Genomic DNA, 144,179 nt, shown 5'->3' with positions numbered 1-144,179 from the left:
AAATAAAAGTAGAGTAATAGTCCAAATGCATAAGGCAAGATGTAATCATCTTACTTTACTCCATTTTCAATTATGTGAATTGTTTTAGCATGTATTACACTAGAGGAAAGTATAACAACCCCAAACCCTTTCAAACAATTTACATGTAAAGTACCCCAGTTGAGCCCTGCTGGCGTGACTCCGTGGTTGAGCGTCGACCTATGAACCAAGAGTTACAGTCTGATTCCTGGTCAGGGCACGAGCCCAGGTTGCATGCTCAATCCTGTGTGGGGGCGTGCAGGAGGCAGCCGATCAATGATTCTCTCTCATCATTGATGTTTCTCTCTCCCTCTCTTCCTTTCTGAAATCAATGAAAAAATGTATATTAAAAAATAAAAATAAAGTACCCCAGCTGAGAATGTTCCAGACATACTCTCGTTCTTGGCCTTCTCTTCCATTGGGAATCTTCACAATCATCGTGTGGATACGGAAGAAAAATACAAAGTGGCTTTTTGGTGCCTTCCTTACTCTTGCTCATACTTAATGAAGAATTCATGTGGTGCCTGGCTGCATGGCTCAGTGGTTGTGCGTCAACCTGTGAACCAGGTCACGTTTCAATTTCTGGTCAGGGCACATGCCTGAGTTGTGGTCTTGATCCCCAGTGTGGGTGTGCAGGAGGCCACTGATCAATGACTCTCTCTTACCATTGATGCTTCTCTCTCTCTCTCTCCCTTCCTCTATGAAATCAATAAAAATATACATATATTTTAAAAAGAATGCATGTGGTGAAACATTAACTGGTAATGGTGAGAACGAACTATGTTAGATGAGGATATATAATGTAAATATGAATGCAGTTTTAAGAAAGCAATCTTTAAGGGGGAAAAGTCCCCTGTGTAATGCACAGGAACAATCGATTTCAAGAAATACATCAGTTTAAGAAGGATATAGGTAAATTGATGGCACATTTATAATTGGCTTTTTCAGGGAAGCTAAAAATGTACTAAGCATAGGAAAATATTTGAAATTGGTGTGGCAGGGATAAAGCTCAGTCTCAGCTCCAATTGTGTGGTATGATCAAGGTAGAATTTGCACGAAATCTGGTAGGGGCAGTTCCTACAACTAAATCCGATTTCTAAAGCATGGCCCCAAGTAAGAGCTTTGTGATGAAGTAGACAGGGCCACCAATGAATACTTTTACCCATGGCTAATAAAGCCTGTGAGCCCTTAGAGAAGGTTATTGCTGTCCAGTTCTAGTCCATATGCGCTTTTTAAAAATTTATTGATCTCAGAGAGGGTGGGAGTTAGAAACATCAATGAGAGGGAATCATTGATCGGCTGCCTCCTGCATGCCCCCACTGGGGATCGAGCCCACAACCCAGGCATGTGCCCTTGACCGGAATCGAACCCGGGACCCTTTAGTCCGCAGGTGGACACTCTATCCACTGAGCCAAACCAGCTGGGGCTAGTCCATATGCTTTTAATGTCTTTTATTTTCAATTTAAACATACAATAACAAGTAGAAAAATCTTTCGTGATCCAGAGCAAACTCTTTTTAATGAAGCCAACACTTGAGTTGCTAGTTTTATTAGAATGTTCTTAAAACTTCAATTTAAAAATACTGCTATTCTTGTTTCAGTGTATTTCTACATTCTGAGGATAAATAATATGCCACATTCGAATGCTGCTTTAGTGATCAAAATGGTCATGTATATCCATATGTGTGTGTATATATTTATCTATTCATCTTCACCACAACTCCGAAGTGGTGGAGCATGAAGAGGCCTAGGGGGGTGCTCAACTTCACAAGAAAAGGCATAAAACCATCCAGGGACGCTCCATCATTTGACTTCCAGTTGAGGCCTTTTTCTAATTCAATACTTTCACGGTTACACTTCGTTTTCTTTGTATTTAACAAAGCTTTAAAGCTCTGCTATGTCAGAAACTCTGGAAATACCTCTGAAAGTCCAGAAATTAGACAACGTTAAATGTTAAGGACTTGGAAGTTACATTTTAATTGCTTACATGAAATAGCAATTAATCTTCACCATGAAGACTAAGAGAGCAATCAATTCAATCCTGTTGTTGGCTGCAACAGTGCTATGACCCCTGAAATGCCTGTTTTTGGTGGTAAAATATGCATACAATTTACTATTTTAACCATTTTAAAGTGCACAATTCTGTGCCATTAAGTACATTCACACTGCTGAGAATCCATTACCACTTATCTCTATAGAATTTTTTCCTCTTTCCTAATAATTGTACCTATTAAACATGAACTTTCCAATCCCCTCCCCCGCTTCCTCCAGCCCTGAGCAACTACCATTCCATTTTCTGGATCTATGAATGCATGACATCCATGTTGCAGCATAGAATTTTCTTCCTTTTTTTTGGAATATTTTGTTGTATGCAATTGCATTTTGTTTACCCATTCATCCATCAATGGGCATTTGGATAGCTTCTATTTTTTGACTGGTGAATGCTGCTGTGAGCACTGGTGTATAATTACGTTTGAGATCCTTCATTTGGGTATATAACCAGAAGTGGAGTTGCTGGATCATATGGTATTTCTGTTTTATTCCATTCTTCCCATTCTCACATACCTAAACCAAACGACGTGATGAATATACCGAAGCACCGCATGTGTGTATCAATCAAAGCAGTGGAAAACCCCCGTCAGATTTCTCTTGTCACTTAACCTGTTAGAACACCTGACATCTGTGAACTGCGTTGAAGATGCCAAGGACCTCCAGTCCCAGGCCAGCCTCCTGGAGCTCCTGCAGCGGACTGAGCCTCGGGCTTCTGTGGACAGGAAGCGGGACCCAGTATGGTTCCGTCTTTAGAAATACGGAGGTGATTCCAAACTACACCCAAAACTCACCTCTGCAACATCCCAGAGACTCAGGTGTGGGTCCTGGGATCAAGGTCAGGTAAGTATAAAACCTGAATTTTTATGGAACTAGTAATGGGAAAACAGGAAGATTGGGGAAGGTGGTGAAATCCTCGCCAAGGCCAATGATTGCACAACGCCTCACGCCCTGAAGCGCTTTTTCCACCTGCTATACTACTAAAAGTTGAAAGCGTTTCCCATTACTTGAGAATTCACCAATCCAGAATTTTCCTTTCTTAGAAGTTCTTCCAGGGTTTCTGTCAGAAATTCCTTCTCTGTTTAAGGGAGCAGGGCTGGGGGTTTAACCCTTTGCACTCGCTTGCTTTTTTCTCGATTCCTGCTACCGATGCTAACCGTGTCGAGTCACACTCGACATCCGAGTGCAAAAGGTTAATACACAAATGGGCAGAGCCATCATTCCCTACAATCAATCAAAAACATAGTCTGGCCTGCAGTTTAGAGACATTCTAAATATATGAAGACACGTGAAGGTACTGTCCATAATGTGGTCATGAGAAAAATAACAATTCAGGGCCAAGAAGGTGTGGTTACAGGGGTTACTTCTTCGGGTGGAGAAGGGGAAAGAGATTGAAGAGAACTGTGTGTGAACCAGCAAAGGAGCAATGACCAGGAATGTCTGAGGACTGGATGGTGAGACGGAGCCTCTCTGGACGGGGAGGCATGGCTTTACCTTGCCACTTGCTTCCCATTCCCTTTGCCTGTACTCTGTTCCAGTGAAGGGCTTTCTAATACAAATGGCCCAAGTCTAAGACAATGACTGGGCTGTGCTGATTAGTGGGCACCAGGACTCTTGTATGTTAAAACGTCACACATACTGTTTTCCTTCACTCTGGCTGCTCACCCTACGGTAGCAGGGCCAAGTAGGGCCTGCCCTTATTCTCTCTTTGCCCAAGCATAACGTCACTGCTTTAAATTGCTCACCAGTCAGCCGTCCAGTGGTAAGGTTCTCAGATATAGACATGTACCTGGGAAAAGGTGAGAGGTCCTGTTTAGGCAATGAGCCTAAACTACCTGAAATTACCTGAGCCTCGCAGCCGACTGTGATCTAACATATGATGAAGTTGTGCACTTTTATTCTCATCTGCTGCTATTCCATGGGTACAGCTTCCTTAGGAGTCTTGAGGGAGGAGGGATGCGGGAAACCCTGGCTTCTTTAATAACCCCACCCCAACAATACTCTCTCAAGTAGGGAGCAAGTTGAAAATGTGTGCTCTGTAAAATTTCCTAGTCTTTTATGTAAATCTTCCATTGGTTTGGTATTTATAGCTTTATATCTGTAAAACTGATTTGTTCTAGATGACACTGCAAGGTGGTCCTTAACTAGTTGATAAAAATAATTTCCATTTTATTTTCATGTAAAATAAAGGTGATGCCATCAGCAATAACATGGACATTCAACCAACATTTTTAAAATTACATTCCATTTTAAATATTCATGTTCTTGAAAAACAAAATGCTATGCCCCTATCCATTCCTTAAATAAAAGGTGTAATTTTATTCATGCAATTATATCAGTAATTTTCACCCGGTGTGTCACAAGAATTTTTAAACCATGCAATACCTGACTAGTCAGGGGCACTGACCTCTTTTCCCATAGGTTGTCAAATATAAAATGACAACAGCCAACACAATAGCCATTTGATGTGAATAAATCAAAATTATACCTATTTTTTTTGTCAGATTGGCAAAAAATAAAACATTTTTTGGTGTGCCGCAGAATTTTAGTAATTAGTTTATGTGCCATGAGATGAAAAGGGTTGAAAATCTCTGAATTATAACAATGCTGTTCAGCATGTAGGGCTTTCTCTCTCTCTCCATTTCAGTTGAATTTCACTCTGAACATCTAATATTGACAAGTGCCAAGCTCCTCTAGTTAGATCACCATTTACAATTCTAAAAATGGCACAATCACTCCAAAAATACTAATTCACACTCAGTACTTATCTAATACCAGTCTCCTACAAGTTCCAAAGATCTTAATAAATATCCAAAATACCAGTCTCTTAAAAATGTCAAAGATCTTACTCCATGTCCATTCGGTACAAGTCGTCATGCTGCTGTGCAAACAGCCACCCAACTCCCTTTATCCCCATGTTAAAAAATAAGGCAAAGACAGACAGAACAATATTCTCTACCTGCAAGAGAAGGTCCAATGGAGGAACAGGGTAGGAGGGTTCTGGGGTTCCCGCACCTATTTCACATGCCTCTTTCAGCTATCTTCCTTCTGGCTCGCTGGGACTCGATCCTCTGACGGAAGGCAAGTTGGCTGCCATCCTTCAGTTATCACAGTACTGTACCTTTAGAATGGACAGCATCAGCACTGTGATAACTGAGCCAGGGCAGCCTGTCAGTCTCTGTGCGGGCTGGTGGAGTCCTTTCCGGTTGACCGCACGACTCCCTCAGAAGGCTCCCCAGGAAGGGAAAGACTGAAAGATCCCCTTCTGGTTCGGTATGTGGAGAAGCAGAAGGAAAAGTGGGGTCATAGCCCAGAGCATGGTGATGCTGAAATAGTAAGAGGCACAGCTGAATTACAATAGAATGAAAGACAAACACATGACTTATACATATTAATGAGGATGAGCAAACATGTTTAGGCAGTGAGCTTTCCATCTATGTTTCACAGTGTATTTCTTCCATGCATAGATTCACCGACACTATCCTTTTGATTCAATCACTGGTGAAATAGATATTTATTTTTATTTACTTATTTTAAATATATTTTTATTGATTTCAGAGAGGAAGGGAGAAAGAGAATCATTGATCTACTGCCTTCTGCATGCTCCACACTGGGGATCGAGCCCACAAACCAGGCATGTGCCCTGACCTGGAATTGAACTGTGATCTCCTGGTTCATAGGTCAACGCTCAACCACTGAGCCATGCAGATTGGGCTACTGAGGAACTACAATGTTGCAAGACCTTTTCTAGATGCTCAAGAAACTAAGATATGTAAAACATGGTCCCTGTTCTCCAAGTGTTCCCTATCAAACAGCAATAATACTTCACTTCTGCCTGACATTCAAGAATTTTCTATACACTTTCTCATTTGGTTTTCCACAAGAACCCTACAGGGTTGTCAATGAATTATTCATTAATTCATCAAAAAAATGATTCTGGAGCCCATTTTACAGATAGAAAATAAAAACCTAAGAGAGGTTAGGTGATTTACTTGAGATTATGGTGAACCCGGGCTCAAATCCATGTCTGATGACTGAGCCCAGTGCTTTTTTATTCTACCTCAATCTGGCCATCCAACTCCATCAAGTAGATATTCAGATTACACAACTTACACAAACATATACTTTTTGCTTAAGATTCTTACTTTTCTCAGTTTCTCAGATCATAAAGCAGAAACTAGTGGGAGCTTTATGTTTAAGAAGAAATGTACATTAGTTTAAAAAAAGAGACATTGTTCTTGTTCTGAGGGCTAAGAATGTACTCAAATTGATGACACTGGTGATTACGTATTTAGCACACCTGTGGGGTGGTTTTCACACTAGTTAATGTCAATCCTATGATTATGGTGGTGCAAGAATCATTAACAAACTTTAGAATGCCTTTTAAAAAAATCAACATATGCTTTGAAATTATCTGTACCTTTGAGATGTACATCCTGAAGTCATTTCAGAGATGTACTTTTTAAATAAAAAAGTACAAAAAAAATCTGAAATTGGAATTCAGGCTTTAGAATACCAACTTATGAAAACCATGATTCACTTGGCTTTTTTCCATGTTGGTCGTAAGTTCTCAAGTTAGTTCAGAATGGGTGAAACTTGATAGATATTTGAAAAATAATTATGTTTTTAATTAGGCATTTGCTCAGTTTCAAAGAGTCATTATATGCAAATTAGATCTTAGCACTGTACTTGATATAAGTCAGAAGAATAAATTCTTTTTATCAGCAGGAGTCAAAAAAATAAAGTACAACGATTTTTAGCTCAATTATTAACTTTATGTACTATGAAACTGACCTTATCTTCAGAAAGTCATATCCAATGAAATAATCCACCTACACACAAATTAAAACAACATTCTCTAAAGTGCAAAAATATCTAAAAGTTAAAGAGGTCATTGCCTAGGTCTTAGCCAACTGATGTAATACAAAGTTGAAACACGAGAGGGCAATGAAGATATTTTTTAAAGAAAAAGTTGGATCCCATAACCTAAGATTCCTGGAAATAGCTGCACATTTTCACCCAAATTATAAACATCTGTTAAATGAACAAAGATATTGTGATTATTTGAGAATATAATGTAAGATAGCTAATCCATCAAAAAGGATAAAAAGATTACTACCTAAACACCTTCTGGCCACAAGTTCTGATTTGGAAAAGATGAACACTCACTCTGAGGTACTCCAGGGAGGGTAAGTATGGGAACAAATAAATAATCTTGATGCACTTATTAGTTATTAGACTGTCCTTCACTATGAATGAATACTAGTGCAACTTAGTGTCTAAATATGAACGATACTGCTCGGCTGTGGTGGCTCAGTGAATTGAGCATCGTTCCATGGACTAAGAGGTCCTGGGTTCGATTCCCAGTCAGGGCACATGCCCAGATTTTGGGCTGAATTCCCAGTAGGGGGTGTGCAGAAGGCAGCCAATCAATGAGTCTCTCTCATCACTGATGTTTCTATCTCTCTCTCTCTCTCTCCCTTCCTCTCTGAAATCAATAAAAATATATTTTAAAAAATAAGTATGAAGTATACAAAGATGAACTTAATGTTTGTAATGCACTACAAAGTTGAAATTCACTCTATTAGCCAAGACCAAAAACCAGACAACTAAACATTTTTGGTACAGTAAGTAAAGGGTATTTCCTTATTTTTCTATCATTTCCATTTTTTTCTATCTAAATTGGGGGTGAAAAAACAAGAGACCAAGTAATAAAAAGCAAAATGTTATTCTGTGAATAGTTACTGAAATTAATATTCTCTCAGAAAAATTCTAAAGCAGTTTCAAGAAAAACATGGGTTTTCAGAATTATATTTTATAAATAGTAATAAATGCTTCACAAATGTAAGTGTTGTTTCTTCTTGGAAATTATTCCTTATAAATGTGTATTTTTAAAAAACCAAATCCATCAGAAACATTTTTTTCCATAAAATTTTCTTACAAATATAAAATTGTTCTGATTTTAAAACAAGTGAATCCAGGTGCTCATGCCATAGCATGAAAAGCGTTCTGCACAGTAAGAGAGGGAAAAGGCGATAGAGATGTAAAATGTTTTCCTCCAGAGAGTAAATTGTTTTTAAATTAAGTTCTATGATACAACTGAGAATAATTTCTTCATGATGCATGCACCAAATATTATTATCTAGATTCTAGAAAACTGAGTACTTCTGACAAACTAGTATACTAAAGAACTTGCTTTTAAATCTTGTATAGTACAAAGGCACTCACAAAAACCATGTCATGTCCCTCTTATCTATGAACAGAAAATGAAAATACAATTATTTTGAACCTTTAAGCATCTGATTATATATTAAATAACTAGAGGTAATAATAAGCTGCTGGCAATACAAAATATTTGAAAATACTTTTAAACAAAAAATAGTTTAAATAGGTTAATTTAAATCCACCAGTCTTTTACTGAGGTGTGACTCCCCCCTCCCCCACAATGTGAAAACCATAATCCAACTCAGTGACATTACAATATATGCAAATTTGATCAAACTGTGATATTATAAGAATGTACTGTCAACAAAAAAAATGCTCAAATTTCAACTACTGCTTTGTCAGAGGTACAAAGAATGTATATTAGCATTTTATTGCAAAGCTTTGCTATAATAAGAGTGTTTAAAAACTTGTGCTAAAGTTTGGTCGGAAACTTTTTAAAGGAGAAAGAAATTGGCTGAAAAGGCAAGAAAAAGCTAAGGGCCACTGCCTGCGCAGTCTGCCCTGATTCTCGCAGAGAAGCATTAACTGGGGGTGTCACTGTTACCTACTTAGAGCACTGACTTCTAAATGGTCTCCTTAGCATGCTGGCCCATCTAGAGGAAAAAAATCTATGATAGAAAAGTATGCACACAGTAATGCAGAGACTGAAAGAGGAATGTGCCTTCTTGCTTATGCTGACCGGGGTTTTAGTCCGAAAAGGTTCCAGGAGACTAAAATTTACACGTTAAGTGGACCGGCCCATAAATTCTGTTACATAGGCCTTTACCCCTTACACGTTCACTCAGCATACATACTCTTACTTGTCTACTCCACAATTATTTTACTTTCTGCTTTTGCTCTAAATTCCATTTTTCCCCCCAGAGGTTGGATTTTATAGTCTGCTCACAAATCAGCTTTACTCTCATTTCACTTCAGCATTCTACCCTTTCAGAATAACTAGTCAAAATGATACACCCCTAGTTAACCATCTCTAAAAACCCTGACTGTCTCCAATTAATCCATGATCTCCTCATTACCGCAGCCGTGCCATTTAAAAATGCTGGGTCTGAAATTCTCAAACTCCCTTAATAGACAGCTAACGGGGGAAATACCAAAGCCTTGCGCTGACCTCCAATTCTAGAGCCGTGGGCTGCTCCAGAAACAAAACCATACTCCTCTTTTCTGCAGAGTCTACCGTTCTCAGAGCTTCTATTCCTAAATCTGTGAAATGAACACATTGCTACGTGTACCATATGCCACAGTGGGGCTGCACTCATTATTAAGTGTTATATCGTATCCTGCTGCTCAATTTGGCACTGTTTACTTCTTATTTACTCAAATCAACAGGACTGTTCTAAAGTCAGGGACTGTTTTCATGTCCCTCACAACACTGGTACCAGTCCTTTCCACAAAGTGCAAGCTCAACAAACATGTGATTAATTGATGAACCTCTTTATTTCCCAGGGATTCTCTAAATAGGTTATCAACGAAAGTGTGTATTTAATTCCAGCCTCTGTAGGTATGGTCTTAGACAAGTACTTGACAGTTTGTCAACGATAAAATAAAGAGATAGTACTAAATATCCTGTAAGTCTCTCCCAGTACCAATACTAATTTCATGAGACGAAAACCAAACCCCCAATATAGCATTCTCTCTATTCAAATCAGCATTGTACTTTTTTTTTTGGGGGGGGGGGGCGGGGAGGGGTTAACAACCTTCTGGGCACAATTACCACCAATGGCGTGCTGATGGTGGTTGGGGATAGAAAGTAAATGAAGGAGGAAGAGAAAATAAAGAAAGGTGAGTGAGTGGTAAGTGGAATCACTAAGATGCCACCAGCTGTCAAAATTGTTTCTGTGCTTCACACTGTTCTTGGATATATTCTGGCATCCTCAGGAGTCTTTTATAAAAGCAGCTATAGCCAGATGTGTGGGAGCCTAAATTTTCCCATGCTGCCTCCACTAACCCTTCTCGTACCCTGCATGTTTTACTGACCTTCTTGATTAGAGCATACATCCTGAATAGCAATCTGCAAAGCAGTCACTATGAGGTCGCATGTACTATAATAACAATTCTTGGGGGGTCCCCAAATCTCCAGAAGGAAAAAGACAGGGAAAGTGGATGACTGATAAACATGAAGTAACTGTCATGCATTCACTTCTTTTGTAGTCAATCCATGGACCAAAAGGAGTGATGTTATAGCCCACACCATCCAACAGAAGAAAATGTAATTTCTACTAGTATATGCAATTTAAAATATTCTAATAGCCACATTAAAAAAATAAACAGATGAAATTAACTTTAATATTTAAACTCATATCCAAAATATTATCATTTGATCATGTAAGCAATTTAAAATTATTCATGAGATATTTCACTTTTTTTTTGTACTAAATCTTTGAAATATGGAGCATATTTTATGCTTATAATGCATCTCAATTTGAACACTAAGTTTCATCAGAAATACTTATTTGGATTGTATAAAATTTACAGTTTAAAAAGTACATGCAGGTGCCCAAATTGTTTCCAAATGTATTTAAATTTTCCAATACCTGAATCAAATATATATTTTAAGAATGATATATTGGCCATATTTCAGGTGCTTGACAGCCACCTAAGTGGTTACTGTATTAATGTAGGTACAGCCAACCCTGTCTCTGCTACCTGGCTTCTTTTAAACCTGAACCAGATTAAAAGAAGTTACCCCATTCAACAGCAACTCCTTCTACATCACCCACCAGGTGCTCAAATTATGGCACGTATTTTCTGCCCCACTACTAATCCTTACTTAAATTGTCAATATTTCAGTGATGGCTATTCATTAAGCAGCTCTTCCCAAGACTGAACAACTCTTTTAGCTCAGAGAGAAAGGCACATCTCAATTCAGAGAAAGAATGGAGACACTGAGATTCAAAGATATTCAAAGGAGTTCGTTTTGGAGGTAAATGTGGAAAATCCTGACTGACATTGTTACTTCTCTGTCCAGGAGGTTAGTCGCCCTTCAAAGCTATGGCCATGGTTTACATTGAGCTTCTGGACTTCCATACTCACAGTAGCTGTCACTGCACCCATGGGTTCTTCACTTTCCTCAAGTGCTCCTTCCTAGTCTACCCCCGCCCCACAACCTGCTTTATCTCTAGCCCACATTCCAGGAGCCCCTCTTTACTGCATTCTGAACAATGCTTGTTGTTGACATAATGAAACATGCATAATTCAATAAATGAATCTCGAACCATCCTATTAATCATTCATTGGTCTAGGTACCTAAGTTGTCTTGAGAAAAGCTTTTCTGAATATATATGCCCCCACCCTTACCCAAAGGAACCAATTACAAACACTACAGCTTTCTCTCCCCATGTCAAAGTTGTGTCCCCCGGCAGCTGATTTAAAAGTTGATTTTCTAAAGGAGCTGGATTCCTAAGGTAGTTCTATTTTGAGCCTTCTTCCTGTTCTGAAGCTAAAGTTGGAAGGGCTTAGGTGTGATGTCACCGAAGGGAGACCGCTGGCTTTTACAGAAGGGTCCTCTCCGGCAACTCCAGGGATGCTCGGATGGTGGAAACCAGGGGGGACATTCACTCCTCATCTCTTTCCCCTCCCTCCCTTTTGAGTCCCAGCTATTCCTTAGCCAGCAACAAAACAAGTTCAATTAGGCACGAAAACATATTTACATACCACACTCTTTAAGCATCTCAGAAATGAAAGGACTGGGAGAAGGAAACTGTCTCAAACTAGGGAACAAGGGTGACCACCTCTTTCTCCACCCACCATCCCCACCTCCCCAAATATGGATCACAGGGCTAGGGGCAAAGAGGGTGGGAGGCACCTGGGAGAAATAAAGGGGTGATAAATCTCGGAAACTTGAAGAGGGAAACACTGTGGGGGATATTCAGGACAGAAGGGACACCTTTGGGTCTCTTCCCTTCCACGGTTTTCGCCTCCCTTTTGTATGGTTAGAATTGGGGCTGGGTGTGCCTTCTGCTTTGGGAGGCCTGTTTGGCTCTGGAAAAGGAAGAGGGGCCAGGGTGGGGCCCAAGGGAAGAGAGCCAGAGACTGCTCAGGCCTGATTCTGGGTTATGCTCTTAGGGGAAGCATGACGGGGACTGGAAGGGGACAGCTGAGGATTCCATTACAAGACCCAGTTGGGAATAAATAACAGCACTGGGCCAAGCGGGGTGGGTAGAGGGGGGAGACCTCTGTCTCTCAATCTAAACGCAGCAGTTAGTTGCTCCTTGGTAGGGGGTGCAGGTCCAGAGGAAAAAGAAAATCCCAACACAGCCGCAGACCACTACTGGCCAGGCAGGGGATGGATGTGCCCTGGGCCACCGGCAGGTGAAAGCAGCACTTTCTGGCCAGTTCCGGGATGCGGGGCTGGCTAACAGCTCGGGGGGAACACAGGATTCCTTGGTTTCTTGGCTCACCTCTCCTCCAAAGCGGGAATAAGCACAGGTGTGGTCCTTCTCCAAGAAGGTGGCTTCTGGCGAGCAGGCAGCTGAGTGAAGGGAAGGATTCGTTGGCCCCGGAAGGCAGGGAGAAGCCTGGGGTCAGCTAAGGCCAGGAGCAGGCGGTGTCCGCCAAGTCCCCTCCCCCTTCTTGAAAACCGACCTGGACCGGCATAAATTACAGCAAGACACCCCCATCCCCAATGTTTCTAATAAAAGAAACGGCCTCTCAAGACTACGTAAAAAAGAAAAAAAACCTGCAAGCTCTGGCTGATGAAAATAAACAGGTGAACCTGGAGAAAGCGGGAAAAGCCCAGAGATGGGAGCCTGAACGCGCAGAGAAATTGAGGCTTCCCCGCCCTCCCTACACACCCTCTTCCCTCCCAGCCCGGAGAATCTGCGTGGCAGGTTGCAAGCTACACATGCCATGATGTGACCGACCCCCATCTCTCCGCTCCGCGCCCACTCTCTCTCCTACCCCAGGGTCCGGCGTCTCGTCTCAGCCTCGTGGTAGCGCCCGTCCCCGGACCCCGCGCGTGGGCTCACCCTCACCCTGGCCCGCCGCCGCGGCGGGGACTCCGGTCTTCCTCTCTGCTCCCTCCTCCTCCTCCTCCTCCGCCTCCTCCTCCTCGCAGACTCCTCCCGCCGGATCCTTCATGTAAACAACATCCAGGCTCTATTTACAGTCGCCGCCGGACCGCGAGGGACCCACGCCAGCACCCTGGAAGGAGGCGGGGGCAGAGGAAAAGCGAGTGCGCAACGTTTACACACACGCCCGCCCCGCCCCGCCCCTCCGCGCCGCTCCCCTCCGGGGGCCGGAGCCGGGCGCCCGGGGGCCGTCGGCACCCTCGTCCACTCCACTCCGCGCGGTGCCTGACGTCCCAGCGAGGGCCACGGGAAACCGCGGAAATGCCCGTGGGCGAGGTCGCCCCCCTTCTCCCCCCCTCCACCCCCCCGCAACCCGCAGGAAGAAAAACACACCCCAACAACAACAAACCCAGCCCGGCCACACGCTCCAAGTCCGCGCCCGAGTGCGGAGCCCCAGGCCCGCCCCGCGCCCCCGCCCCGCCGCCTCCGCAGAGGGGGCGAGATGCGTGCTGAAGGCTAGCGGGCACCGGGCAGGGGCTGACCCGCGGCCCTCGCCACCGCCGGGCCCGCCCTCGGCCCGCCCCCCGCGCGGGCGCCGAGCCGCCGAGCCCCGCGGTGTGTGTGCGTGTGCCCGCGCCGCGCCAGCCGCGCCAGAGCCTCTCCGCTCCCCCGCCGCTCGCCGCGCCCCCGGCCGGGCTCCGGCGCCCGCAGCCCACGCTCCACGGCGGCGCAGGCCGCGCTCACGGACGTAGACACTCGGCGGCACGGAGCCCGGCAGCCACACGCCTCCCGCGGGCGCCCGGCCCCCGCCGGCACCGCCGCCCCCACCCCCACCCCCACCTGCGCCCCCGGGGTCCCGGGCCCCCCTTCCTTTGTTCCTCCCGCTATTTGCATGAGGATTATCTAATGACGCAGTAAGGCTCGCCACAACGTGACCGTCGCCATTTTTCTGTTTTTATTCTGTCTCGGGCATGTGATAGATTGGGGGGGGGGTGGGGGGAGGGCGGGTGGAAAAGGGGGAGAGAGACGGGATTCAAAAACACACAAACTTCCGGGTCTCATGACCGAGAAGGGAGAAAAACAAAAGGGAGACAAGACACAACTCCCGGGGAAGGGTGTGCGTGTGTGTGTGTGCGTGTGTGTGTGTGTGTGTGCGTGTGTGTGTGTGTGTGTGTGTGTACGTACGTGCACGTGCGCGCGCGTGTGCACCCTTCCCTCCTCTGCTGGGCGAAGGGAGGCTCCGCGGCGGACAGGGAGCATCCTCCAGCCGAGTGAGCCCAGGGACCCTCGGGGGGTCCAGATCGCACCCTCTAGCCTGGGCAGTCGCCCGCCCTGGTCTCACACGCGCCACCGCCTCGGCGAAGCTGTCAGCTCGGCCCCTGCTGGCGGCCTCCACCCGCCGGTCCATCCCAGAGCTCGCGCTGCTGCTCCCGAGCGAGCGAGGGTACCGCTTTGGGCTACCTTCAGAGAAGTCTCGCTATCACCTAAGGAAAGAAATGACACGTATTTCCCAAGTTTTACACTTGTTTGCTTCGATGCTGTTGTTTCTGACAACCGCGTGGCAACGCCAGGCGGCATCTAATCCTTCCCTCTTTCTTTACCCCGCTTTCTCCTCCCAAAGTGGGACACACCCTTGTGTGGTGTTCCACAGGGGGGCGGGGGTGTTATATGGGAACGGACCATACACACATCAAGGACTGGCTTACTTGGAAGCGATTTCTAAGAAACGGTCGGGAGCATTGTTGAAGGCAGCTGCATGAAGCCAGGTGGATTCGTGTTACGCTGATCTTAGTCACATTCAGAGGGCGTGATAGACATTTCATTCTTCCCCAAGTCTCCTGTCCCGGGTTGCTGGGGGGTAAAAAGTGTTTGGGAACTCTGCCACGTTTTTCAGTGAGATATAAAATTTTGTACGTTTGTATTTCCCTTGGGCACTTTCACTTTTGTTTCTCTTTGAGTTTCCTTTCTGGTTTCTTGTCTCGATTTCATAATTCGGAGCAGAAATGGACTTGAGAGTTGACCAGGGATCCTCATTTTACCGGGGAGGAAACCATGGCCCTGAGTAGTGATGGGAGTAGCTCAAGGTCACTTTTGATTAGAGTGGAGTTCAGGTGGGGCCCCACTCACCTGGTATCTCTGTTAGAGGGGTGGAGGTGGGAGGGTGGGGAATGGGATGGAAGGGCAGAAATTGTATGGCAGCAATTCTGCTTTGTAAAATTAATATCCTAGAAATTAAAGATAGGGAACACTTCTGAGATAATTCCCTTCTTAGGATCAATATGAATTGATTGCTTCTTCAAGACCCCCCTTTTTTAAGATTTGACGCAAGTAGATCTCTTAATTCAGATTCCACTTCACGTTTCCTGAGAAAGTTTGTCATTTCATTGAACAGCACTACATGATTGCCATGAATTGTTTTATTTTGTTGTTGTTGTTAAGAAATATATTTTTATTTATTTCAAAGAGGAAGGGAGAGGAAGAGAGAGATAGAAACATCAATGATGAGAAAGAATCATTGATCAGCTGCCTCCTGCACCATTGGGGATTGAGCCTGCAACCCAGGCATATGCCCTTACTGGGAATCGAACCATGACCTCTTGGTTCATAGGTCAATGCTCAACCACTGAGCCACTGCAGCCCAGCTGATTTTTTTTTTTTTTTTTTTTTTTTTTAGAATCACAATGGACCTCTCCCCGTTTGTGCATCCACTGTGTCCTTTGAATATTATTTCCTGGTGACTTTAATACTTCAGTGTGCAGAATAGTTGCTGTATCTCTCTGGACTGGAGGGTAAGCTTTGAGGGCCAGGGCCATGCCGTGTTCATTTTATATCTCCCATGTCTAGCACCCTGCCTGGCAATGAATGAGCAAGCAAAGGCCTGATGAGGGTTTTTTTCCCCCCTAATTCCATCCTGACCATCTATTCCTTCCATGTTTCTGGTGAAGGCAGAACACTCGAGATGCTTTCTGGTTCTTGCACCTTTGCAGACCATTTTTGGCAGGCGTCTGATTAACAGGGCCAAGCAAAACATAATTTGCTTTCTTAATTTTTTTAAACTAAGTGCTTTCTCTCCTCCCTTTTTATTTTTATTTTTTTTTACCATGTTTGGTTCCTCTTCTTCAAATTCCTTTCAATTCATATAATTAGTTATGCCAACACTTGCCCTTTGATTTTTGCTTTCTTAGACTCCAAAAGGTTGGTGAAGTTTAGCTGTGATTTAACCCTGCTCATCCTGGAATCAAATGATTCAGAGGCAGCATTCTTTCTTTTTTTTTTTAAAAAAAATTGTTGATTTATTTTAGAGAGAGGAGAGAGAGAGAGAGAGAGAGAGAGAGAGAGAGACCGATTGATTTGTTCTTCCACTTTTTTATGCATTCATTGGTTGATTTTTATATGTGCCTTGACTGGGGATCAAACCGAAACCTTGGCATATCAGGACGGTGCTCTAAACCGCTGAGCTATCCAGCCAGGGCAAGAGGCAGCATTCTTTTTTTTTAATTCTCACTTGAGGATTTTTCCATTTATTTTTAGAGAGAGTGAGAGGAAGGAAGGAAGGAAGGAAGGAGGAAGGAAGGAAGGAAGGAAGGAAGGAAGGAAGGAAGGAAGGAAGGAGGGAGGGAGGGAGGGGGGCAGAGAGAGAGAGGGAGAGAAACATTGATATGAGAGAGACACATCCATTGGTTGTCTCCTGCCTGTGCCCTGACCTGGGAATCGATCCTGTTATCCTTCTGTCCCAGTGCTGATGCTCTAACCATTGAGAAAAACCAGCTGGGGCGAGGCAGCATTTTATTGATTCCTTCTGAAACCCAGTGAACTAAGTGAGGAGGCTGGCAGTTAGTTGACAGGCAAGCTGAAGAGGGCTGCTGGAAAGGTGTCAACATCTGGACGAAAACTGCGCATTTGCAACTTTAAAAGACTGGAGAATAACTGATGTTTGCAGTTGTATCAGCTCGGTGAAGGGTCTGGATTGTCACACATTAGTTCATACACATCCAGACCAATGAGATTCCATTGCCTATCTGAACACGAACTGCACGTATTCCTTTGGGTAGGACAGATGAAGTTGGTATCACTGATCATAACATCATTACTGATCCTGTATTCATCCCAAGTAATAACAATCTGATAATAATTTTAAGTGTAACAATATCTCCTTCCAGCAAGGTGGAGAATGAAACCTAATTATATGTAAAGTCCTGTGCTCCCTCAAATACAACGCTGAACAGAGATAAAAGGAACATTGCTCAAAAATATAGGAAATACCTCCAGAGCTCTTTTTATTTTATTGATTTTTTACAGAGAGGAAGGGAGAGGGATAGAGAGTTAGAAACATCGATCAGCTGCCTCTTGCAACACCCCCTACTGGGGATGTGCCCGCAACCAACGTACATGCGCATGACTGGAATCGAACCTGGGACCTTTCAGTCCGCAGGCGGACGCTCTATCCAATGAGCCAAACCAGTTAGGGCAACCTCCAGAGCTCTTGTCTTCTGGATATGCATGCTCACACATTACAAAAAAGATCAAACTTTGGTTCTCTGGGGCAGTAGTCGCCAACCGGTGGTCTGCGGACCACTGGTGGTCCGTGAAGTCCAAAAGGTTGGGGACCACTGCTCTGGGGGGAGGTATCACTTAGCTGCTGATGAAAGAGAGCTGTTAAGGGCACTCCAACAATCTTCTAGCTCTCCAATACATACTTGAAAAATGACAATTCCTGGTGTATAACAGCATGGACTTTGGAATCAGGTGCTAATGTTAGCTGTGCCAATCCATTAAAAGTGTCATCCCGGGCAAGCCATTCATCAGTTTTGATTCTCAGTTTCTTTACTCATAAAATGAGCATAACATCTCGCTCAAAGGGGAGTTCTTAGGATTGAAGTTTAATAAAATATTTATAAAGACCTAGCATGATACTTATGGCATAATCTTTAATGAATAGCTGTAATAATTTTTTAATTGTGCTTTTATTTGCCCCATCCACTTCCCATAATTAGTCTATCTCTTTTGGCTTTCTGCTCTTGAACATTCAACAAACATACTATTAGTGAAAGTTCTGTGCCTATGAAAATAAATAAGAATAGGTTCTGCCCTAACTCGTTTGGCTCAGTGGATAGAGCGTCGACCTGTGGACAAAAGGGTCCCAAGTTCAATTCCAGTCAAGGGCACATGGCTGGGTTGTGGGCTGATCCCCAGTGTGGGGTGTGCAGGAGGCAGCTGTCAATGATTCTCATCATTGATGTTTCTATTTCTCTCTCCCTTCCTCTCTGAAATCAATCCTATATAATAAAAGGGTAATATGCAAATAGACCGAATGGCAGAACAACTGAACAACCAATCAAAGCGTAATATGCTAATGATAAGCTAAGGCTGCTCAACCGCTCGCTATGATGTGCACTGACCACCAGGGGACAGACAGTCAACTGGTTGACCAATTGCTACGACGTACACTGACCACCAGGGGGCAGATGCCCCAACCTGTAGGTTAGCTTGCTGCTGGTGTCCAGCCTATTGGGACTGAGTGAGATGGGCCAGACAAGCCCTGGAGCCCTCCTGAGGTCCCTCCCCTGCCCGATCGGGGCCAGACGCAGGGCTCATCGCTGGTGAGTGCTGCAGCAGAGTGAGCCTCTCCTGATCGGCACTGATTGGGCGCGAGCCCGGGGCAGGCACAGTGGGGCTGGGATGAGCGGGAGCAGCAGGTAGGAGCTGCCGGCCACGTTGGACTGCAGGTTTCAGCCTGATCCCTGCAGTCCACCCAGAGGGACCCCACCTATGCATGAATTTGTGCATCGGGCCTCTAGTAAAAATATATTTTAAAAAAAGAATAGGTTCTGCCCTCAATAAGTTCACACTTTAGCCTAAAAAAAAAAACCAAAAAAACCCCAAACATATATAAATTACTGATGCTGGTGGACTGAAGACAAGTACTTGGTTTGTACCATTTTATGATGACCTACCTGAGAAATATTTAAGATCAGATTTATTAATATCCAAGCAGTGACAAAGCTTATGGAAGTAGTTAGGAAAATGCCCAAGGAAAACCCCCAGACAAACAAAAAATGCTCACATTTTCACATACATGAGATTACTTTTAAAACTCCATCTAATCAGTGTAGTACTGCAGCTTTTACTAACAGTTTTCTGGTCCAGTATAAAAGTCAGGCTTCTTTTGCATGTGTGTGAAAAATATGCAGGTTGTACTTTGAGGTAATGTTGGAAGGTGTAGTTAATAGGAAGCACTTCTAGTTGTTAATTAATTAGACCACTTTAATCAAGAGCCATTTTCTGAGAAATTTATTCCCAGGCCTGGGTCAGGTGCTAAAGAAACAAAGATAATGAAGACATAGACTTTGCCCATAAGGAACTCATTCAACAAGTGTTTATTTGATTACCTACTAGGGGAGGCAGTGGTGAACAAGACATTCGGCTTATTTGCAGGAGACTGATATATACATACATCTTTCCAGCTGCCTCAAAAAGTGTGCAAGTGACACAGGGTTTGGGCAAGACAAAATATCTACATCCCCCACCCGTCAAAACAAAGAGCAGTTCTTGAAAGAATAGTTTGGTCTCTACAGCCCAAGTGAACTAGGGACTCTCTCTAGCATTAGGTAAAATTGTGAAGTGAGCAGTTATAGCCCATTCTCCTTGGGTCTGGGCTATTTAGATAGCTTTCTGGTTTCTCAGTTCCTGTCTTTTTGAACTGCTTTGTCCTCTTAAGGACTACTGCAATGATGATTCTAAAATGCAAACCTGATTATCTTATTCCCTCGCTTAAAAACTAGCATGGCACACAAGACTATTTGTGATCTTGCTCTGCCAAACTTTCCATCCTCATCCTCCATAACTCACATGTAGGATTTGCCAGATTAGTAAATAAAAATACAAGATGCCCAGTTAAATTTAAATTTCAGGTAAACAACACTTTTTGGGGTCTAAATGTGTCTCAAATGTTGCATGTGACATACTTAGACTAAAATGTACTCATTATTTACCTGATGCCCAAATGTAAGTAAACATCCTGTATTTTATCTGGCAAGCCTACTTATTCCATTTCCCACTAGTCTCTTCATGCCCGCTGTTAAGTGCTTGATAACTTCTCCACCCCACTCCTTATCCACATGATACTCTTCTGCTGCTTCTTCATGGGGTTCTGGAACAGTGCAGATGGGAGTTTGGAATCCATGTGCTGGGGATGGGTCTGGCCACCTGTGTGCCTTGTTTAAGAACTGGGCTTCCTCCCCAGTTCCTGTTCATCCTTTCCATCCTTCCTCCTGGAACTGGAGTTCTGCCCTGAACTCCAGTTTACTTGGCTGGAACCCCACATGGTTTTTCACCCTTGTGAACTCTCTCCCTGAGGCTATGGGGCTAGATTCTTCCTCCCAGCTGGGAGCTGGGTTCCTGACTTAAACTGGATGGATCATTGAAGCCTGCCTCCTTCCTGTCTTGTCTACTACAAAGAATGGAGAAAAGACTCAAGTGAGATCAAGTTAGTAAAAGTGGTTTGTAAAGTGTAAAGCCTTTCTGATGGTAATTTAGTTCAGAGACTAAATTATAAGCTCTTCACCTAATCTTTTACATGGAAGCTCCTCTCTAAAGTGCTCTGGGTTTCCCTTGCTTCTGCTCATGCCTAGTGACATGATGTGGAAAATTTCCACATGTCCTCTACATAATTTTTATTAGTGCATTCAGTCACACTGGCTGTTGCTTTAATTTTTGAAATTTTAATTGTATGGTCCAGGACACACCTCTTCATAATTAAAACTAAAGTCTCACAAACTTGCAACACACAAAAGAAAAGATATCTGGGAATAAACTTAACCAAGGAGCTAAAAGACCTGTAGGAACACTATAGGACATTGAAAAAGGAAATAGCCCTAGCCAGTTTGGCTCAGTGAAGGGACCCAAGTTCAATTCTGGTCAAGGGCATGTTCCTCAGTTGCAGACTCGATCCCTGGCCCTGAGTGGGGCCCTTGTGGAAGGCAACCAATCAATTGATGTGTCTCTCTCACATCTATGTTTCTTTCTTTCCGTTTCTCCCCCTCACTTTAACTCTCTCTAAAAATCAATGGAAAAGTATCCTTGGGTGAGGATTAATCAAAGAAAAAAAGAAAAAGAAATAGAGGAACAAACAAGTGTAAGCATATACCATGTTCATGGATTGGAAGAATTAACATTATTAAAATGTCCATACTACCCAAAGCAATCTACAGATTCATGCTATCCTATTAAAATACCAACAGCATATTTTACAAAATTCCAAAAATATATATGGAACTAAAAAAGACCCCAAATAGCATCAGCAATCTTGAGAAAGAAAAACAAAGTTGGAGGGCTCACAATACTGGATATCAAATTACACTACGAAGCCATTGTAATCAAAACAGCCTGGTACTGGCACAAAATCGAATATACAGACCAATGGAACACAACAGAAGTCCTAGAAATTGACCCATGCCAATATGGTCAGTTAATATTTGATAAAGGAGGCAAGAGCATACAATGGAGTAAAGATAGTCTCTTCAATAAATGTTGGGAAAATTGGACAGGTACATGCAAAAAAATGAAACTAGATCACCAACTTACACCACACACAAGAATAAACTCAAAATGTATAAAAGACTTAACTGTAAGTCATGAAACTATAAAAGTCCTAAAAGAAAGCATAGGCAGCAAAATCTCAGATATCTCATGTAGCACTATTTTCACCAATACATCTCCTAGGGCAGTGGTCGGCAAACTGCGGCTCACGAGCCACATGCGGCTCTTTGGCCCCTTGAGTGTGGCTCTTCCACAAAATACCACGGCCTGGGTGAGTCTATTTTGAAGAAGTGGCGTTAGAAGAAGTTCAAGTTTAAAAAATTTGGCTCTCAAAAGAAATTTCAATCGTTGTACTGTTGATATTTGGCTCTGTTGACTAATGAGTTTGCTGACCACTGTCCTAGGGCAAGAGAAACAAAGGAGAAAATAAATAAATGGGACTACATCAAACTAAAAAGCTTCTTCACCGCAAAAGAAACCACCAACAAAATGAAAAGGGAACCCACTGTATGGGAGAACATATTTGCCAGTGATACATCTGACAAGGGGTTAATTTCCAAAATATTCAAAGAACTCATACAACTCAACATCAGGAAGACAATCCAATTAAAATATGGGCAAAGGACCTGAATAGAAAATTCTCTAAAAAGGACATACAGATGGCTAATGGACATATGAAATAAATGCTCAAAGTCACTAATCATCAGAGAGATGCAAATTAAAATAATGAGGTATCATCTCACACCTGCCAGAATGGCTACCATCAATAAGTCAATAAACAACAAGTGCTGGTGATGATGAGGAGAAAATGGAACACTCATGCACTGCTGGTGGGAATGCAGACTTGTGCAGCCACTGTGGAAAACATGGAGTTTCCTCAAAAAATTAAAAATGGAACTGCCATTTGACCCAGTGATCCCACTTCTAGGAATATATCCTAAGAAGCCAGAAACACCAATCAGAAAGAATATATTTAACCCTATGTTCATAGCAGCATTATTTACAATAACTAAGATCTGGAAACATCCCAAGTGCCCATCAGTAGATGAATGGATAAAAAAAATCTGTGGTACATTTACACAATGGAATGCCACGTGGCTATTAAAAGGAAGTTCTTACCCTTTGTGACAGCATGAATGGGCCTGGAGATTATTATGCTAAATGAAATAAACCAGTTAGAGAAAGACAAATATCACATGATCTCACTTATCTGTGAATCTAATGAACAAAATAAACTGAGGAACAAACTAAGTCCTGAGGCATGGATGCATGGAACAGAATGACAGATCTCAGAGAGGAGGGCAATGGAGGAGGTGGGAAGAGATTAACCAAAGAACATATATGCTTAACCCATGAACACAGACAATGGTGTGGGGAAGGCGTGGGGTAGGATGGGGACTGGGTAGGGGGGAGCAAAGGAGAGGAAAATAGGGAACACCTGTAATATAGTCAACAATAAATAAAATTTAAAAAAATGTAAAGTCTCACGAACTATGTCAACTCTGAGTATGTGTATGAATTTTGATAGTTTCTGTTATATTCATCTTTTTAAAAATTGGTCAACCCACCAAATTAATTTCATCATCCACAGATGGGTTGTGACTTGCATTTTGCTAAGTACTGATTTGCATAATTTTCACTGAGATTTCCTATATCAACCATCTGACCAGGACAATTGTCAAATGTCATCTCATTTGGTCTCCAGTAGAACCCACCTTGCTCAAAAAAAGGAGTTGTCCCTGCTGATAAGATCAGCAAGCAGCCTACCTCAGTCAGATTTTCCAAGCTGCCTGAGGTTAATATGTAAAATTCCTGGCAAGGCCGCTTATAAAAAAGGATAGATGCAGAATTATCACAAATGACAACTACATTCATCATAGAATAGGGATATTGTTTGGGGGCAATTCTTTAATTATTCCTGGTTGAGTTAAAGAGACTTTTAGATTTCTGAGGTTTCACATTGATTTTAGAGATAAAACATAAATGAAAGTTTTCTCGCTCACTGCTATGATTTTGTTTTACTTTCTTTTCGCCTACATGATCAACAGTTAATCTGAAATTCAGACTGCTTCAAAAAGCTGGGCAATAGTAGATTTCAGAGAAAATAAAGAAAATGTATGGAAAGGATGTATGGTCCAAATCGAGGAAAATAAGACAAATTATCGAATGAATTCTATGGTACAGGTAGTCAAGCCAGCTGCTGGAATTCAAGGTTCCCCGATACAGCTCTTTTCTTTTACTCATGGCCGACTCATTCATTTTCCTTTCTTTTTAAATGTATTTTTATTGACTTCAGAGAGGAAGGGAAAGGGAAAGAGAGATAGAAACATCAATGATGAGAGAGAATCATTGATTGGCTGCCTCCTGCACGTCCTCCACTGGAGATTGAGCCCGCAACCCAGGCATTTGCCCCTGACTGGAATTGAACCCACGATCCTTCAGTCTGCAGGCCAATGCTCTATCCACTGAGCCAAGCCGGCCAGGGCTCATTCTCCTTTCTGGTAGGGTTTTTTTTGTTGTTGTTGTTTTTTTTAAAATATATTTTATTGATTTTTTACAGAGAGGAAGGGAGAGGGATAGAGAGCTAGAAACATTGATGAGAGAGAAACATCGACCAGCTGCCTCCTGCAAACCCCCTACCGGGGCTGTGCCCGCAACCCCTGTACATGCCCTTGACCGGAATCGAACCTGGGACCTTTCAGTCTGCAGACCGATGCTCTATCCACTGAGCCAAACCGGTTTCGGCTCTGGTAGAGTTTTACTTGGGTTTGGTTTGTTGGCCTTGAAAAGACCAGTTTCAGATCAATGGTGGTACAAAAGCTAGATTGGAGGGAATTTGAGAGAGAACAGGAGAAAAGGAATTAAAAACAGATAGTATAAACAACTGTTTGATTACAAAGGGTTAGAGAAATAAAATGGTAACCAAATGAGCAAAATAGAGTCAAGGGGAGAGTTTTACTTGTCTTTAAAGAGCTTGAAATGGCCCTCGCTGGTTGGGCTCAGTGGATAGAGCGTCAGCCTGTGGACTGACGGGTCCCAGGTTCGATCTGGTCAAGGGCATCTACCTTGGTTGCAGTCTCCTCGCCCGCTGAGGCCCTGGTCAGGGTTCCTGCAGGAGGCAACCAATCAATGTATTTCTGTCACATCAATGTTTCTCTCTGTCTTTCCCTCTCTTTTCCACTCTCCCTAAAAATCAATGGGAAAATATCCTCAGGTGAGGATTAACAACAACAATTAAGTGCTTGGAATGATTTGTTTGCACACTAATGGGAAAGGTCCAGTAGAAGAGAAATTCATGATGTAGGACTGAGAGGGAGAAGTGACTGGTCTTATGTTCTTGAGTCTGCAAGAGGGTGGGATCCAATTTGCAAGTGAAAGCTTTTACATAGGAGACAGCCTGACAGACAGGAGCTAAGGCAGGGTCTAAGGGGTACACCAGTATGGACACATGGATGTGGTAAGAGTGACTAGAAGTTCTCTTCTGGTTCTTTAGTTTTCTCAGTGAGGAAAGAGGAGCCATCACCAGTGGAAAGTGAGGATGAGGGAAAAGAGAGGACCAGGTGTGGAACAGTCCTTTAACAGAAAGTGAATATAGGAATGTAGAATGTAGGCAAGTGAGTGGGCCAGGGACATGCAGGATGTTAGCTGGGAAACAGTAAGGGTCTCGTTAGGTTCCTGGTGACAGGTTTAAAATCAGACCGATGTAGATGAAAAGTTGGATTTAACTGGGGTTGTGATTTGCTAGCAGTATGGTGACAGAACTAAGGTGATCCAGGGAGTTTACTGAGCGTGATTACATTTATTGACCCTGAATTTTAAGCTAAGAGGGAATAGAAGGACTCTAGGGGCGAGAGACAGTAAAGGAAAAAGGAAAAGGAGTGTGTGTAGAATGCTCCTCTCCCTAGAGTTTGGTTCAGTCATTCCCTGATGTTGCCCTTTTAACTCTCTTCAGAGTAATTAAGGTGTTTCCTTATTACTTAAAAAAAAAAAAAATCTATTGCCCTGGCTGGTGTGCTCAGTGGTTAGAGTGTTAGCCTGCACAAGGGTCTCAGGTTTGATTTCCTGTCAAGGGCACATCCCTACGTTGTAGGTTTTATCCCCACTGGGGTCAGGGTGCATGCAGGAGGCAACCAATCGATGAGTCTCTCTCACATCAATCCTACTTTCTCTCTGTTTCCCTCCCTCCCTCCTTTCCCACGCTCTCTAAAAATCAATGGAAAAAATATCCTCAGATGAGGATGAACAAAAATAAATAGCCCTAGCCAGTTTGGCTCAGTGGATAGAGCATCGGCCTACAGACTGAAGGGTCCTGGGTTCAATTCTGGTCAAGGGCACATGCCCAGGTTGTGGGCTCAATCCTCAGTAGGGGGTGTGCAGGAGGCGGCTGATCAATTATTCTCTCTCATTTATGTTTTTATTTCTCCCTTCCTCTCTGAAATCAATAAAAATATAGTTTAAAGTCAATCAATCAATCAAAACAATTAAAAATCCATCCATCCACCCATCCATGCATCCATGCATGCATCCATCCATCCATCCATACATACATCCGTGCATGCATCCCTCCATCCGTTTCACACCACTAGAACATTAGCTCTATGACAACAAGGACCTTGCTGTAATACTCGTTATTTTATAGCCACAGTAATAATTTTTCACAGGGAAGACTACAAAGTATTAGATAGAAGAATGTTGAAAGGTTAAGATATGCTTTTAAGGTCTTCACCAGCCTGATCATGCTCTTCTATCTGTCCTCCTGTTTGTTAGTTTTCTCCTGCTGCCTCTGCCAGGAGAAAGAAGATCGTGCCCCAAGGGGAGAATTGCTTGCTAAAATGTCTGCCTTGGGTCTCCTACAAGGCCTCCGGAGGGTGTAGAGAGGAGAGCTCAAGGAGAATTTACCACAGAGTTCTGCAGGCACCAGATATCTCAAAGATGAGCCAAAAAGAATGCCAGGAGGATGCCAATAGGTTTCCATTTTGTTTTGTTTAAAACATCTTTATTGAGGTTTAATTTAGACACCATAAAATTCATGCACTTTAAGTGTAATCTTTGTTGAAATTTACAACCATCACCACAATTCAGTTTTAGAACACTTTCATCACCACAAAATGTTCCCTTATGCCCGATTGCAATCATCTCTTTTCCCACCACCAGCCTTAGGCAACCCCTGATTTTTTCTGTCTCTACTGTTTTGTCTTTTCCAAAATTTTCATATAAATGGAATCATACGATATGTAGTTTTTTGTGTCAGTCTCCTTCCATTTAGTATAGTGCTTTTATTGTGATTAATACTCACTCTACAGATACACAACATTTTGTTTATTGATTCATCACTTGATAGACCTTGTTTCCAGTTTGGGGGCTATTCTGAATAGTACTGCTATGAATGTTTGTATACAAGTGTTTGTACATAGGTTTTCATTTCTCTTGGGTAGGTACCTAGGAGTTTAATTGCTAAGTCAAATAGTAAGTGTGTATTTAACTTTTTACAAAGTGACAGTTTTCCAAAATGGCTGTTCCATTTTACATTTCACTAGCAATGTGTGTGCTTCTCCATGTCCTCACCAACACTTAGCCTTTTTTAGTTAGCCAGTCTAGTCGGTGTGTAATGGTATCTCCTTTTGGTTTCGTTAGCATTCCTCTTATGACTAATGATATTAAACATCTTTTTGTGTACTTATTTGCCATTTATTTATCTTTGGTGAGGTAATTATTCAGTTATTTTATTCCCTTTTTTATAGAGTTGTTTGTTCTCTTATTGTTGAATTATAAAAGTTCTTTTATATATTCTGGATTCAAGTCCTTTATCAGATATATGTTTTGCAAGTATTTTCATTTTCTTAATTGTGGCTTTTGAAGAGCAAACATTTTATTTTTGATAAAATTCTATTTGTTGATTTTTGCCTTTGATTGTTCATACCTATTGAGTCATACATAAGAATTCTTTGACTAGTCCAAGGCTGCAAAGATTTCATCCTATGTTTTCTTTAAGTTGTTATGTCTTGTATAAGGGAAGAGTTGAGTGTCGTCTTTTTGTTGGTGTTTATCCAATTGTCTGAGCATCTATTGTTGAAAGGACTGTTCTTTCCCCATTAAATTACTTGACATATTTCTTGAAAATCAGTTGACCAGCTCTTTTACTGGACTTTCTGTTCTCTTCTGTCCATCTAAATATCTATTCTTTCTTGAGAATTCTAGCTTTGTACTAAGTTTTAAAATAAAATAAAGCCCTCCAACAGTTTCTTTTTCAAAATTATTTTGCTATTCTAAGTTCTTTGTACTTCTATATAAATTTTAGAAATAGGTTGTTAATTTCCACACAAACAGCCCATGAAATTTTGATAGGTATTACATTAAATCTTATACATCAATTTGGGGAAATTGCCATTTTAACAATATTGAATCAGCCAACCCATGGACATTGTATATCTCCCAATTTTTTAAATAAACCCTCTTTAATTTCACTCAGCAATGTTGTTTACTTGATTTTTTTTGCACTTTTCTTGTTAAATTTATTCCTAAGTATTCTATTCTTGTGGTGCTATTATAATTGAATTAATGTAATTCATTTTAAAATTGTTTATTGATAGTTTATGAAAACAAAATTGTTTTTTTCCCCCCCTCTCATTTAAACTTTGTTTTAAAGTGGGTCTCAAAATTCTGTGACAGAGTTTTGGTCAAGTTCTTTACTTTGAAAAGTACTGATTTTAAAAACGAATAACTTAAAAACTGCCCCCCCCCCCCCTACACACACACACCTAAATGGCCCACAAACATTTTCCTTTCCTTCTGAAGGCTTTTAAAATTTTATTTATTTATTACTGATTTTAGAGAGGGGAGCGGGGAGAGAGAAACACCCATCTGCTGCTCACCTTTTTACACATTCATTGGTTAAATCTTGTATATGCCCTGACCTGGGATCAGAGCCACAACCTTGGAGTATTGAGACAATGCACTAACTGAGCTATCCAGCCAGGGCTCCTTCTGAAGGTTCTATGATGCATTGTAATCATTAACCAGTCTTTACTATTAAACTTAAATGACTGCCATGGTTGGTTTGGCTCAGTGGATAGAGCGTTGGCATGTGGACTGAAAGGTTCCAGGTTCAATTCTGGTCAAGGGCACATGCCCGGGTTGTGGGCTCGATCCCCGGTGGGGGGCATGCAGGAGGTGGCTGATGGATAATTCTCTCTCATCATTGATGTTTCTATCTCTCTCTCCCTCTCTCTCTCTCTCTCTGAAACCAATAAAAATATCCTATATAATAAAAGCCTAATATGCAAATCAACCGAACGGTGAAACAGCTGATCGGCAGAGGGCGGGTGCCAGTGGGCAGAGAGAGGGGAGGGTGATGGGGGGCGGCAACCGGTGGCAGTAGGGTGATGGGGGGTGGGTCTGGCCACTCGCCATCCAGTGCATCCCTGGTCGCTTCCCGCAAAGGGAGGCCACTGGCGGCGGGGCAGCGATGGGGGACAATGGGGGGTGGGGCTGGCTGCTCGAGAGCCGGCACCATCGTCGATCGACTCGCCAGTCACCTCTCGAAGAGGGAGGCCAGACTGCGGCTTAATTTCCATCAGTTGGAACACATGCCGTCAGTTGGACATCCCCTGAGGGCTCCCAGACTGGGAGAGGGTGCAGGTTGGCCTGAGGGACCCCCCCTAGTGCACAAATTTTCATGCACCAGGCCTCTAGTATTAAAACAAAAACAAAAAACCTTAAATGACCAATTGAGACAAACAGTCCTGAGACTATTCTTCCACCAATGATTATGACTGGGGTGGCAGGTATTGGGGATAATTTTCATTTAGCCTTCTGAGTTTTCTGGGCAAACTTGGTGACTTTGCAAGCCCTCTTGTCCAGTGCTTTGATGACACCCACAGCATCTGTCTCAAGTCACAAACAGCAAAACGGCCCGGAGGATAGAGAAGCTCTCGATACACTTGGGCTTGCTAGGAATGATGTTGACGATGGCAGCATCACCAGATCTCAAAAACTTTAGGCCATCTTCCAGCTTTTTCCCAGAACAATGATCAATCTTCTCCTTCAGCTCAGCAAATTTGCAAGCAATGTGAGCTGTGTGACAACCCAGCACAGGTGCATAGCCAGCACTGATTTGGCCTGGATGATTCAGGATAATCACCTGAGCTGTGAAGCCAGCTGCTTCCATTGGTGGGTCATTTTTGCTATCACCAGCCACACTGCCATGACAAACTTCTTTGACAGACACCTTTTTGACGTTGAAGTCCACATTGTCTCCAGGAAGAGCTTCACTCAAAGCTTCATGATACATTTCAACAGATTTTACTTCAGTTCTAACATTGACTGGAGCAAGGGTGACCTGCCGGGTTTGAGAATAACAGTCTCCACTCGGTCCACAGGGACAGTACCAATACCACCAGTTTTGTAGACATCCTGGAGGGGTAGATGTAGGGGCTTGTCATGTGGATGAGTTGGTGGCAGGATGCCATCCAGAGCTTCCAGCAGCTGGTTCCACTGGCATTGCCATCCTTACAGGTGACTTTCCATCCCTTGAACCAAGACAAGTTAGCACTTGGCTCCAACGTGTTGTTGCCCTTCCAACCAGAAAATGGCACACATGCTACTGTGTCAGGGGTTGTAGCCAATTTTCTTGATGTAGGTGCTGACTTCTTTAACAATGTCTTCGTATTTCTGGCTGTAGAGTGGCTCAGTGGAACCCATTTTGTTAACACCAACAGTCAGTTGTTTCACACCCAGTGTGTAAGTCAGGTGGGCCTGCTCTTAGGTCTGCCCATGCTTGGAGATGCCTGCTTCAGATTCACCAACACCAGCAGCAACAATCAGGACAGCATAGTCAGCCTGAGGTGTGCCTGTGATGATGATGTTGTTTTTTAAATTTATCTTTATTGTTGAAAGTATAGATGTTCCTCTCCCCCATTAACTCTCTCTACCCTGCACCCACCCCCCTCCCCAGGCCTTCACCACACTACTATCTGTGTCCGTGGGTTATGCATATAAATTTTTTGGTTAATCTCTCCCCCATCCCACCCAACTTCCCTCTGAGATTCATCGGTCTGTTCCATTTTTTATGGAGTCTCTGTTCTGGGGCATAAATGATGGTCACATAATACTTGCTGGTCTCAAATTTCCATAGGGAGATATCAATAGGGAGCCCACACTCACGTTCACTTTCAGTTTATCTAAGACCCAAGCATACTTGAAGGAGCCCTTTCCCACCTCAGCAGCCTCCTTCTCAAGTTTTCCAACAGTTCTTTTGTCGATTCCATCACATTTGTGGGCCAGATGGCCAGTAGTGGCAGACTTGCAGGAATCTACGGGTTCGTGCCCAGTAACAATAGTGCTAACGTAGGTCTTTTCCCTTCCCATTTTGGCTTTGATTTAGTGGTGGTTTTCACAACACCTGTGTTCTTGTGCAAACGGGTTGTGAAAAAACAAAATACAATTGGTTTATGTATATTCGTCTTGTGTCCTACAACCTTGTTAAACACACTTATTAGTTCTAGTAACTTTTTTGTAGATTCTTTGCAACTAAAACCATTTTCAGCCATATTGAGATATAATACACAAATATAATTGTAATATATTTTATGATTTAACATTAATTAAATAACATTTACTTAATAAATTAATAAATGCTAATTTATTTGAGCATCGAAAGATCACCGGTTTGATTCCTGCTTGGGGCACATGCCCAGGTTGCAGGTTCGGACCCCGATCTGGGTGCATGCAGGGGGCAACCGACCAATGTTTCTCTCTCTCTCTCCCTCCCCCTCCTCTCTATCTAAAAAAAAAATCAATAAAGACATATTTTTTAAAAAATTCTTAGGTTCTATTGTTTTAGCAAGTTTCAGTTTTATAATACACTATTTTCAACTATAGTCACCATGTTAAAAAATTAAATCCTCAGATCTTATTCATCTTATAACTGAAACCTTGTACCCTTTCATCAGCCTCTCCCTATTCCCCTCATCCCCTAGCCCCTGGCAACCACCTTTATATTCTCTGTGTATATCTTTTAAAAAATTCTACTTATAAGTGATACCATGCAATATTGTCTTTGTCTGGCTTATTTTGTTTATCACAATGCCCCCCAGGTTCATCTCTGTTATCACAAATGGCAGGATTTTCTTCTTTTTAAAGCCTAAATAATATTTCATTAAATATCTACATATGTAATACACACACACACACACACACACACACACACACACACACACTAGAGTCGCGGTGCACGAAAATTCATGCACTCAGGAGGGCGTCCCTCAGCTTGGCCTGTGCCCTCTTGCAGTCCGGGACCCCTCAAAGGATGTCCACCTGCCAGCTTAGGCCCTCTCCCTGGGGGGATTGGGCCTAAGCTGGCAGTCAGACATCCCTCTGGCAGCCTGGGAGCCCTCGGGGGATATGTGACTGACGGCCGCAGTCAGACACCCTTAGCACTGCCAAGGAGGCAGGAGAGGCTCCTGCCACCATCGCTATACTCGCAGCCATCAACCCAGCTTGTGGTTGAGTGGAGCTCCCCCTGTGGGAGCGCACTGACCACCAGGGGGCAGCTCCTGCATTGAGCATCTGCCCCCTGGTGGTCAGTGCACATCATAGTGACCAGTTGTTCCTGTTAGGGTCAATTTGCATATTACCCTTTTATTATATATGAATGATGATATATATATATATATATATATATATATATATATATATATATATATATATATAGCATTTCTTACCCATTCATCTCTGATGGACACTTAGGTTGTTCTCAGGTTCTCACGTCTTGGCTGTTGTGAATAATGTTGCAATGAACATGAGAGTACAGATATCTCTTTGAGATAATGATTTTGTTTCCTTTGGATATATACCCAGAAGTAGGATTACTGGATCATATGATTGTCCTGTTTTTAATCTTTGGAGGCAACTCCATACTGTTTTCCATAGTGGCAATACCAGTTTGCTTTCCCACCAACAGTGTAAAAGGGTTCCCTTTGCAATTAATTACATACAAGATCAGGTTGCCTAAGAATCACAATAATTTCTTAATTCTTTGCTTACTGCATTTCAATTAACCCTCTCAGTTCCTCTAGTACTCAACACCATAGCCCCCAAATATTCCTTACTCTTGGTAATGCCAAACACTCCTTCTGTGGGGATAGAGTAGTGTGCCTTAAATTCCTCCTAAAGACTGGAATGTCTTGCTAACAGTAGTGTTGACCTACAGCCAGGCTAATTTTCCACATTCATCTCCCATGCAAAGATACACATATCACAAGAGCCAAGTGCTTGTGTTTATGCATCCAGGATCCTTTGCCCCTTTACTCTGTGACTTGCCTATATCTTTGCTTCAGTTGTTGACCAGTCATCCTATGATGGCACTACTCTTATAATTATTTATTTATTTAATATATTTTTATTGATTTCAGAGAGGAAGGGAGAGGGGAGAGAGAGATAGAAACATCAATGATGAGACAGAATCATTGATTGGCTGTCTTCTGCATGCCCTCTACTGGAGATCGGGCCCACAACCCAGGCATATGCCCTTGACCAGAATCAAACTCAGAACCCCTCAGTTTCGCAGACCGATGCTCTATTTACTGAGCCAAACCAGCTAGGGCCATACTCTTCTTTTTAGAAATGATAATACATTTTAAAGTAAAATCTTTGCCAGGAAGTTTTCTGTCTCTAGTTATGCTGTCTTTGTCTGCTCTGATCCATTACTTATGTTACAGTTTTACTCTGAAAAGGCATTCTTATTTTTAATTTCCAAATGCAGCATGTGTGTGTGTGTGTGTGTGTGTGTGTGTGTGTGTGTGTGCATGTGACTGCACATGCAGGAGTTGGGTGAATATCTAGGGATAGCACTCAATTATCATCCATTACTCAAGTCATACTTTTTGTCATTTAAACTCTATACAACTCTTTTACACATATCACTGTTCATTTATTTAACCTTCAATTGATCTATTTTATGAACTTGCTTAGGACTTTATGGTTAGTTCTCTTACAGTTACATCTTGTTAGATTCAGCTCATTATTTTAGACTACTGAGACCTTTCTTATATACTGATTTTTTGCCATTCAGTGTAATTTATCCTTCCATATTTATGCTTTCCTATATTTGGGCAGTAGATCACAATCTATACCCAAGTAAAGTCTGAACTAAAAGCTCAGGGCAGAGACAGATCACTGTGGCATGCTATTGGAGACCTTCCCTTTGGTTGCCTGGGATCAGCAATTAACATTCTTTAGAAATGGTTGCTCAGCTAGGCACACATGGACTTATCTGTGCTTCCTTTCCCTCTGTGTAAAATTAGGGTGATGTAGTACCCAGCTCATCGGACTGTTGTTGATTTTTTTAAAATATATTTTTATTGATTTTTAGAGAGAGAGGAAGGGGAAGGGAGAAGGGAGAGAGAGATAAGAAACATCTCGACCGCCTCCTACACAGCCCCTACTAGGGATGGAGCCCACGACCTGGGCATGTGCACTGACAGGGAATTGAACCGGTGACCTCTTGGTGCATAGGTAGATAGTCAAACACTGAGCCACACTGGGTGGACTTTAACCATTTAATCCTTTCAAGACTGTTGAAAGGATTAAATGGTTAAACAATGTGCCTAGAACAGTGCCCAGCACAGAGTATGTGCTCCAGAAGGTGAATCATCATTATTTGGGAAAGCAAGGGCTTTCGTCAATGGCTTGGCCTTTATCTTCATCTTGTCATTTTCTAACTCTGCATCCTTAGACAAGTTATATAATTTCTCTGAACCTTAATTTCTTCATCTTAAAATAATCATAAGAATAGTGCCGTCTTTATAAAGTTGTGAGGATTAAATAAAATAACACAAGTAGAATGTGTAATGCAGTGCGTGACTCAGTAAGTATTTGTTGCAATGTTTCTTATTGACATTCATCTTGTACACATGTTTTCATCTCCTCCCTCCATCCCTCTATCAAGATATGTCCAAAAGCTTATAGATATAGCATTCCACTGGTCAGCCTGTTGGGTAACTGAAAAATTTGCAGAGCTATGGTTTATTTAAATCATATTTTAAAACCCTTCTAAAATTCTAAAATATCAGCAAAATAATTATTTAAGTGTGTAATTAATATATGTTATGGATAGGTTATTAATTTTGGATTTATCTTATCATAACCTAGATTTGTATGTTATATATATTGTGCGTACAGTTTATAAGAACATCACGGGGACCTTTGGAAAGATTGTGATCATTTTATATCCTGGCAAGCACAGTTTGATTGTTCAAAATGATTATGAAGGTATGTTTGTTTTTATCACTGCTTGTCCCTTTTATTTATTTGGTGCTGAGAACATAGCTCAAGAAGGCAACCAATGATGATCTGTTTCTATGAGAAAATAGTCTGCCTCACAGTGATCAGCTGAGATACGAAATCTCGGACTCACTGTGGCGAAAGCCAGGTACTGCTTGCCAAATCACAACGCTCCTTGTTTGTGGTAGGACAAGAAATCCCAGATCTTAACGGTATGATCTTCACAGAACAAAATGCAAAAGCTGATGCCTTAGAGCAGCTAAGAATCAAGGCTTGATTTTTTTCAAATTCTAATGTGTCAGATAGTCTAAAAAGTGTCTGTGTGGGCATAATATAAAACCTTGCAAGACAAAAAAACTTGAATTTTATTCTCTGCCATCCACTAATAAAATTTTTTTTGGTGCCCTTCTGCCGTATGAGGACACAGCTAGAAGATAGCAATCTAAGAGCTAAGAAGCAGACCTTCACAGACACGGAATCTGCCAGCACCTTAATCTTGGACTTCCCAGCCTCCAGAATTCAGGATCAAGAGTGTCAGGCAAGCCCATCGGTGTGGCTCAGTGGTTGAGTGTTGCCCTGTGAACCAGGAGGTCACGGTTCGATCCTGGTCAGGGTACATGCCTGGGTTGTGGGCTCAATCCACAGTGAGGGGTGTGTAGGAGGCAGCCCATCAATGATTCTCTTTCATCATTGATGTTTCTATCTATCTCTCGCTCTCTCTTCATCTCTGAAATAAATAAAAATATATTTAACACTCAAAAAAGTGTCAGGCGCAATCCTGGTCAGTGTGGCTTAATTAGTTGAGCGTCATCCCATGCACCAAAGGATTGCTGGTTGAATGCAGGAGGCAGCCGATCAATATTTTGCTCTCATATCAATGTTTCTCTCTTCCTCTTCTTTCCTCTTTCTAAAAATTAATTTTAAAATCTTTTTTTAAAAAATTGAGAGAACAAAAACATTTTAAAAAGAAAAAAACAGGAAACATAAAAGCACTCTTTAAATTTTTTTTCTTAAGAGAAAGGATTATGCTCGGCTGGCTTGGCTCAGTGATTGAGCGTCGACCTATGAACCAGGAAGTCAAGGTTCAACTCCCGGTCAGGGCACATGCCCATATTGTGGGCTTAATCCCCAGTAAGGGGCATGCAGGAGGCAACCGATAAATGATTCTCTCTCATTATTGATGTTTCTATCTCTCTCCCCGTCTCTCTTCCTCTTTGAAATCAATAAAAACATATTTAAAAAGAAAAAAATGAAGAAAGAAAAGGACCATACAACATAGTAAATGGATTGGGATATAACATTGACGAAATCTCTCAGAAAACAGAAGAAAGATGGCCAATAGAAAAATAATAAAAGAATTAGAGGATTAATCCAAGAAGTCCAGTATTCCAAATAATAGGAGTAGCAGAAATTTTAAAGAAATAACTTAAAAATTCCCAGAACTAAAGGGAAAAATATTTTTTTGGCACATTACCTACCTTTTTGGACTCGACTTCTTTTCCAGAATGGGGATAATAATTACCAAAAAGATTGTTCCAAAGATTAGATTATTAGTATAAAGTGTATAGTGCCTGGCACATGGTGAGTGCTCAATAAATGTTAGTTCTCTTCTTTCCTTTTTTATTGTCTATGATCCATTAAAAAATGTGGCCCCACCAGTGTGGCTCAGTGGTTGAGCATCTACCTATGAACCAAGAGGTCACGGTTTGATTCCTGGTCAGGGCACATGCCCAGATTTCAGGCTCGATCCCCAGTGTGGAGTGTTCAGGAGGCAGCTGGTTGATGATTCTCATTATTGATGTTTCTATCTCTCCCTCTCCTTTCCTCTCTAAAATCAACAAAAAAATATTTTAAAAAATATGAATGGCGTGGGAGAAATAGTAATTATTATTTTTTAACTTGGCTCTGGTTTGACTTAGCTCCTTTAAAAGTTACAAAAAATAAAGTGTTTTTTTTTCTTTTTTAAATGGAAACACCATGGTGGAGTTTTTAGTTTTGGAAGACGAGGCCCCTGTTGGGGAGCTTTAAAAAAATACTTGTGCCTAGAGTCTACCCACAGAGACTGACTTAATTGGACTACAGTGTGGCGTAGGCATTAGGATTTTTCTAAAAGTACAATTTATATAAAATAAATTGCACATCTCTTAGGTGTATAGTTCCATGAGTTTTGACAATTGTTTATCTCCTTGTGACCACTATGCTAATTAAGATAGAGAACAGGCCCAGCTGGCATGGCTCAGAAGTTGAGCATTGACCTATGAACCTGGAGGTCATGGTTCAATTCCAGTCAGGGCACATGTCTGGGTTGTAGCCTCGATCCCCAGTAGGGGGCCTGCAGGAGGCAGCTGATCAATGATTCTCTCATCATTTATATTTCTATCTGCCTCTCCCTCTCCCTTCCTCTATGAAATCAATAAAAATATATTTAAATAAAGAAATAAGATAAAATGTAGTCAATCTAGTCAGTGAAAAATGGTAATACGAATTGACATGGTATTTATGTGAACACCAATGAATACTGTTTTGTGAGCTTGCTAGTGATTAATAATCTTCCTTTTTGAAATGTCTGTTTTGAAATCAAGGCTTTTCCCAATTTTTTAAAAAACTGGGTTGTATTTTTATTATTACTAGAAGTCTGGCCAGCCAATTGGGGTGGGAGGGGCAGATTGGGGGCGGGGCCGGCCTGGGGGGAGGGGCTGAGGGTGGTTGGCCAGCTGGCCCTGCCCCCTGGACAAACTCCCAGTTGAACTCCTGGTCGAGGGGACAATTTGCATATTAGCCTTTTATTATATAGGATTTGGAGGAATTCTTTAGCTGACTCCTTTGTGCTGTTTTGTACCTGCTTTTGTTACTCTTACAGTCAGTAGGTGTCTGTAACTTACAATAGCCTAGTGTTGGTACCACTGTGGAGATGAAGGGGAAGGAGAATGCAGCATGCAGGGGTGCAGAGGGGCAGAAAGAGCAGTCTCAGGAGGCTGGGTGGTGTATGGGGGTGTCAAGAGAGATCAAGCTGGTGGCAGAGAGGCTGAGTGAGCCATGGAAGGAAGACTTCTAGCCACCCTCTTAGGAGTAGCCCCAATAAATCTTGGGGTACTGGATTTTCACACAGCCCAGAGAACAGGAATATATATATATATATATATATATATATATATATATATATATACACACACACACACACACACACACACACACACACTAGTGGCCCGGTGCACAACATTATTGCACGGGGGGGGGGGGGGGTTGTCCCTCAGCCCAGCCTGCACCCTCTCCAATCTGGTACCCCTCGAAGGATGTCCGACTGCTGGTTTAGGCCCGATTCTGGTGGGATCGGGCCTAAACCGGCAGTTGGACATCCCTCTCGCAATCCAGGACCACTGGCTCCTAACCACTCACCCGCCTGCCTGCCTGATTGCCCCTAAGCACTCTGCCTGCCAGCCTGCTCACCCCTAACTTCCCCCGCTTGCTGGCCTGATCACCCCCAACTGCCCCTCCTGCCAGTCTGCTCGCCCCCAACTGCCCCCCCCACTGCTGGCCTGCTTGCCCCCAACTGACCCCCTGTCGGCCTGATCGCCCCAACTGCCCCCCGCCCCCGCCGGCCTGATTGCCCCCAACTGCCCTCCTCTCCTGGCCTGATCTCCCCTAACCACCTCTGCCTCGGCCCCGCCACCATGGCTTTGTCCGGAAGGTCTCCTGGTCTAATTAGCATATTACCCTTTTATTAGTGTATATATATACTAATTAGTATATATATATATATCTTCCAGAGGGCTGGTATGCCTGGATACTTCTGTGTCAAAGATACAAAGATACAATTCTGGCCCTTTTGTAAGTGATTCAGAAAACTAATATCAGACCCAACTTCTCCCTCCCTGTGAACTCCCCCAGGGTGGCAAACAATTCTTTCAGAATTTCTTAGAACAGAGAAAATCCCACTATGATGCTAGAAAATACTGGCTCCTCTGTTGTGTTCCTGGTTCTCTCAGAAGTTGCTGGCTGTGGCTTCTTAGGTCACAGGTACAATGAGTGAACCAAGGCTTTATGTATGGGTAGAAGCTTATTGTTACACTTGGCTTGAATGTGACAATGGCTTAAGTTTTATTATTTCTGGACTAGAGGCCCGATGCATGAAATTCGTGAAAAGGCCTTGGCCCCCACCACCTCCTCAGCTGCCTCTGCCTCGGCCTGGGCCCCCACCCGCTGCGGCTTTGTCCGGAAGGAAGGATGTCTGGTCTAATTAGCATATTACGCTTTTATTATTATAGATGTTGGTTATTACTGTCATTATTAGGTCTGCTGATCATCTGTCATTTCAAGGCCAAAAACCATCAACTGGAATGCTAAGGATAATATAATAATCAACTCTGTTATTCAGAAATTCCGATTTCAAATCCCCAATTTAGAATTTATTAAAATTTATCAATTGGATGTGTATTCCAGTTTAACTTGGTTGTGTCAGCAGCAAAAGGCTCTGCAAAGCAAAATAATAAACAAGATTGTAAGAGCAGCATTTACTCAACTAAAGAAAACAGTAGGAGAGAACATTGGGAGTTCGTTAGAGGTTTTCATTTACTTAAACAGTTAGAAACTGGGGGAGTGGAGTAGTCAACTTCCAAAGCTGTTTGTATACACAAAACTATCACAATGCATTTTGTTGATATACTTTCCTCTGTCTCCCCCATTAGAAAGGGCTTTGTTAAGTGTAGGATCAATGTTCCTGCACAGAGTAGGTACTTAACATATGTTAGCCACATGAATAGGGTCTTCCATGCTGCATAGATGGCTTAAGTATTAGCCATACTCATGGGTCTTATATCTGTGAGTGTCTGTGTAAAACTCTGCCAGGCCCTAGCCTGTTTGGCTCAGTGGATAGAGTGTCAGCCTGCAGACTGAAGGGTCCCAGGTTCAATTCCAGTCAAGGGCATGCATATGCCCAGGTTGCGGCTTGATCCCCAGTAGGGGGTGTGCAGGAGACAGCCCATTAATGCTCTCTTTTCCTCTCCTTTCCTCTCTGAAATCAATAAAAATATACACTGACTGGTCAGATTGTTATGATCTCTGAATGCATAATAATCTGGCCGTAATAATCTGGCCAGTATATATATATATATATATATATATATATATATATATATATATATATATATATATATTAGAGGCCCAGTGCATGAATTCATGCATGGGTGGGGTCCAGCCAGCCTGGCCAGGGGGAGGGGACATGGGCGGTTGGCCAGCCTGCCTGCTGGTCGAACTCCTGGTTGAGGGGACAATTTGCTTATTAGCTTCTTATTATATAGGACATACACTGAGTGGCCATATTATTATGCGTTCAGAGATCATAATAACCTGGCCACTCAATGTATATAAAAAAAACCACAGTAGGGTACTCTGAGCCAGAGTTATGATGCTAGAGGTTTGTGGCAGATAATGCCTATAAAACATGAAAAGGGAAGAAGCAGGATTGTGCAGGAAGAGCCTCAGACTATGATGCAGATCTGAAAAGTCTTGGATGACCCACTGGGAAGCTCTGGAACAAGATCACCCATTAGAACAGTCCCACACTGAGCAAAAACAGCCAGGCCCTAGTATTCCTACCATGCTTAGCTGTTGGCTGGAAGCTCAAAAGCTCTCAGCTAACTGCACTTCTTGAAGTGGAGCAGCAACTCTTCCTTGAAGGGAGAGCTGAGTGATGCTCCTTTGTGGTAGCCACAACTCCCATAACACACATTCAGAGATGAGGCAGCTGACCCTGCCTGCCACTTCCCGAGACATCTCTCCACCTTTCCTCTGAGGAGGTGTCTAGGAAGACAGATAGCTCCATTTTGCAAAGGGTGCCTAGTGTTGACAACATGAGGGTCAGCTAATTAGAACTGTCTGCAAATTGCTGCTGTTGTCCATCCCCAGTGGGAAGTGCCAAACCACAGCCAGGCAGGGACAGATGTGGATGGCAATCAACAACCCCAAAATTCCCCCTGGCTGGCTGCTCTGGCTTGGCCTAGTCATTTCTGTAATCTCACAATACCAAGACCTCACATTTTTATGCAATTGAATTTATGGTCCCTAGAGTGCTATGATGGGGCTTTATTTTCTTCATAACACGGGTCTTCATTTTCAATTATACAAGTCAAACATGTTCTTTGTAGGAAATTTAGACAATGCAACCTATTCTACAGAATAAATAAAAATCATCCACAGTATCACCTCCCAGAGATAATTATTAGCACCTTTGTGTTTTCTCTCCCAGTCAAGTACATAATGAAATATCTGCCTCCCCCGCCATTTATCAAGTGTCACATACATTTGCCAAAGACAGGCTATTCTTGTATTCTCTATTGCAGCCTGAGACCTGGGTTGACAGGTTCCTAGTGCTAGGGTCAGGTGGCAGAGTGACTAGGAGAGAGGGGAGTGGGCTGGAGGAGTGGAGTAGTCAACTTCCAAAGCTGTGTTGGGTTTGGGCACTCTCTGAGGGTAGATGTGAGGGTCCTGGGGCCTCATGATAAAAGGACTTCTTTCCTTTATTTGGCTTGAAGATATGCTGAGCTTGTAGATATTGAGTCTGGGAAAACCACAAGGTGAAGGCAAACTCACTCCTTGGGTCCATCCATGTGTATGACTGCCACCCTTACAACCATACAGAATCGCAGCCTGACTCATCCAGCTAAGTACTTACTAGGTATGGAACATTTTTCTTGCCCTCAGGAATATAAAGTCTAATGAGGGAGAGAGGGAAACTGACCATTAAAATACATTCTGATAGCCTGGCTGGTGTGGCTCTGTGGTTGAGCATTGAGCTATGAACCACAAGGTCACGGTTGGATTCCTGGTCAGGGCACATGCCCAGGTTTCGGGCTCGATCCCCATAGGGTGTGTGCAGGAGACAACCGATCCGATCAGTGATTCTCTTCCTTCCTTCCTTCCTTCCTTCCTTCCTTCCTTCCTTCCTTCCTTCCTTCCTTCCTTCCTTCCTCCCTCCCTCCCTCCCTCCCTCCCTCCCTCCCTCCCTCCCTCCCTCCCTCCTTTCTTTCTTTCTTTCTTTCTTTCTTTCTTTCTTTCTTTCTTTCTTTCTTTCTATTGATTTCAGAGAGAAAGGGAGAGGGAGAGAGAGATAGAAACATCAATGATGAGAGAGAATCATTGATCGGCTGCCTCCTGGGGATCAAACCCGCAAACCAGGCAAGTGCCCTGACCAGGAATTGAACCTCCTCATTCATAGGTTGATGCTCAACCAGTTGACCATGCCAGCTGGGCTCATCATTGATGTTTCTATCTCTCTCTCCCTCTCCCTTCCTCTCTGAAATCAATAAAAAAATATTCAAAAAATAAAATAAAATAATTCTGTTATTCACTAAATAGTAAGGCATACATGGTGAATTGAGAGAAAAAAGGAGGGTGTGTTTATCTGTGATATAAATCAGGTTTCAATGACTTTTGGGGGAAGGGACAGTCAAGGATGAGACAACACCATGTGTAAAGACACACAAAAAAGTGAGATATGCTTGGGGAAGAGAATGGTTTTCAGTGAGGCTGCAAACAGGGTATGGAAGGGGCAGGGCTTTGGGATGGTTGATTTCATTGCATTAAATAAAAACAACAATTGAATGCTTGTTAGATGTTGGGCTGGGGATACAAAGTTAAATAAGATGGAATTTTAGGTCACAATCTTGTTAAGAATGAACCTAGAAACATTGATTGAGAACTAGTAGCAGCCATAATTCTGGGAGTCCTACTATGGCAGTTCATAATGTCCATCTCAAGCCAGTGACACTTTTAGTAATATCAAATTCTTAGTCTGCCCATCAAAGAGAATTTGTATCTGAAATATAAGAATTAACCAAACAATTTAATTTATAATAAATACCTCTTTAACAAACTCTTTCCAGAATGTGTAGTTTTAAAACATATCTAATGCACACATATTGTAATGGATGGAACTGTGTCCCCTCCCAAAATTTATATATTGAAACCTTAACCCCCAGTACCTCAGATTGTGACTGTATTTGGAGATAAGGCCTTTAGCAATGTGATTAAACTAAAATAGGCCATTGGAGTGGGCCCTACTCCAATCTGACTGGTGTCCTCATAAGAAGAGGAAATTGGATACACAAAGGGACACCAAGGACATGCGTGCACAAAGGAAGAAGCATGTCAGGACACAGTGAGAAGGCAGCCATCTGCAAGCCAGGGAGAGAAGCCTCAGGAGAAACCAACCCTGCCAACACCTTGGACTTCCAGCTCCAGACCTATGAGCAAGTAAAATTTTGTTTTTTGAAGGCACCCAGTCTGTGACTTTTTTGTTATGGCAGCCCTTGTAAACGCACACACATCCGATCTGGCCAGATGCATATATGCATTTAAAAATATACACTTGTTTTCCCCATAGTAAGAAGTCTGTACTTGATCCTGTAGAAACTGGCAACCGTGTAGAATTTTTGAGCAGAGCAGTGACAAGATCAGATCTGTGTCCTAGAAAGAGAATTCTGATGTCAACAGGAGGGTGAATTGAAAAGAGGCTGGAAATCCAATGAGGAGGCTGCTATCCTCAAGCGGAGGCACTAATCCTCTGCCTAAAGTTCCAGAAACATCTGGAGAAGAATGCCGAGGGTAAGGGTGCATAAGTGAGTTTACTATGGGGAAACACACTTTTGCCTGATTTCACCCTTAGGCCTGAATTTTAAACTTCCATCACCGGCTACACTAGCCTGGGTGGCAAAGCATTCCAGGGGAAGCTGTCTTCACTTGTCCACCAGGTCCCTGAGTGTTGGATGCCAGTCTCTTACAGAAAGCCTGGGTATTTTTTTTTTCCAAATGTTCACTGTTCTTTACTTCGTGAATTGCCAACTGAGCTATCTGGTTATTGTTTAAAAATAACCAAGTGTGGCTCAGTGGTTGAGTGTCTGCCCATGAACCAGGAGGTCGTGGTTCAATTCTTGGTCAGAGCACATGCCCATGTTTTGGGCTCGATCCCCAGTAAGGGGAATGCAGGAGGCAGCAGATCAATGATTCTCTCTCATCATTGATGTTTCTCTCTCTCTCTCCCTCTCCCTTCCTCTCTCTGAAATCAATAAAAACACATTTTTAAAAAATAATTACTTCCTCAGTGGGTAGTTAAGAGATTTTATAAATCTAACATGGGGGGAAAAATAAATAGTTTTGGACTTGAAATCAAGACATCAGGGGTAATACATACTATTCAGCCTTGCCCTAGCTGGTTTAGCTCAGTGGATAGAGTGTTGGTCTGCAGACTGAAGGGTCCCGGGTTTGATTATGGTCAAAGGTACATGCCTGGGTTGTGGGCTCGATCCCCAATAGGGGGCATGCAGGAGGCAGCCCATCAATGATTCTCTCTCATCATTGATGTTTCTATCTTTCCCTCCCACTCCCTCTCTGAAATCAATAAAAATATATTTAAAAAAGAAGAAATACTATTCAGCCTTAAAAAAGAAGGAAATCCTGCAACATGTGGCAACATGGATGAACCATGAAGATATTCTATTAAGTAAAAAAAGTCCATGAGAGAAAGACAAATAAATACTGCATGCATCCACTTATATGAGATATCTAAAATAGTCAAATTCATAGAATCAAAGGGTGGAATAGTGGTTGCCAGGGGCCGGGGTTGGGGGTGGGCACGGGGAGCTGCTAATCAGTGGGCATAAAGTTTCAGTTGTGCAAGATGAATGAGTTCTAGAGATCTGTTGTACAATACTGCCTACAGTCAACAATAATATAGTGTACACTTAGATATCTTGTTAAGTGTTGTTATCACAATAAAATAAAAAATGGTTTTTAAAGACATTAGGGTTCAAACTCTGGCTTGTTTTAAAGCAGGTGTCCTCAAACTACGGCCCGCGGGCCACATGCGGGTGTTTTGCCGTTTTGTTTTTTTTTTACTTCAAAATAAGATATGTGCAGTGTGCATAGGAATTTGTTCATAGTTTTTTTTTAAACTATAGTCTGGCCCTCCAACGGTCTGAGGGACAGTGAACTGGCCCCCTGTTTAAAAAGTTTGAGGACCCCTTGTTAAAGACTGGTGATTTGCTATTGCTTAGAGCTTTCAGAAAGCTGGTGTATTTCTTTTTCAAATGTTTGCTCATCTGGGACTTGATTTGCTCACCTGTGACATGAAAACTAATAGTATTTCAGTCCTTTTATGTCCAAGGCCCTTGCTATCCTATTTAATACTTAGAATATGTCTGTGAACTAATACTGTCCTCATTTGACAGACAGGAAACCTCAGTTTGTCTGAGGAGGTGGGATTCAAACTTAGGTCTAAAGCTCCAAATTCCAGGATTTCAAAGGCTCCTTCCAATTCCAAAATGCTGTCTGGCTAAATAACACTAAGGACTAATCAAGCTACAGTAGTAAAGACAATAGGTTCTCTGGTGATTAGTAAGAGGCTTCGAAGAACCACTTACCCTGCAGGGAAACATGGTTTTTCACTGGAAGAATCACTCCTTGTATTACTCCATGTACTGTATTACTCCTGATTTCAAGCCCAAATGTAGCAGACAAAGGGAGGCCAACATTAAATTTTTGAGCAGCAAATGGCATTTTCTTAAGTTGAAATTGTGGGAGCTTGGAATTTGGCAAGTGCTCTGGGCACGGTGAAAAATAAATGCTTGGAATTGAATGCCTTTAGGAGAGAGCCAGGCATGTCAGACCCAGGTTATAGGGCACCTTTTGGTGCTGTTGCTAAAAGGAACTCCTCTTCTACTAACATGAAGCAAAGAATAAGCCAGGTCCCCCAATTCCAAATCTGGTGTGCTTTCGTTATCTTCAAGTAGCTTATGCTCTGGTTGAGAAAATATGCATAATTCGTACCTGTCCATTTCTTCATTACATTGAATCAACTACACTTATTGCACATTTTCTGTGTTAGCACAAAGTTGTAGGGACATAAATGCAAAGTCCCTGCTATGGGTTGGATTGTTTCTCCCCAAAGATCATATGATGCCCTAGCTGGTTTGGCTTGGTGGTTAGAGCATCAGCCTGCAGACTGAAGAGTCCAGGTTCAATTCCTGGCCAAGGGCATGTAACTGGGTTGCAGGCCTGATCCTGACCTGGGTCGGGGTGCGTGCAGGAGGCAACCACTCAATGTGTCTCTCTCACATTGATGTTTCTCTCCCTTTCCCCTCCCTCCATTCCACTCTCTCTAAAAATCAATGGAAAAAATATCCTTGGGTGAGGATTATATATATTTTTAAAAAATCATATGTTGAAGCCCTAATCCCTAGTACCTCAGAATGTAGCTGTACTTGGAGATAGGGTCTTTAAAGAGGTAATTACTTTAAAATGGAGTCCTTATAATATGCCCTAATCCAATATGCCTAGTGTCATTTTATGAAGAAGAGATTAGGGCACAGACACAATAAACAGAGGGACGACCATGTGAAGACACAAGAAGGTGGCCATCTGCAAGCCAAGGAGAGAGGCCTCAGAAGAAACCAGCTCAAGACACCTTGATTTTGATCTCAAAATTCCAGCCTCCTGAATTTTGAAAAAATAAATGTCTGTAATTTAACCCACCCAGTATTTTGTGATGGCAGCCCTAACAGAATAATGCAGTCCCCCGGCGCTGCTAGAGTTTCCCTTTTGGTGGGTGAGACAAGGAAGGCAGCAAGCAACAGAGGGGAGCTCTGGGAACCATGGGCTTCCAGAGGTGGACATCTGTGCAGACTGCGGAGGGTGGGGGTCAGGAAAGAATGCCTGGAAGAAGTGTCCCTGGAGGGGAGTCCTGAAGGACTGGTAGAAGGTCAGCCAACAGCAGCAGAGGCAGAGGGACATAAGCATGGAGACAAGAAAACGCAGCACCTGCAGGGACCGGCCAGTCATTTGAAATTCAAGGGTGATTGAAAATGGAAGTGCTATTGTGTAGCTCTGTCACAAGCACATTAGTTTGGAGAAAGGAGACACGATGAACAACAACAATGATAATATCTTATTATTATAGCACTTTCCAGTCTGACAAAACACTTTCTCCCAGCTTATCTCTCAATGTCCACAGGAGAGTCGAACTATTTTACACACAAGGCAAATGAGGGTCAAGAGGCTAAATGGCTTGGCCAGGTCCCTAAAGGAAGTTAGTGGCAGACTAGTCTAAAGCTCAGGGCCTTTTCTTCCCCATTGCGAGTGGGGAGGAGTGTCAGAGGGCCCTGTGCCAAGCACAGCTGTTTCCTTGTCTCTGACTTTGCTCCCGGAGCTGCATGAGGGGCAGCCTGGGGACAGAGCGGCTCAGGTGTGGTCGGTCCTAACAGACAGGAAGGAGCCAGAGGGTAGAGAGAAGAGGGATAACTAGACCACAACATGCTAAACACACCTCTGGGAGGGGGAAAGAGCTCTGGCCTCTGCTTATCTTCTCATTCAGTTCAGTCCCTGATTAAAGGGGGTTTAAGGTCTCTTCATCTGTCAAATGGAGTCATAACACCTTTCAGGCAGGACATTCTGTAACTCAGAAACCCCCTCTGGGGATGGACATTGGCCCGTCAGAGAGATGTGCAGCCTCACAGGGATAGCCCCTCACGGTTGATGTGACAGAAAAGTGAAAGAAGCCCAACTGGCATGGCTCAGTGGTTGAGCATCATCCTATGAACCAGGATTCGATTCCTGGTCAGGGCACATGCTGGTGTTGTGGGCTCCATCCCTGGTAGGGGGCATGCAGGAGGCAGCTGATCAATGATTCTCACCATTGATGTTTCTATCTCTCTGAAATCAATAAAAACATATTTAAAAAAAAAAAAAGAAAAGAGAAGTGAAAGAAGAATTTAAAAATGCAAGGTGTTTTATAAATGCAAGGTAGTCCTTTCATCTGCTTGAGATGGGTTGCATTTACGACCTGGGGACGGGGAGAAAGGAAAGGTCTCCAGCAGTCCTCTCTCCCTCACTCCTCTCCTGTGTCCCTGCAGCAGATGCTGTAGGTGCCCTGCCATGTTCCTTGACCTTAACCGCATCCCTGGTTTCTGACCTGAATATCAACTGCCAGGGCCTAGGCATCTTTGCCAGAGGGCATTCTCTAGATGTCAGTGACCGCTATGCCCTCACTTGCTGACGGCTGGAACTCCCATGTAGGCAATGCTCCCAGGGAGCAGCTCTCAGCCATAGTGTAATAGGATTTGGTGGATGAGTACCCCAGCTCCTTCCTCTCTTGTGGGGTAACTACATTGGCTCCTAAGAGTTCTCCAGTTGAATTAAGCAAGACAAACACTATGGTTGTCCATCCTGGTGACTTGCTTAATAGCACAACTTTTATTGGTATCTGCTACTTTCTTAACTCAATTCTCCACTCCTAAATGTTTCCTGGGGTCAGCTCCCAAAGAGACAACTTGCACTCCAATCCTTGACCCACACTTTGCTTTTGGGGAATCCCAAATTAGGACAACCCTCCCTGTCCAGAGTTATTTACTGCTTTGGACATTGTGAAAGGGCACAGAGAGGAGAAAGGAGATAGATACATAGATATAATTCATTCACTCAGCAAATACTTATTGTCTATGCCAAGGACCATGCTGGGACCCACTAGAAATTTCAAGTCCTAGGGCTCTGAGGAACCATTCATCACTTCAATCACAGCTCACACACGGTAGCCAGGACAACCTGCATTGGAGGTGGGAGTGAGACAGTGTTATGAAAGGATGCTTGATGGGAAGGAGGAGGGTCTCTAAAAGGAAAGGAGAAGCCTGGCCAGACAGGTGTGGCTCTGTGATTGGGTGTCAACCTATGAACACGGTTTGATTCTGGGTCAGGGCACATGCCTGGGTTGTGGGCTCGATCCCCAGTGTGGGGCATGCAGATAGCCAATCAATGATCCTCTTTCATCATTGATATTTCTATATCTCTCTCCCAATCCCTTCCTTTCTGAAATCAATAAAAATATAAAAATAAAATAAAAAGGGAGGAGAAGACAGAAGTTCTGGAAGTATAGGAGAGGTGAATGGCAGGAGTCAATAAAGGCCACTGGGTGGAGAGAAACCAAGATGGCGGCATAGGTAAACACCTGAACTTGCTGCCTCACACAATAACTTTAAAACTACAATTAAAAGACAAAACGGACATCATCCAGAACCACAGGAAGGCTGGCTGAGTGGAAATTCTACAATTAGAAGGAAAGAGAAAAGCACACTGAGACTCAGAGGAGGTGCGGAAGGCAGAAGTACAGAGGCGCGCACGCAGAGAGGGCTGACAACTGAGGATGCGACTGGCTTTTTCAAGCCGGAGGGAGACAAAAGCTCCCGACTGCTCTAAATTCCAGTTCTGGGCGAGACTCTGGGGACCCAGACTCATATGGGGAGAAACTGGACTGTCTGGCAGCGGGCGGAACTCGAGGGCGGCTTTCTCTCAGAGGTGCTTGCAGCAATTACCACGGGCAGAGCTGACAGGAAGCCATTGATGTTTGCTCCACCCTTTGACTCCACCCCATCCAAGTTGTGCGCAGAGGCTTTTGCATGTGAATGGCCTGGTCCTTTGAAATCTAAACTTACCTATCAAACTGCAGCTGAGTCAGAGAGACCCAGAACATCCAAAATAAGGCTCAAGCCCCATAGCAGCTTGCATTGATTCACAGCTGGGCCTCATCTGGGCACCTCCAAAACCCAAACAAAGAAGAGGAACCTGCAGATCTTTCTGTAGCTCCTGCAGGGTGGCCTCAGACAGAGGCTAAATTAGCACCTCCTTGGAGATCCAAGAGCCAGTGTACCCAGGGGTCAGAGTACGACCATCCAGATTACAACTCCTCAGATCCATAAGGGACACACTTAGGGGGCAGACTCAGTGAGCACCAAGCCCCACTGAAGCAAGTCTTGCCTCATAAGGGTGTCTCCAGCACAGAAGTTCTCCCATCGTAGACACAGCTGATTCTCACAGCCAATTGGCCTGGAGGTCAATTCCTCCAGTGATACCAACAACAATCAAGGCTTAACTACAACAAGACGGTGCACACAGCCCACAAAGGGGTGCACCAAGAGTGTCCACCTCAGGTAACTGGGGAGGCTGAATCACTGGGCCATATAGGACACCTAGCACACAAAGCCACTCTATCAAATCAGGGAAGCAGCCAAAATGCAGAGACAAAGAAACAGGTCACAAATGAAAGAAATGGAGGAAAGCAAAAGACTGGATATAGAGTTCAAAACCATGATTATAAGGTTTTTCAAGAATTTTCTAGAAAAGGCCGATAAATTTAGTGAGACCCTTGAGGATATGAAAAAGGACCAACTAGAAATTAAGCATACACTTACTGAAATAAAAAATAATATAAAGAGATCCAACAGCAGACTAGAGGATCGCAAGAATCAAGTCAAAGATTTGAAATACAAAGAAGCAAAAAACACCCAAACAGAAAAGCAAAAAGAAAAAAGAATCCAAAAATATGAAGATAGTGTAAGGAGCCTCTGGGACAACTTCAAGTGTACCAACATCTGAATTATGGGGGTGCCAGAAGAAGAGAGAGAGCAAGATACTGAAAATCTATTTGAAGAAATAATGACAGAAAACTTCCCCCACCTGGTGAAAGAAATAGACTTACAAACAAAAGGAATCCAAAGAGGACCACACCAAGACACATCACAATTAAAATGCCAAGAGCAAAAGACAAAGAGAGAATATTAAAAGCAGCAAGAGAAAAACAGTTAGTTACCTACAAGGGAGCACCCATACGACTGTCAGCTGATTTCTCAACAGAAACTATGCAGGCCAGACGGGAGTGGCAAGAAATATTCAAAGTGATGAATAGCAAGAACCTACAACCAAGATTACTCTATCTAGCAAAGCTATCATTCAGAATTGAAGGTCAGATAAAGAGCTTCACATTTAAGAAAAAGCTAAAGGAGTTCATCACCGCCAAACCAGTATTATATGAAATGCTGAAAGGTATTCTGTAAGAAGAGGAAGAAGAAAAAAGGTAAAGATAAAAATTATAAACAACAAATACATATCTATCAACAAGTGAATCTAAAACTCAAGTGAATAAAAAATCTAAAAAAAAAAAAAGAAAAAAAATCTGATGAACAGAATAATCTGGTGAATATAATAGAATCAGGGGCACAGAAAGGGAGTGGACTGACAATCCTCGGTGGGAAAGGGGTGTTGGGGGTGCGGGAAGAGTCTAGACAAAAATCATACACCTATGGATGAGGACAGTGGGGGGGGGGGGAGGTAAGGGAATGGGATGGGGTGGGGTGGGGTGGGAACCGGGTGGAGGGGAGCTATGGGGGGGGGGGGAGAGGAACAACTGTAATAATCTGAACAATGAAGATTTAAAAAAAAAAAGGCCAGTGGGTGGGAAGGAAATTCACTTATGAAAAGAGCGGAGGCTCTGGGTGAGTACCTATGTGTCATCCTTGTAAGCAATTGATTATTGGGGGCATCAACTGTCAGAGCTGAAAAGGGCTCAAAGGTCACAGTCATCTCCTTCATTTTACTCCTGTGGAGACTGACGAACAAAGGAAAAAAAAACAACATGATTTCCATGACCCTTTATGCTGAGAGTGCTCTTTCTCTTGCGGGAAATAAGGCTCGATCATTATTATTTTTTTTTAAATATATTTTATTGATTTTTTTTTTTTTTTTTTACACAGAGGAAGGGAGAGGGATAGAGAGCTAGAAACATCAATGAGAGAGAAACATCTATCAGCCGCCTCCTGCACACCCCCCATAGGGGATGTGCCCGCAACCAAGGTACATGCCCTTGACCAGAATCGAACCTGGGATCCTTCAGTCCACAGGCCGACTCTCTATCCACTGAGCCAAACTGGTTTCGACTCGATCATTATTTCTTAAACTATTTTTCATTATTTCCCAGGAATCTTTTTAGACATATATAACTGAGACTTAGGAAGATTAGCATTCAGCTTGGATGTCAATGTCTCTGGTTAGAATTCCTGACCCCATTGGCTGGTATGTGCCTCCTTTGTGCTCCCTAGCCTCCAAGAGAAAAGTAAGTATGTGAGACTGCTGAATAAGTAGCACTCATCAGTATCTTGCAAATGTCTCTAAACTAGTTACCTTCTCCACAAGTCTGTGAGCTCTGTGAGGGAAAGGAGTGTTTAGGGTTTTTCTTTTTTTATCCACATCAATAAGGAACGTGTCTTGCCAAGATAAGCCCTCACTGAATGCTTGCAGATTCAAGGATGGATGGAGCATGGATAGATGAAGGCATGGATGGATGAATGGGTTAGTGTTTGGGTATCTGGCAGCACAGAGAAGAAAGTAAGTAACAGTGTCCAAATGAAGGTAAGTGGACAAGTTGGATAGAAAGATCGGTGACACCTTCATGAGGCGATGACTTTGAGTTGAGCCCTAATGAATAATGTAATGCTGTGCTTTTCTAATTGTAGGGCACTTAGGAATCACCTGGGGATCTCGTTAAAATGCAGTAACTTATTCAGTAGGTCTGGAGTGGAGCAGCACATCCTGCATCTCTAACAAGCTCCAGGGGACACCGCTGCTGCTGGCCCTGAGACTGAACTTTTGAGTACCAATGATGTTTGGAGAGTAGGGGTTTGGGGATGAGGAAGAAGAGAAGATGATCTAAACAGATGGAACTGTTGGGAGATGTGCTGGCTCAACCATGGTGCAAGCAGGGGACTCAGTGTCACAGGCTGGGGAGGCGGACGAGGGGCGAAGGGACGGCACAGGCTCTTAGACACATAGGACTGCCCCTGAGGGTAGAGAGTGAAGGAGGCCCGAGGCAATGGACACGGCACCTGAAGCTGAGATATGTGAAAGGCAGGCAGGGAAGAGAACTAATGTTTCTTGAATATCTATGTACTGGTATCTCTACTGATATCCTAATCTATCTTTATACCTGTATCTATTACATATCCATCATTTTGTCCTCATAACAGCCCTGAGGAGATGCAGAAAGTGGAGATTCTCTCTCTTTCTCTCTTTTTATTGTACTTTGTTTTTAAGTTGGTTTACTTCACTAGGCATCACTCTCTTAATGTGCTATGGGTTTCATATTCAATTCCTATTTAAAGTTATACAGAAAAGTTTTATTCTGTTGTCTTAATGTATGCCATTGAACACAGAGGAAGTGAAGCATAAATCTTTAGTACTGTAATTGGAAATAAGTAAAATATTTTGCTATAAAAAAAGAAAAGAAACAAAAATAGAGATTCAGAAAGTTTAGGTTACTTGTCCCAGGTCTCACAACTGGTGACAAGTTGGTTTCCAGCAAGGGCTAAGTTGGTATAAGAGCCCAAATAAGGAGACGGAGGGTCAGAGAAGAGCTCTCAGCACAGTGCGGGGTTCAAGTATAAATGAGACATTTGGAGGCTCCTGCAGTTGCACAGGTGGGGCCAGTAGATCAGGATTTGGGAAGGCCGGAAGCTAAATGTGGGCTAGAGCAGGGGCCCAGGGCTCCTGGCAGATTCCAGTTCCACATTCCCAGACACAGCAAAGCAAGAGCTCAAGTTAGAGGAGCCACTTCTGTCCAGGGCTAAATGACAAAACCCACAGGAGAAGCAACCCAGGATGGTGGGTGAGGAGTCCTGGTGAAGACGAGGAAGAGGGAGTGGGGGGATATTTTATTAACGTGGCAAACACAAGAATGAGAGAATCTAGAAGTGAAGAAAGCCTTACGTAAATTTAACAGATTTTATGTCTTTTGCCATAATAAAATTACAACCTTCTTCAGGCAAATATAGATTCTTTTTGAGCTACTCAATACGGAGGCTCTCCCTACCCCCTGACCCATTATTTATCTTATTTATTTTTTAAAAAATATATTTTAATGATTTCAGAGAGGAAGGGAGAGGGAGAGAGAGAGAGAAACATCAATGATGAGAGAGAATCATTGATTGGCTGCCTCCTGGGGATTGAGCCTGCAACCCAGGCATGTGCCCTGACCGGGAATAGAACCATGACCGCTTGGTTCATAGGTTGATGCTCAACCACTGAGCCATACTGGCTGGGCACCCACCCATTGATTTAATGTTAAATAGAGACTGCCATCTAGCTGGTGTGGCTTAGTGGTTGAGCATTTACCTAGGAACCAAGCGGTTGCTGGTTCATGCCTAGGTTGTAGGCTTGATCCCCAGTAGGGGGTGTGCAGGAAGCAGCTGATCCATGATGTTTCTCTCTCATTGATATTTCTCTCTCTCTATTCCTCTCTAAAAATAAAAAAAATAAAAACATTTTTTTTTAAAAAAAGAGAGACTACCTATGTAATCTTCAAAGACTGCAAAGCCTAAAATAAAATGTTTGTTTTAGGAATGGAGTTGATTCACTTAATTTGTAAGTAGTTCTGTTATTCCAACTCACCATTTAGTCAAAGGAAAAACTGAAGACATTAAAAAATCTGTATTTTATGCATAGCTCTGTACATACTAGGATTAAATGGGAACTCTTCAAAGAAACATCAAAAACAAAACAAAACTGAATTCTGTCAAAAATCAAAATGACAGCATTTAGAGTGTGACCCATGCACCTCGTGCAGAGATGTCACCTGGTAGGCTCTGAATCACTGAACATTTCCAACAAGACAAGTGACTGACACCTGTCTTCAGAAGGGCACCTCACCCGTACCTGCAAGAACAGTACGTGTTTCCCTTTCCACCTTCTGACAACAGTGTGAGGCAAACCCTCCCACCGAGCCTGGGACGAACAGGGTGACCCAGGGCAGAACAGTGAACATGGCAAGGGGCACTTGCTGGTCAGCAGGACAGCCTGGAAGCTGACTGGGTGCAGAATGGGGAGGAAGAGGCCATGGCATGGAAATAATTCACGGAATTATGAGGGGAATAGTGTTGGGAGTCACAGCGAACGAGGAGCTAAATCAGCCACCGGAGTGTTGATAGATGACTGTATTAAGGAGAGTGGTGGGCAGCATGGTCTGATGATATGAGAGTTACTGCTGGGGTTTGCAGGGTCCTTCCTTAAAAAGTCCTTTAGCCCTAGCTGGTTTGGCTCAGTGGATAAAGCGTCGGCCTCCGGACTGGAGGGTCCCAGGTTCAATTCTGATCAAGGGCACATGCCCAGGTTGCAGGCTCAATCCCCAGTAGGGGACATGCAGGACACAGCCAATCAATGATTCTCTCTCATCATTGATGTTTCGATTTCTCTCTCCCTCTCCCTTCCTCTTTGAAATCAATAAAAAAAATATTAAAAAAAGTAATTTAATGCCTTTCACTCAAATTTTGAAACAGAGACCTGGTGACAAACTATTAGGATAGTTATATTTATTTTTATTTAACAGGTGTATAGTGCTTATTGTGAATCAGACATTGTTCTGAGTACTTTTACAAATATTAAGCCATTGAATCCTATGAGGTAGATATTATTGCTGTCCCCACTTTCCAGCAAGGAAACTTAGCCATACAGATGTGGTAGGCAGTTAGAAAGATATGAGCAGAGCTAGGACGATGGGCCAGGTAGAGAAGGTCATCAGGGTGGAAAGCCCCAGGTACTTAGCAACGGACAATCAATTGTAGGGTGGCACCTCACCCCAGGGTGACTTTTCCTCCCCTAGCATATCCCTGGTCATGCAGTTTGGACCCGCTGACCTTTCCTCCCTAGAGATACCATCTAGGCCTCAGTTGTATTTCAGCTCCAGGCTCAGATAAGCAACAAAACCAGCCTCAGGACCAGCTGCATTGAGTAATGACGCCCTGCCTTTCCCTTTCCTATTCTTCCCCCTCCTCCTCCCCTTCTGGGGCCCTGGGCACCTTACCATTAGCTCCCTCACTGCCAAGCTCCAAAGGCCCGATTCTTCTAGAATTACTCCTTCTACCTCTGTGATTTACCCAATAAATGTTCTCTTACAGTTTGGATCTTGGCTCTGAATTCTTTCCTACCCAGAACCCAAGTTGCTGAACCCAGGTTTGGTCTGACTTCACGACACCTACCACACAGACAGATTAGGCCAAACCTTAAGAAACATGTAGTTGAATTGGGAAACTAAGTCCCATAGAGGTGAAAATATTTGTGCAGAGTCCAAGAGAAGCAGGAAGAGATTTGAGTTCCCGTCTCCTGAGCCTCAGCTCACTACATTTTTTTTCCCCCTTGAGAATATTTATGTTCCCATCTTCCAGACTACACTTCAGGCTGCTGGGAGGCAGCAACTGCATCTTTCTCCTTCTTGCTTGGGAAGCAGCTAAGCACAGCACCTGGCTTATACAGGCCATTCTATAATGTTTATTGAATAAGTGCACGGATTAACCCTTTGCACTCACTTGCTTTTTTCTTGATTCCTTTATTCTACTCGGGATTTAATTTTTTTAAATACCCCAGATTTTACAAAGCGCGGCAGTAGAATAAAAAACTGGAGTTTCTTTACATACAAACTTATTTATTTGGATTTTTTTATATTTCAAATTATTGATACATTCAAAGAGTAATTTTAATCTCTATAATTTTTTATGGTGTGATATTTTTTGAAACATTCACCCACATGAAGACCTGGTTTACATTCACATGTTTCACAAATATAAATCGTCTCTCTTCTTCCTCCTTTGATTTTTCTGTTAGAACAAACAACACAATCTTTGTGTTTTTTGTTAGGGTGAGGTGTGATTATATGGAGCTTTCCATCTAAACGTTGCTCTAAGTTAGTGGATAATAATCTACCCCTGGAAGTTAGTGTACCATCTCTGAATTCTCCAACAAGATCATGATCATGTACTAGTTTCCTAATAAATTTCACATGCGTTATCGGTTTTTCATTTTTTCTTTTTTGGCATCAGTTGAGACGGCATTTACATTTTACTTGTCCTTTCATGCTAATGAAAACAAGAAAAGATACTGGAAAAATAGACAAAAATCCCCCTTCCCCCGCGGTGAAACTTCGTGTCGAGTGTGGCTCGACATACGAGCTGCTACCATGCTAACCGTGTCGAGTCACACTTGACATCCGAGTGCAAAAGGTTAACCCCCCCCCCCCCCCCCCCCCCGCCAAACCCACCTTGATTCTTTCCTGTCTACAGGTGCGTTGTTGTCTTGGATTTATCTTTCTGACACCATGGAAGCCTGGGCCAGAGGCATTGCAATGTCACCGGTCCTACCTGATGGCTCTCTGTGCCCCCAACATTTCATAACTGCAGGCTGCATGTCGTTTGTTCTGGGCCTGGCACTATGCCAGGGAGACATTTGACTGAGTGTTTTTTTTTTTTTGTTTTTTTTTTTTTTTGCAGAACAGCCTTGATTTGTTTTTCTAGTTGTTTTAGTTCCTAGATCTTGTTTTCTTCACATGAACACCAGGAGTTTCCTATGTTCTTCTTTCTCTCTGCTTTTTCAGATTGAATGCAATGTCCTTGAACGATTAAGCAGCACATATAGGTCTTCAGTTGTTTCTATGGGAAATAATACAAGAATTAATAAAAAAAATAATAACAAGAATAAACAGTGTCTCATGTCCTCACAACTGTAGACCTACTTTTGTCCCACCCTGTATAGTATAAGAACTTAAGATAGAAATTTATTTTGAGTACATTAACAATTTGTGAAGTATTTTTTTAATGGTAGGTACCTTGTATCCATTATCTCACTTAATCCTCAAGAAATTTCTGTGAAAGAGGCATTATTATCTCCATTTTACAGATGCTGAAAATGGAGGCTCAGAGGGACTAAGTGATTGATGGAAGGTTATGCAGCCAGTGAATAGTAAAGCCCAGATATGCGTGTATGTGGCCAAAGATTATGCTCTTTCCACTACAGCACACTGTCTCTAGGGGCAACATATTAAAACAAGCCTATTTTACAAAAACGGTTTGGGGAAGATGTGCCTGGCTCTGGGTCCGTATTTTAGAGAGATCTTTAGTGATTTGAGTGACAGCGGACTCGGGGAATGTTGTCAGTGTTGAGGTGGAGGAACTGCCGGTGAAGGTGGCAGAGAGCTAGCCTGCATTAGCTAACTTTGCAAACATCCAGAATGAGACAAGAGTCTGGCTCTATTTGGGGAACAGGACAGATACATTCCCTCCCATCATGGAGCTTACAATTGGGTATTGTTTGCAGTTTTGGCCATGCAGTTAAGTGGAAAAGCTGACAAACAGGAGAGTGTACAGAGAAGTAGGACCAGAAATGGCAAGGAACAAAAAGAAACAGTTAAAGGAATTAAGGGCAGATCACAGAGATCTAGAGATTAGATATGTTCTGCGTGGCACTCCAAGGTAGAAAGCTGGCTGAACTGAAGACAGCCAGCATTAAAAAAAAAGAGAAAAATGTTCTCATAATTAGCAATGAATTGCCTCTAAACATAGCGAGCCTCCCATTACTGGTCCAAGCAGAGATTGTGATCACTTTTCAGTGACATAATGCGCGGCAGTGTACCTGGGCAAAGAGGGTGGAATCGGTTTACTGCCTGTGTGACGTCGGAAAGTGACTTAGCCTGTTTCTTCATCTAAGCTAAGAAAATGAAGCCCCTGCATCTGAGGGATACTACGGGGATCATATGAAGTGTCAGGGCACCTGGCTGACAGTAAGCCTTCAGGAAACGGTGTCAAGTATCATTAGTGTATCAGTAGAGGTGGGAGTAGACGATTCCCTTCCAAGTATACGATTCTATGGCTCCACACTTACCACGGAATCTGCTTGCAAGTGAAATTTTACAAAACTGGCTTCTGAATGTCCCTAATTCCTGTTCCAGTGCCCTGGCTGGGAGAGAGAGGGAGAGGAGGTCCAGAGGAGCCCCCTCTTGTGGGCCCTCAAGTCCCCCAAAGCTGGTGATGCAGTTTGTTTTATGAAGTAAAAGAGAGAAAAGTGTGGTTCTTTTGGAGGATGTAACTATCCTTGCTGAACCAATAGTTCTTCACATTTGTTTGCCCTGACTTCCTTGTGTACTTAGTCTAATAATGGTCACACAGGGCTCTTCTCTGGGGCACTTCTCTAGTTTTGTTTTGGGAAGAAACACCTTCAAACTTGAAGGCAAAAAGAAAGAAGGGAAGAGAGAGAGAGAGAGAGAGAGAGAGAGAGAGAGAGAGAGAGAGAGAGAGAGAGAGAGAGGAAGGAAGGAAGAGAGAAAGAAAGAAAGAAAAGGGAGAGAGAGAAAGAAAAGGTTTATAATAGTGAAAATCAAGGATGACCCAGTGAACATGCTCCTGTTATGAACAGCAAGGGCCCCCAAGATCTTCCTGAATAAACAGGGCTCTGCCTGTAGGAAATGTGACCTGATTTTTCCTCTTCCTTTGCCATGGAAAATTCCACTCCCACCACTAGCAACTCCTTTGGCTCAGAGCCAAGAGGCAATCAAAGTGTCTTTTCCTACTTTTCTCCTTCCCTAGAACACAGAGTTCGGGTGGGCTATTCCAGAGCTTGGGCTTCTACAACCTTCAGTGCTTTCACTCAGCAGGCTCATCAATTTAAGAAAAGATTTATGGAGCCCAGCCACAGGGTTTTAGCCTCAGTTTCCCCCTTTTTCTCCAGATGTGTGTGTGTGTGCTTTTAAAATTTGGATTTTCATTTTAAAGTACAAAACTAATGCCAGCTTGAGGCAAAAAAAAACACCATTGTGCAAATCAGTCAACAATATCCCCCCCCCCTTCTGCTTAATCTGCCCCCCCTTACAAATGTTAATGTTTTGGGCTATATCTCTCCACATCCTTATCTATGTGTATGTATGTGTATCTATATATACATATTATATATGTGGTATATGCATACCTCTATATACATATACCATATACCTGTGTGTAATATATTCACACATTTAAAGATTTTTGTCATATTCTTGTTAAATGGGACTTATAAACTCATTTAAAAAACTTGCTTTTTTTCAATAGTTCATAGAAACTCCTCCAGGTAAATATATATAAATGTAACTTATTTTATGCATAATATCCATAGTTTATATATACCATTATTTATGTATTCCCCTATAATACATATCCAAGTCGTTTCTAGTGTTTTTGTCTTTTGCCACTTCAAATCATATTGCATAAAAGAGTTATGCATCTATGTTCTTATTTATTCATAATTTTAGTTTAGTGAAGAGATTTCCCAAAGTCTAATTTCTGGGTTCACCAGAGGATTTTAGATATTACCAGAGAGAAAGATTCAGTGCCTAGCATAACACATAGTCCTTTGCCAATAGCTTTTTCCTCTTTGTTGGGAAGAAGGCCTGGAAAAATACTGTCCCGTTCTCTTCCTTCCCTACACCATTATTCTCCTGCAGTAGAATGGGCAAGGATAATATATCCTGTGTAATTCAGCAAGGACTAAGAATCCCCAGTTTGCTGGGTCATTAGAGGATACAAGAGAGACCCAAATTAAACAACTACATATTCCTTCAGTAAGTCTTTTGTTCCTTTTTTTTCCCCATGAAAATGCAGATAATAAAGAAGTCAAATAAAGAGAGATTGTGCATTGTTGGGCTTTAATAGGTAGTTAAACAATGGCACCTGTAAAATCATTGGCTTATTCCTCGTTCAGGATCTGAATATAGTTTTCTTTCTGCAGACCAGAAGAAAAAGGGAGTGAGATGAATGAGACGAATCACACCAAATGTCCTCTCTCATTATGATTTTTTAATTTTCTTATCCCAGAGACTCATAGCTCAAGGTTGGAAGCAGTCTTAAGACATCTGGTCTATTCCGCTGTGTCTGGCCTCTTGTTCCTACTTTCTGCATTCCTCCTTAACACAGTGTGTTTGGTTATTTCTTTCTTCCCTCCATGCCTTCCAAAGAACATTTATTGAAAAGCTTTCTGTGTGTTAAACCCCAAGCTAGACTCTGGGAGTAAAGAGGAAAGACACAGGCCTGGGCCTGAAAGAGCTTACAAATAAGGGGGAGAAAAATCAGTAGACTTAAAATTAGAAGAGGACAGAAATGTGAGTATTCAGGAAACACAGAACACAGAGGAGAAGCACCTATCATAGCTACACCTGGGAGTGTGAGAAGAGGCTAGTGAGATTAAGCTGTGACTTTAAGATTGAATAGAATTTTGCCCTGGCTGGTTTGGCTCAGTGGAAAGAGCGTCGGCCTGCGGACCGAAGGGTCCCGGGTTCAATTTCGGCTAAGGGCACATGCCTGGGTTGCGGGCTTGATCCCCATTGGGGGACGTGCTAGAGGCAGCCAACCAATGATTCTCATCATTGATGTTTCTCTCTCTCTCTCCCTCTCCCTTCCTTTCTGAAATCAATAAAGAAATATATTTAAAAAACAACAACAACAAAAACAAAGATTGAATAGAATTTTACCAGTACTGACTATGCAGAAGGTATAGTCAGTACTGGCAAAGTACTGACTATACAAAAGCCTGGAGCATATACAAAACATATACAAAGGCCTGGAGATCAGTGAGAACACCATATATTAAAGCTGTGATTGTAATTAAATTAGAGTGGAGTGAAGGAATATGAGCTTGGAGAGGTAGGTAGGAGCCAGATCTTGAAAAACCATATGTTCCTCGATAAGGAGTTTGTGTTTTATCCTAATGCAAATGGGGAAAATTTTAAGTGTTGAGTGACAAGATTAGTTACACATTTCATAAAGATCTTTTGAGAGTCAGTGCAGGAAATAAGGTCAGGGGACATGAAAGAAGAGTTTGTTAGTTTAAGGGAAGTTGGGTAAGAGAGGAATGAGCATATCTGGAGGCAAGTTGGTTGTAAGGTTGATTGTGTGCAGGCTTTAATAAAGAATTAAAGAATTAACCGAAACCGGTTTGGCTCAGTGGATAGAGCGTCGGCCTGCGGACTGTGGGGTCCCGGGTTCGATTCCGGTCAAGGGCATGTACCTTGGTTGCGGGCGCATCCCCAGTGGGGGGTATGCGGGAGGCAGCTGATCGATGTTTCTCTCTCATCGATGTTTCTGACTCTCTGTCTCTCTCTCTTCCTCTCTGTAAAAAATCAATAAAATATATTTTTAAAAAAAAGAATTAAAGAATTAAAGACCCAAAATGAGCCTTCTAGTTCTGGTTCATACAGTTACACTGAATTTCAGTTGTGGATATACATTGAACATATAAACCTGAAGTACATAGATAGGAGTCCATGAGGAATTGGGGGATTTTTAGCATAGGAATTAATACCTTAGGAATTAATACAATGAAACAAAAACCCAAACAGACTAGACAGGGAGACCAGCGGGGAAGCCGGCAAGTCAGTAAGAAATGGTGGGGAAGGATCTGTCTTAGGCAGTGGCATTGGGCATGGAAAACTAGATAGTAGATAGAATAGACTGGCCCTGTGACTCTTTAGACATGGAGGGAAAGAGAGTGGGAGTGAAACCGGATAACCAACGGGTCCGGGCTGCTTGTCACTACTCGAGCCAATTAAACAGAGACATGATTGAATCATCTATGAGTGTTTATTCCAATAATGCTGGCAGTATGGGAGAGCAGCAGGTCATCCATGGAAATCTGCTCTGTACTCCCTACCCCCATAAGCTAGCTGCTTGTATTGGGTAGGACAAAGATTATATGGGGAAGTAGGCAAAAGGAATAAAAATGGGTACGCAAAATGGATACAGGCATGGGGAAGGAGGCAATGCAGGCGGGGTTGGGACTCCGTTTTTTGGGCAACAAGGTGTTAAGCTTTCCAGGATAATAGACAATTCTTAAATGAGAATGGACCACATTCCAAGGTTGATCCCCAGGTCCAAGATTGACTCCCAGGTCCCAGGGGTGTACAACTCCCAGCCAGGTTAGAATGTGCTTCCTTTAATTAGAACAAAACAAGGTTAATAGCATGATTAATATTTCTTACCAGAGGCCCGGTGCACAAGATTCATGCACTCAGGGGGCTGGGGGGGGGGGTCCCTCAGCCCGGCCTGTGCCCTCTCACAGTCCAGGAGCCCTCGGGGGATGTCCGACTGCCAGCTTAGGACATCCTTAGCACTGCCTAAGCCAGCAGTCGGACATCCCTAAGTCGGACATCCTTAGCACTGTTGTCGAGGCGGGAGAGGCTCCTGCCACCACCGCTGTGCTCACCAGCTGTGAGCCCGGCTTCTGGCTGAGTGGTGCTCCCCCTGTGGGAGCACACTGACCACCAGGGAGGCAGCTCCCGCTTTGAGTGTCTGCCCCCTGGTGGTCAGTGTGTGTCATTTGCATATTACCCTTTTATTATATAGGATAGCTATAGCTAGTCCCCAATATTCTATTTCTGCCCCTAATAGGAGGAATCCCAGAGCCCTTTAGGTTTCTGGTTTAGGCAACTAGGGTAGATGGTGCTTCGCATTCAATTGGATAGGGAATACTACACAAGAAGTTGCTCTAAGAAAGATAATGAGCTCATCTTTAGACAGAATGAGTTTGAAGTTCCTGGGCTATATCCAAGTAGAGGTAGGCATAACAATTAGCTATATGAGTCTGGAGTTCCGAAAAAAAGTATGGGTTAGAAATATAAACCTTGGTTTCAACATGTCAGTGGTAGTTTAAGCCAAAACTGCGGCTGAGATCACTCAGTGAGAGACTACAGAGTGATAGAAAGGCAAGTCAGAGACAAAGCCATAGGAAAATACTTTTCATATATAAGAATTAGGTGCCATTTTGACCACATGGATGAATCTGGAGGGCATTACGCTAAGTGAAAATAAGCCAGACAGAGACAGACAAAAAATGTATGGTATCACTTATATGTGAAATCTTAAAAAAAAAACAAAACCCAATTTCATAGAAACAAATAATAGAATGGTGGTTGCTTGAGGCTGTGGGGATGGGAAAGTAGAATGATGCAGATCAAAGTGTTAGGGGCAAAAATAGAATATTGGGGACTAGCTATGGTTATAGGAAATATAAATCATGCTCTATTAACCATGATTGCTGTGTGCTGGTTAAAGAAAGGACATTCTAACGTGGCTGGAGTTGTATGCCCTGGGACCTGGGAGTCAACCTTGGACTTGGGAGTCAACTTTGGACCTGGGAGTCAACCTTTGACTTGGGAGTCAACTTTGGACCTGGGAGTCAACCTTGGAATGTGGTCCATTCTGATTCAAGAACTTCCTATTATCATAGAAAGATTAACAACCCTGCTGCCCAAACAATGGAGTCACACCCCAGCCAGCATTGCCTACTTCCCCATGTCTGCAATCCCTACTTCCCCATATAATCTTTGTCCTACCCCATATAAACTGGCTTATGGGGGGGGGGGGTGCTGCAGAGCAGAATTTGAGGATGACCTGCTGCTCTCACATACTGCTGGCAGATTTGGAATTAACCCTCATATATGATTCGACCCTGTCTCTGCCTAATTGGCAGCATGGACCCATTGATTGCCTGGTTACAAAAGGGTACACATTTTCAGATATAAAAACAAGTTCTGAGGGTCTGATATGCAGTGTGGTGACTACAGTTAATAATATGATATAGTGTACTTGAAAGTTGCTGAGAGTAGATCTTAAGCATTCTTACCACACATAAAGGAAGGGTTAACTATGTGAGGTGTTGGATGTGTTAATAGTCTTGATTTTGGTAATCACTCTACAACATATATCAAATCATCACGTTGTACATTTTAAATATATGCAATCATATTTGTCAATTATTTCTCAATAAAGTTAAAAAATTAGGTAGAAGATGAGGTGCTCAAGAACAAAAGTGAAGTGGGATGAACAGATAAAAGGCCGGAAAACTAGAGGAAAATGACATGGTAGATGCCAAAAGAATTTTCAAGATGGAGGGAAAAGTCAATAGTTGGTGCATGTTGCAGCGAGTCAAGTAAGGTCAATATTGAGAAATGTTATTTGATTGGATTTAAGAAGTAGGAGTCCCTCTTCCTTTCTCATTTGTCTCTGCCTCAGGATCTTTGCACTTGCTATTCTCCTTTCTTAAACTCCTTTTATCCCCCAGATATTTGCATGTCTTACATCCGAATTTTGGTCAGATTTCTGCCTCATGCGCTACCTTTTCAAAGAGGTTTACTCTGAGTACTTTATCTAATCTAGCATCCCTGTCCCACTTCAGCCCCTTATCCAGATGAGTTTCTCAAGTATAGCACTTAGCTTTACTTGACATTAGAATATTTATTAGTTAATTGTTTGTTATCCCTACTAGAATGGGAAATATGTAAGTACAGGGATTTTGTTTTGTTTGTGGCTGTATTCCCAGTGCCTGGCCTTGAGTAGGCGTTCAGTATATAATGGTTGAGAGAGAAGTGACTGACAGGTCATCTTGATAAGAGGAATTTCAGTGAGGTGTTTGAGACAGAAGTCAGACTGACAGAGGCTAAGGCATAAATGGCAGATAAGGAAGAGGAGCTATGGAGTGAAAACTTCTTTCTGAAAGGGAAAGAGAAACAGCTAGGGAAGAAGAGAGCACTCAGGATATGAGCGGCTTGAGGAAAGGGTGCAACTTTGGAGTAAGGAGGCTTAGAGGCTGTTTGTCAGTTATGTGTCTTTGAGCAAGTCACTTGACCTCTCTCAGTTAGGTTTCCTCCTCTGTGTATGCCATCATTAAGATGGATTTAATAATAGCACACACTTCATGGGGAAGATTAAGCAAGATAAGACACATAAAAGAGCCTGAAATATGGTAAATGCTAAATAGAACTTCCTTTCTCCTTACAACAATGCTGCAAGAAGGTATTGATTGATTCACTCAACAGCAATTTTTAGCATCCAGTTCCTATTCCAGCATCTGGAAATACAGGCTGTATAAAGCAAACAAGGTCACTAGGACACGGAGGAGAGTAGGCTCTTGGAGCCAGATCGTCTAGATTTGAATCCGCTCTTCACTAGCTGCATAATCATTGACAACTCACTTACTGTGCCTCGGTTTCAATCCCAGTAAAACAGGGATGATAATAGCACCTTGAAGGGTCCAGGTTTTAAATTGTAAAGGAGTTAGCAATGTGCCTGGCACATGGTAAGCACTGTCAGTAAATGTTAGCTAATAAAGTATTTCTTCATGAAGCTTGCAGTCTAATGTGGAGAGAAGAGGGCAAGAATATTTGTCTGATTTTATAGGTAAAAAACCCTGAGGTTCAGAGAGGTTATAAGTAAACTGCCTAAGTCAAATAGATAGTAGGGGTGGAGGTGAGACTTCAAAGCCTACACTATCTCTGTCCAGCCTTGCGGACTCTTTCATGGGGGTCTTCTCTAGGGCCTTCCCTACTATGAATTCCATGGGTTTTGTTTTCAATGAAGAGTTTGCAGTGGAGGACTTAGGGAAAAACACACACAAAACCATTTGTAAGCCCCCAGAGCCCTTCATATCTTGGGTCTGTCCACTGCAAAGTCTAGCCTCTGTCCCTTTGGGTAAGATAGTGCATCCCTCAAACCATCAAACAGGTGATCTGGAAGGAACTCAGAATGAGTCTCGGGAAACATGCCATGCTTGGAGGTGGTGATTGCCATTGATTCACTATGATATCAACTGGCCTTTTGCTTGTTTGTTTGAAATTTTGAAACTGTGTCATGATCTAGGCCAATGGTCGGCAAACTGCGGCTCATGAGCCACATGCGGCTCTTTGGCCCCTTGAGTTTTTAGCAAAGGCCAGCTTTGGAGTACCCTAATTAAGTTAATAACAATGTACCTACCTGTATAGTTTAAGTTTAAAAAATTTGGCTCTCAAAAGAAATTTCAATTGTTGTACTGTTGACATTTGGCTCTGTTGACTAATGAGTTTGCCGACCACTGATCTAGGCACTTTCGTACGTAATGAGGTTATCAGGTCAAACACAACAGTCCCTGACTCTTCACAGTGAGTGGAGTCCTGCCCATGAAATCAGAAACCCTAGCACAGTGTGTTATATCCTATGATAAGTCTGATATGAAAAACCAGCACTAGGACTTCTGAGGAGGCCGTACTTAACTGAGCTATAGGGGTGAGACTCCAGAGGAGGAGATGTGTAAACTGACTTTGAGGCATGAGTAGGCACGTTCTTGTCGGAGAAAGGGAAGAATATTCTGGTTCTGAACAAAAATCCTGAAGTCTGGGAGGGAAGGAGAGTTAGATGGAAGGGGCTGGAACACACCATTTAGGAAAAAATTCTGTGGCCAGGCAAGAGGGTGGTGCTCCCTGAGAGAAGGGACTTCCCTTACTTGTCCCGATGTCTAAAATGGTGCCTGACACAGAGTTGGTACTCATTCGTTACTTGTTGGTTAGTGGAAAGCTAAAATACTGTATCTACTCCCAGAGATTCGGACTCAGTTGATCTGGGGTAGGGCCAGGGTGCTGGTGTGGTTTAAAAAACTCCCCAGGTGATTCTCATGTACTTCCAGGCTTGGTACCATTAGACTAAATGAATGGGCTCAACCAGTGGAGATGAGAAAATGTGTATTGATAGTTTTCTGTGGGTCAGAAAGCTAAATCCTCAAATGAAAGTACAGTGGGATTTTAACTAAGCCTGGCAGGCATGGTGAAATATTAATGGTAGCATCTGGGTATACAGGTGGGTAAATAACTTTTAAAAAATTAGATGTATTTTTAAATATGTTTTTCTTAAAATGTTGAAGAAAAAAATAGCTTGAGCCAGAGATAAAACACGAATTGAGTCTCACTGAGAAATGGAGAGACGCCATTTTAGTTCAGCCTTCTTTGAAGAGGCAGAGAGGAGCAGCAGAAGCCTTCCAGTGGGGAGGCAAAGAGTGCTGGGCTTGTGTGCCATTCCGCTTGGCTGCTGCAGAAGCGGGCTTCTCTGCTGAAAGAGCCCAGGATGTCGATTCAATGGGGCCGACTGACTGTTGTTAACTGGGTAATGCCTGTGCACCTTGGTTTCCTTACCTGCTAAATGAGAGTCATGTTAATAGCCGTTTTACGTACAGAACTCACAGAGCAGGTGTGAAGATCAAATGGTGCAAATAGCATGAATCAAATGGTTTTCAAAGACAGACACAAAGACTTTCCAAGAGGTAGGACAGCAGAGAGCATTTCAGAGGAATCAGTTCCTGGATCTTGTTTTCCAAACGTAATTTTGCTAGAAAGGATTTCTCCGAGAAGACGCTGTGTGTTGAGGTGTTAGCCAGTTTTCTTTCTCAGTTCCACTTTCAGAACCAGCCACATCCCACTTGATAAAATAAAAAGGTTTACTTGTCCCCATCTTATTATGTACCTTGCACAGAGCCCCAGGGAGACCCAAAGAGACCATTCAAAACACTGGGCGAGGCTAACCCTTTTCTGGTCCCGGCAGCATGCACCCAAAGCCGGGCTTGTGTTTTTCCCCTGGCTTATCCACATGCTGTGAAGAATGAAAGGCAGCATCTGGAATGGACTATTTTTGCCCCCGTTGGGATGTTTTGAATCCAGTTACACAATTTTTATTTAACTACCTCAGCCTTTCCATCCCCTGACTGTTGTCAAAGAATCTATCACTTCTGACAGAGAGTCTTGTGACAGCAGAAACACACACACAAACAAAAAACCCCTAAACAAAAGGGGGATATTGATTAAAAAAATATTAAACAATTACATTTTATATATCCCATTTCATTCGGGAACAAATTCTCTGCAGGGTTCTCCTCACTCTCCTTTTCTCTCTCTCTCTCTTTGAATTCAGAAGTGAGATGGTTGTCATGGGGATGTGTCTTAACATGTTTATTTGAATAGAAAAATGTAGTCAGATCTTTTCTGACACAGAAAAATATCTGATTTGGCCGGCTGGTTTGACAGTGAGGGCTGACTTTGGCAGTGAGGTGGTAGGTGAATATTTTCCATAAATCAAATGAGCTGAAAATACAGCACCAAGATTTTTGAATAAATTATATTTAAATCACACGATTTAAGCGAGAAAAATTCCTTGCCAAAATTTTTATTAACTAAGGTATTTTGCAATTAATACTGTTTTTCATTTGCTAATCCCTTCTGAACACATCCAGTTAATCAAAATGACTGTATGTGGAAAAGTAACAAATATGATTTAATAATCATTTGAAAATTGTTGAGAAAGCCTTTTTGATGAACTTCCCAGAAATCCAAAAAGGTGAATGACTGGATCACAAACCCTTTTTCATGACTGGGTAACAAAGCCTTTTGCAAGTCAGGTGCTTGTAATTTTTTGCAACAGAATTAAAGGAAGAATCAAGTTTCAGCTAGTAGTTGACTAAAAAAATGCACATTAATGATAGATCACTCCATGATTTTTGGAATATAACTTGGAAGGTGTTCAAAGAATTGAATGATATTGCTGCGACAAAAGTCATATTCCCAACCTCTAATTTATGTGAACAAATTTTCTCAACATATATTTTTAGAAACGGAAAAAAGGGTGGAATAAATCTTGAACACTATCTCAGTATAGCAATAACATTCACATGAGCCAATTTTTAGAATTATAATTGATCTTAGTAAGAGAGACATTTATAATAAAATATTATTTTTATTTAATAATTTTGATAAAAATAGTCATTATTATTTTCATCAGTAGTATATGACTAATAATTATAATGATAATTCAATTCCTAGAATTGAGTTCTTTTTTAATTACATTAACAGGTATGAGGTGATATATCTCATTGTGGTTTTGATTTGTATTTCCACGATGATTAGTGATGTTGAGCTCCTTTTTTAAAAAAAATTAAATTCTTTATTGTTAAAGTATTACTTATCTCTTCTTTCCCCCCATTGACCTCTCCCTTGAGCTCCTTTTTATGTACCTGATGGTCATCATCTGCCTATTTTTAATGATTTTTTTTGTTGCTATTGCAGAATTGACTTATTAAAAGAGAAGCATTTAAGGTAACAGGAAATGATCAAAATTGATATATGTATATGTGGCCAAATATATTAGGGTAATGAAGAAAAGACTCTCAAGAATAAAAATATATTACATCACAATAAAAGGGAATGTGGGATGGAGATGTTGGTTCAAGATTCAAAAGGATTGATGTAAACATTTGACTGTCCTGGAAGAACTTGTTCATGTACTTTTCAAGAGGATAATGGTTGTTATCTATTGGCTATGGTATTTATCCAAAGTCTGTTCTCAGGAATTATGAATCTCTCTAGAAAGGCTCCAATACATTTAAAAGAATAATATAAGTTTTATATTAAAAGGTCAGTATTACCCTGGCTGCTTTAGCTCAGTGGTTAGAGCATTGGTCTGCAGACCAAAGGGTGGTAGGTTTGATTCCCGGTCAAGGGCATGTAGCTAAGGCAATGGGTATAAAATTACTTACTGGTAGCTATTACAAAAAGAGGGAGAAAGAACATGGATTGAAATAAGGAAAAATATTATCCTACTATAGACTAAATATAGTCAAGAGACTGCTTATCAGACTACATATAGAATGTCTTATGTGTTGCTGTGTATCTCACCTTAGATGGAACATACTCATCCAAAGGAGACCCAGAGGGTTAAGGGATTCTGCATCATATTATATGGGTATAATCAAATTTCTGTACAACATTTAGCATCAAAGACTGAGGATGTAATAGTGAAGACAGGCTAGCTTGGCCCTAGCTGGTTTTGCTCAGTGGATAGAGTGTCAGCTTGAGGACTGAAAGGTCCTGGGTTTGATTCCGGTCAAGGGCACATGCCTGGTTTTTGGGCTTCATCCCCAGTGGGGGGTGTGCAGGAGGCAGTCAATCAGTGATTTTCTCTCATCATTGATGTTTCTATCTCTCTGTCCCTCTCTCTTCCTCACTGAAATTAATAAAAATAAAAACAAAACAAAACAAGACAGGCTAGCTTGTTCTGTGATAACAAATGACCTCAATCTTGGTGGCTTACAACAATAAAAATATATATCTTGCTCATGTTACATGTCCATCATGGTTCAGTTTTTTCTATGTAGGTGGAGTCACCTTTCTTTGGGACTCAAGTCATTTGCTGACCATGGTGGCAAAGAGGAAAGGAACATAGGGAACTCTGGCTCTTAAAGCTTCTACTTTCATTTGCTAAAGTAAGTCACATGGCTACTCCTGAGATAACAGGATGGAGAGGGCTAATTCATGAGGAAAATCAGAATATTTCACGGACAGAAGTAGAATCTACTATGTAGAAAGTTCTGTATCATCCTCTTTGGGGATCTTTGATGGATCATCTAAGAACTCCTAGGGATTTGTGTAGTTCAAAATGAAGTCTAGTATATAGCATAATAATATTTAATACATATTAGCTTTTATCCTATATAATAAAAGGCTAATATGCAAATTGTCCCCTTGACCGGGAATTTGACCAGGGGGCAGGGCCAACAGCCAACAGCCCACGCCTCTCCCCCTGGCCAGCTCTGCCCCCCATCACCCAATCAGGGCCGGCGGGCCGGATCCCTCCTGTGCATGAATTCGTGCACAGGGCCTCTAGTTATTATTATATTTCATTAAGAAGAAAAACATCTTTTTATATGTTACCCATTTATAAATCTTTTGAGGATGAACAGGAGAACTTTATGCTCTTTCTTTCTCATGCAGCAAAATACACACGATTGTGCTAGTCTCTAGTAGAATACCATATTACTTAAAGAATGGCTCAGTAATTCAGAATATTTAGCACAAAGAAGAGAAGTTCTATGTGGGACAAGATGTCTGTTTTCAAAAATATGAAAGTATGTGAAAGACAAATTGTACAAACAAATAATGTGAGCACTCTCGGAAGACAGTCCTGGTACTGGACTCTCCATCAAGATACACCTTTTAAATTATACTCCCTGCCTAGCTGGTGTGGCTCAGCTGGTTGAGGATTGTCCCATGCACTGAGAGGTCACAGGTCTGGTTCCTAGTCTGGGCACATGCCTTGGGGGATGTGCAGGAGGCAGCTGATCAATGATTCTTATCATTGACTAGAGGCCCGGTGCATGGAATTCGTGCACTCGGGGGGGAGTGCTCCCTCAGCCTGGCCTGTGCCCTCTAGCAGTCCAGGACCCCTCGCTCCTTACCGCCTGCCTGCTCGCTGCTGCTCCTTAGCGCTTCCACAGAGGCGGAAGACGCTCCTGCCACCACCACTGTGCTCGCCAGCCATGAGCCCAGCTTCTGGATAAGCGGCACTCCCGCTGTGGGAGTACACTGACCACCAGGGGGCAGCTCCTGCATTGAGCATCTGCCCCTGGTGGTCAGTGTGTGTCATAGCAACTGGTCTTCTGCCGTTTGGTCGATTTGCATATTAGCCTTTTATTATATAGGATGTTTCTATGTCTCTCTCCCTCTCACTTCCTCTCAGAAATCAATAAAAAAATATTTTTAAAAATAATAAATGAATAAAAACTCAGGGCAGAGACAGATCACTGTAGCATGCCACTGAAGACCTTCCCTTTGGTTCCTTGTGATCAGCAATTTAGGAAGGTACAGGTAGGTACACATTGACTTATCTGTGCTTCCTTTCCCTCTGCTATAAAATGTTTCTATTTCATCGATGTTTCTATTTTTATCTCTCCCTCTCCCTTCCTTTCTCTCTAAAAAATCAATTAAAAATAATTATATTCCCTTTCTACCCTTAAAAAAATGTTTTTTATTTTAGAGAGAGAGACAGAAACATCCATGAGAGAGAAACATTGTTCGGCTGCCTCCTGCACCCTCCCTCCCCCGCACTGGGGATCAAGCCTGCAACCTGGGCATGTGCCTGATCGAGAATAGAACTGGTGACCTTTTAGTTCATAGGTCAATGATCAAGCACTGAGCCACACCAGCCAGGCCCTTTCTACCCTTTTGATTTGTGTCTCAAAATGACTTGCCCATAATAAGCCCTCAGGTAAGTGGAGTCTATAACCTGGGCTGGGAATATGGAGCCAAGTTTGGGACTGGTGTAGTAGACAGGTGGTAATAGCAGTGGAGGAAGACAGCTGGAACTTGACCCTGGAGTTGGTAGGTTGGCCTGTAGTCATGGGGTAAAAGACAAAGTGGGAATGCCAGTTGACAGCCAGATCAACAGTGAGCCAAGCATCACGTCAAAGCGGTCTGGCGGCAAGACCAAAACCTGGGACATAGCAATAATTTGGCAGGAGAAGGCTGACAGATGAACTGGCAAGTTCAGGAGGAAAGATGTAAGTTAAAACCTGTGGAGATTCCCGAAAGAGGGACTAGTGGGAAGAACCTAGCTGTTGACATGAGTGGCTTTCTCCTTCCAGTTAGCATTTCTCTATATAATCTGGTGTAGAAATCTCCTGACAGTGTTAGAACCCTCTTTACTCAAGTACTAAGGAGACTGGGAAGGGTGGAGTGGTTATGTGCCTTGACCCTGATGCGTGGGATCAAATCCCAGCTCTGCTACTAATTGGCTCAATGACAATGGCAGATAAGTTACCTAACCTCTTAGTGGTTTAGTTTCTTTATCTATGAAATACAGAAATAACAGTGTTACTCCAGAGGTTTCTGAATCAACATAGCACAGTGATTGAAGAGCATGGGCTCTGGAGTCAGGATGCTTGATTTATGTCCTTAATCTTCCACTTATGTCTACGGGGTTCAGGCAAGTTACCAGATGTCTTGCTTCAGTTTAAGATCTATAAAGTGTTCACACACAATTGTCGGCTACCTATGGTATAGTACAGTGATTGGCAAACCGCGGCTCGAGAGCCACATGCAGCTCTTTGGCCCCCGGAGTGTTCTAATGCCACTTCTTCAAAATAGACTCGCCCAGGCCGAAAACCGACTTCTGCGCATGGGCCACGAAGTTTCAATCGCACTGTACCTGCGCGCCTGCATGTGGTATTTTGTGGAAGAGCCACACTCAGGGGCCAAAGAGCCGCATGTGGCTCGCGAGCCGCGGTTTGCCGACCACTGGTATAGTACTATATAATAACATATGTTCACACAATTATAGGCTATCTATGGCATAATACTATATAATAACACTAGAGGCCCGGTGCACGAAATTCATGCAGTGGGGGGTGGGGGGTGGGGGGGTGTCCCTCAGCCCAGCCTGCACCCTCTACAATATGGGACACCTTGAGGAATGTCTGACCTCCCGTTTAGGCCCGATCCCATCGGGCCCACCGGGATTGGGCCTAAACGCATGGTCAGACATCCCTCTCACAATCCAAGACTGCTGGCTCCCAACCGCTCACCTGCATGCCTGCCTAATTGCCCCTAACTGCTTCTGCCTGCCAGCCTGATCACCCCCTAACCACTCCCCTGCCAGCCTGATTGAGCCTAACTGCTTTCCGGCCAGCCCGATTGCCCCAACTGCCCTCCCCTGCCAGCCTGGTCACCCCTAACTGCCCTCCCCTGCCAGTCTGGTCACTCCTAACTGTCCTCCCCTGCAAGCCGGTTGCCCCCTAACTGCCCTCCCCTGCTGGCCTGGTCTCCCCCAACTGTCTTCCTCTGCCGGCCTGGTCACCCCCAACTGCCCTCCTCTGTCAGCCTGGTTACCCCTAACTGCCCTCCCCTGCAGGTCTGGTCACCCCTAACTGCCCTCCCTGCTGGCCTGATTGCCCACAACTGCCCTCCCCTGCCGGCCTGGTCCCCTCCAACTGCTCTCCCCTGCCGGCCTGGTCACCCCTAACTGCCCTCCCCTGCAGCCTAGATCCCCCCAACTGCCCTCCCTTGTTGGCCTGGTCTCCCCCAACTGCCCTCCTCTGCCGGCCTGGTCACTCCCAACTGCCCTCCTCTGCTGGCCTGGTCACCCCTAACTGCCCACAACTGGCAGTCATCTTGTGGTGGCCATCTTGTGTCCACATGAGGGCAGCCATCTTTGACCACATTTGGGCAACCATCTTTTGTCTTGGAGTGATGGTCAATTTGCATATTACTCTTTTATTAGTAGGATAATTATATATATGTGTGTATGTATGGGTGTGTACACACACACACACACACACACACACACACACACACACACTAGAGGCCCAGTGCATGAAATTTGTGCAGGGTGGGGGGTGTCCCTCAGCCCGGCCTGCACCCTTTCCAATCTGGGACTGCTGGCTCCTAACTGCTCACTTTAGTGCCTGCCTGATCGCCCCTAACCCCTCTGCCTGCCTGCCTGACCACCCCTAACCACCTCTGCCTGCCTGCCTGCCTGATTGCCCCTAACTGCTCCCCTACCAGCCTGATTGCCCCTAATTGCTCTCCTGCTGGCCTGATCGCCCCTAACTGCCTCTGCCTCACCCTGCACCTGGGACCTGGGCTTCCCTCCCTCTGACCAGTCGCAGGCACCCGGGACCAGGGCCAGCTTTGCTTGGGCCGGCCACAGCCACAGGGGACTGTTGGCGGGCGGCTTCACCCGGGCTGCAGCCACAGGCGCCTGGGACTGCAGGGCAGGCGGCTTGTCCCTCTCCTGGGCCGCAGGTGCAGGTGTTGGTGCCCGGGACCACAGGGTGGGCAGCTTGTCCCTCTCCCGGGCCACAGGTGCAGATGCAGCCGCTGACACCTGGGACTGCTGGGCGGGAGGCTTGTCCCTCTCCTGGGCTGCAGGCGCAGCTGCTGTCACCTGGGACCATGGGGACCGTGGGGACCATGGGGGAGCGGCTTGTCCCTCTCCTGGGTCGGGCCTCAGGCACAGGCGCAGCTGCTGGCACCCGGGACTGCGGGGCAGGCAGCTTGTCCCTCTCCCGGGCCGCAGCCTGGCTGGTTCCCATTCCTCTCTCCCCAGTGTTGAGTGTCTGAGCCATTAGGGCATGCGTGATGACCATTTGCATATTAGCTCTTTATTATACAGTAGGTCCTCGGTTACGTCGGAGATCCATTCCTACCGCGTGACATAACGTGATTTGTGCCGTAAGTCGGAACCCACCTACATAAGCACCTATGTCACTCACATGGAGCACATACACAGCAGTAATGAAGTGAAGCAGTAAAAAAATTTAAAAGAAAGGTAACAATTCCTGACCTTTACTTGTGGTAAATAAATAATAAAAAACATAAAGCACATATGTACATACGTCGAAATGACGGAACGTTTTTGTTTTTTTGTTTTTTTATAAATAAATGGGAGATAGCGACGTAACCACGAAATTACGTACGTGGAGTCCAAGGTAACCCAAGGACGGTCTGTATAGGATTTGGAGAGAGAGAGAGAGAGAGAGAGAGAGAGAGAGAGAGAGAGAGAGAGAGAACTGGCTAGCCTGGCACATAGCAAACACTCAATAAATGTTAATTATAAACTTTACTGCCCTTATTAGAAGACCAAACTTAGAAGACTTCCACAAGTGGCATCCTCTGTACCCACCTACCCTTGATGAGCTAGACTTGAGCAGGATAAACTCAGTATTCGGTTCCGGTCCCTTTATTCAATTGGAGCAGAAAGAAAGTTGCACTTTTCCTGGCAGTTCACTTTGCGCAGAGGGAAAGACACACCCATCTGATCTCCAGACATGCCTACTAACCCCAAGGCAAGGTCTAGAAGGAATTCTGCTAATGGTTGTGGTTAGAAAGGTGAGATGAAGGGAGGGCATGACACAGCCCTATTCATCCCTCTACGTGATGTACAAATCAGAGCAAAGTTCTGAGCAAGATTCCATCATTCTAGCATTATATTTGGAAGGTAGAACATAATGGATTGTTACTTAGAGAGCACCTCCATCATAAACTCTTATGCAGGAGCGATTTGTAAATAGTCTGTTGCTCATGGAGCATAAGGAGGCATGTCAGGTAAACACAAAGAATGTTGATTTCTTTCCTCCAGTTCTTTTTGTAACTCCTCGGGAACTTGTTTGTTTGTTTGAGAGAGAAGGCTTGTAAAATAAATTCTGCTGCCTCTTTTCAATAACGGTTAAGAATTTATAGGTTAATAACCGTGTGGGCTAGTAAAATTTGGAGATAAAAATGATTCTTTCGCTTGTAAGAACACACTATGATCACAAATAATGCCATGTTAGTTCTTTATCCACCATTTATTCTCTCAACCATTTGGCTTCTTGAGTATTTAATGATTGCCTAAAGGCAGAAAGGAGTTAGGTACACTCAGGACTGAAGTCTTGTTTCTTTTCCTATTATTTTCAGCTTTCTTTTTGAATCTTGGGAGATCCAAGTCACTAGCCTTTCTTCTGTATATCCAGAGAAGCTTCACAGAGACAAAGCAAGAAATAACTATCCATTCCTTCATTCAGCAGTGAGTCAGTCATTCAATAATATTTGATCTCCATGTCTGGACTCCATACCTAGCTGTGTAGAGACCATGATGAAAAGATGAAGCCACTATATTCAAACATTCTACTGTTCCTGCCAAATACAACAGAAACATGCCTAAAATTATTATGGAAAGTGACCAAGAGGTGATAGCTAGAAGAACTGGGTTTAACTTTTGAAGTGGGATCAGTGTCATATCTGAACTGTGGTTGGGGCGGTCAATCATTTAAAAAACGCTGGTGAATTATATTAAGCTACATTTCAAAGGTACACTTTGAGGTACAGTAGAGTATGTGATGTACATCCGTGGTGATGTAAGAGATCATTTGATATAGTGTTAGAGATGGTTCTAGGTGGTACATGTGTAGCAGGTAGTTAGACGGACATGAGCAGAGCAAGGACGATGGGCCAGGTACAGAAGGTCGCCAGGGTGGAAAGCCCCAGGGGCCTAGCAATGGGCAATCAATCACAGGGTGACTTTCCCCACCCTAGCATATCGCTGGTCGTGCCTTTTGGACCCCTGACCTTTCCTCCCTAGAGATAACATCTATGCCTCAGATGTATTTCAGCTCCAGGCCCAGATAAGCAATAAAATCAGCGTTGGCTGACATCAGGATCAGCTGCATTGAATAATGACCCCTGCCCTGGCGCTGGCCAATCAATCAGTGGAGACCACAACCCTGAAAGGACACACCTGGAGAACTGCTGAATATTCTATGAAGACCTTCTCCTGGGACCTCCCCTAAAATCTCCACCCTTAAGACCCCGAGGCTGGAGGGCCCAGGGTGCTCTCCTTCCTAGGAGTGTGTCCCTGCCTTCCCTTTCCTACTCTTCCCACCTCCCACTCCTCCTCTGTGGCCCCAGGCACCTTACATTCCCAAGATCCAAAGGCCCATTTCTTCTACCTCTGTGATTTACCAAATAAATGTTCTGATACAGTTTGGGTCTTGGCTCTGAATTCTTTCCTAGCCAGAACCCAAGTACCAATTTGGCTGAACCCAAGTTTTTTCTGACCCCACTGGTCAGACACCTGGTGCTGTTCCCGCTGCCTACAACACTTGGATCTGGCTTTGGATAATATTAAACTGAATATTTAAAAGGTGTTTCATTTCTAATTTCATTTTGAGCTATACAATTACAGATAAACAAAGTCTCATTTAGATGCTATATGTCTTAAACACCTCTCTAACACTTGGTAAACAACGCCCTTACTTTATGTTTTAAATAAATTTTAAACTCAAACTCAATGGGTAGTCAGTCAATAGAGTCCAGTTGGAATATGGTCTCCTATTTTATTTTTCTTGTATCCATTTTAGTTTATCCTTTTATTTATGGTTTGTGAGTTATATATAGTTTCTTTTTCAAATAAATTATTTAAACAAATTGAGTCGATATAAAGAAACAGGATAAGCAGATAAGAGCCAAGGTGAGGCAAGGTTATGGCAAGATTATGAAAGTAGTATAGAAATGATTGAACTTTAACAAACAAGAGTGCTATGTTTGAAATGAGAAAATCTGGGATTGAGTCCCTGCTCCACCACCTACTAACTGTGACCTGGGGCAGTTCACCTAACCTCTTAGAACCTTAGTTTTCTCATCTGTAAAATAGGAGCAAGAACATTACCTTCTTTGCCCACTAAACCTGCAGTCAGACATCCCCCGAGGGGTCCCGGATTGGAGAGGGTGCAGGCTGGGCTGAGGGGATTCCCCCCCATGCATGAATTTCGTGCACCAGGCCTCTAGTTTTTAATAATGGTGATAATATTTATGATGAAATACTTATCATATGCCCAGCACTGTGGTAAATCCTTTATGTGCATTATCTCATTTCAGCCTCCCCCCCAGTCTATGGGATAAATCTGTCTCCCTTTTACAGATAAACAAACTAAGGATCACAGAGCTCAAGAGACTTGCAGATTGAGTAAATGGTGCTGTTGCAGTCTAATCCCAGGGGTATTTCACTCCAAAACCCATTTCGTCTGATTCTACTGCTTCCAATCAGCAGCTGAGCTTTGGGGCCGTGATGTGACTATGCACAGGGAAGGTCCTTTGAGTGCTCTGTTGTTAAATGCTAGGTTCCATTCCGGGCTGAGTTTCTCTACTGAGTTTACCTATGTCACAACTCCTCTTTCTGTTTCACAATATAAGCTCCTAAAGCACAAAGTCCTAGGACGGACCATACGAGTGGCCAACACTGCTCCACTATAAGGTGATGTTGGTAAGACATTTCAAAGGCAGGGAAAAGAACTGGGTGATGATAGGTCAAGGTTTTTGTGGAGGCGAGAAGCTGTATTTTCTGTAGGAACTTACAGAATTAATTTTTGATAGATACAAAGGGCCTAACATCCCACAGCAGGCAGAGGAATCAAGAGACCACACGTCTCCCATGTCTCTCAATGCTTATTTCACTAGAGCAGTGGTTTTTAAAGTTGTGGTCTCCAGATTGCCAGCTGCAGCATTACCTGGGAACTTATTAGAAATGTCCACCTTAGACCCACAGAATCAGAAACTGGGATGGCACTCAACAATCTGTTTTAATAAGCCCACGGAGTGATTGAGACAGGCTCAGGTTTGCAAACCAGCACATAGTATCTACTATAGATGATAAGGCATGTGGCAGGAAGAAGCGGGGAGATGTAACCCATCCTACTCCCTGCCTCAGCTCTTCTTTGTTCCAGGCGAAGGGCTGAAGGGGCTCAGCTGAGTTCTACAGCAGCTCCGATACATTAGAGAAAATTAATGCTGCCCTGGATTGGTGGTTCTTGTGTGCTCCCAGGTAGCCAGACACTAGGTGCCGCCTGGGTGTAGGTGTGTGTGGAGAACAAGGGCTGCAAGGGGCAGAGAAAGGATAGGTGCTAGGCTCTTCCCCCACCCCAGCCTCCCAACAGCCAGCCCTCCAGGAACCTAGAGGAGGCTCCTCTCCACACTCTCCCTCCCCATCTGTGCGCCATGGTTGGTGGCTCAGAACCTTGCAATGGATTCTCAAAGGCAGGAAGCCTGTGGAAGGAGGGAAGAGAAGGGGAGTTGGTGGAATGCAAATGTATATGGAAGGCACCTGTTTTTCTCTGCTGGCTATTTTTACTTTATCCTGAAGGGACCATAATATCAGAGGTGGGGAAATAATAGAAATTCATTTGCACTTTAGCAATATCTCTGGCAGCTGTGAGGATGGATTGACAGAAGCCAGAGACGTATGGGCAGGCAGTTAGCACACTAGTCCCAGCGGGCAATGAAGGCTGTGTGGGGTGGGAGCTGATTTAAGATGCTATGAATTTGGATATGCATGGGGAGGGGAGGAGAGGGAGACAATAGCACCCATTTGGACTTGATTAGTTGTAAGCATAGTGTCAACAGCTGGGCCCTGAAGTCCTGGAATCAGTTGGCAATAGGATCCTGAGCGCAGGTGAGTGCTGACCCCACCCCCTTCCTTCTGCCCCAAAGCCTAGGCTTTGGAATCAGGCAGATGAGGGTTCAAAACACCCGCTGGAATGTGGCTTCCACGAGAGCAAAATTCCGTCTCTGGTTTCCAGCTGTATGCTGAGCGCCTGTGTCTGGCATACAGTAGGCACTCGATAAACGTTTGTTGAATGAAATGAATGGCCACACGCCAGGCCTCCTTTCCTCACCTGTGCATACCCGACCAGGAATGGTCCTTGCCTGAGGAAATCACCTGGCCCCCAACTTGACGCACAGTCGGCGCTCAACAAGTTGTGTTATTTCCCCCGGAACAGTGAGGTCGCGCGCCTAGGCGACCACAAGAAAGCGCTTTCTGTCTCTTGTGTCTTCCCACCTCCCTTCGCCCCTACAGCCCCTACTGGGTCTTGGGGAGCACGTGGGCCGGGAAGGCGGGGTGGCAGCGCGGTGGGCAGGGGAGCGGACGCGGGCCGGCGTCTCGCGCGGAGCCGGGCTCCTCGGCTTACGTAAGGCGCGAGCCCCGCGCGGACGCCCGGGACCGGAGTGGGGGCGGGCAGAGGCGGCACCGCCCAGCGGGATCTGGGCTGCGAGCTGTGGGAGCGCCGCGTCCCGGCCGAGGTGTGTGTTTATGTGGCTGCTTTGGGTGGAGAGGCGCCGGACTCCGGCTCCTCGCGGCGGGGAGCGCATCCGTCAACCCGCGGCGGAGGTGGGCGCTGCGCTGTCGGTGCGGGCAGCGGGCGCAGCGGCCACTGCGACTCCCGGGGCTGTGACAGCCGCAGGGAAGGGCCGAGGCGCGGGTTAGACGCCGCCCACGTGCGAGGACCCCGGCAGGGGCTCAGCGCCCAGGCCGCCCGGTGCGAGGGGCGACGGGGGAGGGGTGCGCCTTGAGTCACCGCCGACCCGGCTTCCCTTCTGTGTGGGACTGGCTGGAGGATGCCGGGCTGCCCGGCCCCTAACTCGGATGCGGTGTGTGGAGCGAGATGGAGGGATCGAGGTGGGACTGCTCCGGCCCACCTCTGAGCCCCCGGCTGATGGTGCCGGTGCCGGGGGCGGGGACGGGGGACTTCTCCCAGCTCCCGGCTTGGGGCGCGGAGGGCGGGGAGGTGCAGCGTGGCGCCTCACCCCGCCTTCCAGCCGCCCCGCCGCGGGCTGAAGGGAGGGGCTGTCTTATAACTCTCTCCTTCCCTGCAGGGCGGCCGCCGAGTCCCCGCGCGAGCGGAGAGTGTCAGGAGCCGGCGCAGGAGAACCAAAGTTCCCGGTGCGTCTCCGAGGCCGCTGTCCGGCTAGCGCGCGTGGCTGCCCCACTCCACGCGAAGGCGATGGCTTCCAAACTCCTGCGCGCGGTCATCCTCGGGCCGCCCGGCTCCGGCAAGGGCACCGTGTGCCAGAGGATCGCCCAGAACTTCGGCCTCCAGCATCTCTCCAGCGGCCACTTCTTGCGGGAGAACATCAAAGCCAACACCGGTGAGGGAGGTTCGGGGGCGAGGGGCGGGGTGAGCCGAAGCGGGTTAGGCTTAGGCCGGGGAGGCTAACGGCCGGAGAGGGGCCGGGTCTCCTCGGGCCCCGGGCGCCCTTCCCCCGCCCGCGTGTGGTCGTGCAGCCTCCTACGTGCCGGGCCGCATGCAGCCGGTGGCCCGCGGCTGTGCGCCGGGGGAGAAGGCCGACGCCCGCCGGGAGGAAGGTGGGCGGTGCGCGCCGCTCCTCTCCGCCCGGGCTCCTCCTGCCTTGGGGAAAAGCCGGTAACCACAGAGCTGTGGGAGCCGACAACGCCAAGCTCCTCTCTGGCCCTGTTTCCTTAAGGCAAAGCCGACCCCACTCCCCAGCGCCTCGCGTGGATCCGGGAGCCCACTCCCCTGGCCCTGCCTCCCCGCCCCCCGCCGAGCGCCGCCCACCTGTGGGAGTCCGCCGGTGCGCGCTGGGGAACCTGTGGCGTCGCGGTGCTCGGAGCCGCGCGCAGTTCCAGCCCCTCAGCGTGGCCTCAGGTCTCCGGGCAGAGCCCTGGGTGGCTCTGAAAGGCCTGTCTGTTCCGTGGCCATTTGCTAAGGTACATTCTCACCACGAACTCCCCCTTCTCCAAGCCTGGGCCTGGCCGCGAGGAGACTAGTAGGAGACTAGATCTGATAAATTACATATTGAATCCAGATTGCATAGAGCTGGCTTTTGGAGAATGCCTCCCTTGGCTGGCGTGATGATTTTGGGGATAAAGATCGCCTGATCTCCCAGGCTTTCAGGACAGCCCTCTTCCCTCTCCTGCCACCCCACCTTCACACGAGTTAATTAACTGGCATTAAAAGGCGAGAGGTAGCTGTTGTGCTGCGAGCGAGGTACGTAACCCTCCTGGGATGCAGATCCTTATAATGAGCAACTTCTTTATGAAAAGTTATTGCAAACGGGGTACTTGACAATCGCGTCCCTTCCCAGTGTCCAAGGTGGTTATTATCCAGGGATCTTTTTTATTTTATTTTATTGATTTCAGAGAGGAAGGGAGAGGGAGATAGAAACATCCGTGATGAGAGAGAATCATTGATCGGCTGTCTCCAGCACGCCCCCTACTGGGGATCGAGCCCGCAACCCGGGCATGTGGCCTTAACCAGAATCCAACCCGGGACCCTTCAGTCCGCAGGCCGGTGCTCTATCCTTTGAGCAAAAACGGGCCAGGACATTATCCAGGGATCTTGATTACAGAAGCATATTATTAATTTGAAAAGTTAGGAATTACCTATCTCAAAGACAGAGTTTATTATGTCAAGCTGGTAGTAAAAGCAAGTTTTTACTTTGATTTTCAAGAATACTCCCCCCCACCCCCACCCCCCATCCATCTCTTGAAAGGAAGAGCCCTGGTTACACCTGGAATTTTCTCTGGGAGGTATAGTTACTTAAATTAGGTCTATTTTAATTTTAATACCACATTCAAATGCATTTGATTTCAGAGTTTGGGATGGTTCTTTCTGTTTTGGGGGAGAGCAGTGTGAGAGGGAAGGCTGGCTCTCAACCTAAGGGTTTTGTGATGAGGCCCCTTGTCCATGGTAGGTAGATGGAGGCATAGTGAGGGGAGGAAATGCCAGAGTGGGACTGAGCCCATTTCTTAGCATTCTCTATATCTGACTTTGTGACTTGTTTCCATCTGGCATGAAGGGCTTTACACCTTTCCTCCTCGGGGCTGGCTTATTGGCCCTTTCCTTATTTATTTATTTATAAAATGTTTTCAGTGATTTTTAGAGAGGAAGGGAGAGGGTGAGAGAGACATCAGTTGGCTGCCTCCCCCTTCCCCCACACCGGGAATCAAACCGGTGACCTGTTGGTGCACAGGATAGTGCTCAACCAACTGAGACACACCAGCCAGGGCTCTTTCCACTTTTAAAGAGAATGTGACAGGAAGGGGCGTATTTCTGCTCTTTCTTAGAGGTTTTGAATAATTTCCACTTGCTCTTTTCCCTTATTCTCATTTGCTTTTTCATTTAACTTTCCTTTGTTCTGAATTTTGAATTTCAGTTGTTATTCTCTTTCAAATACTTCTATCTCCCCTTCCTCCGTCCCCCGTTTCTCCTTGGAATAAGAAGACGTGACTATGAAATGTTTAGATTACCTTTCCTTTTTTTTTCTGTCGGGAATCAAGAAGTTTTTGCATGAACCCGTTTAGAGAAGAAAAATAAAGGATAGCAATTTGTTTGTAAAGTGGCTTATTTCTAGTGGACTTGGACACTGTTTTTGGATTATATTTCTCAGAAGGTCTAAGAGTCTTACTGCCTAGTAAATAAAACATTCCACAGTATTTATTTTTTTTGTTACCTGCTGTTTTCTTTTAGCTCATTTCCTGGTAGAGAAGCACAACAACCCCTGAGTATGTACCCCCTTTATAGATGAATGTTTGAAGGAGATGAGGAAACAACAAAACCCCAGGAAATAAAACCTTGGGAGGAATTTGAATTGGAAAGTAGCTGGGCCATCTGCTCCAGCTTCCATTAGGGCATATCCCTGTCCACATGGCTGTCTGGCAGCCTCTGCCTGGTGAAAAGCTGCTCCTTCAGGGAAGAGCTGCTCTTTGCTTCTGGGAAATCTTCCTTCCTCCACCTACCCTGGCAGAATTGGTCTCTTTTCACATACAGTTATAACAAAGTGCAACCTGTGCCAGTGATTCATCCTATAGATACTGAGTACCTGCTATGTGTCAAACAGTGTTCTAGTGTTACCGGGGAGAAGAGGAGATAAGGATGAAATGGGACAACTAATGGGTCTGGGCTGCCTGTCCCTACTTGAGCCAATTAAGCAGAGACAGAGTTGAATCATAAATGGCATTTATTTCAATAATGCTGGCAGTATGGGAGAGCAGCAGGTCATCCCCCAAAATCTACTCTGCACCCCTCCACGGTGAAGTAGACAAAAGAAATAAGAATGGTTATGCAAAATGGGTATTTCTGGCAATGTGGGCTGGGGCGGGACTTGATTGGGCTACAAGGTTGTTACTCCATGATAATAAGAGAATGGACTTCATCCCAAGGTTGACTCCCAGGTCCCAGGGGCATACAACCCCAGGTTAGAATGTGCTTTCTTTAATCAGAACAATCAAGGTTAACAGCAAGATTTCTTATGTCTGTAGCTAGTCCCCCATATTCTATTTCTGCCCCTAACAAGGAGACCTCGGTTCTTGTCTTCTTGAAGGAAAGATTTCAATCAAGAGACAAAGTGTAAAGCCAAAACCGGTTTGGCTCAGTGGATAGAGCATCGGCCTGCGGACTCAAGGGTCCCAGGTTCGATTCCGGTCAAGGGCATGTACCTTGGTTGCGGGCACATCCCCAGTAGGGGGTGTGCAAGAGGCAGCTGATCGATGTTTCTCTCTCATCGATGTTTCTAACTCTCTATCCCCCTCTCTTCCTCTCTGTAAAAAATCAATAAAATATATTAAAAAAAAAAAGAGACAAAGTGTAGAAAAGTAAGCAAGAATTTATTGACCACAGCAAAAACATACTTAGGAGAATGAAACAAGGAAGAGCATAGGAGAAGCAACAGTAGAGCCTAGGTTGGGCTTCCTTAGGTCACCGGGAAGTCAGAGAATAGGGGGCCTTGGAGACAAGGTTCAGGGGGTTAGTCTGGGATGAGTTGCCACTCCCCATTGCTCCCCTGGTTGCAAGCCTCATGGGGTCCCTTAGAGATGAGGAGATATGTTTTTATTTCCAGGAGTTTTAAAGACAGGGGAAGGCTTAGGGCGAGTTAATAGAATATTCATTTGCTGATGTACCAAAATGAAAATGAGATTGTCTTAAAAAAAAAAAATAAATATATATATATATATATATATATATATATATATGTATATAAAATTGATTTCAGAGAGGGAGAGGGAGAGAGATAGAAACATCAGTGATGAGAATCACTGATTAGCTGCCTCCTGCACACCCCGCACTGGGGATCGAGCCCGCAGCCCCCAGCACATGCCCTGACCAGGAATTGAACGGTGACCTCTTGGTTCATGGGTAGATGTTCAACCACTAAGCAACACTGGCTGAGCTAGTCTATTAATTTGTCTGCCCTTAGGTGTGGTTAGCAAATGGCACTTAATTGGATTTCTGTTGTCTGAGTAGGGTGATTTAAGCTATTTACCCTCTGGTTGGGGAAAAGTGCAAACCATTTACTCTTTTTCTTAAAAAAAGTATTTTTATTGATTTCAGAGAGGAAGGGAGAGGGAGAGATAGAAACATCAATGATGAGAGAGAATCTTTGATCAGCTGCCTCCTGCACGTCCCCTATTGGGGATCGAGCCTGCAATCTGGGCATGTGCCCCTGACCAGAATCAAACACAGGACCTTTCAGTCCACAGGCTGAAGCTCTATCCATTGAGCCAAACAACTAAGGCCCATTTACTCTTAAGTGTCCTTGGTTTAGGGAAGATAGGAATTAATAGGTGGCTGCAAACTGCTCTTTAACTGTCTTTCTTAGTTTTCCTATTCCACTTGTCCTGGAATTTTACTAACTTCTTACTATTCTGTAGCACCAGGTGCTGGGGGCGATAGCAATATTGAGATGATCTTGTGCCCCTTGTCCCTTCTACTTTCACCATGTTTCAGTTCCCACTTGTAGAGGGATTTGCAAACAAACAAACATAAAAGGAGTTCAACAATGGGTCAGGAATTCTATGGACACTTTCCCCAGAAGGAGTCAAACAGCCTCCAGCTAGCAAATCCATTCTGCTTAATTAGCTCCGATTTTTGGTAAAAGTTTGTACTTACTATTTTGAAGGAGGAAAAATTTTCTTCTACCCTTTGTTAGAACATGGAATTGGCTTTATTAAGTACTAGAGGCCTGGCGCATGAATTCGTGCATGAGTGGGGTCCGGCTGCCTGCCCTGATGGGGCCAATTAGGCCGGGCTGCCTTGGGGGAGGGGCTGAGGGCAGTTGGCCGGCCAACCCTGTCCCCTGGCTGAACTCCTGGTCGAACTCCCTGTGGAGGGGGCAATTTGCATATTAGCTTTTTATTATATACTAGAGGCCTGGTGCACGAAATTCGTGCATGGAGGGGGTTGTCCCTCAGCCCAGCCTGTACCCTCTCCAATTTGGGACATCCCTCTCACAATCCAGCACTACTGGCTCCCAACTGCTTGCCTGCCTGCCTTCCTGATTGCCCCTAACCGCTTCGCCTGCCAGCCTGATCACCCCCTAACCACTCCACTGCCAGCCTGTTTGCCCCCAACTTTCCTCCTCTGCCGGCCTGGTCACCCCTAACTGTCCTCTCCTGCGGGGTTGATCACCTCCAACTGCCCTCCCTTGCAGGCCTGGTCCCTCTCAACTGCCCTCCCTTGCAGGCCTGGTCCTTCTCAACTGCCCTCCCTTGCAGGCCAGGTGCCTCCCAACTGCCCTCTCCTGCTGGCCATCTTGTGGTGGCCATCTTGTGTCCACATGGGGGCAGGATCTTTGACCACATGGAGGCAGCTATATTGTGTGTTGCAGTGATGATCAATCTGCATATTACTCTTTTATTAGATAGGATAGAGGCCTGGTACAGGGGTGGGGGCCAGCTGGTTTGCCTTGAAGGGCGTCCCAGATCAGGTGGGGGTTCCTTTGGGGTGTGGGGTGGCCTGAGCGAGGGGCCTGTGGTGGTTTGCAGGCCGGCCACACCCCCTGGCAACCCAAGGAGAGGCCCTGGTATCTGGAATTTATTTTCCTTCTACAATTGAAACTTTGTAGCCTGGAGCGGAGCCAAGCCTGGGGCTCCCTCCGAGGCTGGCAGCCATTTCTGTTGGGGTTATAATTGAAACTTTGTTGCCTTAAGCAGGTGGGCCTGGCCAGGGTGTGCGGAAAGCTTTGCTTCCCCTGTTGCCGGCGGCAACCTTGGCCTGCTCTCTCAAGGTCCATTCTGCCGCCATTTGTTTGAATTTGTTTACCTTCTACAATTGAAACTTTGTAGCTTGAGTGGAGGCTTAGGCCTGGCAAGGGCAGGTGGAAAGCTTGGCTTCCTCTATTACCTAGGAAACCTTGCTCTCTGTGGCTGTAGCCATCTTGGTTTGGGTTAATTTGCATACTCGCTCTGATTGGATTGTGGGCGTGGCTTGTGGGTGTGTCGTAGGTATGGTCAATTTGCATATTTGTCTGTTATTAGATAGGAGGATTCATGAAGGGGCAACATCCCATCTAGCAACCAGAAGGACATTCAGAAGTGTTGGCTAAGGGAGCCATTAGCAAAAGAAAACAGATTTTATCTTTTCTTTGGAAGGGGTTGGGGGTGGGGATCATGGAAAGGGTTTTCATCATGCACATTTTTTTTATTCCTGTACTAGAGGCCCAGTGCATGGCATTTGTGCATGGGTAGGGTCCCTAGCGGCCAGTGCCTTCTTTCGTTCTGCGCTGCCCGCTGGTGCTCAGCACACATCATAGCAAGTGATTGAACACCCGAGGGAACACTTTGCATATTAGGCTTTTATATATATAGATTGGTCTTTATTTAAATGAAAAATTTATTTATCTTTTGTTGACATGCAATATTCTATTAGTTCCAGGTGTACAACATAGTGATTAGACATTCATATACCTTATGAACTGATCACCCCATAAGTCTAGTACCCATCTAACACCATACACAGTTATTGCAATGTTATTGACTGTATTGCCTATGCTGTACTTTACATCTCCATGACTTTTTTTTTTTTTAACATTTTATATTGATTTTGGAGAGGAAGGGAGAGGAGAGAGAGAGAGATAGAAACATCAATGATGAGAGGGAATCATTGATTGACCGCCTCCTGCACGCCCTCCACTGGGGATCGAACCCACAACCCAGGCATGTGCCCTTGACTAGAATCGAACCCTGGACCCTTCAGTCTGATGCTCTATCCACTGAGTCAAACCAGCCAGGGCTCCATGACTTTTTATAATTGAGACTAGAAGCCCGGTGCATGGAAATTCATGCACTGGAGGGGGGGGGTCCCTCAGCCCGGCCTGCCCCCTCTCACAGTCCAGGAGCCCTCAGGGGCGGGAGGCGACCCGGTGATCAGAGGAAGGCGATGCCCTTATCACACCTCTGCTGCTGCCACTGCCGGCAGCACAAGCCTCAGCTGGCCCTGGTTACTTGAGCCACGGGTGGCCCTGGGCGGCTGGGCAGCCACCATCCAAGGCTTGCCTGTGTCTCAGACATGCCCTAGGCAGCTGGGCAGCCACCATCCAAGGCTTGCCTGTGCCTCAGGCCGGCCCTGTGCGGCTGGGGGCTGAGGGGACTGGGGGACTTCGGAGGCAGGCGCAAGGAAAAGCCGGACCCGCCTTGGGGCAGGCCTGGCCATGTCACGCCTGCTGCCCCTGGCGAGGCTGAGGGGACTGAGCGCCACCATCTTGTGGCTGTGGGCGCTGCCATCTTTGAGGGCGTGGAAGTCAATTAGCATATTTCCTCCTTACTGGCTGTGGGCACCGCCATCTTTGTGGGGGCGGGATGGTCAATTAGCATATTCCCTCTTTATTAAATAGGCTGCTTCTTTCTCTGGGGGATATAGAGGGCCCAAGTAACAGATTACCTTATTGGTGTTGACCAGAAAAGTCTAGATTGGTTGATTAAGATTGTTTCCAGTGAGGGTAAAAATGTAATTGGACTAAATATTAAATCTAGGTTTGGTATCATGGGTTTTTAGCACCAGTGAGGCCATTCTGGGGGCTTGTGGTTTTTCTCTTTAACACCTTCATGGTTCTTCTGGCTGGTCTAATAAAATTGACATGAGGCAGATTAGCAGGAGAGAAACAAAAGTTTTATAACATGTGTCTTTTCATCTGTATATATAGGGAAGACCCTGGAAAACAATAACTTTACAAAATGGCAGAAGCTATCACCTTAAATAGCATCTTCAGCTAAGGACAAAGGATGTTGGAGGTGGAGAGTCAGTTATGGGAGGTCACCAGGAAAAGCACAATAAACAAGTGTAATATTGTTATGCATTGACAGTGAAGGCAGGCCTGGTAAAGTGAGGGAAATAGCCCCACCAATGGAGATTTTCTTTACAAATGTAAGTATTCTTTACAAAGGGTAACTTCTACTTTGTTTTCAGAGCTTCTCCCCTGTCTGCAGCTGTTTCTTAAAATTAACCCATGTAAATAATCACTATCCCAAAGAGGCTGATTTTGGGGTGGCAAGCACTGTTCCCCTTCAGTCCCATCTTTGAAACTTCAAATAAGAAGTTTCACATTCCAGGAGCAACGCTGGTAGATTGTTCCATATTTTATTAAAAGCGCCTTAATCTTGAGCCTGGGTCAGGCCAGTTAAGCAGTTGTCTCTCATTTCAGGATGTGGTCTGGCAGGTGAGCTCCTGACATTAGGTCTATATTGAGCAGGCAATCAGGTAATTAATAAGAGGCATCTCTATAAAACAAGAGAAAAACAGCGGTTAATGATTGGAGCAAATTGTAAATCAGTTTCTGAGCCAAGGGGACAGCCGTCAAAGATTTCAAGATGTCAGGCTCGAAGCTTCTGTTGCAGGTTGAAATGTCTCTGATGTCATCATGTGTTCTGGAAAACTTTAAAAAAATATATTTTTATTGATTTAGAGAGGAAGGGAGAGGGAGAGATAGAAACATCAATGATGGGAGAGAATCATTTATTAGCTGCTTCCTGTACTCCCCTTCCTGGGGATTGAGCCCAAAATGGAATTGTGACCTCCTGGTTCATAGGTCGATGCTCAACCACTGAGCCATACCGGCTGGGTTGGAAACTATTAGTGGCTTATATCAGGCCTGGAGATTGTCTAAACATCAGCTATTGAAGCAATTTTGGTAGTTTCTCTTATGTTTACATCAAGTCGTCTTGTGTAGGAGGCGGGAACAGCACCATGTGTCTGACTTGTGTGGTCAGACCAAACCTGGGTTCAGTAACCTCGGTACAACCCTTAAAAATGTAAATATACTTTACAAAGGCTAACTTCTATTTATTTTTCAGAGCTTCTCACATGTCTGCGGTTCTTTTTAAAATATATTTTTATTGATTTCAGAGAGGAAGGGAGAGGGAGAGAGGGACAGAAACATCAATGATGAGAGAGAATCATTGATCAGCTGCCTCCTATATGCCCCAAACTGGGGACTGAACCCACAACCTGAGCATGTGCCCTGACCGGTAATCGAACTGTGACCTCCTGGTTCATAGGTCGACACTCAACCACTGAGCACACATGCTGGCCGGGCCTATGTCTGCTGTTCTTAAAATTAACCAGCCTAAAATAATATCCCAAAGAGGCATATTTTGGTGTGACAGACTCTGCTTCCTGTAGATTGAGATTAGCCTTGTTAGCTGTCACACATTAGCTTTGCCTCGTCTGCCTGGAGCCGTGCAGGCTGAGACTCATCAAATACCTTACTTGAAGACTCACCCCAAATTTTTGGCTCACTGCATAAGTAAATAGAAGAGAGAGTTCTCTTAGATTGACAGGAGCTGGGCCCTCAGTAATAAGGAATATTAACGTGTTTGTGTGTGTGTGTGTGTGTGTGTGTGTGTGTGTGTGTGTGTGTGTTGTATGAGTGCACGTTCACACATGGACTCAGTCCCATTAGCACTTTTTATGTGTAGTGAGAGCTTCCTTTGTTCAGTGATGGGTGACTGGAACCTTCCTCTCTGAAGGATGTGAGAATCCTGTGCTAAGATTTGGACAAATAGTGGTGTTTTGAAAATCACATTATTCTGGACTGGATCTATCTTAAGTGCAGGAAAGTTAGCAAATTTTTATTTGAAAGCATCCTGGACTTGACTGAGAGAAAAGATGCTCAAGAACAAGCCTGTTTCTGCTCTTACTTATTAACTGCAGCTCTTGCTGGGGTTTGCAGATGGGACTAGCATTTTAAATTAGACTATGGTCTGAGTCTCTCTTCTCTGAAAAGATGACCTAGTTCAGAGGGTTCAGGTTTTGGGGGTATTTTTAAGGGGTACTCATTAAATATAAGTGTATCTTTCTGTGTAAGTGAAAACTTACATTTAAAAGATATACTGGAGGATAGAGAAGCTGTGTTAGAGAGACTTGAGAGACAGATTTTAATAATATACCTAAAACATATAGTTAGCCTTTGTGTAGATCCTGCAGGGTTCTTGGCTTATTATAGGATTTATAGAATAAGCTATATTCTATTTTTTCTCTAGCTTGGTGAGAGCAGGGATGTAACCTAGGCCAAGGAGTCTGACCAATTTTGAAGCAACTCTTCAGTCTGCAGGTCCACTCCACACCCCCCTACCTTCTGGTTCCTTTGAGAGTTTTCATATTTTGTAGAGAACTATTTGTGACTTGAACCAAGGGTTCCATGACAGTAGGTCTCAGCCACAGGAGCTGCTGAATCTGAGCGTTCTTTCAGTGCTGTCATTTTTTTAAAGTAGCTTTTTCTGATCAAAGCCATGCCTTTTAGAAGAATTAGTAAATGTGAAAATGGAAATAATTGAAGAGGCAATAAAAATTACCCATAATACTACCCTGACACCTGAAAATTGTTATTTTTTTCTTTCCTGTGTCTTTGTCCCACTACCCCCAACAAACTAACTTTTGTCCTCCCACTTAGATAAATTGTAATTTTTTTCTGCTTTTTTATTTTTAATATATTTTATTGATTTTTTTACAGAGAGGAAGGGAGAGGGATAGAGAGTTAGAAACATCAATGAGAGAGAAACATCAATCAGCTGCCTCCTGCACACTCCCTTGCTGGGGATGTGCCCGCAACCAAGGTACATGCCCTTGACCAGAATCAAACCTGGGACCTTTCAGTCTGCAGGCTGATGCTCTATCCACTGAGCCAAACTGGTTAGGGCTTTTTCTGCTTTTTTAAAAAAATTTTTAAATGGATTTTTTAAAGAGGAAGGGAGAGGGAGAGAGGAACATCGATGAGAGAGAAAACATTGATCAGTTGCTTTCTGCACAACCCCTCACCCCCCCCCCCCCCCCCCCCCCGCTGGGATCGAACCTGCAACCCAGGCATATGTGCCCTGACTGGGAATCGATCTGGTGACCTCTTGGTGCATGGAACGATGCTCAACCAACTGAGCCACACTGGCCAGGGCTTTTCTGTGTTTTTAAAACTTCTTAAAGCATTTTAAAAAAATCCTTACCCGAGGATATGTTTTTAACTGACTTTAGAGGGAGAGAGGAAGGGAGGGAGGCAGGGAGAGAGAGAGATATGTGAGAGAGAAACATTGATCAGTTGTTGCCTCCCATACACATTCTGTCTGAGGATCGCACCTGCAACTAGGTATGTGCCTTGACCAGGAATCAACCTACAACCTTTTGGTGTACAGGATGATATTCCAACCAATTGAGCCATCAGACCAGGGCTCTTCAAAAGCATTCTTAATTTCTGTTATTCCATTTATTCAGCAGATATTTTTTTTTTACTAGGTACTCATATCTATTTGCTTTTAGTAATGTGAGTCCCCAGAGAGGTGAGAGGATGAGGAGGTTGAGAGGACAGATGAGTCCATATGGAGAAAACAGGATAGTATTAGATAGAAGAACATGTTATGAAGGAAATGAAATGGTGATGAGTTAGTAATGAGGGCTAAGGTGGCTATATCCTAGGTGGTGTGATTAGGAAAGTTCTCTGAGAGATGAATAGCCATAGGGATGAACATGCAATGATCTAGGATCACAAGTGTTTGCGGGAGAAGCAAGTGCCAAGGCCATGAGGTGAAAACAAGCACAGCTTGTTTGAGGAACAGAAAGAAGGCAGTATTTTTGGATCCTAATGAGCAGTGGGAATGTGGAAAGAGGTCAGGTGAGGGTGTTGAACAAATATGAGCCACAAGTGTCCTGGAAAGGATTGGATTCTATTTCATGGCACTGGGAAGCTATTGAAGGGGTTTGAAATAGGACAGTGACTTTTGGCTTGACCTAAAATTTGACCTTTGGGATTGCTGTGTGAAGTGACTGCAGGTGAGCTAGAATGGTGTCAAAGGAAAGGGTTATAATATCTGATCCATATCACCTTTTTCGGCTTCCATTGCTTGTGCTTATCCTTAATGTACATACAAACACTGTGCTCCTGTAGTTTATGAAACTTTCAAACTTCCTGGAACTCAAGTGATGGCAGTTGATCATGAAACTAGTAAATAGAGTACTAGGCTATTAGCTATAAATCCACCCATTATACAGGACATATTGAATTGCCTGTTTCCTTTAAAATCTACCACGTATATTGTTCAAGGGCATCCTATCTAATAAAATAGTAATATGCAAATTAACCATCACTCCACTACACCCACCAGCCACGCCTACCAGCCGATCAGGAGCGAATATGCAAATTAACCCAACCAAGATGGCTGCAGCCATAGAGAAAGCAGGAGGGAGGCTTGGGTTTCCCCAGCAATGGAGGAAGCCAAGCTCTCCGCACGCCCTGGCCGGCCCAGGCCTCCGCTTAAGGCTACAAAGTTTCAATTATGGAAGATAAATCCCAAGAAAAATGGCGGCAGCCATGGAGCTGGAGAGAGCAGGCTAGGGTTGCCCCCGGCTACGGAGGAAGCCAAGCTTTCCACCTGCCCTGGCCGGCCTAGGCCTCCACTCCAGGCTACAAAGTTTCAATTATAGAAGGTGAATTAACCCCAACAGAAATGGCTGCCGCCACGGAGCGAGCAGAAGGCTTGGCTCCACTCTAGGCTACAAAGTTCCAACTGTAGAAGATAAATAAATCCCAGATACCAGGGCCTCCGCTTGGGTCGCCGGGGGGCATGGCCGGCCTGCAAACCACCACAAGCCCCTCGCCCAGGCCGCCCCACGCCCCAAGGGAACCCCCACCCTGATCTGGGACACCCTTCAGGGCAAACCAGCTGGCCCCCACCCATGCACCAGGCCTCTATCCTATCTAATAAAAGAGTAATATGCAGATTGACCATCACTCCAACACACAAGATCAAGATAGCTGCCCCCATGTGGTCAAAGATCCTGCCCCCATGTGGACACAAGATGGCCAGCAGGGGAGGGCAGTTGGGAGGGACCAGGCCTGCAAGGGAGGGCAGTTGGGGGCGATCAAGCCTGCAGGGGAGGGCAGTTAGGGGTGACCAGGCTGGCAGAGGAGGGAAGTTGGGGGCAAACAGGCTGGCAGGGGAGCAGTTAGACATCAATTAGGCTGGCAGGGCAGTGGTTAGGGGCAATCAGGAAGGCAGGCAGGTGATAGTTGGGAGCCAGCAGTCCTGGATTGTGAGAGGGATGTCCGACTGCAGTCGGACATCCCTCAAGGGGTCTCGGATTGGAGAGGGTGCAGGCTGGGCTGAGGGACACAACCCTCTCCCCGCCCCCCTCACCCCTGTGCACGAATTTCGTGCACCGGGCCTCTGGTTATATTATACCGTCTGCTCTTCAGTACTCTGTGCAGTCCATGTTGTGAGATTTAAGGACTTGGAAATTATGTTTGTCTTGTACAGTTTTAGACAGTATGCTTTCACAGCGTGTCAGATATGACAACCATGTATTATTATTGTGTTTCAGCAGACCAGGTTGGCTTTTTCAATGCGTGAGGAGGTAGTAGAGGCTTTGGAATACTCTGTGCCTTTCCCCTCCAATACATGCAGTTTGGTTCACAGGTTGGCCTTTATGGCACAGAAGGTCTCATTTGTATAGCTTCACGCAGTCCAAGTAGATAGCTGATGTTACATTTTAACAACCTCACTTCTAAATTTCAAGAATTCTTATACTAGTTACATGACAGATCAAGCATCCTTTACTTAGCCAGTGAGAGTGACAGTATTGAAACAATGCAGAGTTACTCCTGCTCATCAAATTGCCCAGAATCTAGAAATCAACTGTTTTTCTGTTCTTCAGCACTTCTTGACCAGCAACCTGTGATGCTGGCTCTTTTTGTAATTCTTGTGACTTGGTCATTATAACTAACATTTGCAGTGAGTCAAACATGTGCTAGGCCCGGTACTGGCTATTGTGTGCATATTATCTTTTAGTCCACACACAAATCTACAGAGCTGTTGTTACTATGTCACTTTGAAAATAAAGAAATGGCCTCAGAGGTTGAGTTACTTGCCGTAGGTCAAACAACCAGTTGATAGAGAAGCTTGCATTCCAACTTGGGACTCTGTAGCTAGGGATAAAACTTCCCATGCTGCCATTCAGGTACTCTAGTAACTACTGAAATGTCTACTTCATGTCTCATAAATGCCACACTCGGACAGGGGACAGCAGGGAATTACTGCAGCTAGGTTGTCCGCAGGTGCACAGAGATTCAGCAGGTTCTTTAAGGGTAAGCTAGAGGTACGTGGTTTGTTGTTGTTCTGTCCCTAAAACATTAAAAATCTAAAAGAGGAAACATCGGCTTCCTCCTCCCTCCTCCAAAAAGGACTAAAAAAGGTCTAACATAGAAACCATGTGTTGTTGTGGGGAGGTAGAAGTTGCTTTTTATCATAATGGTCAGAGTTCTGGAATAATACCTGACTTTGCTATTTCATTAGTCAAGTGGCAGACCTTTCTGTGCCCTCATTAGGTATAGGGAGCCACTGAAAAATAAAACATGGGCTCTAACCCACAAGACACTTACAATCTAGGGTTCAAGTTCTAGGTTCCGTATTATGTTCTCATGAGTCATGGCGGAGTATATGTTTGTGGATGAAATATTAAAATCATGGACCAGAAGGGGAGGGCATTGTCCAGATGTACCTTTCCCTAGTAATGCCTCTCACACTTACTAATCTCTCAAAGTCCCTTTTCCATTCATTGCCTCTGTGAGGCTTTTTCCACAGCTGTTGCAGCTACATGTCATTTCCCTCTCTGACATTTCTTTTATTACTAATCTGCACTTATAATATGGTATTCATTATCAGCTCCCTGTAAGGTGATCTGTTTCATAACTCTAGTTATAGTCTGTTGCCATCTGAATAGTAAATCCATTAGTGTCAGTTCAGTTCAACAAATGTTTTTAGCAGGAGGGAAGATGGGCTATATACAAGGGAAAATAATCAAGATAACCTTGTGTTCCTTATGTCTTATACCTTATATCTTGTGTAAGTACTACAAAGAAAACACAACAGTACAATGCCAGATAGTGACCGGGGAAGACTGCTTTAGATTGTGGAGTTGAAGAAGGTCTCCCCGAGGTGATGTTGAAGCTGAGCACTGAATGAGGGGCAGGAGCCAGATGTGTGAAGATTTGGGGACAGAGGGAACAGCATGTGGAAAGAGCCTGATGTAGGAGTGAGCTTTCCATCGGTGGAGAGAAGAGGAAGCAGGTGTCTGGAGCACTGAGGGAGATGGTAGAAGATTTTTAACTCTCATTACTTCAGTGGCTTAGTAATTAAAAAACAAAATCAAGAATCTCAGCTTGGAATAAAATAAAAGCGTAAGACCTCCTTTCCAGTAAGCTCATGGCTTTGTTTCAGTTTTCTAGGGTTTTTAGGAACTAAACACTATGCATAACAATGAATGTGTTAAGTTTAATTATTTGTTCCATTGCTTAATGTCTTCGAGTTGGAAGGGATTTTAAGTCCTTCTGTCCAAGTGGCCATTCTGTGCTGGATCCTTTGGGTCCTTTCTATAGCAGCTGACAGCCAACTTGCCTCCTCTGGATCAGGCTCTTTCATTGCTGGACAGGTCTAATTGTTGGGAGATTTTTCGCCTTATACTGAGATGAAAGTCAACTTCTTGAAACTGCTACCCATAAACTGTCATCTACTTGTCCAACGTAAGTCTCTTGGAGCCGCATAAATTCAATCCATTAGTTCTTTAGATAATTGAAAATAGTTGCTAGGCACCACCTCCCTGACTTTTAGGTTATTTCCACCCCATCCTCCCTCCCACAAGAAAAGTAGTCCTAGTTCTCTCAACCATTCTTCCCATGATATCATTTCCAGATTCTTTTTCAGCCTGTTTCACTGACCCTTTTTGACAGCAATGTCCATCACCACATTTGCCTAAATGTGGTGAGACCATTGTAGCTGAAGTGGATTTATTTCTAAATTTTACCCTCTTTGTAAATGAACACATTATTTGGGAGTATTTGTGAACATTGCCCTGCAATGCACTGTAGCTCTATTAGCCTCCTCACACTGACAGTATTTGAGGGTATGTACCAGGGTCCTCTCAGAACCTAATTACTGGCACCAGCTACTTCAGGCCACTCAAATCTGTAGTCCTGTCCTTTCTCTTTTTTTACACTATCACTTTATTTTAAAAAAATATTTTTATTGATTTCAGAGAAGAAGGGCGAGGGAATGAGAGAGAGGGAAACACCAATGATGAGAGAGAATCATTGATCGGCTCTCTCCTCCACGCCCCCTACTGGAGATCGAGCCCACAACCTGGGCATGTGCCCTGACCAGGAATCAAACCTATGAACCTCCTTGTTCATAGGTTGATGCTCAACCACTGAGCCACACCGGCTGGGCTGTATAACTTTGGCCTTTTAAGTGAGGATCCAGACTCATTCCTTGGCTCATTCCAAGAGTTAGGATTACTAAAGATTTAAGGATTAAATTAGAAAAATTCCAGGAGTTTGGTGAAATTAACTCAGTGTAAACATTGCAGGACATTGATTAGAGATGAATAAATCAAGACTAAATTTGCCCAAATTGTCATTAATTGTGGCTTATTTGGATTGTTTTCCACATATTTCTTAAAATTAAGGCCTGTATAGATTTATGCTGAATGCCTTAGTGATGCAAAGCTCTGAGAGGTAGTATGGTGTCTTTAGAGCATGGGCTCTGAGCCGCATAGCTGAGTTTGGAATCTGACTTGGCTACCCTACCTCTGTGGTCTTAGGCAAAGTAGCTGTTTTTGTTTACTCACTTACAAATGAGAGTAACTATAGAGCTACTTCATAGGATTTCCTGTGAGTATTAAGTTAATACGTGGTGGCAGGGCTGAGGCAGGGTGTGGGCAGTCTTCTTGAGTGAAAAATTTAAGGGGGCACCAAAAAAAAATCCAAAATTCAATAATTAAGTAATAGTTTGAGGCAATAAAATGAAAAAAATACCAATATTTTACTTTTTATTTATTTTTTAATTTTAATTTTTATTGAATTTATTTGGGAGACATTGGTTAATAAAATTACATAGATTTCAGATGTACAATTCTATAATGCATCATCTGTATATTGTATTGTGTGTTCCCTACCCCAAGTCAGGTCTCCTTCCATAACCATTTATTCCCCGCCTTACCCTCTTCTATCTCCAACAACCCCTTTTGTTTTGTTCTTGCTAAATCCCTTAATCTTTTTCATCCAGCCCCCCATTCCCCTCCCCTCTGACAGCTTTCAGTCTATTCTCTGTATCTGAATCTGTTTCTGTTTTAGTTTGAGTATTAGATTCCACATATGAGTGAAATCATATGGTACTTCTCTTCCTCTGACTGGCTTATTTCACTTAGTATAATATCATCCAGGTCCATCCATGGTGTCACAGAGGGTGAGATTTCCTTCCTTTTTTATGGCCAAGTAGTATTCTATTGTGTAAATGTACCACAGTTTTTAATATCAATATTTTAAATAAATACTAGATTCAGCAAGACTGAGATTAGGGGATAGTCAGTGAGTTGTACATGTGCAGGGTTGGATCCTGTCTTTATTTAAAAATTTTCATAGCCTTTCATCAGGGTTATTTTGTATTAATTTTGATGTTTTAAAATATTGCAACAAAATGTTATTTGTCTTGATTATTGGATTTGCCCCCCCCCTCCCCCGCTTCAATTTTTCCCCCCAAGGTGAGTGCCTCACTCATCTCACCCAACTAGCAGGCCGGTGTGTTGGTGTTTGTTGTTGGTAGTGGGTTTCCAGCTGCCCTTCTATGTTCTTCTGGCTGGACTAAATCAGACTAACATGAGACGGATTAACAAGAAAAGGAACCAGATTTATTGCATATGTACATATGGGGGTTCCCTAAGAATATGGGACCCAAGAACAGATGGGGCAGTTAAAAGCTTATATGCCATCTCGAGCTAAGGAGAGGGGGGAGGAGTTGTGATTTGGGACTTCAAAGGGCCGGAAGGCAATTCACATGGAGATTGAAAAGCAAATATTTGGTAAATAAGTGTTTGCTGGGTCGTCTTGACCATGGGAACTGGGAGGACTTGTTAGGTTCCTCCCTATCACACTTCGTTTGTAGTAAACTATAGTTATCTCTGATAGTAATTCCTTCTTGGAGCAGGTCCTCTGTCTAAATTCCTTTTAGACAGAGGGAAGGTCAATGGTTTTTCTCGAGTTTGTTTCTTGAAAATAACCAGCTTAAAATGATCAATATCTCAAAAGGCATATTTTGGGGTGGCAGATTTTGTTTTACGTTAATTGCAATGATATTTTGTAGAGGAAATGAATTCTAAGAGCCTAGTGGAAGGATTAATTTTCTCCCAACATGATATTTCTATTAGTTCAGTGCCAGTCTAAATCTTATAATCAAGGTCAGTTTTAGGTTCTGAATGTCATGTTTCAAACTCTGCTGGAGCTCAAACCCCAGAGAATAAAAAATGGGAACACTTAGCTTATGTCTGGAGGAACCTAGCCAAGCCAAACAGCACTGAAATATTGCTTGTCCTTGATGGCCAGGGTTGTGAAAGACAGCCACAGATGGTGGCTGAGCCGTAGCTGGAACTACTGTTAATCTGTTCGAGATGCTCTAAGTGATAGGAGCCAGTAATCCACCCACTAGGGCTGGGGGAGGTGGGTGGGAAGTGGTGTTTCTAGAAGCTAAATTATGAGGATAGAATCGTTCTGTAAATCTGGATCTATTCCAATTTGCTTTCAGTTATATAGACCTGATTATAAACATGTCTTAGAAATCTGTTTCATAATTAGTGGCCCTTGAAAGGCAAAAAAAAAAAAAAGTTGCAGAAACAAATTTTTAAAGCTTTATTCTTGGCAGTCCAAGTGTTACACAAGGCAAGGCAGCTGCTATCTGTTGGGGCATCATCCCTATTGCCGTGGTCTCTCTTCCTCCCTCCCTCCTTCCCTGCAATTCTCTCTTTGATCTTTTTTTTTCTTTTTGACAGATTTATTCAATGGTACTTTTCTGCACAAGTAGTAGAAATAGTTGCTCTTAAATGAACTAGATATTGTTGATGCGTTATATAAAGTAGGTAGAGGTGAATAAACTAATCATCATAGCTGCTATCGTTGGCTTTGATTTAAATTTATCTGAATTTTCTCCTTTATTTTTTGTTTAATTTTTTAAAAATATATTTTTGTTAATTTCAGAGAGGAAGGAAGAGGGAGAGAGAGATAGAAACATCAATGATGAGAGAGAATCATTGATCGGCTGCCTCCTGCACACCCCCCACTAGAGACTGAGTCCGCAACCCGGGCCTGTGTCCTTGACCAGAATCAAACCCGGGACCCTTCAGTCTGTAGGCTGATGCTGTAGCCACTGAGCCAAACCAGCTAGGGCTATCCTTTTGTTTTTAGATTGCAAAGAATGTACTTGAGAACTGGAATGAGTTTAAAACACAACTATATTTTGTTGGCTACTGCCAGACATTACTGCCTTGCTGTGGCGAGCTGACTGAACTGCATGAATTTGATTATTTTCCCCCAAAATCTTTTTATTGATTTTTAGAGAGAGGGGCAGGGAGAGAGGCAGAGAGAGAGAGAGAGAGAGAGAGAGAGAGAGAGAGAGAGAGGAGAGAGAGGAGAGAGAGAGAGAGAGAGAGAGAGAGAGTGAGAAACATTGATGTGAGAGCAGAACATCCATCTGCTGCCTCCTGCACGCCCCCTACCCAGGATCGAACCCGAAATCTTGGCATAGCCACACGGGTCAGAGTGAGTTTGATTATTTTTAGAGACTCCAGGTATCTTCTGGCTTAGCATTAAAAACAACAACAACAGGGATGGGAAATTCTTGTCTCAAAAAGAATGTATGTCACCTTCTTTGTACCAATTTTTAGAGCACAGCTGTGGCAGCTCAGCTACTTATGCCTGCTTTGTTTTCCTCCTGTCATTTGGCAGGTGTAGAAAGAGTGAAACTTTTAAAGATAGTCTAAAATTAGTATATCTGGTGCAGCATTCAGTTTCCCATATATGCTATTTGGAATAGCAATATGTAGCAGAAGAAGATACAGAGATTTGAGTACAGAAGAAGCTTAGAGGTTGAAATCCAGGGGCCAGTGCAGTTTGATTCATGAAGGAAATATTCTCAGATATCTAGGAACTCATGGAATAGAAGCCACTGTGCAAATAGATTGTCTTACCCTGAAAGTGATCCTTGGTTTAATGGGCAGGGTTTAATGTTTCCTATTGGGTAATGTAGCAGCTCATCTTTAGATTAGTTAGTGAAGTAGGACTTCCTGAGTTGCAAAATGAAATCCAATGCTTTCTCTTCCTTCGCACTACTTCTGCCCTGGGGCCAGCTTGGACTGAGTTAGAGATTTGCAAACCAAAATCTTGGCTGTTAGTTTTGCGTCATTCTGAGGTGTAGCAAGGGATTGATTGCACGGGGTGGGAGCAGATGTGCTCTTACCGTGGGAGTGACTGGTGACACTGGCTAATATAACAGTCGGTGCCATGTGGCTGGTCCTCCAGCATTATCTCTTGCATTAGTAAGATTTGGGTCCCCATCACCTGCTTGGAAGGCACGTAGTATTCTACTCCACTCCACTGTCTATGCGCCTCTCCCTAATCACATCTTTCTCAGATTTCATGCTTCTGGAATTCTTCACTTCTGCTTGCAAGTCTTTTCTTGTAAGGGCTGCCCTTTTCTGCATTCCTTCACCTGTGTTGGATACTACCTTTATTTTCCTCTCCTAAAGGACCCCCAATATAAAGTGCTTGTATGGAGGGTTTGTGGGTGATAGGGATTAGAGTCTGGCATATGTGAATGTCCCACGTCCCACGTGGTTCAGGGTTCGGGCTCTGGAAGAGGGGCCGCATGCAAATGAAAGAGACAAGACAAGAAATAATTTGGAAATAGTGGGGGGGGGGGGGGGGCAGGCGGCCTCGCCATCCTTTTATTCAATTTGGGATCCACCTATAGCCCTTAGGCAGGCAATGTCCAGTAACAGGCAGACTATCTTATCAGTAAGGATTTACATGACTGTCTGGTAGGGAAGTTGCTTCAGCTACCATTGTCTGGACTAAACGGGGTGTACAGCCCTGACCTTTGCCGGAGCTCAAAGGACACCAGTCTTCCGGGTTCCTTGTCCACACCTCTCTGCTAGTGAAGACAATGGGCGGCTTCCCGCAGGCATAGGCAACATCTTGACCTGTCATATTAAACACCTCTGCCCTATGACCTGTCAGTTATTCCCTATACATTCCTCTAGCTCTGCCCCTCCCTCCCCTAACTTAGAGTTCAATTTGTTACCTTCTTGCTCTTTTCCTTTCTGGAGAATTTGTTCTTTTTCTGCCTCCCAGATGTCAATCCTCCAATACTTTCTTATCCAGAACAGTTTACCTCTTCACTACTAACCCCTCAGTTGCAGGCTCCAGTTCCAGCCCTGGTTGGGGGTGGGGGGGTAAGGGGAGGCAACCAATCGATGTGTCTCTCATATCGATACTTCTCTCTCTCTCTCTGTCTCTCCCTCTCCAGTCCACTTTCTAAAATTCAATGGAAAAATAACCTTGGATGAGGATTAACAACAAAAAAAAGACTGTGTCCCTTTGTCTAGGATAGACCCTCACGTTCAACGTTTATTACTTTTTTCTTGCAACATTTTATTTTGCTTTTCTTTTAAAGAAACAAAAAGAACAACCCATCTTTATTCCCTTATTCAACTTAAAAACGACTGAAAGTATCCTTAGCTCCCTGAGGCTTAGTTTAAGTCACTCGGGTGAACAAGACATATACTCTAAGGTATTCAGAAGGGGAGAAGGTGGTTGGTTGAACAGAGGATTCCAGTGTGGGAGTAATTGGGAGGAAGAGACTAATTAATTGCTTGAGGAAATGGAGGAATGCTCTGGAGGCTGGGCCTGGGAAGACACCCCACTGCAGGGCATGTGTAAGGGTGCAGCCTCTGGGATCGCACTGTCTGGGCAGCCGGCCAGCAAGTTGCTCAAGCACTACGTTATCTCCATTTCTTCCACCACCACCAGGAATAATAATGGCACTACCCTCTTAGTGTTGTTCTAAGAATTAAATGAGGTAATGCATACAAGGGATTAGAGTAAGGCTTGGCCTGGTGTTTCTGCTTGTTTTGTTTTGTTTTTGGTGTGTTTGTTTTAATTTTTTAAAATGTGACCGATAATAATGTTGAAATAAATTTTTCTCTCGGCCCAAGATGGAACCACATCACCACACTGAGACTTAGATAACTTTCATGTCCTGGAAACACTCTGCTTGATACCTTGGCTATTGTCAATATCTTGGCTGCAAGGAACAGGGGGGTGCATATATCTTTTTGACTTAATGTTTTCATTTTCTTTGGATAAATACCCAGAAGTACTTCCATTTTTTAATTTTTGGGGGGAACCTCCATACTGATTTTCATAGTGGCTGCCCTTTGATGTTGTTATTACTCTTGCTGGGTGTTAAAGGACGATAGCATGTCACCCTACCCCAGTGATGGCGAACCTATGACACACGTGTCAGCACTGACACGCGTAGCCATTTCTGATGACACGCGGCCGCATGCCGAGGATGAAACATTTGCTGCTCCTGAGGATGAAACATTTGCGACTAGAGTCTTGGAGTTAGTTTTTTCCTCAAAGTGACACACAACCCGAGTTATGCTCAGTTTTTAGGCGAAGTTTGACACACCAAGCTCAAAAGGTTGCCCATCACTGCCCTACCCAGTGGACCTTATGCCCCCACTGGGATCCCCATCAGAAAGGAATGTTAGCATCAGGTCTATGTCTCCTTCTCTTTCCCTTTGCAGGAAGGACTGCTGCCAGCGTTGGTAGGCTGGTGAGCATGGCACATCTTTGGCGTCCTTGTAGTTCTCCACCAGAGCACTGCCAGAGAGCTATGACTGAGGGAGGGAGGGAGAGAGATGGAGGCCAGTCCCTCATGGCAGCAGTAGCAGCCCATCGTCTGAGCAGATGGCACTGGAGGAAACAGCAGCTTCCTTGGAGCTGATCTGCAGCCAAGAACCTGCATGGAGAGGCAGCTGAAAAGGTGTCTGGCACAGCCAGACCCACACCCCAGGCCTTCTGCAATGGGAAGGAATTTCTTTTTATGTTGCTTTAAAAGTGAAATTCCTCCCTGCCCTCTGAATGGGACTGGTAATGGGTTTGTGATAAGGTTATAGGGAAGGCAGAGAAAATCTAGAGAGCTCAAGAGTTTTGAAGTATGGCCCTGCTCCTCAGGACTGAAAGTGCCTGCTGGACATCAAAGCAGACTTGCAGAATGTGGGCTTGAGGAGATGCTTAAGCATTTTGGGTCTAAAACTGATCTGTAATTTTGGCAGACCTTTCAGATGACTTGCCTTTTCCCACTTGTTCCCTTGCCCAGCGTCTGTTGCCTCCATCCCAATCTGCTTTTTCTCCTTTGCTGCTTATATAAGGCGGCACATGGTCCTGCACCAGATGTTCATGGTGTACTTATGAGTGCATGTGTTCCTATTCTGGGCCAAGAAAATACTCCTGATGTAGGACATCCAATATTTTTTAGCTTATGTAACCCCAACTCTTTCATGATTTATTTAACATCTTAAAATGGGATTGCTGCACTGTTTTATTCTTTGAATCCGTGTGGAGGGTCAAATAGTAACGGACCTGCTGGTGGAATGAGAAAGCTTACGGAAGAAGAATCTGCTGGATATCCTTTGTGCTTCGATATTGTGTCACTGTCGTTTTCAGTAATGCTAGCCGCTCCCTTACCCAAAGTCGTCGTGGCTTTTGTCCATGCATATTTTTATCTTGGCTATTATAGAAACATACCCACAGCCAACACGTTTCTGGACCTAAAGTTACAAAATTAGATGGAGTGTAAATATCCAGTCTGGCTGGAGAGAAAAGAGCAAAGAGGCGTCACAAAGCATTGGCCCTTATTCCAGAAAGTCTCCCAGGCAAGGAATGATAGAATGCTGACAGATGATTCAGGTTGGAGTTCTGGTCCGGACTCCACTCCTCGCATCTAGAATGGGTTTAATGATCCATGCCTTGGCTGCCCATGAAAGCAAGGAGACTTTTCTTAACCTCTGAGGTCCCTTACATCACTGCAGAGGTGGAATCTCATGATTAAGAGGACACGAGTGTGTACCCTGGCTGGTGTGCTCAGCGGTTAGAGTGTCAGCCCATTGATTCCAGGTCAAGGGCATGTACCTGGGTTGCAGGTTTGATCACTGGTCCTCAGGTCACGTTGGGGAAGCAACCAATCAATGTGTCTCTCTCACAGTGATGTTTCTCTCTCTCTCTCCCTCCTTTCCCCAACCTTCTACTCTCTCTAAAAATCAATGGAAAAGATATCCTCGGGTGAAGGATTAGCAACAAAAATTAACAAATAAAAGGACATTAGTGTAGTTTGAGGGATACTGGGAAAGCTAGGTCACTCACCTTCCCACCTGCCCACAAAGCCAGGTACAGGAAATTGGAATTCACCTCTGAGATGATAGAGGTAGAGGGGTTTAGCTCTCTCGTGCAGAGGAGGAAGCTTGAGGGCACAATAAGTGAAGCACATTGATGTGCGCAGTCATGCGGAAGCAGAACTGAGAGCCAAGATTCTCGATTCCCAGTCTGATGTAATTCCTTGTATCATGCTGACTCTTTGCCTCATGATGAAGCCATTTCAGTGTTTTTAAAAGAGGATTTTCCCATGATCAAAAGGCAGAAAACAAGAATAAATCAATTAGAATGGTCTCTTATATGTGGAATTTAAAAAGCAAAACAAAAGCCTTAGCTGGTTTGCTCAGTGGATAGAGCTTCGGCTTGCGGACTGAAGGGTCCCGGGTCCCATTCCAGTCAGGGGCACATGCCCAGGTTGCAGACTCGATCCCCAGTAGGAGGCGTGCAGGAGGCAGCTGATCAATGATTCTCTCTCATCATTGATGTTTCTATCTCTCCCTCTCTATTCCTCTCTGAAATCAATAAATATATATGTTAAAAACAAAACAAAAAAACCAAGCTCATAAATACAGAGAACAGATTGATGGTTGCCAGAGGTGCGGAATGATGAGGGTGGGCAAAATGAGTGAAGAGGGTTAAAAGGTACCAACTTCCAGTTATAAAGTAAATAAATCATGGGGTGTAATATACAGCATGGTGACTATAGTTAATAATACTGTATTGCATATTTTTGAAAGTTGCTAAGAGTATATCTTAAGAGTTCTCATCACAAGAAAAATAATTTAATTGTATGATGACAGATGTTAACTATACCTATTGTGTTGAGTATTCTGCATTTAATATACAAATATCAAATCATTATGTTGTATTCCTGAAACTAATATTTTGTCAATTGTAACTTTATAAAAAAAATCACATCATAATTTTTTTTAATCTCACAATTAGTGGAAAAGAGATACACATTTGTACTTTACATAAATTTGGGTTCAAATCTAGGTTAAAATTTTTTTTCTATTAACCTTCTTTTGACTTAGGAAATGATTAATTATATAGGTCATAGATTCATATAACTTGAGCTAGAATTTCCCTGGGTTAATACACCTTATGATGAGCTAAATGTTGTTCCCTAAGATTAATAGCAACAGAAAGGTGTTAAAGACAGGTGTACTCCATGTGCAGTCACTGTTCCTCCGGAGAGACGTATGATCACTGACTTGGGGATCCTAGTCTGATGTGCAAAGGAACAAAGAATGAATAGGATTCAAGTCTTGCTTTATAGTTTACTAGGAGCCCAGCGCGTGATTCGAAAATCGCATGGCGCCGCCCACCCTCGAGTTGCCGGTCCGGCCCTGCCTTGCTCCCTGGGCCCCACAGCAGCCACAGCTGCTGCTGATCAGACCCTCCCCCAGTGCAGGCGTGCGGAGGCCCCTGCCACCCCGCCCCCAACGCTGCATGCCCAACCTCCTCCTGTCTGGTCGACCTGTTACAGCGTCCCGGTTAATTAGCATATTTCTCTATTTTTATATATATTTTATAGTATTATTTTGTATTAAATAAATTATAAGCCTATCCTTCTTACCTTCTTTAGAAATAGTTTACAATCCCTAATGTCTTGTGATTTATCAGAAAACCTTTAGGGTAAAGATTGTCCGTATCACCCAGACACCCAGAAGGAGAGACGGCTCAAAGACAGGCAGCTTGTGTTTTTGGGTGGTCTGGTCTAGTATAAACCCTCACTTGGGGTGATAAACTTTCTGTTTCTTTTGTTAGAGAATATTTTGGAGTTGTAAGCTCAGACATCGTTAAAAGTTGACTCATACACATTCTGTGGGCGTTTAAAAATGTCAGGTAGCTTCAGGAGGAGCAAGCATCTCTTGTAGGAACAGATCTTTCTTGTCAGGAGGTCAGGCTTGGGATCCAAATGCAACCTGTGGAAATGATCTTTCTGCACCAGCTTGAATAGGCTGAAGCAATCGTTGTGAGAACTAAATGTTCATGTATGTAGACTGATCAGATAACAGAGTGTTGCTTAATTCAATAAATTTATTTTATCAGTTGTTTAAGGCCTGCCTGGCAAAAATTAAGACCATAAGATAACACTTAAAGGAAACATTGCTGCTCAAAATCCTCATTGTATGGTTGAGATGGTTTTTCTGAGTTTTTATTGCCTGAAAAGTCACAACTGTGATTGTCATGACTGTTGAACAATACAGTAGATACAAGATACGACAGGAGATGTAGTGAAAAGAGTTTCCTCTAATAATTTGTGGGACCTTGGGTATAGGAAAACAGAGCCCGAAGATATGATAGTATCTTCAAATAGTATCTCAAGTAGAATGGCCCTTATTGATCCTTAAAATAGTCTCTGCCCTCAAGGGAATTATGATCTGGTATGGAGGATATGTAAACAATCTCCACTTAACAAGAAGAGTAAGATGTAGGTACAGATACGACCACATATGGTTATACAGGGATGTGGCAGGGCACCTGGCTAAAGGTTGTGTATGGGGCCTGCAGTCCAGGTTGGTTCTGTCCACCAAGCTGTTTTCTGGCACACAGTCGAGTCAGCCTGGGGGAGTGGGTATCTTCCCAAGGGGGCATCTTCTTTCTAATCTGTACAGAATCATTTTAGACTAGCTTCAGCCCAGGTTCTGGTGGACTGTAGAAGAGGGGATTTTCTACTTCTGAAGGATTGGCTCTGAGGTGATTGGCACATGTAGTACTTGATGGGTGCCTCTTTCAGCCAGCTTTTGCTAGCCCTTCCAATTCCAGCTCTAGGGTGGGAAGCTTTTCTTGGGTCTGAGCGTGGATCGAGGTGTCCACCTCTGTATCCCTGTCCTGGGCACATCACATCAGAGCACTGCCTGCCTCCCGACCTGCCTTTCCTCCATGAGACTGTACACTGCCTGAGGGAAGGGAGCACAGTCTTTCTCAGCTTGTGCCTAGCACAGCGAAAGGGTCGGGGATAAAGGAACTCAGTGGTGGGAGGTGAGGTTTGAGGAGTAGTGCTTCCAGGCCAGATCGGAGTGATTCTGAAGGCTAGCTAGCCTAAGGAGCTCCCATGCCATCCTGCAGGCCAGGGAATGCATTGTTGGTGTTGGAGGAGGAAGTGACCTGTGCTGACTTGTGGTTTGGGAAAGTTCCTCTGGAAGTTGTGTGGAGGATGGATTAGATGAGGGAGAGGGCCCTGGGGAGAGGTTGACATTCGTACGGGATTGCAGGGTACTTAGAGTTTCGTAGGAAGTAGCTGCGAAGAAATACATGCTGTAAATTTATTTATTTACTTAGTTGAAGCTATAGTGCCTACTGAGAGCAAAGTGGCTGCACAGAGCAGGACCAGGTATTTCCCCACAGGGCATACGATCACCAAGTAGGTAAGTTTTGCCAGAGAAACTCACTTCTCACTATGCTCTTGTCCCTTTAGACAGGGGCTTCACTATTCCAGAAGGTTAAAAGGTTCTGCACCCAACTTCCAACATTGGGGTGTGTGTGTGTGTGTGTGTGTAGGGGGAGAGGGAGTTTGCACACCACCAAATAATTTTCCAGTGCCAGCCGGGTGTCTTACATTTCAACTCAATTCTGACATTGTCTGTCTGGAGCCAGGGTCAGATCCCATAGTTTAAAGCAGTGGTTGGCAAACTCATTGGTCAACAGAGCCAAATATCAACAGTACAACGATTGAAATTTCTTTTGAGAGCCAAATTTTTTAAACTTAAAAACTTCTTCTAACGCCACTTCTTCAAAATAGACTCGCCCAGGCCATGGTATTTTGTGGAAAAGCCACACTCAAGGGGCCAAAGAGCCGCAGGTGGCTCGCGAGCCGCAGTTTGCCGACCACGGGGTTAAAGGGTTCAGTCCTGTAAGTTCACCCTCTCGTTCAGATTGTCAGGCCAGTTGGTCACCTGTGCTTCTGACATTACTATAAATCAGAGGTTCCCACGACTTCTGCCTTGGGTTTTGCTGCGAGACCAGCTCACAGAATTAAGGAAACCCATTTACCTACTAGATTATCAGTTTATTACAGAATATATTAAAGGATATAAATCAGCAGCGAGATGAAGAGATACAGAGAGTAAGGTGCTGAACAAAGGAGCTTTTGTCCTCATGGAGTTTGGGGTTTGGCACGTTGAAGTGTTGTGGTTCCCCAGCTGGAAGCTCTCTGAACCCCCTCTTTTTGTTTTTCTTATGAAGGCATATTGCATAGGCATTACTCATTGACTCATTGGCCTCTGATGATTGAGTCAACTTCCAGCCCCTCTTCCCCTTCCAGGAAGTCAGGGGGTGGGAGTGAAAGTATACTCCTCTATTCATGGTTGTTCCTCTGGCAACCTTAGGTGCTTTCCAACAGTCACCCCATTATTATAAACCCAATTGTGGGAATGGGGCTTATGATGAATAACAAGACACCATTTCACTTTTAGGGCTCCGGCACATTTTCAGGAACCAAGGACAAGAGACCAAATATTAATGAAAGATGCTCCCATCGCTCTTACCACTCAGGAAATTCCAAGGCGTTGGGGAGCTCTGAGCCTTACTTTGGACCATATATCTTTCTTATAAACCACAAATTACGCACGTACTCTAACCTTCAAAGTGCTTGTGTTCAAGGAAATGCTCACAAACATTCAGAGATAATGTAGTGTGACTAGTGGTAAAGAAAAGGAACTCTGGTACCAGCCTGCTTGAGTTTGAGTTCTGGCTCCACCATTTATTAGCTGAATTACTTTGGGCAAGTTACTTAACCTCTGTGCTTCAGCTGATTTATGAAATGGGGAAAATGGAAACATCGACTTCCTAGATATTAGGATTAAATGGGTTCATGTATATAAACTACTGAGAATAACACCTGCCATATACGAGCAAAATACTATCTCCATATCCTTGAATGAAATTTGCAAAGGGGTATTATTCCAAGTCCTTTACCACATATTAACCACATACAACTTTTAAAACAATCGTAGGTGATGGTATTCCGTATTTACAGAGGAAGAAACTGAGGCAAAAACACACAATGTGACCAAAGTCTTAAAAGCCTTTACATGGCAGTGTCAGAATTTGAACCCAGGAAGTATGACTCAGAATATTCTTCATACCTACCAATAGCAAGTGTCACGGAATGATTTAAGACCATGTCTTTTTGTTATGAAGGAAAACAAAGCCTGCTTTTAAGCAAGGCCAACTGAAGGGTGGATACTGGACATCCGAAATGAGTCATTGAGTTAAGTGCCACCTCCCCTCCCCTAAAATTAGGAGTTTCTTCCATAATTCTCACCTCTAAAGGTCCTTGGTATTAATCTCTTAACCAAGATTTTTTTTAAAGCTTATTATTATTATTTTTTTAACCCAAAGAGATTCCTCAAAGTGATATCAAGGATAAATAGTTTATAGAATGAAGTTTTTCTGTTTTATTAATCTTTTTCAAGTAACTACTTCAGTATCAAAATATTCTTAAGAGTAGGGGAATAAAGAACTTGTAGCTGGCAGTATCACAAAGCCATAGTTCATTTTGACCACTCCTCAGATGGTGCGTGTGTGTGCTTTGGCATTTTCAATGACCTTTTGAAGAAGGGCTGATACTGGGAGTGGCTATGGTTTCTCCTGGTTCTAGGCAGCCTTATGAAGGAATCAAGCTGTTTTTACAGGGTTCTTTTATTCTTAGTGTTTTCTGGCATGAACAATTAAAAGGACATTGAGCCCAGCTGCCGTGGCTCAGTGGTTGAGCGTCGACAGGGCGCATGCCCAGGTTTCGGGTTCGATCCCCAGTGTGGGGCTTATGGGAGGAGCCGATCAATGATTCAGTGATTCTCTTTCATCATTGATGTTTATGTCTCTCTCTCCCTTCCTCTGAAATCAATAAAAATACTTAAAAAGAAAATAAAAGGACATTGAGTTGTTATCTGTTTCTGGTGATCTGGCTAGTCATCTTGGGGAATTGATGCTTTGTGAACACTTGTCCAGCTCTGTCCAGTTTGCCCTTAATTTATAGGCGATCAGAACAAGAAGACAATGTGTGCTTGTCTGCAGCCTTTCTTTGGAATTCTACTTGAAAAATTGGAGCAGCCAAGTGTTGTATCCAAACGTGCTAGCATTAGCACTTAATAATATTCCTTTTCTTCCCAGCAAACTGACCTGGGCAGGTGAAGGTCATGTTTCCCGGAATGGGCCTCTATCTTCTGACCCACGTTGTATTACTGTTTGCTGTTGAGCAAGGTCTTCTTTCAGATGTAGATCTATTATTAAATCCATTTTGCTCTGGCTGTTGACCTTTGCAGGCTTTCGTGGTGGGGATTGAGAGATGTGGTGGACGTTTGATTTTGGAACCAGATTGAGGACATACCTGTCCTGCCCGAGAAGAGCCAAGGCTGCCCAAAATAGTTGGAAAACCATGTTGCCCAATCCCGAGTCCCGTTGTCAGAACCCCTCTGCAGTATCCCTTCCTAGGCGGTGTTTGAGTCTCCATTCAGACACTTCCTTAGGCAACTTTTTTGAACCACTTGAAATTCCCACTACTAGTCCTAATTCTAAATCCTAGGCTTTGAATAAAATAATGCCTTTCCCATGTATCGAGTATCAGGTCATGGGTAAATTGTTATCATCTCCTCCTCTGGGTCTTCTCTTTTCCAAAGAAGCTGCTACCTACTCTTTCCTCATGGGATGTCTGGCGCCATTTCACATGTTGGTCTCTCACCTTGGAAGATGTGTACTTGTTTCTATCTACCTTAAGGTTTGTTGGGTGGGACTAAGAATAGGGCTCTGGGGCTGGTTGGCCTGACCATTGCAGAGTAAGACAGCACCAAACTTGTCAGTTACTCCAAGCCTACTATGAAGTGATTTTTTCAGATACAGAACATACATACCCTACAGGTATTACTCAAGGGAACTGAAAGCATATGTTCAGACCAAGACTTGTGCACGAATGTTCACTGCCGCATTATTCACCATGGCCCTGAAGTGGAAACAAACAACCCAAATGTTCCTCAATGAACAAATAGCTAAACAAAATATGTTCTATCAGTACAATGGAATAATAGTATTTGGCCATAAAGATGAATAAAGTACTGATACATGCTACACCATGAGTGAACCTTGAAATCATTCTGCGAAGTGAAAGAAACCAGACACCAAGTACCACATGTTGTGTGATTCTGTTTATATGAGATGTGCAGGATAGGCCAATCTTTAAAGACAGAATGCAGGTTAGTAGTTGCCACATGCTATCAGGAGGAGGAGATGGGGAGTGACTGCTAATGGGCTGATAAAAATGTTCTGGAATTAGGGAGTGGTGATGATTGCACAACGCTGAGAATGTATTAAAAAACCACTGAGCTATACATTATAAAATGGTCAATGTTGTGGTGTGTGTTATGTTTCAAAAAGCTGTCATAAAAAAATGGCTGTTACCTCCCAGGTGAAGGTGAGGATATATGAGGATGAAATGAAATGACACATACAATACTTAAAGGAGCATAGTATGTATTAAGTTAATGATCGCTAGTGTTGCTCTTAAGGGAATTAATACTGCTTAAATATCAGTACTTTTCTTTACTGCCACCTCTCTAGAATATTACCTGTCATGTAGTATGCAATCAGTCAATATTTTCCCATTCATGTTCAGCCACATTCAGGAATGTGCTTGTCTTTTGTGTTCTTATTGAATATGCATCTCCTGGGGCCTAACTGGGCTACTTTGGTCCAGTAGGAGTGATGGAGTGATACGGAGCTCTTCACAGCTCATGTTTCAGTGTGGAAGTTGGAGTTAGGAGTAGACTCAGCCTTGAGAAGGAAAGGCTCTACCTTAAATTCAAGGTGAAGGTGGGGGAAAATGATTCTTGAGCTCCCCCTACCCCCACCCAGTAATATAATGCTGCTTTATGTTTCTATAAACTTCATTGGCTCATGGTTCACCAACAGTTCCCTGGAGAGCAGATCACTTCACCTTTTTTTTTAAAATTTCTTTATTGATTAAGGTGTTACATAAGTGTCCTTATTCCCCCATTTCCTCCGGAAAAGATATAGACCTGTTGTGTGTACTATCCAGCATTCTTTCTAGAAGAACCGTGGAAATGGAAATGTTTTCCCTTGGGTCTCTGAGGAATGGTTGTGCTTCGCAGCTTCCTTCAATCTTCTGTATAATACTATGTCGTGTGGTTGGTCACTTTTCCTTGGTACCATGACTTGTTGGGAGGCTCAGTATCCAGTTTCTGGCTCACCTTCAGGGAGTCGCCAGGACTCCTTCCTGGTCTTTTGTGTACCACCCTCTTTCCAGACTCCAACTTTGTTTCCTACTCTTATTTTCACGTTATGTCTAATTTATATTCTTTTTATTTCTTCAAGAGCTGCTTTTATAATTCTTTGGGAGGCAAGAGGGAGACAGTGCCACCATTGCTAAAGCAGTATTTAAAACTTTACTCTAAAATCTCTCCCCGCCCCCATATGAACCAGGAGGAATGGGAGAGAAGGCAAAAGTGTCCAAAAAGAATTTGTAAGGTTTTTATTTTTATTTTTGAAGCTTTTTCTGAGAATCTCTTTTCTCTGGTCTTTTTAACAGAAGTTGGTGATGTGGCAAAGCAGTACATAGAGAAAGGCCGCTTGGTTCCAGACCACGTGATCACACGCATGATGCTGTCGGAGCTGGAGAACCGACAGGATCAGCACTGGCTGCTAGACGGTGAGTGGGACCCGTGGGTAAGCTGGATTTCTGGGAATAGCTTGTTCCTAATAGAATTCCGTTATTGTTCCAGTTTGATGATGCCTTTTCTGTCCATGACGAAGTTGTTATAAGTATATCTGAAACCAGAGGTTCTTTCATTCATAATAGGCCACAAAAATTTAAGCCAGGAGATACCATTTTTCACCTGTCAGATTAACAAAGATAGAAAATTTGAAAATCTTGTATTGAGTATGTGGAAAATAAGTGTTGAGTATACAATGCACAACCTTTGGAGGACAGTTTAACAGACTTTATACTTTTTGTTTCAGCAGTTCTTTGCTAGATTTCTTGCCTAAAGATATAGCTTCAAGGATATTTATTTTCAGCATTATTTATAAAGAGCAAGACATTGGTAACTATCTAAGTATCTATCATAGGAATGTCTCATATTTGGTATGTACCTATGTTATAATATGAATAGATCTCAACGTAAACTGCCAAGTGAACAAAGCTATTTGTAGTGTAGTGTACATTGCGTATTATTTATGCAAAAATAGAGAGATGGCATAATATTACTGTATATACTTAGAAACCCATGCATAAACTATCTTTGGAATGTAAAAAACTGGTAACAGTGGTTGACTCTGGGTAAGCATTAGGATTGGGAGACTTACTTTTCACCATGTATTCATGTGCCCTGATACTGTTTGATTTTTAATATGTATTTAAACAATACATGGAACTGATCAGAAAACTGAGTGGTTCCTAACCTTTTTAGGCATTATGGATCCCTTGATGACAACTATGATATTTCACCCAAGAAAATACATACAGATGCTCACACACAAAATACTGCACAGTTTTGTACTTTAACAAGCTGGAATTCAGAATCTTCTCCTTTAAGTTTGCTGATGAACATACTGCTTTCTATGAACAAAAACTGGATTGTGAAATTTAGCTCAAACCTCTTTCCACTGCAGAGCTGTTTTTGTCTAGTTCACACAGTGCACACATTTCTGTCTTAATTTGGTGAAACTGAAACCTCGGGAAGCTGACAGTTGAAACCTTGTTTGCCAGCTACAGAGAAACCAGAGGAATTGTCCCACATTCAAACTATTAGGTTGCCTGTATTTCAGTTAAAGTCTAGAGCCACAAACCTCTAAAATGACTGATATGGTGGAATATTTATTCTATGACATTGTTTCTCAATGTATATAGCATGCAGTGCTTTTAATGGCTAGACCAGAAAACAGACTTTGTGTTCAAATATATTTGGAAAATGTCAGTTTAAATATTAATTGCTAACACTGTGTGTCAAGAATTATTCTGAACACTTACAGAGTTCCATTACCTGCCCAGAATTACTAGTAGTGTCAAAGTTAACCAGTTTCCTTTACTTCAGGATTTTGCCAAACTTGCTTTCTTTTTTATCCTCACCGGAGGATATTTTTCCATTGATTTTTAGAGAGAGTGGAAGAAAGGGAAAGACAGAAATATTGATGTGAGAGAAACCCATCGATTGGTTGCCTCCTGCATGTGCCATGACCAGGGCCCGGGGGGGGGGGGGGGGTGGGGGGCGGGGGCGGGGGAGGAGCCTGCCCTTGACTGGAATCTAACCTGGGACCCTTCAGTCCGCAGGCCGACCCTCTGTCCACTGAGCCAAACTGGCTAGGGTAGGGAAGGGTGGGGATATAGGGGAGAGACCAACCAAAGGACTTGTGTGCATGTATATGAGCCTAACCAGTGGTTAAAGACAACAGGGGGGTGGGGGCATGCGTGGGGAGGGGTGTGGGATGGGAATGGGGGGATGAGGACAAATATGTGACACCTTAATCAATAAAGAAATTTTAAAAAAGTTCAAATGTAGATTTAAAAACATTTAGCTATGTGAAGTCAAAAAGTCAGTTCAGCTATGGAGTGTTTTATGTGTCTTTTCAGTGCTTTGCCTTTGCCATAACTTCCTCTTAGGGTGAAAAACTGAAGTTCTTTTACATCCTAGGTCTGTTTTTAATCAAGTACGTCAGTCTCCTAACTGACTTCACTTGTATGTTTCTCCTTGAACACCCCATCTGGTCACTTTTTCAGTTGTGATTTTTTTTCTGTAAAGCTCTGGAATAAATCCATTTGGCAAAGTGAGGAGTGTCAGGAATGCCGAGTTCTTGTGTTCAGCCTTAAACTCCGGGGTGCAGGGTACGTGCTCTGCCGAGATGTGCCTGTCGAGTGCGCGGAAGGTGATTGGGTGTGGAAAGGTCAAGCGAAAAATTCTGGATGATAGATGACTCATCATCTTGGTCCATATGGCTGTAGAGAGGCATCCTGCAAATGGTGGGTGGAAATGAGTCCAGTGGATGCAAGCCAGGGGAACAGCAAGGGGGTTGGTTGGATGATGGGGTTGGTGCATGCTCTGTGGTTTGGTCAGCTGTGCCCTCGCTAAAAAAAGTTCAGCACCACCTCGCCTTCACAGTGTACTTCCCAGTTGGGTAAGAAACATTCTTTTATGCATTAATATGTGTATATATGTGTGGGTTTTTCCCCTCCTATTTTCCTAAAATTTCCCTGGAAGTTAAAAGTGTGAGAGCAGTATTCAAACAATAGTTTTATTTAATTTTTATGAAAAATATTCTACCAGAGGAATGTAATGCACAAGATTTCTAAATTTGTTATAAAACCAAGTGTTTTTTAGTTTCATAGAAAAGGTATTTGCTGGTTACTAGGTGATCTTAAGGTGAAATAGAAACGAGGGAATAATAACCAGCTCTTTAAAACAAAATACAAATTCTTTACTTTTCAAAAGAGGGCTGGCAATAAGGTGGGCCGGTAGGGAGGTTTGTTGGTATTAGGCACTTTTCATTTCTAAACTTGAATGCCATCCTGTGCATTTAAACAGTAGTCCTGATTGATCTCCAGGTAGCAAGATGTACCAGAATTGTCTGCCAGATGATTTTAGGTGGTGACCAAGTATTTTGAACTAGAGGCCCAGTGCATGAAATTCGTGCATGGGGCGGTGGGCAGTGTCCCTCAGCCCAGTCTGTACCCTCTCCAATTTGGGACCACTTAAGGGATGTCCAACTGCCCATCAATCCAGGACTGCTGCTCCCAATCACTCGCCTGCCTCTGCCTGATTGCCCCTAACCGCTTCTGCCTGCCAGCCTGATCACCCCCTAACTGCTCCCCAGCCAGCCTGATTGCCCCTAACTTCCCTCCCTTGCTTGCCTGGTCACCCCTTACTACCCTCCCCTGCAGGCCTGGCCCCGCCCCCAACTGTCTTCCCCTGAAGGCCTGGTCCCCCCACAACTGCCCTCCCTGCTGGCCTGGTCTTCCCCAACTGCCCTCCTCTGCTGGCCCGGTCACCCCTAACTGCCCTCCCTGCTGGCCTGATTGCCACAACTGCCCTCCCCTGCAGACCTGGTCCCCCCCTAACTGTCTTCCCTGCTGGCCTGATTGCCCACAACTGCCCTCCCCTGCAGTCCTGGTCCCCCCCCCCCCAACTGCCCTCCCCTGCCAGCCATCTTGTGGTGGCCATCTTGTGTCCACATGGGGGCGGCCATCTTGTGTCTTGGAGTGACGGTCAATTTGCATATTACTATTTTATTAGATAGGATTTGTTGTCTAAGTTTGGTGTCACAGAAAGCAGACTTAAAGTTAGGAATTATAAGTGGAATATAACTTAAAGCCTTTTCAATGGAGAAAAAGATACCTTAAGAATGAGAGTCCTTATTCGGTCCTTGGTTGCCTGTTCCATATGTTTTTTTGTGCTGAGCTATGTTGCTTTCTGTAGGAATTATGGGATTTTTTTTCCCCCTAAAGCAGACGTCTGAGCTGCTTGAATGTGTGCAGTGTTTTGTGTGTATTTGTTTTCCCTGAGGTTAGATGACCTCAGACCTGAACTATTTTAGGGTACATACTCACTCTGAATCCTAGGTATCTAAATAAAGGCCGGCACTGGGAGACCAGACTACAGATGCTGGACCTGGAGTATTTTGTTCTGGCTTTGGAAATGTGTTTTACTATGCTTTACATAACTGCTCTGACCTTATCCCCTCCATATTTTTCTTTCTGAATCAGATACTCTGAAGAGTGTCAGATCCCACTGGGCAACATATGCCTACAGAAAAAAAGCTGATAATCACATATGAAGAAATGCCAAGGGCAATTGTTTTTCTGTTGCCTTTGTGAATGTAGGGTCTCTTTCAAGAAGAAACTGTGATAGGTTTACTTGGAAGGTCACTGAACAACAACAACAGAAAGCATCAGGCTTTCTCTCTCTCACCCTCACTCTGTGTGTGTTTGTGTATGTGCATGCGTGTGTATGAGGGTAATACATTTTGTTACTCATTTTCCTTCAAATGTGTAGTCCTGAAAAATAATATTATCAGATAACCTTTGTGTCTTTTTCCCCCATCACCATTTATCCTCCTTATACCCTCTTCTACTTCCACCCTCCCGCCCCCCCCCCACCCCCCCCCCCCCCCCCCCCCCCGCCGCAACCTTTGTATCCATTGTATACTCTGATACTCTGAACGCTGAATGGAAGATCAGAAGAAATTGGAATGGTTCCTGGAGAATGGAGAGTAGTCATAGAATTGATGGGACTCTGCTAGGCTACTGTGGCAGTTATGTCTCTGCCAAGCAGAGATTGAACAATCAAAATTGTTGGTTCCTCACCAGGCTTGTCCTTCTGACACACTCATGACTCGCCGCCCCTCACTGTAGTTCTGTTCGTTCATCAAACATTTTTTATACACACCTAAAAAGATAAAATACCTGTTACATCCTGGGTATTGCTAAAGTGACTCGAATATAGCCACGTCTGACTTTGCAGTGGGATGGTGTCAGTGAAGAAAAAAAGAGGGAAAATTATTGGAGAGGAGGCTCATCAGGAGCTCCTGATGATGTATGCAGCCAATCATGCCACAGATGGCATCTGTTCTGAGAGATTAGTGGAAATATTTTTTCAAGAAAGACATAGTATTCTTGGTGAAAATGACAAAGTGGATGTGTGTATAATTAGTCTAAGTGCCCAGGCATCACAGTACAGCAAAAGGATGGACAGGACCTGGCCCTCTTAGAATTAGAATCTAGTAGTGATTCAACCTTTGAGCTACCCTAGGCAGTGAGGGTCATCTTTTATTTCTTTGATTTAAATCCAAACTATATGAACTTGGATTTTACCAATTTTGTCAATATGAGATCAAGAGTATCTAAATGAAAAGCAAGGTCTTTTCTTCATTCGGTTGGATTCCCTCCTGAGACCCTAATCCCATGTCCATTACTGATATATTTATTTTGATTGATCTGATTTCTGCCTTGGGATGAGGAACAATCTTAATATAGTAGACAATCCTGACTTTGTTTATTTGGTCTGTTTTTTCAGAGAGAATGACTATCTAAACATTAAGGGACATATGGAAAACATGTGTGTCCAGATATTTGAGCATACCCTAGAAAAACTTGGTTCTGAGATCAAAAGTGAATTGAGTGCACATTTTGTGTGTCCTGATGTGCTTGGCACTGGTCCATCTGAGGAGAGAAAAGCACTTGTCCTGACCTCATAGTCCAGGAGGAGCAAATGCTGCATAAACAGCTGCAAGTCTGGAATGTAGTAGATGGTCAAATGGTAGATATGTGTATGTGTTATAATTATTATCAATGTTAGGAGATAGAAATATATTTTTAATTTTTATGTTTCAAATTTAGACAGGAGATATTGTCTCTTTACAGTGAACAGTAACCTCATGTACTTAATATACTTCCTTCTACCTTCTCCTTTTCCAACTTTTGTTGGCTTTGTTATTAATATTTATTCTTCTGTATTTTTAATTTCCCATTATTTGGTCTTACATTTAAAAAATTTAAATGAATTTTCTGTTGACTGCTCCGCCCCCTTTCAAGCCTTCCCCAACCCCCCACCATTTCTCTGTTCATTTTGTTTTGATTAATCTCTTGGTGATATACCTGTGACTACTAGAAATCATTGCATTGTGCACTTTAAATGAATGAATTGTGTGGAATTATATGTGAATGAAGCTGCACTTCTTTTTGACAAAACTTTTCATCACTTAATTGACATGATTTTTAAAGATAGTTTTTCCTTCCTTTTCTCTTTCCTTCCCTCCTTGTTTATGAGGGGCTATGATCACGAGTTTGCATGTTTGAAAATGTCTTTTTGTTGTTCAGCAGTCCTTGTGTCCTTCAGAACTTTGTAGCCATTGTTTCATCTGCTCCTGGCCTGAATTATTGCTCTGTAGAAGCCTTGGGCCAGTCTAACCCTCGCCTCCACCCATTTTGAATAGCATATTTTTTCTATACAGACTTCCTGAAGAATTGTTTCTTCTTACAGAATGCCCAGTGTTTCCCCCCTCCTTTACACAGTGTGTCCTTTTGATCTGCAATTCAGCTCGTTCCCTTTAGGGAAGTTCTCCTGTATTCTATCTTTTTTTATCCATATTGGATATCTTTGAATATTCTTTGTTTTTATTATATTTTGTTTAATTTTTTGTTCTGTGTTTCCTTCTGCCTTCAACCATGTTCAGATCTTTTACGTGAGGCCAGGGTTGAGCAAAGCTTTGTTCATATTCTATGGCTACTTCATAATTTTTCTACCTGTCTGTGCCATGCATGCTCAAGCTGCAGAACCTTTGCAGGTCCTCTGCCCTCTACCTGCAGTGCTCTGCATGCAGATATCCACGTGGATTGCTGTGTTCAGATCTCTACTCAAATATAGCCAGCTCAGAGAGTCCTTCCGGTACCATCCTATCTACCCATGCTGCCTCTATTCTTACCTTACAATCACATGACATTACACATTTATATGTATATTTGGTGTTGGCCACCTTCCTTATACCTTCACCCCCAATGTAGGCCTCAGAAAGCAGATTATGTCTGTTTTGGCATGGCCAGATTGCTAGTACCTACAACAGTGTTTGCTTTTTTTTTTTTTTAATACTTTTTTTTTTTTTTTTTTTTTTTTTTTAGAGAGGAAGGGAGAGGGAGAGAGAGATAGAAACATCAATGATGAAAGAGAATCATTGATCAGCTGTCTCCTGCATGCCCCCTACTGGGATTGAGCCTGCAACCCTGCATGTGTGCCCTTGACCAGAATCAAATCTGGGACTCTTCAGTCTGCAGGCTGATGCTCTATCCACTGAGCCAAACCAGCTAAGGCTACAACTGTGTTTGATACATAGAAAGGCTGATAAATATGTGTCCGATGATAGAGAGGTCACACCTGTAGCCTGTCACTGAACCTATGTAGTGTGTACTCAGCCTCTGTGTTTTCTTTGGAGCAAAAATATAGGCCTATGGTGAAATTATTTAAAATTCCTATTATGTTAACTTAGATACAATGGGGCCAGTCTTTCCCTCATTTGTTTATAGAGACTTATGTTTGAAGAACAAGCAAGCAGAATTCTTCAACAGAAGAGCCTTTAAGGAAGGAATTTGCAGACAACAGATCCCTCCTTAATGCAGTGCGCCTCTCTCTTACTGGGAAAAGGGTTAGGTGATTTTAGTATACTGCCTTTAAAAGCAAAGGTTATAAGCTAGTATTCACCTACGTCCTTAAACAGGAAAAACCATGCTGACGTCAGAAGATCTCAGTGCCATTTAGAAATTTCCCCGGAATGCCTAACTCATAGGAATTCATTATTTACTTTACTAAGCCACTTTGAAGAGGCAGACATTTGGTTTAAAAAACAAATTTTCTGGAATATCTATCTTCTCTTTATCAGTGGATCAGTAAGTAGTGATTATAGCATATCTAGGTTTTAAAATTACTTACCATAGCCTTTAGAGCAGGACCCATTTATTACAGATTCCCTAAACTCTAGAGTCTAGTAGAGAGGAGTGCCAAGTGTCTCAGGGAGGTTTCACTGGGCCGGCAGTGGGTCCCAGGGCTCTCCGTGCAGTGGAAATGTGGAACTCACAAAGTGATATGGTATAACCCGAGCTCTGTTTGCCAACATCTGGAGCACAGCTGCTTCTTATTTTTTCCCCTCCATCTGTCAATAAAAACTGGATGAAGTGGAAGATGGAGGTCTTAGATATTCTATAAACAGATAAGGTAATTATAAAATGAGAGACAAGGCCTTCATAAAACAGGTTTTGATGGTGATTACTTTTAAGAAATATGTATGTTTTTATTGAGTTTAGACAGAGAGAAAGTGAGAAGGAGAGTGAGAAACATCAGTGAGAGAAAAACATCAACATCCATTGGCTGCCCACTGCGTGACCCAGGCATAGGCCCTGGTCAGGAATCGGCCACCCTGGTCTGGCCAATGGTGGATCACTTTTAACTTGCTATTGAGGCTTCTGGTTGAAAGCAGTCTTCCCTAACCCAACGGAAGACTGTGGAAGAATAACTGAACTGCCTGCTTTCAACTTCAGCTAATCACTCGGTTATTAATTGGGATGAACCATGGCTTGACTTTGCAATTTGGTTCTTGCTTTCCCAACAAACTGGGAAGAGAGAGATAGGTGGTCTCTTCCTTGTTGGCCCCAGATCTTTATTTTTTTTTCAATTACAGTTTACAATTAGTATTACTTTTTATTAGTTTCAGGTGTATGCATAGTGGTTAGACAATCATATACTTCACGAAATGTTCCCCTGATATTTCCAGTAGCCACTTGGGATCATAAGTAGTTATTACAATATTAGTGACTCTATTTCCTATGCTATACTTTACATCCCCATGACTATCTTACAACTACCAATCTGTACTTCTCAGTCCCTTCACCCTTTTCACCATGTTCCCCAAACCTCCTCTCCTCTAGCAACCATCAGTCCATTCTTTGTATCTACGAATCTGTTTCTGTTTTATTCATTCATTTCTTTTGATCTTTAGATTCCTCATCTCTGTGAAGTCATGACGGTGTTTGCCTTTCTCCGGCTAACTTATTTCACGTAGCATAACACTCTCCAGGTCCATCAATGGTAGGATTTCGTTCTTAACCGAGGTAGGAAGGGGGCCTGATGTTACGTGGCCTCTCCACAAGCTGCCAGTCTTAGGCGGATGTTGCCCTTCAGAATTGCCGTTTTGTTTTCATCAAGTGGAGGGAATGTGGCAGTGGACTCTGGCTCGGCGCCCTTCTTCTGGAGTGAATGCACTCCAAATTAGAAAAACAGAAGCGTCCTAGTTCTCTGTTCCCGTCCATCGCGACAGCTTGTTGCTGTGGCACCAGCTGCCCTCCTCAGGCGCTTGGTATGGGGCTGAGAGGAGCAGGTGCCGAGGCCCAGTGGCCAGCACTTCTGGGAACGCAACGCCAGTCAGGAACTTAGTGACATCTCTCTGCACTTAGTGAATCTTTTTTTGGGGTGATGGTGATGCTGGTGGTATCTAAAAATGCAACCTGTAGGAACCATAATTCCTGATAGAGCATGTCAGATTTGGGGAGAAATTTAACCGCATAAAATTTTAGCTTTCAATGCAGATTGGCTGTTGGATTAATCAGGACAGAGAAGTTTTTCTAGTCTGGGTTGTGAGACGAGGGATTGCCTAGCCTAGTACAGAACCATGAGGTCAGTTTTTCACACTCCTGGTGAGAAATCAAGCGATGGAACAGTGTCATGTGTAGTTAACGGGAAGGAAAACAAGCTTTCTGTGTTTAAAATGTGATCTCTATTTTACGGTGCCTATTGGGTTTTCTGGCTTCCTCAACAATTAATAGACTATATGCACTTAGAATAGGTTATCTAAGGAAGCTGTAATATGCTAGTCATTTAGAAAGCATGTCTTTTGAGGATTACTTTTAGTAAAAATAAAACCATACCAGACTTGGTTGCTATTCTTTCTAAAAGGAAACATTATTAATGCTGCCACCTGTTGACAGAATTTGAGTGTGCATCTAGTCCACTGGGTCCGTAATCCTGCCCACCAGGAATACAACTTCAGGAATAAACACAGCCCCAGACCTCAAGGAGCTTCTATTTTTTAATAGAGGCTACAGCAAGCGCATTTAAAGAAGAATACACACCCTCAGCTAGAGTGGAAAACTCTCCTTGGGCTTACCAATGTAATCAAAGCCTGCCTAATCTAAATCACTTGAGAGAAAATCTCTTAAATACTTTTACACATGCATTGAAATACTTTCATGTTCAAAATGGCCATTCTGTTACAAGATTTCCACAGATCATGCTTTATTATAGCACTAGTGACCTGATGCATGATTTGTGCACGTTGAAAGGAAATTAATTAGAAGGTGCCCGACGGGGCGGGACTGTGCAAGAAGGCTGGACATGCCCTGGAGCCAACCTTCCACGGTCTCCCCCCAGCGTCTGCGGAGTGGGTGGGGTCTCTCCAACAGGTGGGGTCCCTCAGCTTGGTCTTGGGGGATCGGGCCAAAACTGGCTCTCCAACATCTCCTGAGGGGTCTCAGAGTGTGAGAGGGTACTCTGCAAAGTTTCTGTCATACCGGTGTGCAGTAAACCAGGTTTGGGCTGACAGTGCCCTCAGCAACAACATAACCCACGGCTGAAGGTTTAATCATGCGGCCCTGCGAGGAATTGGGCTCCCTCCTCTGGTTTCGGGGTGCATTACCTGAGAACCGCCGCTGCCAAGTCACTGCAGGGTGGCAGCTCCTGTGTTGAGCATCTGACCTCTGGTGGTCAGTGTGTGTCATAGCGACCGGTTGGACAGTTGGACACTTTGCATATTAGCCTTTTATATATATACTAGAGGCTCAGTGCACGAAATTCATGCATGGGGGTGTTTGTCCCTCAGCCCAGCCTGTACCCTCTCCAATCTGGGACCCCTCGAGGGCAGTCGGACATCCCTCTCACAATCCAGGACTGCTGGCTCCCAACCACTCGCCTGCCTGCCTGATTGCCCCTAACCGCTTCTGCCTGCCAGCCTGATTGACGCCTAACTGCTCCCCTGCTAGCCTGGTCACCCCTAACTGCCCTCCCCTGCTAGCCTGGTCACCCCTAACTGCCCTCCCTTGCCAGCCTGGTCACCCTTAACTGCCCTCCCCTGCCTGCCTGGACGCCCCCAACTGCCCTCCCCTGCAGGCCTGGTTGCCCCTAACTGTCCTACTCTGCAGGCCTGGTCACCCCCAACTGCCCTCCCCTGCAGGCCTGGTTGCCCCTAAGTATCCTCCCCTGCAGGCCTGGTCCCCCCCAACTGCCCTCCCCTGCCGGCATGGTCGCCCCTAACTGTTCTCCCCTGCAGGCCTTGTTGCCCCCAACTGCCCTCCCCTGCAGGCCTGGTCCCCCCAACTGCCCTTTCCTGCAAGCCTGGTCACCCACAACTGCCCTCCCCTGCCAGCCATCTTGTGGTGGCCATCTTTGACCACATGGCGGTGGCCATCTTGTGTGTTGGAATGATGGTCAATTTGCATATTACTCTTTTATTAGATAGGATAGATTTGATACATCTACTGTTTCCTTACAAATCCTAATATCCTAGCAATTCAAAGTACTAAGGAATTCCGTCTCATAGCTGGAGTAGTTCTCTAGAAGACAACCTGGATCAGTGGATAGCAATTGTTAACTAAATGTATTCAAGAGCAAAATAATCGTACCTCTTCCAAGTTAATATGACCATCTCATGTCCTGATGCAGGGACATTCTTGCTTGACAGGTTCCCCCTAGTCTTGATACTGTGCTCCTCTGACATTTTCACTTTTCAAAATGTGGACAGATAATGATGGTTTAAAACGTGCTGGTCAGATTGCCCCTTATCTGACCTTCGTTCTTGGCAGCTGATTGATATGAAAATTACACCTGTACTATCATAATTTGCTCAGCCCAATTTGAGACACTGGAGCTGCTGGGATGCTGGAGCTGCCACAGCTGCAGTTTCATATGGGGTTCCCTGAAGCCTTTGAGTTAGGATCTATAGGCTGAAGAATCTCCTAAGAGTCTTGCAGACAAGCAAACACTGCTGTTCACTGCATGGAGCCTTTGCTAAACCAAGTGACAGAAAGCCTGACTCTAGACTGGTGACACTTCACCCCAAACTTTAGTGGGAGCCCCAGCCCATCCTCAGGGCCTTGGTGACACTCCAGAGATTAAGACACCACATCTGCCCTGAAAATTATGCTGTTTGAGGCTAGTCACTTTCAAATGTGCCTTTCATCCCTGTGATGCTTGGTTATTAATATAAGCCACCCCTCAAAGTCTTTTTTGAATCCTCTTCCCATTACTGACTCTCCTTCTCCTCCTTCCTCCTGATTTTTGACTCTTTCACTGTCCCCTCTGGAATCCTCTTTCCTTATAGTTTTCTCCACATGCTCCTTAGCTGTTTGCAGAATGCTCTTTTTCTGCCTTAAAGGAAACCTGGTTTCCCCTTAGGATGTGACTTTCTGTCTCTTCTGTTAAGACTCATTCTCCCACTGAAAGCATCATGTTGAGTGACGGTGGTGGGGATAGTCTGTCTCCCTACTGCCTCTTTGGTCTCTGGCCACACTTTTCTTTAGAGGTTAAGACCCTGGACAAGAATGGGATAAACAAGTGACTGGTATTACTGAATCTGGAAAGATTGGCCTCCAATTGGGACCTCCCTTCTTTGTTCTCCTCTCATGAAATGGTTTGTATCTGCTTAAAAGTGGTGTGAAGCTTAACCCGCAAAATGGGGCCGATAGAAGAACTTACCACTGCACTTCCACTATTCTTGTCACTGAGAAGTTTGGTGGTTCTTTATCAAACAAGGGAGATATTAGCTTGACCTGGATACTTTTAAAAATACCCAAATCCTGATCCTGTGCCTAGATGCTGCATTCTAGGAAGCCTGGGATGGAATGTGGACACCCATAACTTTTATGTTCTCCTTTAAATCTTCCCTGACAATTTTGATGTGCTCCATCAGTTGGGGAGCCCTTGAAGTTGTGGAATGATTGATTTCTGTTGTTGGTACTTTATAACCAGTGATTTTCGAGCCTTTTCATCTCATTGCACACATAAACTACTAAAATTCTGTGGCACACCAAAAAATATATTTTTGCCAACCTGACAGGAAAAATTGGTATAATTTTGACTTATTCACACTGGATGGCTATTGTTGTGTTTGCCTTAGTTGACAAAGGGAAAAGAGGTCAGTGCCCCTGACTAAATGGTCAGGTATTGCATATTGTAAAAAGTTTTGGTGGCACACTGGTTGAAAATTCCTATTCTAAACAATTGAAATGGTTGCATTCCAATAATAATTTTAACTTTCCTTAGATTTTTGTATTTTCCATGGTTCTTTTAACTTGAACCTATTTTGAGGTTGGAAGGACATAAAAGCCACTGCCCTATCAGAAGACCTCTAAGCCTCCAGAGTTAACTATTGTCTGCTGTCCTTAGCAGTTCTGAATGTGAGTGCCCAATAGGTAGGGGTTACCCAAAATAATTTTGAAATCTGTTCATTCTGAGTTCAGTTTATTTTGTATGCATTCGCATTTTCCCAACCATTCCTCCAGAGGGCCCCCGACTTCAGAAACAGCTGGGAAGCTGAGCAAATTGGCTTGCAACCTCGTTAGACAAGAAGCATTAGCCAGTAATAAGATTTGAGCTTTCATTTATTGGAACAACTCCTATTCTTTCCTACTCCTTTTTTTCAGCTGTCAGCCTCTATCTGAAGGAGAGCAAACAATGTTTTCTTGTCAGGGTAGTGGCTTGTGATGCTAGAACACAAGACTATTGCCTGTGGCTGAGAAATCAGGCCTGTGGTAGCACGATCTCTAAAATGTTTTGCTCAGACTGATCAGTAAAAATGTTGAGTGTATACAACTTCAATGTGTAGAGATTTATGTATAAATTATATGTTCATATAATTTGATTGTATACCTTATAAAATGCGTCCTCCAAAATAGAAGTTTAAAAAGAATGAGGAAAAACACACAATAGAAACTCTATTATCCTCCTTCTGTGCTCTAGTCAGGGCCACTGGAAGCTACTGCTTTACAAAATGGCCTTTTAAAAAAAGGATTTGAGGAAGGAACATAGATTGATTTTGGCTGCAGAAACATTTTTTAAAAATATATTTTTATTGATTTCAGAGAGGAAGAGAGAAGGAGAGAGAAATATCAATGATGAGAGAAAATCATTGATTGGCTGCCTCCTGCACAACCCCCACTGGGGGTTGAGCCCACAACCCAAGCAAGTGCCCTTGACCGGAATTGAACCTGGGACCCTTCAGTCTGCAGGTCAATGCTCTATCCACTGAGCCAAACCAGCTAGGGCTGCAGAAACCTTTTTAATTCCAGCTGTCATCTTGAAGATTTAGTGAAGAGTGGGTGATGCAGGGAAAGGCAGGGTCTGGCAATCAGTGAGAGAGTGCTTTCATGTGGAAGGCTCACTGCCTTCTCTTTGCTGGGGTTTCGGTGTAGAATGTACCAGGCCCAGTACCAGAAAGCTCATCTTCTAGGCCAGCGTAGGGTGCAGTGTAGGGGGAGTGAGTCTAGACTAATAGACTAGACCAGTGGTCGGCAAACTCATTAGTCAACAGAGCCAAATATCAACAGTACAACTATTGAAATTTCTTTTGAGAGCCAAATTTTTTAAACTTAAACTTCTTCTAATGCCACTTCTTCAAAATAGACTCGCCCAGGCCGTGGTATTTTGTGGAAGAGCCACACTTAAGGGGCCAAAGAGCCGCATGTGGCTCGCGAGCCGCAGTTTGCCGACCATGGGACTAGACTAATAGCATAGCGCCCAGGCCTGCTCCCAATGTTCTCTCTCTGGCATCCCCAATCCCAGATCCAGCGAGCTGTTGGGGGAAGGAGTTGTTGAAAGGATCTGGTTGAGGGCGTGTGTGTAATATTGTAAAGGTATTTTCTGGGAAAGATAAAGGAGGCATGGCTTTATCGCGACTCTTCTGAGACTCTTTCCCCACCCTCCAGTCTAAGTAGCCATAGGTTGACTTGAGCCCTGAGGGCCCACGTGGATCCAAATCATCTCCTTGATAACTTAGACAGAATCACATTGCTATCTTCCTGGTAGTTATTATATGTCTGGGGCTCAAGAACACACCCAGGTGCTATAAAGCCCCAATTACAAAATTCAGTTTGTTTTTAAACTTAATAATCAGAGAAGTTGTTTAATAAATTGACATTTAAATCAGTCATACCATTTCTTATTAGAAAGAATGTTATATATTGAGTTTACAGAGCTCAAAAGAGGCATATAATTTCATGGGATTAAGTTAGGGTTTTAAAATGAGTTAGACTGGTCAAATAATATGGTCACTGAATGGAAAACTGGAAAAATGGAAAACTAGTGTTCCATTCAAATGTTGGCCCACTGTGTGCCAGGCATTACTACCTAAGGCCAAGGTTTCCATGGTGTACTTGATTTGGGCAAATACGATTTGACCTTTCACTTCCCTCAATGCCAGCTAGTCATAACTGGATCTAATAGAAATTATGTTGAGATTTTAAAAAATCTAAAAGTTAGCTATTCTTATTTTAAGAAAAATTTTTAAATCATTTTCATTAATTTCAGAGAGGAAGGGAGAGATAGAAACATCAATGATGAGAGAGAATCATTGATCGGCTGCCTCCTACACTCCCCACTTTAAAGAGCCCCACACTGGGGTCAAGCCTGCAACCCGGGCATGTGCCCTGACTGGGGATCGAACCATGACTTCCTGGTTCATAGATCGACACTCAACCACTGAGCCATGCCAGCCAGGCATAGTCAACAATTCTTTATTTAAAGGCACCATTTTCCCCACCATTCTGAAAACACTATGTTCACAATTAGAAGAAAAAAAAAAGTGTAGAAGAGTAGAAAGGAATCACCCGTCTTTTTGTGGCAAAGGAAAGCCACCATGAACATACTTTCCAGCATAATTTCCCAATGTGTGGGTGCCTTCATATGAGGGGGATGCTGAGCCAGAGGCAGTGTGACTGGGTGCTACAAGATCAGAAACACAAGGTCTCTGTTGAATTTCTGTGTTGAAACCAGCCTGAATGCAAGCTGGGTCAGAAGAGGCTAGCTATGAGGACATGAAAGCAGTTTCTTCTGATGCTATCTGTAAAGCTGCAACAACCGTTTTGCGTAGTGGGAACACGTGTATACCTTGGGTCAGGCACATGAAAACCAGTGAACTGAGATGTTACCTGCAAGATAAGCCTTTCCCCACTTCTGTGTGAACTTGTTCTATCTTTCCTTGTCATAAGAATAGTGTTGGAACATACTGCACATTTGGTTCTCTCTGTTGTGTCTTTTTTGGGGGGGAGAGATGCAACTTAATTTATATCCCTTCTGTAATATTAGTAAACACCATCAAAAGTTATATGCTAGTGCCCTTGGATAGTTTCCCTCATTGGAGAAATTAGAAAGGAAGTACAAGGGAAATCTGGAACAAACTATCTGTAGTGAAAGTTCAATTTTATTTTTCCCCCAATCAATTGCAAAACAACCCTTTGGTCAAATATAATAAAAACAAATTGCTAGAAGAGAGTACAAGAAGAAAAAATTCAAGCCCTAATAACTGACCCTAGAATTGCTATGAAATTCCTGACTGCTTTTTGCTTGTTTCTGTACTTATTGTGACCCAGACTTGCCAATATTTGAATGTAGTATTAGGGTAGTTGTCTTCCAATTTTCCATTCAGTGACCATACTTATTTGACCAGTCCAACTCATTTTAAAAGTCGTAATTTAATTCCATGAAATTATATGACTCTTTTGAGCTCTGTAAACCCAATATGTAACTGCAACCTTACAGCCGAAACCGGTTTGGCTCAGTGGATAGAGCGTCGGCCTGAGGACTGAAAGGTCCCAGGTTCGATTCCGGACAAGGGCTTGTACCTTGGTTGCAGGCACATCCCCGGTAGGGGTTGTGCAAGAGGCAGCTGATCGATGTTTCTCTATCATCGATGTTTCTAACACTCTATCCCTCTCTCTTCCTCTCTATAAAAAATCAATAAAATATATATATTTTTAAAAAGGCTTCATCTTGAAAAAAATATATATAAGCAAGTTTAACAGGGCATAAACTTTGGAAATATGGCCATATACTAATTTGCCCATCTGTGTTGATTATTTTAAGGAAGGCATAGCAATGATCAAAAGTCCCTTTTCTCAGGAAGTGATGTAGGGATAGAAAATAATACTAAAAAATTATAGTAATAAATAATAGAAAATAAAAATTAATGAGATAGGCCGAAACTGGTTTGGCTCAGTGGATAGAGCGTCGCCTGCAGACTGAAAGGTCCCAGGTTCGATTCCGGTCAAGGACATGTACCTTGGTTGCAGGCACATCCCCAGTAGGGGTTGTGCAAGAGGCAGCTGATCGATGTTTCTCTATCATCGATGTTTCTAACTCTCTATCCCTCTCTCTTCCTCTCTGTAAAAAATCAATAAAATATATTTTTAAAAAATTAATGAGATAGAAAATGGGAGGAGAATGGGGCTATTTTTTTAAAAATATTTTTTTATTGATGTCAGAGAGGAAGGGAGAGGGAGAAGGAGATAGAAACATCAGTGATGAGAGAGAATCATCGATCGGCTGCTTCCCGCATGCCTCCCACTAGGGATTGAGCCCACAACCTGGGCATGTGCCCTTGACTGGAATCAAACCCAGGACCCTTCAGTCCTTAGGCCGAGGCTCTATCCACTGATCCAAACCTGCCAGAGTGAGAATGGGGCTATTTTAAATTTACTAGTTCAAGAAGTCTCCCTGAGAGATATGCACATATGTCCCAAATGATAAGGAGTCAGATCTGCAGGAAGAACATTTGGGGAATAGAACAGCAAATGCAAAGGCCCTACGGCAGAGGTATCCTTGACACCTTCAACGATAGAAAAAGAGCTAATGAGGCCTGCAGAGAGCAATACCGAAAGTAAGCTGATGTGGCCCGAGGCATCTTTGGGCTTCATGTCACTTGATAATGGGCAAATGAAGAATAAATTAGAGAAGTGTAGATAAGGAAAATGGTATCATGGGCAGCCTGAAAGTGAAATTGTGGGAACAGGTGAGCTAGATTGCAACTGGGAAACATGTAGGACCCAGGAAAGGCAGGAATTTCATCCATGACTTAGCCCATAGTCCCGCTATGTGGAGAGGAGGCAAGAAGGGCCTGTTTCTTTATGGGGAAGATGATTGATGAGGAGCCTGAGAGGGATTTGGAGAGAGGGGCCTGGCCTCATGGACAGCCAATAAGGAAGGCTTTGAGGGGAGTACTGGAGTTTTCAGCAGTGGTTGGTACCTGAAGTTGGGTGGATTTGATCACATTTAACCCATAAAGCACTCTGAAAATCTTGACATTCATACCACTTTAGAATATCAACACAGAACGTAAGACATTCATGATTGAACAGCTGACTTCCTGCAGTAGGAAAAGGAGTTCTTTGAATAGCGAGTGTTTCAGGGCCAGAAAGACCTTTCTTCACATTGTCATCTTGTAATTTCCATCGAGGGAAAGGCGGAGAGAGGCTGGTGTCCTTACCTGAAGTGGTTTAAAAAGTTTATCTTCTGGATATTGCACTTCCTGTTACAATTTCCATTCAGCTTTCCATCCTCCTGACTCTCCTAAAATTTAAAGGACATTAAAAAAAAAAAACAACTGCTGTTAGATACAGAAAGGTTTCAGGAGCAGACAGCCTGAAATGATTCTTTTTAGGAAAAAATATACCACTGTGTAGTCCCACCCCAGCCAAACTTGGAGCAACATTTAATGCAGGTTAATCCCTGGGGGCAGAGGTAGGGGCGGGGGAGAGAACATAATTTGGAGTTACCTAACTCCCGAGGTTGCCTTTAAGAAAAAAGGGAAGAGATGTGCATGAGCCCAAATTCAACTTTGCTGTTTGTTTTCCCACCTGTGGAAAACCAGGCTGGGTTCATACATTTTGCAGTATCCAGGTAGTTTTAAGACCACCAGTTCTTTTTGAAAATGGACTTTTGCCCACCTTGTTAAGGTACAGTTTCAAATGAAGCCTGGGTGAAAGAGCCTACTTTAATCCCCTCTCTCTCTCTCTCTCTCTCTCTCTCTCTCTCTCTCTCTCTCTCTCTCACACACACACACACACACACACACACTTTTTTATGGTAACCTAGGAATAATATACAGTGGGTCCTTGGGTTACATCGGAGATCCATTCCTACGGCGATGTAATGCAATTTTCGCCGTAAGTCGGAACCCACCTACATGGGCGCCTATGTCACTCACATGGAGCACATACACAGCAGTAATGAAGTGAAACAGTAAAAGAAATTTAAAAGAAAGATAACAATTCCTGACCTTCACTTGTGGTAAATAAATAATAAAAAACATAAAGCACATGTGTACATACGTCAAAATGACGAAACTTTTTTAAAAATATAAATAAATGGGAGATGGCGACGTAACCACGAAACGACGTACGTTGAGTCCGACGTAACCCGAGGACTGCCTGTACTCAAACGTTTAGAGCTAAGAGGGCACAAACACTGCTTTGACCCTTCACTTCTTTAGCAGAAGAGGAGATGGGGGTGATGTACCTTGTCCAAGGTCACACAGGTAGTTAAGAGCAGAGCCGGGACTGGAGCTGGGACTTGTCTAGTGACTTTTAGTTTAGTGCACTTTCTACTTTTATCATGTGGCTCCTTATTCCCCTAGTACTCCAAAAGCTGGACCCACATTGGAAAGTAGCCTGTTTTCTTCTCATTAATTTTGGGGTGGGTTATATTTCAATGACTAATTGGAATTGAGAAATGTCTTGCGTTTGTTGTGTTTTGTTTGGCGTTTAGGTTTTCCCATGACATTAGTTCAGGCTGAAGCCCTAGACAGAATCTGTGACCTGGACCTCGTGATCACTCTGAACATTCCATTTGAAACACTCAGAGATCGTCTCAGCCGACGTTGGATTCACCCTCCTAGCGGGAGGGTGTATAACCTGGACTTCAATCCACCTCTTGTGCATGTAAGAATATACAAAGTGCGCTCACAAACTAACAAAAAAGAACCAAGACATTTTAGTTGAGAAGTGGGTAAAAGATAGGAAGGGACTATTGAAAAATGAGCAAATATATATATAGCCAACCAATATTTAAAAGGCTCATTTACTAGTAGTTAAGGAATGTAAATTAAAGTTTATAACATCAATTGCTGGATGGGATTTTGGAAAATTAGAACATTAAGGATACCTTGCTAGCTAGAGGTTCAGTCAAGTTCCAATGAGTCTTGCTCATTTGGGCTGCGCACTAGTCTCCATTTTTTTAAAACAATATTTTGTTTCTTTTAAATATATATATATTTTATTGATTTCAAAGAGGAAGGGAGAGAGATAGAAATATCAATGATGAGAGAGAATCATTGATTGGCTGCCTCCTACACATCCCCTACTGGGGGGGATCGAGCCCGTAACCGGGCATGTGCTCTTGGCTGGAATTGAACCTGGGACTCTAGTCTGCAGGCCGACGCTCTATCCACTGAGCCAAACTGGCTAGGGCCTAGTCTCCTTTTTAAGTCTTCTTTTTAAATGTAAGTAGTTCTGGAATTTCTTTATTAGATTTCTTTCTCTTTTTCATCCCAAGAAGCTACCAGCGGGGGAAAACATTGGGTGGGGAAGAACGTTCCGAATATGCACTGACGTCTAGCACAGATGCTTCGCATTTTGGCTCTGCCTAGACCTGCTTTTGCAAAGATTCTCATAAAATTTGAGATGATTGCCGAAACCGGTTTGGCTCAGTGGATAGAGCATCGGCCTGCGGACTGAAAGGTCCCAGGTTCGATTCCGGTCAAGGGCATGTACCCTGGTTGTGGGCACATCCCCAGTAGGGGTTGTGCAAGAGGCAGCTGATCGATGTTTCTAACTCTCTATCCCTCTCCCTTCCTCTCTGTGAAAAGTCAATAAAATATATTAAAAAAAAAAATTTGAGATGATTTAACACTTTCCAAAGACTGGGTTTCCCAAAAAGAATACCTGCAGTTACAATGCCGCTTCCAAAGACAGCAGTAAAAGTGCTTGTCTGGGCCAGCTCGACCAGCCCCTGGGGTCTGAGAGCTCCCCCAGAAGGACAGTGCTGTTGCCCTAGCATCCTCCTGCTCTTTCCAGAAGCAGCTGTATTTGCTGGTGCTCTGAAGTCCTGGAAATGACTTCTGAGCTTTGCAGCTAAACGTATGAAAAAGGAGAGGGGGATATAGGTGATGTATAGCCTCTCCCATCCCCATCGCTTGCTCCTATTGTGTCAGGGTAGCAGCAATGGAATACACATGTGGCTCACCAATAAGTCATCAGTGTAAATTATGTACCAAGACCCTGAGCTGTAATGGAATTGTAGCGAGTTTCAAATTTATAGCCAGTTTCTGATTATCCAGTTGAGTTGCCTGAGCACTTTGGTTCTGCTCTAGCCTGCCTTTTGACAGATTTATTTCTTTCGACCATCTCCCCTGGTGCAGAATGGCCATGGACTTGGGAGGCAAAATTCTGATCTGTCCAATTTACTATTTCTATATAGGGTTCCTGAGGAGGTTAAAATACATTTAAAAATCAGGGTGTGTTTTTTTTTTTTATTGACATTTTTCAGTTCTCAGAATGTTTGTTCCTGATTATCATGAGTGTATGATTCATGCCTATTTTAATTTACCTTTATTAAGAAAATTATTTTTTTAATCCTCTCCCAAGGATATTTTCCCCATTGATTTCTAGACAGAATGGAAGGAAGGGAAGGGGAGAGAAACACTGATGATGAGAAAGGCACATTGATCTGCCATTCCCCGCATACACCCCAACCAGGACTGGGATTGAACCTGCAACCTAGGCAGGTTCCCTTGACTGGTAATCCAACCCATGGCCCTCTCGTCCATGAGCTGATGGCTTAACCACTGAGCCAAATCGGCCAGCGCTAACTTACCTTAAGATAAATCATTATTTGATTTAGTAAAATAACCTGAGTAAGTAAGATTACTCTTAGAAAAGCTACATGATAGAATTTGAAAGTTAGCTGAGACAGGACTGAAAAGATCTTCTCGGTTAGTGCTTTCCCTAAGTAAGCCAGTTGTTTCCTTGAAACATTTCATTTTCTATATTAAGAACTCAGGCTTTAGAGAGCATCTCCATTTTGTTGAAATGTTGCTTGTTGGCAGAGGGAGGCTGCATGGAAATTTAAACTGAATTGACGGTATCAGTTATCAACAGCACAGGAACCTGTTTGGAAAGATCTGAGAAGTTAATAAAGATTTAATGTCAGCTCTCATGAAGTAGGGTTTGCATGCTGTTAAGAGTGCCATTTCTTTTCAAGTGCCTTCCCTGTTACCACTGGTGCCCAGGCCTAACCATTATGTGGTGGGAATCAAAGGTGAAGACATGGTTTTCACAGGAAAGTGTTTTACTATGGAATGGCCTGACCGATGCCCATATTAACTGGTATCTCTGGCATTTGTAGGGGGTTGATGATGTCACCGGTGAACGGCTGGTCCAGCAGGAGGATGATAAACCGGAAGCAGTCAACGTCAGGCTAAGACAGTACAAAGAGGTGGCCAAGCCGGTGGTTAAACGATACAAGTGAGTGCACTTCAGTGTTTTCGTGGCAGTCGGCCAATTAGAGAGGTCTGGAGCCTCATGGGAAGGGCCTTGGGTAGAGATGGGGGATGTTTCTTTCAGCTAAAGCACCGTGGTCGGCAAACTGTGGCTCTCGAGCCACATGCGGGTCTTTGGCTCCTTGAGTGTGGCTCTTCCACAAAATACCACGGCCTGGGCGAGTCTATTTTGAAGAAGTGGCGTTAGAAGAAGTTTAAGTTTAAAAAATTTGGCTCTCAAAAGAAATTTCAATAGTTGTACTGTTGATATTTGGCTCTGTTGACTAATGAGTTTGCTGACCACTGGCCTAGCACATTCCCAGGATGAAATACTGGAGTTGTTTGTGGGAGACAATGCCCAGTACAGGCTCTGACACCTGATCATCCCTGTTCAGTTGGAAATTGCATGTAGACTTAGTGTCAAAATGTAAAGCATTATTTCAGCCATTTAAAAAGAAAAAGGAAAATGCCACACATAAATATCTTATTCAGATACAAGATTAGAAGGGACTTTTGGCCTAGATGTGTCTGGAAGGAGTTTTACAAAGAAAAGCGAAAACTATAAGTTGTGGATTGCAAATTCAAATGGCTAAAGGGACCAGGCAGGTCCTGGAAATGAATGTCATCAGAGGGGGTGGAGGGGGTGGGGGAGGTGGAAGTGGGCGTGTGCAGGGGCAGTTGAGTGACAGTTGAACTGTATGGCTTCTATGCAGTTCCAGTCAGTTATCACCACAGGGGTCCCCCCAGGCTCCGTGTGACCAATGATTCCTCTTTTCCAAGAGAAGCAGACATCTGGCTCTTGGGTGGGAAAATTCCCAATTTTTATATTAGCAACAATGAAACCCGTCTGCGGACCTGCATTCTGGACAGCAATGTACAGCTTGTGCTATGATCCATTTCTGACCTTGTAGCCTCCAAACAATTTAGCCATCCTTTAGGTCAGAGGTTCCTGATCAGATTACTGTGACTCATTCCATATTTTACGATCATGGTGGTAATTTGGGTTTTAGAGTACCAAATGTTGTCAGTGGTTCCCTTTTGAGAAATGTGTCGTGAGGCAGACTTGGGATTGTCCCCAAGGAGTAATGCTCTTCGATATGTTTTAAAGGGGAGAAGAACAGGGGGCATTGTGGCGAGCATGCCAGAATTGTGAAAGCTATGGCCTTAGTTAGACACCCACAGTGGGGGGTGCTGATCACACCGGAAGGGGCCATTCGTGATAGAGACTATGCCATTGTGCTGGCATTTTACCTACAGTGCCTGTGTGTGCTGGGCTTTGTGTTTCAGGTCCCGAGGAGTGCTCCACCAGTTTTCTGGAACGGACACTGACAAAATCTGGCCCTGTGTTTACACGGTTTTCTCCAACAAGATCACGCCTATTCAGTCCAGAGAAGCATGCTGAGCCCGGCCAGGGGAAGAACCCGGAAGATGTGTTTTCTCCCTACAGATGTTTCCGTTGTCTGTGTAGTGTGGTCCCAGTAGAAGCCAGCTGAGATAGCTTGCAGTTTCTTTTCTAGTTTAAATGATGAACTGATACGAAAACTGATGAGTGAAAGGAGGCAACGAAGAGGCTGTTCTGCCCTTCGGGAAGAAGGGTCACCCGCACATGTTGAAGATGCCTCTGCACACGCCCGTCAAGCCCTTCGCAAGGAAACGAGGACAGGCTGGATTTCAGATGCTGTATGACCCAAGCTCTAGCTGATTTTTGACCTTCCTGTTGCCGTAGTGGCAGCCTTTTTACATGTGGTGGTGGTGGTCTCTTGGTTCTCCCCACCCCCTAATGGCTGTTGGACCATAGCACCAGTGGCCTGAGGATGCCCAGGGCTGTAGGCCAGGCTTTGTCCACGTTCTCTGGTATATCCTCCCCTGGAGACAAGGAGGTTGAAGCCAGTTGCTCGCAGTGGTCGCTTCTCTGACTTTGAGTGACTGTACCCACAACTTATTTTCTTTTGTTAGGAGAGGCATCTCCCTTGCATCCATGCTCCATAGAAGCTCTGCTCTTCAGACATCCTGGAATGAGAGGATTTGGCTTCTGCTATTTTTATTAGATGGTGTTTTTGTTGTTGTTTAAACATCTGTTGCCTCCCCTCCCTTTCTCCCTACAGATACTTACTGCTTTTAGCCCGCTGAGATTCCTTTGTAGGAGCAGAGAGCTAGGGGATGATGTCAGATCACTTGATGCACCAGAACTGAGCTCTTTGAGGGTCTACTTTACACTGCTGATCTGACTCTCATGGGTGGGTACTGTTCCTTTCTTTGTGGAAAAAAAAATCGTCATTGTAAATCCTCAAAGTAAGAAATATTCACCTACATAAATGTTAAAAGATCATATCTCATATACTAGATGTAATTAAGACCATAGGGAGTTACTGGACTAAAAGAATTGGTTTTTTTTTTAAAGAATTGTTTACTTTTTATTCAAGATAAAAAAAAATGTATTTTGAAAATGCTGCTAAATGTTGATGCCGACAGTGTTTTTCTCCTGTGAGTGAAGTGTTGGCGAAGGGAATGGAGCCTGTGGGGTTGCGGAGACAAGTTGCACTAGCTGTGCCTAGACTAAGGATGACAGCTTTACAATGACGAGAAAACAAAATCTTAATTTTTTTTTCTATTCCAAAGATTCTATAGGGTGGCCATAAAGTCTAAAAAGACAGATAACACTATTTTGTCATTCACTGTAATGTAATATCAATAAATCATTTGTTAACGCTTTGCTTGGTTTTCAGACTTGGTGGCCACCTTGTATAATTCTTGCTCTCCTCTGGGAAGAAGAATGAAGTTTATTCCTGTTGCCTTAAAAAATATATCCCTCTTCATGCATTGTGATTGTCCCTAGCGAGGGTCCTTTACTATCCCTGGGAGGGCCTTCAGTGGACTTACTGCCTTTGGCCTCTTTGGGGAAAGGGTAGGAAATGACCTGATCCCTGATTCCATATTCCTTCATCCTTCACTCCCATCTCCCTTCCAGCAAAATAACAACTGCAGCGTGTGACACTGTGTCTCACGGTGTTTGCTGTTTCTGAGACTGCCCACCAACCGGGGTGGCCCTTTGCTAGGTGAGACCAAAAAAAGTCACACACCTTTTCCATGGTCTTTGGAAGACGATGCTTGTTTCATGCTCAGTGGCCTAAAATATATATATATAATTTCTGGTTTTCTTCAACACATTCCTTCAATGATTTTGTGAAAAAATTTTGAAAATATTTTGTGAAAAGTAAAATCCAAGGGACAGCTTTTCTTGGTTTTCATTCTACTGCCACACACACAGCTCCTTCGCTGTTACGCAGAAATCGTTTGGATAGTCTGAGATTCCTCCCTGTCCTCACATGCTGTGGTTCTAACCAGCTCTCAGTTCACTTTCTCTCCATTATCCTGACAGGCGTCCCACTCGTTTAGAACTTAACCATTGCTGTGTTTAATACCCATTACCTTTAATGCAAGCATAAAATAGGTACCACTTATCAAAGGCCTACTGACTGACGTGCAGTTTCAGAGCCTTTATAAATATGAGGTGGGACAAAAATAGGTTTACAGCTGTTCGTGGAAAATAATACAATAATAAAAAATACAGGATCAAACTTTCATGCCCTCACAACTGTGACCCATCCTGCATTTCATCTTTCCAGCATCCTAGGAGATAGGCATGATCCCACATTTATAAGAGAAGGCAAGGTCAGAGATGTGAAGTGTGGCCCAGGCCCCTGCTGCCAATAAATTGCAGCCAGGACTCACGCTCAGGTTTTCCTGACTCTGCAGCCGGAGTTTGCTCCTGGATGTCAACCACCTGTTTTCTGAGTGAGCTTGCTTGTCTTTTTTTTTTTCTTGTATTTAAGAGTGGCCTCACATAAAAAATATTCTCCTATGTGACATTCCGCTTTACATGGTACTGTTCTTAGTTTTCCCTTTGCTTACACAAAGGAAGCTGCTAGAGGAAAGTCTGAGTCTTGATACTCCTCTGAAACGATTCATTTATAGACAAGATAAAAGGCTATTAATGTAAGCTGGCTTGAGTTCTGGCTAACCTATGGAGAAGGGAAACTCATGTCTTTCACCAACTCTTTTGTGTCCATGGTTTTGTGCCCTTAAAGGGACCATTACCCTTTAGCTACCCTCAGCCATGGTGCTCACAGGTAGGTCAGGGCTCCTGGGAGCCTCACTTCTTTCCTGAGATTAGAACAAAGTACTCGCTGCGACCCCAGTCAAGGCCCTGATAAACTGGTCCTTCCTAAAGTGCTGGCAGGTGAACCAATGGTGAGTGTGCACCTAACACAGGGTAACCCTGACTTGAACCATCTCTCTATATTACATCACCAGGATTCTGAATGCCAAATCCACACCTTCGCCTACCATCTGATGTGGTGGCGCTGCTTATCATACACAGTTCTGGCCAACTCGGGAGACTGGCTTCCTGTCTTCCCCACTTTCCTCAGGTCATTCCCTGTCCCCTCCTGGAGCCACGCTCAGATGTGCCCCCTCCTCCCTTCCCCTCCTGATCCCCTCACCCCCCAAACCCCCATAGGGAAGAGAAAGGAAAGAAGAGCAATGGGTGAGAGAGGTGCTGCTGTGGTTTTTTTCTGCCACTCAAAACGTTGAGACAATAATGTTAGAAAGATACCTGTGCAAATCCATACATAGGGCTTTTACAAAATTTAATTTACTGGAACCTACGTTCAGTATTTGACTGTAGCAGTTTGTCTAAACAATTCACGGGCATGCTGGGTATTTGCTCAAATCATAAACATCACAAATTTCCAAGTGTTATGGTATAGGCATTCTTAGCAGTTGCTGGTCATTGCTATTTCATGCTAGGCGCATTACAAGCATTGTCTAATTAAATCCTTAACAATTACCCTAAATGATAGATAGTTCAATTACCTTGCCTCCTTGTATTTAAGAACGGAAATAATCCTGTTTACGTGAACTCTTTTCATGGACCTATAGGGATTAACCAGGAAATGGAAAATGGCCTTTTTGGTACCTTTCTTTAGTTTGAGCTCTCCACTCTCATTTGTAGGTAAAGCAACGTTATTTGCTCCCGCCTGGCACCTTTGTTTTTGGCGCTCTGGTGCTGAGACAGGAGATGGGCCCTCACTGGGTCCCAGTGGCAGTTGCACACTGAATACACGGAGGGCACGTGTCTCATCTGTACTCTGCCTGCGTTACAGGATCTTGGGAGGCATCCATATCTACCTGATGAATTTCCCTTATCACCTTTCCGTTAACAGATAGCAGTTATATTTTCTTGCTGCAGTTAATTTTGCTGGAAAGGCCATTCATAAGGCAGATGATGTTCACGGTATGAATTGCTTCTCTCTCCCCCTCCATTCTTAGTAACTCCCTTGTGTCTGTTTGGTGTCTCAAAAGAAGAATGTGGTCTGGTCATAAGTTATCACCCCTTTCCGTATATAACGGGCCCAGTCTGGTTTCCAGGGGAGACGTGTGCATGACCCAGATGTCAGGGACCCATGAGGCCATATTTCAGCTGTGAAGAAATATCTGCTTCCTGCACCTGTTGAGATGAATTATAATTACAATTGTTTATAAGTGCCATATCTTATCTTTCCTTTAGCAAATTGCACAGTTCTTGCCAAAATAAATGCCATTATCTAAGTAGTGAGTGTGTGTGAGACAGAATGACAAAGAGATAGAGATGGTAAAACATTTCCAAAAAGGAGAAAGCTCTAGTATGGCATGGATATTCCTTCCTTCCTTAGTGATAATTAGGCTATCCCAAGAAGTTCCGTATCTTTGAAATAAAAGATTTCCTGCTTAAAACTTTTCGAACAGCAGTGTACCCAGACGATTCTCCCTGGGGTGAGTGTGTGCCTAACTCCATTCCATTAAAACTTTTTTCTTTATTTTGAAGCTTTGGCTATACAGTCAGAAATGTACTCAATAAAAACAAACTGAATTGTATTTAATTTATAGAAAAGGCAAGAAAAACAAAAACTCAGTCTTTATGTTAGCGCCAAGGCGTCAGGGGTCAGAGGGCCTTCCTAGTTTTATGAGAATTTGTACTACTGATTTTTATATACTCTTGTTTTTGAGATGAACAGATCTCTGGGGGAAATTGAGTTCCAATGGCATTTCACTGTGATCCCTCTCAAGCTCAAATCAGTTCTCCAACCCAAGGACAACTTGTCTCTGGTTTACTGCCCTGTGAACCCTCAGCTCGCTTTCCCAGAAGTCACGTGTTTACGATGAGTCAGTGCTTTCCCTCAGGGAGAGCCCTCGGCCCTCTTGATTTGGGTGTATGTGCTTAATGCTGACTATAGAAACCTAATCTGTAAGTGTTCTAACTGTTCATTGTATTATTATTTTTACTTTCTTGCTTGAAGCTTATTCATACTTTTTGATTTGATAGAAATAAAGTTTTTTTCTGCTTATAACTAGTGAATTCATTTAACATTTGGTAAGCTTTTTACACTTGACCATCTACTTCTTCACAGATATTCTCATTCGTGCCACTGCAAGCACTCCATTATCCTCCAGCTTACAGATTGGGAAAACAGAGAACACGGTGTTCCCTGGATAAGTTGGTGGCAGGGCAAGATCCTGTGAACCTGAGAGTTAGGATCCCCAGTCTCATTTTCTTTCCTGCTGCGCCATGTTGCCTCATTTTGTACACCCTCCAGCACCTTGTTTGTCCAGCATTTTATTTTTCACATGTTCATGGACATGAACATTTTATTTGTGAAACAACTGGATGATGTGAGCAGGTCACATCATCATATCCTACACAGATCCCATCCTATAGATTAGGAGACTGGATCAAAGTATGTGACTCTCAGGTCATAGCATTTGGGGCTACCAGCAGAAGAAAGCTAGCATGCTCATCTGGCAGGTTGGCACCGGAGGAAATAGAGCCTCCACCGGAGGAGCCCCCTACGATAGGGAGGGAGCAAAGGCTCTGGCTTCTCCCAACCTCACACT

The 144,179-nt window shown here is 43.6% G+C and overlaps 1 protein-coding gene and 1 pseudogene across 2 annotated transcripts; one reads left to right on the top strand and one right to left on the bottom strand.

Annotated features, from left to right (window-relative positions):
* Positions 1-29,635: 29,635 nt before the first annotated feature.
* Positions 29,636-31,201, bottom strand: LOC307103890 (elongation factor 1-alpha 1-like; annotated as a pseudogene). The gene is made up of 2 exons: positions 30,863-31,201; positions 29,636-30,684 (listed from the first exon to the last, which is right to left on the bottom strand). The product of its transcript is annotated as an elongation factor 1-alpha 1-like (transcript).
* A 49,683-nt stretch (positions 31,202-80,884) lies between these two features.
* On the top strand, positions 80,885-143,578 carry AK4 (adenylate kinase 4). Its single transcript, XM_079776859.1, has 6 exons — positions 80,885-80,945; positions 81,519-81,791; positions 114,724-114,843; positions 134,477-134,649; positions 137,114-137,232; positions 138,534-143,578. The coding sequence occupies exons 2-6, from the start codon at positions 81,647-81,649 to the stop codon at positions 138,646-138,648; spliced, it is 672 nt and encodes a 223-aa protein (XP_079632985.1). The 5' UTR covers positions 80,885-80,945; positions 81,519-81,646; the 3' UTR covers positions 138,649-143,578.
* The last annotated feature ends 601 nt before the right edge of the window (positions 143,579-144,179 follow it).

This window comes from Cnephaeus nilssonii (genome assembly GCF_951640355.1).
Source record: "Cnephaeus nilssonii genome assembly, chromosome: 7".
NCBI lineage: Eukaryota > Metazoa > Chordata > Mammalia > Chiroptera > Vespertilionidae > Cnephaeus > Cnephaeus nilssonii.
The sequence above is the reverse complement of the archived record's forward strand: the minus strand, read 5'-3'. Positions and strand labels throughout refer to the sequence as shown.

Coding starts and splice junctions, on each gene's coding strand:
- AK4 (XM_079776859.1), top strand. CDS start 81,647: ATGGCTTCCAAACTCCTGCGCGCGGTCATCCTCGGGCCGCCCGGCTCC. Junction 114,844..134,476: donor TCAGCACTGGCTGCTAGACG/GTGAGTGGGACC, acceptor TTTGGCGTTTAG/GTTTTCCCATGACATTAGTT. Junction 134,650..137,113: donor TCAATCCACCTCTTGTGCAT/GTAAGAATATAC, acceptor TGGCATTTGTAG/GGGGTTGATGATGTCACCGG.